This window comes from Lycorma delicatula, chromosome 9, assembly GCF_047948215.1.
Source record: "Lycorma delicatula isolate Av1 chromosome 9, ASM4794821v1, whole genome shotgun sequence".
Classification (NCBI taxonomy): Eukaryota; Metazoa; Arthropoda; class Insecta; order Hemiptera; family Fulgoridae; genus Lycorma; species Lycorma delicatula.
In genome coordinates this window covers 123,712,396-123,834,291 of record NC_134463.1, presented here as the reverse complement: position 1 = coordinate 123,834,291, position 121,896 = coordinate 123,712,396, and the positions used below count along the sequence as shown (strand labels likewise).

The 121,896-nt window shown below is 30.1% G+C and overlaps 3 protein-coding genes and 1 pseudogene across 6 annotated transcripts; 2 read left to right on the top strand and 2 right to left on the bottom strand.

Moving 5' to 3' along the window:
* The first annotated feature begins 294 nt into the window (after window positions 1-294).
* On the top strand, window positions 295-34,698 carry LOC142330254 (uncharacterized). 3 transcript variants are annotated; one of them, XM_075375434.1, is made up of 7 exons: window positions 299-420; window positions 1,865-1,960; window positions 6,977-7,292; window positions 24,655-24,828; window positions 30,067-30,180; window positions 30,622-30,789; window positions 34,458-34,698. In XM_075375434.1, exons 2-4 carry the CDS (start codon window positions 1,868-1,870, stop codon window positions 24,756-24,758), a joined length of 513 nt encoding a protein of 170 aa, XP_075231549.1. In that variant the 5' UTR covers window positions 299-420; window positions 1,865-1,867; the 3' UTR covers window positions 24,759-24,828; window positions 30,067-30,180; window positions 30,622-30,789; window positions 34,458-34,698. The 3 variants fall into 3 exon arrangements, with proteins under 3 accessions (XP_075231548.1, XP_075231549.1, XP_075231550.1); XM_075375435.1 differs by lacking the exon at window positions 30,067-30,180; XM_075375433.1 differs by lacking the exons at window positions 24,655-24,828; window positions 30,067-30,180; window positions 30,622-30,789; window positions 34,458-34,698 and having other exon boundaries at window positions 295-420; window positions 6,977-10,422.
* A 7,468-nt stretch (window positions 34,699-42,166) lies between these two features.
* Window positions 42,167-68,799, bottom strand: LOC142329813 (uncharacterized). Of its 2 annotated transcripts, none has more exons than XM_075374657.1 (7): window positions 68,687-68,799; window positions 67,130-67,276; window positions 60,799-60,927; window positions 59,674-59,787; window positions 55,486-55,614; window positions 51,227-51,334; window positions 42,167-49,695 (listed from the first exon to the last, which is right to left on the bottom strand). In XM_075374657.1, exons 2-7 carry the CDS (start codon window positions 67,271-67,273, stop codon window positions 48,622-48,624), a joined length of 1,698 nt encoding a protein of 565 aa, XP_075230772.1. In that variant the 5' UTR covers window positions 67,274-67,276; window positions 68,687-68,799; the 3' UTR covers window positions 42,167-48,621. The 2 variants fall into 2 exon arrangements, with proteins under 2 accessions (XP_075230772.1, XP_075230773.1); XM_075374658.1 differs by lacking the exon at window positions 68,687-68,799 and adding an exon at window positions 64,116-64,413 and having other exon boundaries at window positions 67,130-67,183.
* A 1,961-nt stretch (window positions 68,800-70,760) lies between these two features.
* LOC142330749 (trypsin-1-like) lies at window positions 70,761-104,434 on the top strand (annotated as a pseudogene).
* Window positions 104,435-109,121: 4,687 nt separating this feature from the next.
* Window positions 109,122-116,630, bottom strand: LOC142329997 (migration and invasion enhancer 1-like). The gene is made up of 3 exons (XM_075374998.1): window positions 116,464-116,630; window positions 111,497-111,594; window positions 109,122-109,420 (listed from the first exon to the last, which is right to left on the bottom strand). The coding sequence occupies exons 1-3, from the start codon at window positions 116,487-116,489 to the stop codon at window positions 109,257-109,259; spliced, it is 288 nt and encodes a 95-aa protein (XP_075231113.1). The 5' UTR covers window positions 116,490-116,630; the 3' UTR covers window positions 109,122-109,256.
* Between the last annotated feature and the right edge of the window lie 5,266 nt (window positions 116,631-121,896).

Below are 121,896 nucleotides of genomic sequence, written 5' to 3'. Positions count from 1 at the left end.
AACTCTGGAATTGTACTTTACACTTTCGTGTAATTATCTGCTCTGGCCGGGACATTCTTTTGGCAGTCGAGTTTTTTTAGCAGATATAACATTTCTGTTATCTCTTAAATAATTTCGGTAACGTGTTCTGCGAGTATATTTCCACACATTTATATACAATACCGGTAAGTCGGCTAAACATTTTTTTTTATTTTAAACTATTTTATAATGTAATAATTTTTGCCTTTTTTGGAAATTGTACTATAAAAAGTCATTTTATATTTCAGCATTTACATTACTGCTAAAATTCATGTTGGCATCGTCGGTCCGACTGATTTGTCGTAATCATTTGTTTGGGAGTTATTTTGGTTCAGTTAAAGATGTTGTAAGTGAACGTAATTTAATCGTCGATCGTTGATATTCGTTACTTGTTTATAATACGTAAGTTAATTAGGCTAATGTTAATATTTAATGTAAAATAAGTATTTTTTTCAACTGTAGTTTATATTTTTTCTATTCACTAAAAATGCAGCTTAATGTAAAAATGATGATCGTCCATTTTGTGTAGTTAATTTTATTTTTTAATGATTTATTCTTCAACGTATTTTTTAACGTTTATTGTTTTATCCTTTAAGTAACCTACTTCTAACCTACCTTTAAGTAGTATAATAAGTAACCATAAACAATAGTTTTGTTTTCAGATAAAGTTGTTTGATCATTTTTAGATTATAGTAATATTGCTGTTTACTTCAACGAACACCATAAAAAATATACACAGAAAATTATAGTAAGAGTTGAAGAGAAGAGATTTTGTCAATATTATTTTAAAAATTAATATTTAAGGTGGAACAGCATGGTGAAACATGATTACACCTTAAATTATTTACCATAACATTTAAATTAGCGACTGTATGGAAACAAGCTTGTGCTTACTGTATGGTTTTTCTAGTTATTTGCACATTTACCCCATACTCTATTCGTACATATTATTACTTAACAGTGACTATAATTTTTCATTTCATTTGTGTACATGGTTATTTGCTTGTGCTTATTATTGTATATCATTACAAAGCGGTCAGCCTAACAATTCAAATGTTCTGCAGTTTTAAAAATTCATCGAGACAATTTTAATGATAGTTCTAATTTAATATTACTTTAACAGACTTTTATTTCAGTAACAAAGAATTGAATTAAAAAATTGAAAAAACTTAGAATAAACATAATGTTAGAATAAACTACAAAAATGTAACCTCTCTCCACAGAACTCTAACCTTTCTCCACAGAATGGATTATCATCTTACCAGGTCACCATAACTCATAAAACTGATTGTTAATTGACTAAAATATTGATATCATCGACTTGGACATTGACCTTGTATAGATCATTGCTATCCAAACCATTTATCTGTCATTTAGATATTGTATTTAACTAATCCTAAGCATATCTATTATTCGTAGTAGTAGCTGTTAAACATTTTAGGGTAGGTATTTGAGGCTAGATCCAAATTTGTGTATCACTTCTTTTTTAATTTGTGAATACAAAATCAAAGACCTGGCTGAAGCGTAGTGGCGGCCAAGCAAACCCTTGAATTTCTAACTTTGCAAAATTTTATTTGCAAAGAAAATGCTTGAGGAATTTTGAAATTTTAATACTTTTAAATTTTGTATTTAATAAAATAAGAAATAAAAATGCCAGATTATTTAGTAGAGTTTAAAATTTTCTCAGGCTGTTTCAAAATTGTATTTCATAAATATTGAAAAAATCTAAATATGAATAAAATTTGTTTAAAAATTTCAATGAATGAAATGTTTTACAGTTAGCAGCGATTTTATTGTTTATATTATAAATACTTAAATTTTAACTTGAATGTTTTTATTTTTGAAGATAATGGATGTACCTTTAAAGAATATCTACACATTTGAAGCTCTGTCCTCTAACAGTATCAAACTAGAAACTGAAGATGATATTACATCTGATTGTGTAAGTATAATTTGATTATGTTTTTTGTTTGTTATATAGGAAGTGTCATCACATCATTAAACTTAACATTAAAATGTTGATTTTATGTTTTAGGATAGTAAATCTTTGCAAGTGAAAGTGGAGCCACTTGGTAATGGTTGTGATAATTATAATGAAGATCTCTTGCGATTAAAGATCTCTTCAATCGCAAGAGATCTATTTTATAATTAAAGTGATGTATTAAGTTTATTCTAGCCCTCTCAGTGTGTATACATTGGAGTATTATATGAATGAAAGTTTATGTATGCACTTAATGTCGATTCTTTAATTTGACTTCATTGCATTTTTTACCATGTTTTGAATTTTTCTTTATGTGATTTATACAGAACCCCAAAATCACTTTACTAAACTGAAAAATTATAAATTGATTATCTACTGAAGTCTTCATGTGTTACATGTTTTCATTTTGCAGGATCGCTTATCAGTTTTAAAAAACAAGATCTAATCAGCTGATTTTATTGCTAATTATTGTAATGGATTTTGTGATTAACAAGTATGAATTGTATTTTGACAAAGAGCAATGCTTGTTTATTCTACAATGTTTGTAGTAAATAGTAGTGATATAATGAAGCTGTAATTTCAAAAAAAAAATTATTGATATTATTAATGGTGATATATTAAAAAAGATGCTTTAATAATTGAAGAGACCAATTTAGTTAAATAAGAAAATTTAAATGTTGAAAATGAAGTTGTGCTGTCGTTAGATTTTGCATAACATAAATTATCCATCTGAATAATTGATAGATAATTTTGGAAAATTAACTGATTTTGAAGTCGTAAGTTCTAAGCTTCAAATCCTAGTAAAGACAGTTACTTTTATTAGCATTTGAAAATTAGATTGTCGATACTGGTATTCTTTGGTAGTTGAGTTTCAATTAACCGCACATCTCAGTGACGGTCGACCTGAGACTGTACAAAGCTAAACTTCATCTACATTCATACATATCCTCTGAATCCACCTCCGAACCACCTTACTGTGGTTCCGGAGGTTAAACAGAAAAAGAAAACTAAATATTGATCTATCCAGTACCAAATGTGTTTAATTTAAAAAATGTTAATCATATGGTACTGGACATATTCTAATGTTTATGGGTAACACTAAAAAAAATCCACATGCAGCAACTTTTCTAATAAATAATTTAATATTAACTCCATGAAGAACACAACAAAAACCAGTATAAATTGCATCAAGCTGAGTGTAATCATTTAGCGCATCAACAGTATCGTCCATTTATACACACAGGTTTGTTTGTGTAATCAAATTTACCTTCCAAAAATCTTTGTTCAGGAACTATAAATTTTTTCATGCAAGGTGTAATTTTCATACAAAATAACTTATCTAAGGGTTTCACAAAAACATTGCATTTCCTGATAGGGTGATCATTATTGATGTGAATGAAACCATTTTTATTTAGCAGGCACGGACATATGTAGCAAATTTTCCAAACACCAAAGAAAATATGATTATTTAAAGAATGATTGATAAACTTAGTTAAAAACTGTATAAAAAAGGCAGAGCATTTATTGACTAAAAGAGGATGAATATATTCTGGGCCCATCAAAGAATTATTAAGTGGACACATGGTGTCTTCATCATCATTCTCAGTTAAAATAATATTACTGCGGTGATCATTTCAGTTAAATGTAATTTTATTCTTGGAAAATCATTGTTAGTAAAGAGTCCCAAACATTTTAAGAAAAAGTTCTACAATGTCAGCATGGGATGTACTGAAAATGAGTTGCAAGTTCTGCAAAGTTATTTCGGATGACATTCATTTCATCAAGATGTGGTGCTTTGTGGAAACAGCCATGAAATTAGTAAGACACTGTCTAAGGGTTGTCTCCTGGGCAGTGTGTTGGGGCCTCTGTTGTGGGTGGTAGAGTTTGATTCTCTTCTGCGGCGTAGGTTGTCCAGCGAGTGTTGTGGTGGCTTATGCTGATGGCAGGCTCCTGCTGGTCAAACAGTGCTCACAAAGGGAGATTGCATTCAAAGCCACTTGGACCTGCAGGATGCTTGAGCCGTGAGGTCATCAGTGAAAGATGAAGTTCAGCTTGGAAAAGACCACGATGATACTCCTTAAAAGTCCATTTGGCAGCAAGCCTATATTTTGATGTCAGGCCAGCGAATCAAATATATTCAGGTTCAAAAGTACCTCTGGGTGTTTCTTGATGACAATTTTTGATTCAAGGAGCACTTACAATATGTCGCAAAGAAGGCCTGTAGTACCTTCTGTGGTATTCGACATGTGATCAATCCTGATGGGGTTCTTAATTTTAAGACCATGAGTACACTGTATAAGGGTGTGTATGAGATAATTATGCTATATGCAGCGCTTGTCTGGGTGAAAAAGATGAAATTTAAAAGTTATTGAGACCCAATACACCTTGCTGTTAACGGTGACAGGAAGCTACCATATGATGACATGAGTCAATCTTTGTGATTGCTGGAGTGAATCCAATTGATCTACTTGTGTCAGAGGAGCAACAGTGATATGTTGCTAAGAAGTCAGGAGAGTTGACTTCAGAACAAGTTTGGACTATTGAGCAACAGGGCTATCCTTTATGGCAGGCAAGGTGGGGTGAAACAGTTGATGGGCATGATCTGTTTCCTGATGTTGCTGGTTTGCAGGGCGCCTCTTGGGTATGATCAAAAAAATTTGTGATGCAATTTCTTCCAGGGTATGGCACGTTTAGGGGCAGCATGGTTTGCTTTGGCCTGGTTGATTCCGTGTTATGTCTGCAATGTGGCGCGCTGGACAATTACGTTTATGTTTTCTATGAATGTTTCAGTATGATATGAAGCAGCCCACCGGGTTGGTCTAGTGGTGAACGCGCCTTCCTAAATCAGCTGATTTGGAAGTCTAGAGTTCCAGCGTTCAAGTCCTAGTAAAGTCAGTTATTTTTACACAGATTTGAATACTAGATCGTGGATTACCGGTGTTCTTTGGTAGTTGGGTTTCAATTAACCACACATCTCAGGAATGGTCGAACTGAGAATGTACAAGACTACACTTCATTTACACTCGCACATATCATTCATCCTCTGAAGAATTATCTAAACAGTAGTTACCGGAGGCTAAACAGGAAAAAGAAAGAAAGAAAGTATGATATGAAGCATACAGAAGTGATTTGTTAGCTTGATGTTATCAAAAGTCGACGTTGGACTTCCATGAAAATTGGAAAAACCAGGTTGAATGGACCATCATTGAAGAACATATGGGATCTCTTGTAAAAGAAAGAATTGCTGAAGGTGTGAAGGGTAGGTTCCCCCTTGGGTTTTCCGTTTGTTGTTCTGTTATGGTATTAGTGTTCATGTTTTATGTTCTTGCTCTTGTTCTCTATTTATGTTTTGCTACCTTCTGTTTTATGTTTTTGTTTTATTTTATTCATGCTGGTGTGTATTGAACTCAGCCTTTCCTATTAGGTGTAGTTTATTTTATTGTAAGCTTAATTGGTGAGTCTTGTTTAAGACTTATTGATAGGTTTTTTGTAGGGATAATATGGAGAGGGTGACATTGCGACCAGAATCATCACATGGCGGGAGTCTATTCCTACAGGGTCAGGATGGACGTGATACAGATGAAACATAGTTGTGAAATAAAATTTTATTAATGAAATGAAAGTAAAATAAATTTTAATTCTGTATTTATATTAGGTAAAACTAAACAATATTTATAAACTCTAATCCTTCAGATCTGGGGAACAGAGGCTATTGTCTTCTGCTGACTGTAAAAGCTGTATGAATGTGTACTAATGAGTTTAATGTGCAACATATTGGCTTCTTCCATCAAGACAAAGAAACAATGTGTTGCACATTAAACAACAACAGTTTTTGTCTACAATCTTAATCGAGTAAAGAATTCTTGAAAATTGTACAGAAGACTTTTGTACTGACAATACAGTAACAAAAGTTGTTTCTCCCATATATGTTCACCAGAAACAGCAGGAAATTCATTCACTAATCTTTATAAACGAAACCATGCCCCTCATCTGACAAAAAAGTGTAGATCGGGTGTATCTGATATCGACAATGTTTTTGAGAAGTCAATCTGCATTAATTAAGGTGTTACGGCTGGTTCTCTTATGTGAATCTTATATCTTATATATATATACTTATATATACAATACATACACTATAATCTTAAGGGTGTCCAGACTAAAAGTATCCTAAAGTACAACTTGTATTAAGAAAACCAGGTAATAATTTTTACAACTTTCTTTTTTTTTTATTAAACTCAACATGTTATTGTAGGTTAGTCAGCTTTAATGTATGCACCTTTTTTTAGCTCATCAGATGGCTAGACGATAATGTAACTCTTGCCATGTGTTTAGGAGCAACTGCGGCATTGTTAGAGCAACACCTTTAAATATGTTTTTTTTAATACGTTCAAATCTCAAATTTTTCTTTGTTATAACGTTTAATAAACCCTCAAGCAAAAAAATCCAGAGGAGTGATATCTAAGAGATATAGCTGGCCATGCACTAGGACCTCCTTGTCTGATTTAACATCCGGGGAAGTGTTATTTAGGTACATGTCAATAAAAGTTGTGTGGAGCACCATATTGTTGGAAACTGAATCCTGTAGGAATCTGAAGAACAGCAAAGTTCTTAAGCATATAATGGTATATGTGCCCTGTAACAGTGGACTTCATGAAAAAAACTGCCCAATGATGCCATCATTTCTCATCATAACAGATACTGACTTTTGGTATGTCTCATTCATTTTTTATTCCTGTATGGTGTTTTCACTATACAAAATTTGACAATTGTGTCTTTAACTATCCCAAATGTACGAAAATCTCTAAATAAAATATCATTATAATTAGGATTGTTTTCAATATGAATATATTATTAACATTATTCAATTTTTCATACGTATTTAGTGGCTTTTTGAAAGATAACACTTATTAATGTTATTGTAATTGCAATAATTTTTTATTAATTCATAATTATAACAAAAAATAACTTAATTTGCAGGTTGCTATGGATAAAGGAACTATCAAGGGAAGTACCAAGAATTTTATTACTTGTAAGAGCATAAATAATTCGTTAAATGATGGAATTATAAGTAAAACCTCCAGTGAATGTAATTGTGCTTATGGTGATGTAACGGTAGAAAATTTAATTGAGAATATAAGTAGTGAAAACAAGTTGCTCGAGCAGAAAGGAAAGAAGTTGGTTTGTGAATATTGCAATGAAAGATTCAGATGTAACTCTTATTTAAAGAGACATCTTAATATTAATACAACAGAGGAAAATTATGTTTGTAACTTCTTTAAAAAGTCATTTAATGGTAAATATAATTTAGTGACACATCTTAATATTCATACAAAAAAAAATTATATTTGTAACTTTTGTCTGAAGTCTTGTTATGATAGTTCTAATTTAAAATCACATTTAAATATTCATATTAAGGACAAAATTTATGTTTGTAACTTCTGTCAAAAGTCATTTAAAAGTAAATATTATTTAGTGAGACATCTTAATATTCATACAAAAGAGAAAAATTATATTTGTAACTTTTGTCAAAAGTCATGTAATGACCAATACAGTTTAAATAGACATATTAATATTCATACAAAAGATAAAAAATATATTTGTAACTTTTGTCAGGAGTGTTTTTTATGATAGATCTAATTTCACAGTACATTTAAATATTCATACTAAGGAGAAAAATAATGTTTGTACAAAAGAAAAAAAATATATTTGTAACTTTTGTCAGAAGTGTTTTTATGATAGATCTAATTTCACAGTACATTTAAATATTCATACTAAGGAGAAAAATAATGTTTGTAACTTCTGTCAAAAGTCATTTAATAGTAAATCTTGTTTAGTGAGACATCTTAATATTCATACATAAGAGAAAAATTATATTTGTAACTTTTGTCAAAAGTCATGTAATGACCAATACAGTTTAAATAGACATATTAATATTCATACAAAAGATAAAAAATATATTTGTAACTTTTGTCAGGAGTGTTTTTATGATAGATCTAATTTCAACGTACATTTAAATATTCATACTAAGGAGAAAAATAATGTTTGTAACTTCTGTCAAAAGGCATTTAATAGTAAATCTTATTTAGTGAGACATCTTAATATTCATACAAAAGAGAAAAATTATATTTGTAACTTTTGTCAAAAGTCATTTAATGACAAAAGCCGTTTAAATAAACATATTAATAATCATACAAAAGAAAAAAAATATATTTGTAACTTTTGTCAGAAGTGTTTTTATGATAGATCTAATTTCACAGTACATTTAAATATTCATACTAAGGAGAAAAATAATGTTTGTACAAAAGAAAAAATATATATTTGTAACTTTTGTCAGAAGTGTTTTTATGATAGATCTAATTTCACAGTACATTTAAATATTCATACTAAGGAGAAAAATAATGTTTGTAACTTCTGTCAAAAGTCATTTAATAGTAAATCTTGTTTAGTGAGACATCTTAATATTCATACATAAGAGAAAAATTATATTTGTAACTTTTCTCAAAAGTCATTTAATGACCAATACTATTTAAATAAACATATTAATAATCATACAAAAGAAAAAAAATATATATTTGTAACTTTTGTCAGAAGTGTTTTTATGATAATTCTATTTTAAAAGCACATTTAAATATTCATACTAAGGAGAAAAATTATGTTTGTAACTTCTGTCAAAAATCATGTGATAGTAAATCTTATTTAGTGAGACATCTTAATATTCATACAAAAGAGAAAAATTATATTTGTAACTTTTGTCAAAAGTCATTTATTGACCAATACAGTTTAAATAGACATATTAATATTCATACAAAAGAAAAAATATATATTTGTAACTTTTGTCAGAATTATTTTTATGATAATTCTACTTTAAAAACACATTTAAATATTCATTCTAAAGAGAAAAATTATATTTGTAACTTTTGTCAGAAGTGTTTTTATACAAGTTCATATTTAATATCACATTTAAATATTCATACTAAGGAGAAAAATTATATTTATAACTTCTGTCAGAAGATATTTAATCATTTTTCTAATTAAAAGTTGTGTATTAATTTACATCCCAAAAGGAAAAATTATGTATGTAAATTTTGCCAAAAGTCTTTTAATTGCAGTTGTGATTTTAAAACACATTAATTTCCACATAAAGAAAAAAATTAATATTTCTAACATTTATCAAAAATCTTTTAATCAGATTTATATTTTGGAAAGATAACATCCTTATTAGAGAATTGTTATTGTTATAATATTGTATTGTAGTGTTACAAATTATATTGTTATGACCTTTTAAGAAAATTTATTAAGGAAAAAAGTAATATCATTCTTTTATATGTGTATAATTTAAAACTAGTATGACAAAATTTTTCTTATGTTTATAATGTAATGTTACATTTTTCTCATTTTTGTATGTTACAACTTATGGCGGGGAATTTTATCTTGTTTGTTTCAAACGCAGATTTGTATATTACTGTAGTTTATAATATATGATGAGTATGTACATTTTAACCCCAGAACCATGGCAGTCAGAAAATTTTGTGTAAAAAAGTTGTGTTAAGTTCTCAAGTTAGACTTGTATAAATCACAAGTTGCATGTGATTTTCTTGAACATTTTTTTTTCTCAAATAACACTGATCTTGAATGAATCTAAAAGCCTCGTTCTGATTTTATATTAAGTTTAACTTCACATCGTGTGTCTTACATTTTAGTAATGTTTTCAAATATTAAAACCAAACAAGCTGTGTCTGTTATCAATGTTGACCTCAAAATCTTTACTAGCTTTTAATTTATTACCAACATACATGTAAAAAAATTAGTGCTACTTTCATGTATCAATTTCTTTAAAAATGTCTATTGTTATCTGCTGGTTGTGAATTATTTTTCTCTTGTTATTAGCTTTTATTTAACTTGCTTTAGTTATAATCAAATCTTGCAACTGCTATATCTTTTGAGCTATTGTATGAAAATCAATGAAATTTGATACACGTATGTAACTTCGATGACAATACAATATTATGGTGTTAGAATATGGATATGACCTCTTTTTTTAAAAATGTTTTTTTTCTTTTGCAGCAACAAGCATAATTAAAAATACTCCATAACTTTGAAAATAAACAAAAACTAACATTTTGAAATGTATGTCTCTATTCATTTAAATAGTCTTATTACTCTCTCAACTTCTGTTCACAATTTTATTCTGTTCACAATAAAATAAGATTTTTTTTTTTTGTAAGTATGGGGGCCGCAAATGTAAACAATAAGAGGGCAGAGACTTGAGATGGCAGGTCTCTCCACCGTGCTCAGAAATTCTATTTGCATCTCTACTAGTTTTCGTTGTTATAACTTCTAAAATGTGAATTTATTTGTGGAAATTTAGACATATTTTTAAAAGTATATATACTGTCAGAAAATGTAAAAAATGTTTAATTTTTTTTTACCCGACAAGTTTAAAACATCCCAAAAAATTAAGAATCTTTAAAATAAAATCCTCTGTTGCCACTGTTAGTATTCTAATACATTTCTTTAAGAAATTTTTTGTTATATAATTTAGGGGATTTTTTATTTAAGATTTTTTTTGACTGATGAATTAATTCATTTAAATCTGTGATAATTAATTTCTAGAGATTTTGATTTATTTTTAATATTCGTCAAACATTTGTATTTTTTTAGGAAATATATAATCCTTTTTTTATGCAATTATTGCCTGATCTTCCATAAAGGCAAAACAATTTCTTCCTAGGTTGTCCTTTTTGTAACCCAATTTTTTTTCTACCACATTTAGTTTCATTGTTTTCCTCCATTCTTTGATGTCTATCTAGAACACAATTAAAAGGGATCTGACTCAACATTAACGTATATTTTACCATGCTTAAATTATTTATTGGTAATTTAAATTCTTTTTCTGCTAATTGAAAATAAATTAATCTAATTAATGCTAATTAGAAAAGGCAATAGAAATTATTTGTTCAGTTAAGAAGGTTATAATTTATGCAGCTTATTAATTTTATACATACTATTTGTTCTGCACAAAATCTAAAAAAAAATTTCTAAACCATCATGATGTATTCTCCAAATTGTTTATTGATGTGCCCTTCTATTCTCACAACTTTTGTAAGATTCTATAGGTTACTGAAAGAAGAGAAATTTTTCCTCTGTAATTAGTAACTTCCATTTTGTCTCTTTTTTGTGAAGAGGATGATTAGGGCATTCTTGTGGGATTTTTTCTCTCTTCAAAATGTTTTCAAATAATTTTTCTAATAAATCATATGATAATTTTAAAAATTGCAATTTACTCTTATATTATTACTCGTTAAAAAGATGTGATAAAAGAAACAGTCTTTCTTCTCAATTCTAGGTGATTGATGTTCAGCATTGAAACAAATTCATATAATAGTCAAATATTAGCAGTGTATAATCTGTACAATCTAATAAATCAAGATTATAAGTAAAAAAAGGGATACATTTTTTATTTTTTTAAGTGGATGATTATAATTAATATTTTTTTCCAGTAAAAATGGTTTTGTCGTAGACTTTCTCTATATATACAGAGGTACACATGAGTTATGTACAGAAATACAGTCGTATGCTGTTTACTATATTTTTCTGTATTACAACAATCAATAAAATATCAGTCAGATATTAGGAGCTATAATCTGTTATTAGGAGTTTTTAAATTCTTGTTAGCAGAAGAATTTATATCTCATATGTATAGACAGATAGAACTGAGTAGTACATAGAAATGCATTTGGTTACTGTTTATTTCATAAAAGAATTATGATGGATTAATGATTTGCTGTAAAATGATTGGTGTTCAGTATTTTCACAAATTACCCACAGATTTGTATATAAAATGCAAACACAACAGTCTAGTACAATACAGTGACTAGTACACTAGACACAGGAGTTGCGAGTAGAAAACTTTCAGCTTGCGTATTGTATTAAAATACCAATAAGATATTTGAATTTTGTAACCTGTACAATTTAATACATGAAAATAATAAATAAAAAAGGGATTAGATTTATGATATTTTTTGTTAAATAGTTTGCGTAATTCATAATATTTCAGTAAAAGTTGCTGCTGTTAATAGGTCTTTCTCATATGATTACAGATAGGTACATGTGAGTAGTGTACAGAAATACATTCGGTTGCTAATTAGTTCATTTTACAACATAATTATGAGGTGCTTGAAAACTATCAATGTCCAATAAACTATTATAACTGAAATAGGAATGATATAATAGTGCATTTATTCATTCTTATATGATGACTTATTTTTTCTACAACAACAATTTTGCTATTTTCCAAGTCTTCTTTGTTAGCTTTTTGTTTTTTTAAATAGTCCACTAGTATTTTCATTATTCTATATTTGTACTATTAATATGACAATAGAACATTTTATCTTCTTTCTTGAGTGTTATCCGTTCAATTTTATTGTATTTTTTCTGCCTTCAGTCATTTGACTGGTTTGATGCAGCTCTCCAACAATCTGTATTTAGTGCCTGTCGTTTCATTTCAGTATATCATCCCCTACATCCTACATCCTATATCCCTAGCAATTTGTTTTATATATTCCAAACATTGCCTGCCTGCACAATTATTCTCATCTACCTGTCCCTTTAATATCAAGTGACTATTCCAGGATGCCTTAATATGTTACCTGTAAGAGTTTCTTCTTTTAACTATATTTTTCCAAATGCTTTTTCATCAACTGCCGCAACACCTATTCATTTATTACTTTCTCCACCCATCTGATTTTTAACATTTTCCTGTAGCACTACATTACTAAAAATTTTAATCTTTTCTTGTCAGGTACTCTGATCGTTCGTTTCACTTCCATATAAAGCTACGCTCCAATCATATGCTGTAAGAAATGTTCTTCTGATATTTAAATTAATTTTTGATGTAAGCAAATTATATTTCTGACTGAAAGTTTGTTTCCCTTGTGCTATTCAGCATTTTATACCGCTCTTGCTTTGTCCATCTTTAGTAATTGTACTTCCCAAACAACAAAATTCTACCTCCATAATATTTTCTCTTCCTATTTTTATATTCAGTGGTCCATCTACATTATTTCTACGGCGTGTCATTACTTTTGTTTTGTTCTTGTTTATTTTCATACCGTAGTTCTTGTACAAGTCCTTCATCTATGTCATTCATTGTTTCTTCTAAATCTTATTTTTACTCTTTGCTAGAAACTCTATTTCATCAGCAAACCATAGCATCTTTATATTTTCACCTTGCACTGTTTTTCCAAATCTAAATTGTTCCTTAACACCATTAACTGCTAGATGTTAAGTAAAGATTAAAAAGTAATGGTGATAGGGAACACTTTTGGATTCCCTTTTTAATTGCAGCTTCCTTCTTTTGTTTGATTATTACTGTTGCAGTTTGGTTGCTATAAATGTTAGCAACTGTTCATCTATCTTTATACTTAACCCTAAATTTTTTAAAATGCTGAACATTTTATTCTAGTTTATGTTATCAAATGCCTTTTCTAAGTCTATAAATGGCATGTATGTTGGTTTGTTTTTCTTTAATCTTACTTCTATTATTAATCTGAGCACTGAAATTGCTTCCCTCTTCTCTTGACCTTTCCTGAAACCAAATAAGTCTTCTAACATTTCTTCCACCTTCTCAATTCTTCTGTACAGAATTCTAATTAAGATTTTTTTATATATGAGTAGTTAAGCTAATTGTTTTGTATTCACATTTGTCTGCTCCTGCTTCCTGTGGTATCATGGCAATAACACTCTTTCTGAAGTCTGATGGAATTTCCCGTTTTTCATAAATATTACACATTACACATCAGTTTGTATAATCTATCTATCGCTTCATCATCTGCACTGTGCAGTAATTCTACAGGTATCCTTTCTGCTACTGACATCTTTTAATGTTCTATTAAATTCAGATCTCGCTATTATATAACACTAGTTTCATTTCCTCCATATAACATTTCAATATATTCTACCCACCTATCGACCTTTTCTTTTGTACTATAAATCAGTGTACCATCTTTATTTAACGCATTATTAGATTTTAATTTATGTACCACAAAATTCTCCTTAACTTTCACCTTTCACTTTTTGCCTTAAAGGCATTAAAATCATATCTGTAAACATTATACAATTCATTGTTACACTGAAATTTAAAAAAATGTGTGAAAGGAGTTGCAAGCAACCACTTTTTCTTAAGCCAGTGTTGGGTTTCAGTTTTCCTCCAGCTGTTAATAGTAACTTTATTTACCACACCACAAAAGGGCGATAAGTTGCATTATTATTACGCTCCTTCTTGTAAGCAATTCAAAAAGTCATTTGTAAACCAATTTTTAAAACTGTCCCTATTCATTTCTGAGTGATAATCTGAAGAACCGGCTTTCAATTTACTGCGGAAAACGCATTTACTTTCTGTAATGAACCCTTTTTTTGCTGAACCTGCATGACATACTGTTAATATACTGCTTTTCTGATGAGTATTTTAATTTTAATATCTCATTTTTCTTTGAATCTTGCTATATGTATTTATCAGAATGATTTTCATTAACATACATCTCATCTATGTAGAATATATGTCAATCATCACATGACGCTTTTAATTTGTGAAATTTGTTTAAAAATTTAATTTTTTTTTAATGCAATAGCATGTTTTTCCATCTGAAATGTTCAGTTTTTTTTATAACAAAAACCAATTTTTTTCACAGTGTGACAAACAGTTGTAGATGATAGCTTTACATGTAGTTTTTCCTGTATTTCCTCTTTGAACTTCTTAACGATAGGGATTTCATTCTGAACGGTAGGGCAGTACTGAGGTAACTGTTCAACACAACGTCCAGTGAGATGCCTACTCAAAGGTCAAAATAGTGATGATGATGATTGCAAACCTCCTGAAAGGAGATGCCACTTGAAGAAGAAGAAGAGTAAGCTGTACAGAAACCAATCTTACATTTGCCACACCAGATTTACAACTTTCTTCTACCTTATAGAAATAATTAATTAATTAAATAATAGGCATGTTTCGGCTTACGTTGTGAAATAAAACCTCAATTTTTGAACTGTAAAGTATTTATTAATATCACACACGACACACTATTAAACTTTCAATTGCAGATTATGAGCTACACTGTTAGTAACAGAGGCCGTAGGAAGGCGTGTAATTCAAATGGCCTCTTCAACATCATTTTCAGTTAAAATAATGTTTAACTGCAGCGATCATTACAATTAAATGTAATTTCAATTAAGGAAAAATCATTGTTAGTATAGACAGAAACTCCCAAATTTTTTAGTTTAGAAAAAGTTTTACAATGTCAGCGCCCATTTTAGCATACCCATTTCAAAAACCATACAAGATTGAAAAGATCTGCTGTTGATATTTTTATTAGCAAATTTAAAAAAATCTTTGGAATCATCAGATAAAGATTCCTCAACTTTAACAGTTTAATTTAATAATAAATCTTTATGACTGAGAGTATTGCTTACACTTTGTTCTTAAATAATTCTTAATAATGGAACAATTATTAAGAATTTATGTTGTTTTTGAATAATATGGAACTTTTTGTTGTTAGTAATAATAATTTTACTGCAGAACTGCTTCAAAAAATACTTTTTTTTTATATAGTTTTGGTATATGACCTTTAACAATATTATTTAGTGGTCGCTATGAAAGGTGGTATTTGTGTTTAAACTGATGTATATTAGTTAAAAAAAATTGCATAAAAAATGAAGGAATTGTTGGAAACAGCAATTATTTTTTAACTAACTGGATTTGGGCAATTTTAGTTAATGCCATTTCTTTTGTAAATTAGGGGTGTGAAAAGCGGAAAACAAAAAATGTTTTGCATTTTTTTCTACTTTTGGAGGTATATTAAACGATTGTTTCTCAATAATTATAATTAAGATTTAGCCGAAAACTAGTATTATTTAAGTATGCAGTGTTTTTTGTTAAATACAGTATTTTATATTTATTTTATTAAATTACAATTTTCAGTCTTGTGTAATAAAGAATTAAAATCTTTAAAATCAGCTACAGTCATTCTTTCAATGTGGATATTCTTCCCACTTTCTTTAAAAATGTTTCCCAATCAGAGCATGGTATTTCCTCGGTTTTAATTTATTTTCTTCTTTTTGATTATGCTGCGATTGTATTCACTTTTGCACGAGTGTGCCCAGGCAACAATTATTTGTGGTTGATAACTTGTAAATTTTTCTATTAATTACATGTACATTATAATCATATCGTGTTTTTTATTTTGACTCGAACAATTATTTAACAGTCCAGATATTAAGTTCATTTATATCATCTTGCAAATATTTCCCTGCTCATTTTAAGAAGCTTGATGGTATTTCATTTCCTCTACACCCTCCAGTGGTTTCATCATAATCGTGCAAAATGAATCTGTTGTTTTTGGATCATCATTGTGAAATTTAATGTCCATAGCTTTCTGAGATAAATTGATTGTTTGTCATAAAGGAACGAGATAGACAAGAGTTTCTGTAAATCCACCATTAAAAGTTGGCTTTCTGGCCTTTTTCCATCAATTCCTGTCTTTAGCTTTCAGTTTATAGCATTTATCAGCCTCGTCCAAATGAGTGTTTTTCTTTTATAACAAAGAAGCTCTTTCTTCCAGTGGCGTCTTTAATTGACGAATTATACTCTTTGTTAAAAACTGTAAGGGAAAGCCATTCTTTTGCCACCTCATTACTTGATTTCCATTTTGATCACACGCATATGTATAAGAAAAACCACTATATGTATATTTAATCCACACCCATGATATTTTTTTTGTATTCTATCTTGACTATAATGGCTCTCGTAAGCTGGGTATTTGTCTTATGTGCTTTTATTGCTTCAATAATATAGTTTGTGGTATTTTATTCGATGGTGCATGTTTGCCTTTCTTTATCACATGACATCATACTGCTTTCAGAAACCCTCTTCAAAACTGTCTTCACCATCGGCATACTTATTCATAGAGTACTTAAAAACATTGACTGACAGAAATGTATTTTTTTATTTAAAAATGAGAATTTATTCAGGGTGTTTCATAATGTTCTTAAGAGTTACAAAAATTCAGTACAAAAAAATGTATTTCACTGACCTAAATGAAAGTTGTACGAGGTGATGCATGGACTCAAACAGTTTTTGTTAAAATCTATAAACGTTTGATATGTGCTCCTCTGGTGACACGGCACACATCAACACAAAAGTCTAGCTCTTGCCAAACTCTTTCTAACATGTCATTTTCGATAGAGTTGATTGCATTGATTATGCAATCCTTTAGCTCAGGGATATTGTGCGGCATCGGTGGGATAAGCACATTATCTTTCACGTAACCCCAAGAAAAAAATCACATGGCATGAGGTCTGGTGATCTTGGTGGCCACAGCATAACGTGTTGGTCTTCTTCAGGCGCACGTCCTATCCAGCGCCGAGGTAATGTTGTGTTAAGATACTGTCGAGCCTTGTTATGAAAACGGGCAGGACAACCATCTTGCTGGAAAATGAAGTCGTTGAGTAGCTGAGGCCATAAGCCATAATTGTAACATATCCAGGTATATCATACTGGTTACTGTCGTTTTTATAAAAAAGAACGGCCCATACACTGCCTCACGAGAGATCGCACAAAAAACGTTTACTTTCGGAGAATCCCGAATGCGTTCCACATAAGCGTGTGGGTTTTCAGTTTTCCAAACTCGCATGTTATGACTGTTTACTTTGCCGCTAATATGGAAAGTAGCTTCATCGCTGAAAATTATCTTCTTTACAAAACCTTCATCTAACAACATGTTTTCCTGTAACTGGAAACAAAAATCGAGCCTATGTGTTTTATCTCCATCAGAAAGACGCTGGATAATTGAAGACTGTACAGTTTGCATAATAAACGTTTACGGAGAACTCTCCACACTGTTGTTTTCGGAATTCCTAATTCTCTGCCTGCAGCTGCAGTCGATTTTGACAGGCTGCAAATGAAACTTGCACGCACACGTTCGACATTGACTTCTGAGGTTGATGGACAACTGGTTGATTTTCACTTGCACAAGCAACCGGTTTCACTGAATTGTTTATACCATGCATGAATTGAATTGTCACTTGGTGGCTCCTTATGAAATTTCAACCGAAATGCACATTGCACAGAAATTACTGACTTTGACAAGTGAAATTCTAACACACAAAACGACTTCTCGCTTCCCGTGGCAGCCATTTTCTCTAATGTCGATGTCTAGCGAGCAAATGGTTTACTAACTGCCTAGTGTATGAGGAAAAAACTATTTGAACTACTCTTTCATAAAGTACTTGTTTTATTCTTTGAGTGAAATAGTTTTTTGTTAATGAATTTTTGAAACTCTGAAGAACATTATGAAACGCTCTGTATACATTTGTCATTTCCCTTTGATCCTCTCTACTACAATTTCGCATTCCTCTTCTGGGTACTGGTCCTGATGAATAAATTTTTGATACAATGTACTGTCTCTTCATTTCCCAATACTTGTCTTTAGACCAAAATTTATTTTGGTCTAAAGACAAGTATGTGTTTTTCAAACTATATTTCTTAGCGATTGTCAGTTAGCAGTTGTTACCGAACACGTTAACTCGTAATATATTAACTCTAAAGCGGTAAATATACTTTCCGTTCGATTCTATCGATTGTTATCAGGTAACGAATCGAGAGGGAAATGCTATTCCGCGGCCGTCATCTTACAATAATTTAAAGTAAGTCGATCGTGTCGCATGAGGTAGAAGCAGTATACGGTTTTCAAGCCTGTAATTAATTCTTTAGCGCGCATTTTTACGCGATTTGTTGTAATTAGATTTTAGAGATGGAATCGTTTGATAGTCTCAAGGATTTTAACGTTTAAAATCAGATTACATTAAATATATAATTATATATGTAATTCCGTAATAATCTCCGGGGGGGATCAGACTGAACGGTCGTAGTGCAGACAACTCGCTCCTGTTCGCGAGCGGTTTTTTAATTTTTGGAGGAAAGCGATCCATTAAAGCTAATAACGGTCAGTAATTTTAAGCCGATCGACTTAAAATTACAGACCGGTAAGCGCTTGCGGTTGAAATTCTTACCGGATAAAAACGTTTTTATGTACGTACTTTTAAAATACATATTATGCGTTAGTATCGTCAGTAACAGAGTACGGACGGGATACTAAGGTAGATGCATCGGGTTTATACTTCTGTATAACGAATACGTTCTTGCGATACAAGAACAAACGGTTTTTAATGTGCCTAATTCGTTTCCAGCAGTCAGATGTTCATCGACTTCAATAAATAGTATTTACTCTTGGAAATGTTTGCCCGATATTTTTATTCGGTTATTTCATCAAATAATAAAAAAGTCGCATAGCGCTGTACGTATGGTATCAGATAAATCACAAAAACATCTATTTCTAGATAGAAGTAGCCTGATTATTCGAGTAATAACATCGGTGTATTCCGATATATTTTTTCTAGTCGACTTTTACTAGCGGTTCCAGTTTTAAACATTTTCTACAGAAAGATGCCTAACACACTTACTGCATTACTATATTCTACCGCAAATCTTAATACCTTTACTTGAAGTTTCAAATTACATGTACGTATATATATATATATATATATATATATATATGTGTGTGTGTGTGTGTGTGTGTGTGTGTGTTTGTTTGTGTGTGTAATATACAAATCCAAGCTAAATAAATGGTTTTCAGCGGGTCAAAAAGAACCCAACCCATTGAACTTTCATACTTCATCTTTAAACAAATTCACAGACGGTCCTATAATAATCGTAATATTTTACGATTATTATAGGATTTAAAACTATAATTATTTTACGATTTAAAACTCAGTAGCAATACCGCTAATGATTATATCATTAAAATCCCAGATTAAACGTATTTTTACTCGTTATTTTTAATACTGTAAAAATAAATAAAAAGATGATCCATTTTCGCTCGATTTTTCTTCAAAAATTATTTATAAAATATCTTTACACGTTTGTATTTTGTATTACGCACCGTTTAAAAGTAATTAAATTTAGTAGTATTTAAAGTTTCAATGTTTAATCTTTTTCATAAAATTTTATGTACGGGCTGCAATCGGTTCTACTGCAAGTACCAAAAATATAACCGTCTCATAGGTATGCGATCCAAAATTCTATAACACACTTTCGGTTAGAATCTGACAGCTAAAACAATACAACGCTCTTGTATGGGCGACTAAAAGTAGAATACGGCTTAAAATTACGAACAAAAAATTCCTTCGAATGAAGTCTCCAGTTTCGTTCGCTTGAATTTTCCGTTGAAATTATTTTGTAAGTGCACCCCGATCGAATATATCTCAAAAAGGTTTCGCCAATACGGGAAGGAAAGCTCGATTTGAAATTTTGACACATATTTTTCCACTAAAGTCGTTAAAAATCTATCTTAATTTCACCGTTAAGAATTCTTTCTCGAAAAAAAAATTTGATATCATACGTTACAAAAAACTGTCTCGCGCGATCTTTTGCTGCGGTGGAGCCCCTCTTCAAAATTCTGAAAATTTTTTTACTACAACTTAACAAATTTTACGGTATAATTTATCTTTTATCGTGCTTAACCGTATCAAAAATCGCGAAAAATCTTTTATCGTGAGAGTGGGTTACATGAAAATATTGTAGCTTAAGACTTTACTATAATTTTAATCGCCGTTACAAAAAATAAACCTGGACATAATAACAAAAAATACGCATCCTGACACTAGGAGTATTTCATAACGTTAGGTATTTCCCTTTAATAAAAATAATACCGTTTTCTTTCTTATTTTATAAACCGATTTAGGATTATCTTGATCGGTCTAGAAAAAAAAGAAACTGCCATAACCGAGCAAACATTCTAACTGTGAATAAGTAGTACAAGAGTAAATTTATTCCATCCGGTTATACATTTTTTGAATAAATTATTTTTCGCAGAAGGAATTAATATCAAAAGAATTATTAATAAATGAACCGTATAACTTAGCAGGGAAAAACAAAATCAAGTAAAATTTTGAAACGTTTTGTACTTACAACTGTAATGAAAATGATGTGTAATAAAGTAAGAAGAAAAAGAGTGCTTACAAATCTATTTGCTTTAGACCGGTTAATATTTAGCTGTAGAATTTGGGTTAAAAATAACAGTATAATATTTAGTTTATAAAAAGGAAAATAAAAAAATTAACGCACAAGGTTTGTTCAGAAATTAAGCAAACTCTTTTTAATTACACGCCGACAGAAACATTCAGTGACGTGCGATCGGCAGAATTACGTTCCACATAACTTTCTCTGTAATCACATGTTCTTGGACTGTTGATATCTCATTTAGTTTTCGCGTTATTTTGATGCGCACGAGTACATCGTGTTTAAGTGTCAGTAGTGATGTTTGTAATGCGCCATTTTCAAGAGCGATGATACAACGTAAAGGTTTGCGTGAAACCGGGGAAAACTTTCACAGAAACGTTTAAAGTTTTGAAAGAAGCTTACAGAGATGACGACAACCTAGAGAGGTTGTACGCAATGATACAAATGGTTTTTACGATTTGAAAGTGATCTTCAGTCGATCGAAGATGACCCTCGACTAGGAAGGCCATCGATTTCGACCGATGACACCCGCGTTCAGAAAATCAACGATCTGGTGCGTGCAAATCGCCGATCGACTGTCAGAGAAGGTGCAGAAGAGACTAACATCTTGATCGGATCGTGCTGTGACATGTCGACAGAAAAATTGAACGCGCATCGAGTCGCGGCAAAGTTTTTTCCTCGTTTGATGACCGAACGGCAGAAAGATCGAGTGGACGTTTGTAGGCGACTTCTTGAACAAGCAGTGACGATGAAGCATTCGCGCAAAGAATCATAAAGGGAGACAAAATCAGGGTTTACGGCCGCGATATTGAGACAAAAGTTCAATCATCACAACGGATCGGCAAAGGATCTACACACCGCAAGAGAGCACGTCAGTCTTGATCCATCGTCAAAGTGATGCTCTCTGTTTTTTTGATTTTAATGGAATTGTGCGATTTGAATTCTCGCCTCAGGGTGAAACGGTGAACCGTGCTTACTGTCAAGGAGTTTTAAAAAAGAGACCAGAGTTGTGAGGATACAACTGATGCTGCATTCACCATGACAATGCGTCTCCACACTCGGCTTTGTCAGTTCATCAATTTTGTGCCAAAAATGAAATGACTGTCCTCCCTCAGATTCCCTACTCACCGCACCCGGCTCCTTGCAATTTTTCTTTATTTCTGATATTAAAATCGGCGATGAAAGGACGTCATTTTGAGACTACCGATGACGTTAATGCAAATTTGTCACGGACCTTAAAGACCATTTCAAACGAAGCTATCTAAAACTGCTTCGCGAAGTAGAAACACCGCTAGAAAAAGCGTGTGAGTAGGGGAGGGGAGCACTTTAAAGGAGAAAAGAACCGATAAGCTGTAAAATTAATAATAAAGATTAAAAAAGTTAAGTTCGGTTCTTTTCTGAATAGACCTCGGAAATTTTAAAAAGTTAGTAATTTTCAGAAATGTGAAGTTAAGTTTAAAGGGATGCTGTTACGTATAAAATTTTACTAAATCTATAAGATAATCGTAAATGTTAATTCCAGAAAATAAGTAGAAAATCTATTTTTTTAATATGTAAAAGCTAATTGCACTAATGGAAAAAAATGGAAGCTTTACAGTAATATCCGAAGAAAAAATTATTTATTTGTCTGTATGTTAATTTACTTTAATTCTATATACTCCAATTTTTTTTTAATCGCAAAACTTTAAAAAATTTCGAAATTTTGACATTCCAGATTAAAGTATTTTATATACATTATTTCTGCGCAAAAAATAAAATAAAACATTTAAGAGGTTTTCAAAAAGAAAAATTAACGTAGCAGTAAGTAAACTTCAGAACTTTAATAAGTCATCGCCACACGATCAGACAAAACGACATGTTCCACAAGTCGCTGCAAAATAAACCCAAAAAGACTTAGCCCCGGTCAAGAAATTTTTAACAAAAAAGAGAAATATTGAAGTAGAACGTTCAGCGATCGGGTTTAAGGCCTTAAGATTAACAAAGTTGTTAAGTTTTGTAATCGTAAAAATAAAAAATACGTATATATTTATACATATGAAATGTAAAACAGTATTAATGTTGTGATGATGTATTAATATGCGACTTATATTAATGCACTGACATTTAAAATAGCATTAAATCAGTTTTTTTTTAGGAAAATAATTAACCCTCTATGTTGTATTTTATTATTATGCGTGCCAAGATTTATTTATTCACAGCCTTATTTCTTTCCTTCTAATTTCAGTAATATCTTAGCGAGCAGCAAAAATATAAATCTGTTAACTGTAATTAAGTTAATTTGAATATAGATTTAAGTCTCATGCGATATACAATATATGAACCGTCTCGTTCAGAGAGAACTCCTCTGTAGGTTGATCGATCGATCCCTTTATCTTTTCTCCCGTTTCCTGATTTTAGTTATTTATTCCTCAGTTAAATAAACGCTACGGGAAGTTAGGTTTGTTACCGCCATAGAATCATCTGGCACCTTTTAACAGCCAGTAGGCCAGCCATTTCTTTGAGACCCGCTAGAGCAACAAATCTTTTTCGCGCCTGTGAAACCGTTTAAGATTGCGTTTCCTAAATCCAGGAATCGTTCAGAAAAACAAACTGGCGGCTGAGGTGCCTTTTGAGAAAAACCTACAGGCTTCCTGTTCCTCATCGAATATAATTTAACCTAAACTAGCTTTCTTGCCCGGTGTTAATCGATAAACATCATTCAGAAAAGCAAAATGCTTAGCCGCTTATCTTATGTTAGCACTTAATTGTCTGTGAACAGCTGTCGATACTATAAGATAAAATACATAATTTTTCATTATGTATTTTATCTTATATATGATTTACATAGATTCTATAAAATATCATTACGCATATACATATGAAAATAAATAAACAAACGGTTTCAGTAATTGTAAACTACTTTTTTTATCACAGTCGGTTGCTAAATTTGTAAAAAAATGTCGTAACATAGCGATTTACAGGTTTGAAAGTCTGTTTCTTTACAGCTTTAGGGTGATTTCATCATAATTATTTGTTTGTGGAAGGGAGAAAACAAGAGTTTGTCGTGCAAGGGAGTAATCGCTTCCAACCTAACACAGTTAATTTCATTTAAAGGAAGAAAATGACCACCATGATCCTTTTATTGTGAGGATGCGCGTCGACAAAAGTGTTGCCTTAGTAAGGTTTACTGTACTTTCAGTTTTTGTTTAAAATTATATTTTTAAGTAACGCATGAAAGGTATAGCTTTAGAATTTAAATAAAAGTACTACTTTAAAAATACGATTTTGAGTTACAGATATGTAACGTAAATTTTATTTGATAAACTGATGTTCATATTCTATTTAAAAAAAGAAAAAATGTAACCGTAAGTTGTGCTGATGTACTGGCAATTGACCAGAAAGATACTTAGTTTAAAGAACTTTAAGTACATTACGCTTTTGATATTTATATATATTTCTTGAAAATGTTCGTGGAAAGGTGCTTATCTAATAGAGAATGTTAAGAGTAGTTTTACCTCATATTTTTTTTTAACTCACTAGTTTTATTATTTAGCGTTTCACAAATTTATTGATTTGAGTATGTAATTGAAATTTCTGATTTTGATAGGTGAAAAAAGAGGAGGAGGAAAGAAGGTGATCGGAAAGGAAAAGGACGAAAAAAGGCAAGTTGTAAAAGAAAAAATGACATCCTCAAGCTCGAAGTCCAGCTAATAGCCCACATGATGCTGATGAAAGCGACTCAGAAGAGATGTCTAGCGGTTACCATCAAGTTTCCATTCAGGTAATGTTTGTAGTAAATATTTTTGTTATTTTAAATGCGGTTATATAGTCATACGAATGTTTTTTTTTTTTTTTGTATTGCAGTTACAATAGTACTGATCATTATGTAATGTTACTCCATGTTGTTAAAATGCCTTGAAGAAGGTTATGAATATTCATAATCAAAATAAGTTTAAATCTATCAAGATTTGCATTAGATAAATGTATGGCATCTTATTGCTATCATTTTTTTACTTGCTCCTTTTTTTTTTTGTAATAGAAGTGGTTCATAGATGCGCTTGGTGTTGAAGTCTTAGTTCTGCTTGTCTGGCTATTTAATAATGGTAACTGTCATATCCAAGATTCACCTATTGTAAAGGTGATTTTTTGAATTACAGGAACAAAATGATGTTGTGACAGATTTAGTCGGTACAAAAAAGGATTACAATAGTATGAAATTTGTTGCGAATATGCTAACGATGAAAACTTTTACGCTACTATGCAGAAATAAATATTTAGCTGGCTTTCCTCATTTTTTCATTTTGATTGTAAAGCCAGTACCATCTTCTCGTTATGATTTAACTATATTCTTAGCTTCTTGTGATGACACCAACGATTTTCATAAAATTGTACCCGTCACATTTATAGCACACGATTTTCATGTTCGCGATAAATCAGAACCTCTCAACATTATGCTTTCCCCTTTGATTTACAATTAAGTGATGAATCCAAAATTTATCCGCAGAACCATCTTTAACGTAAAGTTTTTTAGAACCGTAAAGATTTGCAAAATAAGTTGCATAACCGTAGCTAAGTTCAGTGCCATTTTTTTATTGTTTTGTTACCGTTTTCAGGACTTACTGAGCACTGAGCTCAATAAATCAGATTGATTTTGCGTGAATTATTATGCCTAAAATGATTGCTGCTTCATAGTACACGACTTGTAAATCTTTCATTCTGTCATATTGGAATAAGGGTGAAAATTATACTGGGCTAAAAGCAAAATATTATTAAAAAGCTGATCAGCCAGCCTAAATGCTATATGTCTTTTTAAATTTACAAGAGGTTGTCTCTAAAGTAAAGACGGTTTCATTGTCAAAAAATCTATTCTGAAAACTTAATAAATATTTTTTTTTCTGTTAAAATTCATATCTTATACTACTTCTCTATATAATCGCCACGTGAATTAAGAGATTTATCGTAGCGATACACCGGCTTCAACATACCCTCGTCGTATTCTTCTTAGCCACCGATCAAAGTTCATCGTCACCCGCGAATCGCTTACCGCTCAAAAATTCTTCCAATTTCCCAAACAAATGGTAATCAGAAGGAGCTAAGTCCAGATTATATGGTGGGTGATTGTAAATTTCCCGTCCAAATGTTCTCGGTAAATCACGTGTCAGACCCGCAACATGTGGACGTGCATTATTGTGCAACAGGACGACGCTGTCGGTCAGCCGCCCATGTCGCCGATTCTGATGGCATGCCATAACTTACGCACAGTTTCACAGCAGGCTTCTGCATTTATAGCTGTCCCACACGGTATGAAATCGATCAGCAGTATGCCAAACTGATCCCCAAAAGACTGTGGCCATCATTTTGCGTCCACACGGCTGGCTTTACCTTTGTCGGTCTGGTTGGTGATTGAGGATGACGTCATTCACTAGACTGCCGTTTTCTCTTGAATATAACACAAAATCCATGTTTCATCACCAGTAACGATTGAACAAGGAACTTATAACCTATTTCTGTGTAGCGCATCAAAAATTTCAAAGCAGATCACATTCGGATTTTTTTGTGACATTCTGTTAAGACCCGACGTGCACAAACCTTTCTGAAGATTAAAGGTTTAATCTGCAGATTATTGGTCATGAACAATGCGACCAATAACATCTGCCGAAACATCAGGAAAAGAAGGACCGGGTTAGAAATCGTTGAGTAACAATCTTTTCTGATTTCATCATCGACACAGTTTAACAAGTCCTTGGTGATTAATTCTGGACTAAATTCTGTTATTTCTAAACCTTTCACACCTTTCATTCATTACATTGTCACTGTACACAGCAACCGACTGCCTATGAATTTCAGCCGGCTTAACGTTTTGATAGTTTAAAAAATGTATGACTGCATGTATTTCACAGTCTGTGGCAACATCTATTTTCCTATTCATTTTATAACGTAATGATTCTCATATAATAAAAGTTACTACAATGCGACAACTTACAGACAATACAATGTGTATATTACTAGAGTTGCCATGAACGATAGGTTCACCAACCTTAAGGAGAGGTATTTCCCAGCGGTCTTTACTTACGATATTCCTCGTAATTGAGAAATACTGCTAAACACACACACATCATAAACAACAAAACTGTAATACTGAACAGGTCAACATTGAGCAAAGCAGATGTTCTTAGAGTGGTTCTGAAAACGTGTTAAGTGATAAAAGAATGAAGCTAAGAAAGGTAAGCAGTACTCAACATAGAAACAAAACATACAGGATATAGTAGCAAGGATAGGTTTAAGAAGAATATTAAACGTAAAGAATATTTATATATTTGGGTACAATATATATTAAAGAATATATATTATAAACAATATATATCGTAAGAATATATATCGTAAAGAATATATATTTGGGTACTATGGTGTCAGAGGACTGAAAGAATGCAATGAAAATAAAAGGAAGTATAGCAATGGCAAAGTAAGGCCTCGGTAAGAAGAGGGTATTACTATGTAGTAAACGCCTGGACTTAGAGTTAAGGAAGAGGTTAGCCAAATGCTACATATGGAATGTCTTATTGTATGGGAGTGAAGCATGGATGATAAGGAAGAGGGACTGGATTGAAGCTTTTGAGATGTCATGGAGAAAATAAAATGGGTTGGATAAAGCAAGGAATGAACAGAATTAAAGAAGAAAGAACACGTATGCAGAAAAAGTAAACTCATTAAGACTCATTAAGACGTTAAAGAAAGTGGAATCTTGACAATTGCTTGAGAAGGATCAATAGAAGGAGAAAGGATGAGACAAGAAGAAAAACAAAGTTAATCGTTGAGGTGAAGATTGGAAATTACAATGGGATGAAGGAGTAGGCAGAAATGGAAAGAAAAAGAAGTGCTGTAATGGACCTACCACAGGAAGAGTACTAGATGATAATGATGAGCAGAAGGAAGTGTCCTAAAAAATGAGAAAGAAAAGATTGGATTCTTTGCATGTAGTGCACAGGCACATCAATCCATGCTTATGATTTTTTTTCTGTTTAGCCTCCGGGAATCACTGTCAGGTATTGCTTCAGAAGATGAATGAGGATGATATGTATGAGTGTAGTCTTGTACAGTCTCAGGTTGACCATTTCTGAGATGTGTGGTTAATTGAAACCCAACCACCAAAAAACACTGGTATCCACGATCTAGTATTCAAATCCGTATAAAAGTAACTGCCTTTACTGGGATTTGAACGTTGGAACTTTCGACTTTGAAATCAGCTGATTTGTGAAGACGCGTTCACCGCTAGACCAACCCGGTAGTTATTGTCAAGAGTACCTGGCACGACATAATATAACATCTCTGGAGCATCCACCATACTCTCTCGTTTTAGCGACAACTGATTTTACTTGTTTCCTCATTTGAAAAATACTCTAAAGAGGAAAAGATAAAAAGAATGCTGCTCATGAGAAGGGCAAAATAATGAAATAGCTGAGGATGATATCTCAAAATGGTTCCAGGAATATTTCTAACAACTTTATAGATGTTGACAAGTGTATAGCTGCCGAAAAAGACTACTTTGAAGAAAATATATTCTAAACTTTTTATGTAAATAGTTTTAAAAAAATAATTAATTCTAGGAGCATTTTTATCCTACCTTGTATACTGGCATAATACTAAAGAAGATTAAACTAATAATATTATGTTTAGTTTTGTAAGTATGTACACTTTGTTTTCATATTTATTTTTACTAATGACTGAATACAAGGTGTGATTGGAAAGTTTTAAGGCAGGTGCTGCCATTGCTCAGTAGGAGGGGGTAGGTTTGCCCACGGTGTGGAAAGGAAAGAAGGTTCGTGCTTAAAATATCCTGAAAATATCACTGCGATTTCTTCATCCAGTAGAAAATTGCATTCTGATGACTGAAGATCTGTTTTTGGTTCTTGGCAGATTATTGATTTCACAAAAAGGATAAAAACACAATGAGTTTGTCAAATTTTGCTTGTAAACCAGAAATCAGCTTCAAAGACTTATGAACTCTCAAAAACAGCTTTCAGTGATAAATGTCTGCTGATGAAATGTTTTTATCTGGTTCAAAAGATTCAAAGATGGCCGTCAATCAGTTGAAGATGACCCCTGGTCCAGCTGGCCTTCCACTTTAAAAAGTAACAAAAACATTCTGATTGTAGACTTGTTAAATAGAGTAATTACAGGTGATGAATCACAGGTTTATGGGTATAACCTAGAATCAAAGGCACAGTCATTGTAGTGGAAGGGTCCCAAGTTCACTATTATAAAAAAAAAAGAAGACAAATGTGATGATTGTGAACTCAATGTTGGTGATTTTCTTCAATTCTACGGGTATTGTGCATCATGAGTTTGCCCCTAGGGAGCAGAAAGTCGACCAGGAATACTATAGAAGTGTCCTTCAGTGATTGAGTGATAGAAAAGGCCTGCACAAGACAAGACTGCAAGACAAGGCCTGCACAAAACTTGGGGAGACAAAAAGCGGGTCCTCCACCACAACAACACATTGGCTCATCGTACATTCTCGATCGCAGAAATTTTAGCCAAATTCCTATGGTTCTAGAACCCCATTATTCCCCTGAGTTTTCCCTGCCAACTTCTACATGTTTCCCAAATTGAAATCTTCACTGAAAGGAAAATGATTTGACTCAAAGAGATCCGCAAATACAGAGATGGTTAACTCCCTTAAGAAAGAAAATTTTCAGGAATATTTCCAAAAGTGGAAACATCATTGAAGTAATTGTATTCAGTCAGAAGAAACTGCTTTGAAGAATCTCCATCATGATAGTCTGTAATTACTGCCATTTTGAAATTAGAATCCCAGTCTTAAAACTTTCCCGTCACACCTTGTACTCCTGGCCATCATTTTTATTGTTAGGTATTGACTGTTTAGATTCTTCATAGAAAATGATGTGTAAAATTTAAAGAGATTCTAGATATTGCACATTTTCTATAATCACATCTAATCTACGTGTCACAATATAATCATACAACTTATAAATATGCCCTCTTCATTTTTTATTTTTAGGTATTTCTGCATCATCTTACTCCTCTTCAAACACTGTCAATATTTACTGCACTCTGGCTGACAATTCTTGATTTTATGGATAAATATATGCATGCTGATAAAAGTGATCATTTGGTAAGTGAAAAATTAAACTGACTATCGGTGATATGTATGCAAGTCAGGAACATCTTACTTAACTATTTGTCACTCTAAATCTCATTTCTCATTTTGCTATGGTTTTTGAAACCGTGTGGATAAGTTTATCATTAGTGACTTTCTACAGAACTGTTTTTCTGATCGCTGTTAGGAATTCTCATAATTTGTTGTTACGGAAGTAAAATTTTTATTTTAACATTAGGTTTTTTATCATCTTTACATTTTTTATTTAATATACAGCATTTTACATATCTTTAATTTGTATATATATTTTCTACTGTTTGTTACGTTAATCAAACCGATGTTATTTGATGTGTATCGTATTCTGTTATAGTTAACAATCAGAAACATAGGTTAAATAGTTTTCTGAATCTTGTTATACGGTCTGATGTGTATACTGTATAATGTTTGTCTGTATAGTACGAGGCCATACCTGAGTCGCTGTAGAACATGTTGCTGGTTATGGATTCAGCCAAAGTCTTTTCTAATGGTGAGGAGTATTCACCTCTTTGGCAGTCACATGGGACAAAATTAATACATTTCTTCCTACCCTTAAGGATGAATTATTCAAAGCTCAAGCTTAACCAGGTAATCTTATTGATTTTTAATTAAATATTGAGCACAATATTTACTTAAGTAATCTGTACACAGTTTTTTACCGACTGATCGTAAAAAATAACTCTTATATTTCTTAGATGTTAAGGATATAAAGATTAATTTTGTTCAAATTAATGTAGTAGACTATGAAAAACAAAAAAAAAGATGAAAAAAATTATTCCAAATTTATATTTAGAAGAAAGACTACCTAAAAATTAAGCTTTTCTATATAGATTTGTAATATGTACAAAGAAGAAGAGTGCATTAAAAGGATTAATCAATTTCTTGTTTTGCACTACCTGTACCAGTTTTTTTTTTTGGTTGTGGTAAATGTAGAACATTGATGTCAAAAGGAACCAGTCACCATTGCTTTTTCTAAAAGTATTAATTTTTACTGCTCTGCCGATCTGTGGTTCGTGAGCAGAGTGAAAAAATGATTTTATGGCTCATACTGTATTTGAATGTCATGCTGATATGTAGTTTTGCTCAGTGAAGGTGCTGAGAATCCTATTTTCACTCCCCAATTTATCTAGTAAGCCTGTCACTGTAGCTTAATATTCATGAAAATGTTATGTTATCTTCAGCAGTGACTGATATCTCGTATTAAATTGTACGCAATCATTACAGTTTTCTCATCTAATATATCTACATGCATATGGGTTGGCCAGATAGGGTTTTCTGGAGCCGGTAAAGTATTGTGGAATCGGGAACGAGGAAACGGTTTGGAAAAATTAAATATTCTAATTGTGAAAAACTTAGGACATGCGATCAAAGATATTAATAGAAGATTGAGATTGGCTGCTAAAGTACGATCAACTTATCATTCCTATGGATGTGATATCAGTTGGTTAATGGTCAGTCGATAGATGTACACTCACTATTCAAAAGTAAAAAATTTTTATATGAAATAGATTGTGGAAAAATGTACATGAAACCAAACTTGTAGTAAATTTGGTATTCTAACCATAGGGTGAAATTCTGTATTTAAGAAATGCTTTAATTGAATTCCCAGAAAATTGTTCACTTAAAAAATGAGTAAAAGAAATTGAAAAATATTTTTTTATAACTGAGGGACTGATATTGAGTTTAAAATATTCAGTCGGCATACTCTGGGATAACTTATTAAAATAAAGACCACCTAAATACTCAATTAACCATCTAAAAATTTCATCGCGTCAGATTGCTTTCAAATTGTTTTAGTTGAGAAAGCTCTTAATTTAATTAATTTTTTACATTTTGTTCTCTAACCGAATAAATGTATTAGGATATTAGGATTGAAATACAGAGAAGGAAAATTTGTTTAGAATATGTATAAGAATTCAGTAGCTGTGATAAGATTAGAGATCTAGAAAGGTAAGCTGAAATTTAGGAAGGCCAGAAAACCTTTTCTCAGACATGTTAGTCTTATCACCTTTCCTATTCTATTTATGTTTAAAAGAAACAATTGAAGGAGAAATTTGATAATAATCAATCAGGAAAGAAATAAAAAAAATAAGATACCAACAAGAAAGAAAATAAAGATGTTGAGATTCAATATTGATATTGCTTAAACAAGAAACCAGCAATTCTTTCCGGCTACTGGTGAAATATACATTCTGATATGATATTTTGAGAAGATGAGAACTTTTTTACTGCATCGGAGGAGCTAATTTTGAAGTGCTAGATCTTCCTTGGATCTCTGAATTACTCTTGAAGCAGAATGTTTTATTGGATACTTTGAATCCCAGTGCCACGTTTGCTGTCTTCTTCAATTCTGAAAAGGCTTAAAAATTGACTTGCTGAATAGATATGCTGCGCATCTTAAAAGAATGGGATGTAGATGGGAATTTTCTGGGCTTCATAGTAAGATTCCTAGAGAATAATGTTTTTAACTTCAGAACCATTTACACTGGAAAATGTACCTTAAAGTACTGATGTTCTATAATTTTATTTTCTTTGGCTGTAAACAACACTATAAAATTTATTAAAAACCGCCTTAATTTGTTCATTATATGTAAATGATTTAACAGCCTACATCCATCGGCAGCTGCAAAACGTTTGCTTCAAAACTTCATTTATGAACGAGTCATAAGGTGAAATTATCTAAATTAACAAAAAAATCTCAGTATCACTCCACATAAATTTAGGTCTGCTTTATGAATGCATTGCCTGAATTAAACGTGTAAGAGAACACAAAATTCAGTGTTTAAAACATTTTGGTAGGTTAACAAGTAACAGCATAATATTTACAGTAACAGCTTTTGGGGTGCAGATGAAATGTGTACTTAAATTTTACTGAATCTTGGTAAACTACTAAATTCAATTAGTAGTTTACTCCTCGGAGTGTACAATTCTTGGGATGTTGGATCACCATTCGTAAAATTTATTTGATTTGCTACCGGATCATTCCTGTCTAGTCAAGTAGTAACTTTAATGAAGAATGGTGAGCCTTTCCCTCTCTGGTTGAGTCTGACCAATAATGATTTACATGCATCATAAAGGGACAATCTTAGCATCTTCTGTGTGATTTTGTTTTTATTTTCAGTCTTAATCCACAGATTCCCATTTAATTTAGTTTTATGATTATTCAAGCTCCGGGAACGTTTGTTTTATCTTTCCTTAGTATGAAACTACATGCTACATTTACTGTTCATTAGTATATTTACTTAGGTGATTAGTTATAAGAAAAACAGACAATAAACGTGTATTATTATTACAGAATTTCTGCAATAAAGATACTTCTTTATAAGGTGAAGCGATTTACATCGATGGATTTAACCAGAGCAGTTACATTAGATGTTCCTTTATGGCCTATTTTCTCGGATACAGATTTTATGTATTTGTCTTACCGGTGCAAGCATGCAATAATTGGAGACATGTCATCTTCTATCTTTCAAAAAAATATATATACTGTAGTTTGAAATAAGCTCTACTTGAGAACGTTGATACAAACATATATCTAAAAAACATTTTGTTATCAAGTTACAGCTAGTGAAAGATTTTTCCTGTATTTCAGTTTTCCTAGTGAAATGAGTTCATACTGAAACTTTCTGGTGTTAAACTGGATGGTTTTGTATGACTTTTAACCTTAAAAATCAAATAAAATTGATCACAGAACTGCATCTCCTGCAGTTTTCATAATATCCAACATAAAACAGAAAAAATAACTCTATATACATGCATGTATATATACATGCTTCTTAGAGCCATCTCTTAACCTAAGTTGACCGTCGTAAACTATTCTTAATTTTAGGCGGCTGCTGTAAATAAATAAATGGAGAACTTAAATCTTCAGTCGTTAAAACTTTTCTGAAATATAATGACGGGAAAAATATGTTGCTGTTAAAATATATTAACAAATTTTAATATAACTTTTCAAGAAATTTGAAGGAAACTAATTGGAAAACAGTTATTTACTTTAGTTCTAGAAGTACCGTTATTCAAATATCAGTTTGATAAACAATTGGTTTGTTATAAATTTTATATGTGTGTGTGATTGTGTGTTGTTTCTAAAAAATAAATAATTGTTACACAATTATTTACTTTTTGTATAATTTAGTATTTAATACGATTCAGTATAATTATTTATTTTATTTACTTATCTATTGTTCTGTATCTACTTTTATTATAACTTGTGTTGTGTTCATGAATTAGTTTTAACTTAACGGTTTTATTTACAGGAATACCAAGCATGCCATTATTGTTAACCGCCAATCTGCTGGAGAATTCAACTTTACCTACAGTACCTGTATTAGCACCACCAAACAGTGAATAATTATAGATTACCTTTGAACAACTTAGTTGTTCAAAGGTTTTTATTGTAAATTCGAATAATGCATTTAGCGACAGAAAGTGTAAAACAATTTTTAATGTAATTATACATGATGGTGTCTGAATACAATTATATAATTTTTTAAATGATTTTGCCTATATTTTTTTAATATAACACACACTTACTTTTCTTGTATATTTTAAACATTTAATATTTTTAAGTAGAAGTGATTCTGTCAGAAAAGAATATGTATACAATCTTAAGTTAAAATTTATTTTTCATATCATGATAATGACAGATTACTTGTGTTAATAATTCATATTTATCTTAAACTATTTCAGTGACATATTGTAGAGGTTATGATAATGATAAAGTTATTAAGCGGTAAATGTTATCTATGTACGATTTATTTTCTTCTATGGAAATTTACATAATACTTGTAATATATATCGCATTTATGGTGTATAGTAAATTATGTTCGCTTAATCTTTATTATAATTATTGAAACTACCCTGATAAAAATATTTTTAAAGTTACATTTGTTCGATGCAAGAACTAGGACCGTCGCCTGCACTTTTACTTTACTTAGAAAGCTGTACAAAGATTTTCAAGATATTTCTCAATTAAATATATTGTATTACAACAGAAAATTAAGGCGGGACTATATACCAATACCTTTGTGTACCGATAGATATAAAGAATAGATTTTTTAGCGGTCCTGATTTCAGGACTTAAAATCTGATGCGCATTAATTTCATTTGTGCGATTCATCTGGAAAGGGTCATTATTAGGTATTATTATTTTCTCATCAGATTTCCTACCAAAATGTGAAAGAATTTAGGTTTATTTACCTGTCAGTGGCTTTGTTCTCTTTTGACTTATATGCGATTCTGCATTACTGAATCTTTATAGACAAGAAAAAAAAACATTCCTACTGCACCTTTTGTTTAATACCTCTATGTGGACAAGGATGTCCTGGACACCTGCACCAGTAGGAGGAGATGAAGAACAAAAAAAAATTATTTATTTAATTTTTTGTTGGCAATCCACTTTTGCATAAAACTTCAGATACTTCAGGCTTATATTCTCCAAAGGAAGGAGATTTGGCTAGAAATATATATATTTAACGTTGGAGTAAAATACAACAGTGCAATGCAATTTTTTCTCTAAAATCACTCTTGCAGAAATATGATATTTTGGAGTCTACTAAGCACTCTGATAAAGTCCGATAAAATTTTATCAGATTTACTAAAAATTTAAAGGTCCAAAAGAATTTCTATGACTTTAGTGCTAAGAGCTTTTGCAAATTCAAAATATCAAAGTTTTTGCCCCACCATCATGGGTTACTGTCGATATATTTGGAATTGTTTTATGGCTTTTGGGTATTATAAGAAAATCTTTGAATTTAAGAAATGAAAACGGTTTTAGAACTGCACACTTTTTGAACAGGAAAAATTATTAAAAATTTTAGCTTTGTCTTATCTAACTTTTGCTCTATATTAAGCTAATTTAGAGACTGCCACTGGATTGTTCCAGCTCTGCTTCTAGACAAGGCACTAGTGTTCGAATTAGGTTTTAAAAGATTAAATTAAAGCTTAATTAAATGAACGCAAACAATTAAAATCATGCATGCTGTTCGTACTTGTTGTAAATAAATATTACCTTTCAAAACCCAATTTGAACACCTACATTGCAACCAGTGGTAGCAACACAACATTCAGAAGTCCCAACATCAATCTCTAAAAAAACCGAATTCCACCCCTCAGTCATAACTTGAATCTATTAAATTCTGCAATGTTTCTGCTAAAGTTTAACTCGCGGTATAATTTTTCCAGTCGGTTCTCCATTTGTGCAAACAGTTGGGTGGCTGCAAACTATCTAGATTACAACTGATCTGGCCAACAATTTTGAGAGTTTTAGGGTAGGTCTCGCAGAAATGTTTGTACTAGTTCTCTCTCTATTACCTCCCGCATTCAAATACTGTTTGGGAGGATTAGGTAGAGTAGAGGTCTCAAAGCTTGAATTATAGAATTTATTAAATACCACATATTACAACCGCATAATTTAAACACGTGTATAGAATTTTAATCATAGGGACCAATAAAATTATTTTTTTTCATTGCTAATCCTCTGTTAAAATTTGTGTATATTATATTTCAACATTTAAAAAAATGTTTGGAACTATATCAGTCAATTTTTTGATTTTTTTTCTTTTGCGTATAACAAAAGGTTTTTACAGTTTTTGTGATTGGTTTCTGTTTTTATAAAACAATTACAAGAAACTGAGCTGTCTGAGTATTTTCATCATAACCATAATTTTCTATTTTCTTTTTACCCAAAGGGTGCTGCTACGCTGTCATATAACTGTGCTATGCTGTTATATACTCTCAAATCTTTATATAATGATCGAGAATCCCAGGAAAAATTTGTTAGTTTTCATTAGAGGTAATAAGAATTCCGTCTAATTTTTTTTATGAATGTTTTATCGTATTTTATAATGAATTAAAATTGTATAATTATTTTTCTTAATAGTGCTATAGAAAAAAAATGTAAGTGTAGTTTTTATGTCATGCATTACATATTAATTATACATTCTGTATAAAATGTATGTATCTCAGGTAAGAACTTACCTCGTACTTAGAATGCTTGAAGGCTATACTTAAAACTTCTTGTACTCGGTTGTAGGTTGCCTTGCAACCACCATGACCGATGAAAGCATTCCAAAAATCCACAATGCGGATTTAAAAGATTGACGGTTGAAGATACAAGAGTTTGCAAAAAATCAGTAGACCGTACTCGCATCTTACACGAGCATTTGGATATAGATAGCTATCGGCACAATGGGTGCCGCGTTTTTTAACGGTTGATCAGAAACGCAGACAAATGAACATTTCTCAGCAGTGTTTGACATGTTCAACCGTAACTCGACTGAATTTTTGCAATGTTTCATTACTGCTGATGAAAAGCGGATTCATTATTACTGCCCTGTGACAAAGCAGCAGTCTAAAACAGTGGGTCGAAACCGATGGAAGGCTCCAAAGAAGGCAAAAAGTATTGGACCTGTGGGAAAGTCGTGGCCACTGTTTTTTGGGATGTTCATGATGTAATGTCATTGACTACTTGGAAAAAGAAAAAACAATCACCAGAGAATATTATATAACGAGAAAAAAGTGCTTTTTTACCTTGACAATGAACCTGCGCACACATCTTCTGTTGTTGCTGCTAAAATTCACAAACTGCGCTTCAAATTGCTTCCACATGCACCATATTTAGCTCAGAGTGATTATTTCCTGTTCCTGAATCTGAAGAAATGGCTTGGTGGGCGAAGATTTGCTTCAAATTACAAAGTCATAGCCGAGCAAGATGCCTAATTTGCAGAGCTTGAGAAATTTTATTTTAATGAAGGAATAATAAGCTGGAAAAACGATGAACTAAGTTTATTACTTTAAAAGGTGACTATGTTGAAAAATAAAAAAAATTTGGTAAGAAATTTTGTTTTTTTCCTTAGGTCGCAAACATTCTGAACCGCCCTCATATGTATGCACTGAACTATAGAGGGATTATGCGGTAAATGTTTTCTAAGTAATTTTTGGTTATGTCTATGTAATGTAGACAAATGTCTCGTTTAGATAAATGAATAAAGGTTTGCACAATAATGTTAGTGCTCTGCATTAGTTAATGGATTTCAGGAAATTCTGCTACTTTAATATGTAGGCAGACAGTAACTGCAGAACACATGTTTAAATTTTTTGTTACGGTTTTATTGTTAATGGCTTATAAGAGAATCTTGGAAATTTTTGCTTTACCATTTCAGTAAAAATAACTTGTCATTCTTGACTGTTGTCAAGAATACTTTGTGTTTGTATACATTTATAATTTCAGTGCAGAAATTAAAAGAATAACTCACAGAGATGTCCAAAATATTAAATTTAGTGTTGCTGTTAAAAAACATTTCATAAAATTTACTGATGTTACCTACATTATCATGTTAATATGCAGTTGTCACAATTTTGTTATATAGAGGTATGAATACGTTAAATAGAGGTAAATTTATACTTAGTCTTATTAAAATGTCACAATGCAGAAAAACAATTTGTAAAATCAAAGTTCGTTATATATAGAGGTTCAAATGTATTTCAAGTTTTATCCTTAGGTGGTAAATCAGTTTTGGTGGGCACCCCCTCCCCTCAAAATTAACACAGCTTGATTAGGTAATCAGGTTCAAAAATGCCTAGACATGTATGCCTACAAGGTTTTGGTTTTTCATTTCTCAAAAAAAAAACTTGAGTTGCCAGTACCGCCTGATAATGTCATATCCCTAATTTGTAATTCCTTTTAGTTTCAAGTGGTGTTAAACAAAACAGATTTGTATGTTATTTATTTTCCAAGGCCTCCTTTCTTAAGTTTGATATATTTTGTAACTTAAAAAATAATTAGAGTGTTAGACCTCCCACTCATCAGTGATTTGATTCTAAGTCGGTTATTTTGTTCTCGTTTTACCTTACACCTTAAATGATCAATTCCTATAATTTTTTTTCACTACATTCACTCCATTGATGCAAAAACAGTTTTGGAGTAGTGCAACCTCAAGATAAGAGTGCAATTCAGGTTGTTCTATGAATTTTGAGACGAGTGAACTGAATAGGTTCCGATACTTTTTCACAAATATTGATTTCCACTAAGTACCAAACAAATATTTGCATGGACTATGCTCCTTGCAGAAATCATACCACCCTATTTCTAATCGGTTTTGATCATGGTGAACAAGAACAATGTAATTTAATTTAATGGCAATTTAAACTTTTCCATTATGCATCTATTTTTAAACATAAGTATTACAGAGGGCTGCACCGCCTAATAATTATGAACTAATTCAGATTTTCATCTTCCCCTTTCATGCAGTGGATTGAGTGATGTATTAAGATTATTTTTCAAGGTTCTTTTATGTTTAATAATAATTTTGTAGAGCAAAATTCCAACGTGACCAGTGGTTCCAAGAATTCTTGGATAAATCCAACAAAAATCTTCCAATTTTTCATTCTTCAAAGCCTCCTTCTATGTTCATAAGAAACCCTTACTCAATGAATTTATGTTCAGTGAGTATTTATGTTTGACACCTTTTCTTATTTTATAGATTTATCCTGATGCTTAATAACAAATTGGAAATTGAAAATTATTTGATGTTTTTTTTGTAGCATCTTCATATTACTTTTTAAAACCATTTTAATTAATTTATGGCATTATTGTTTAAACTGCAGTAGAACATTGCTCAGTGTCAAGTTTATATAAACGGACCATACCTTGGATAACTAAACACTCAGGTAATACAGTTTGGCCCCATTAATTCTGGTTTAAAAATAAATCTATGCTTAACATTTCCACAACTTATACTTTAAAATATTCTATTAGGCCAATAAAATAGCATTTTTAAGAAAATCATATATATATAGTTAATAGAGTATGACATTTAAAGTGAATATTTGAAAGTAAAAGTAAAAATTACTCTAAATAAAAGTAACAAAAATTTATTATTTTACATTAAATAACTTTATAAATCATTTTAAATGTTGAAAGAAGTCCTTTTAAGACCTTGTTCTGCCATTATTCCATGCTTCTATGCTGCAACATAGTGTCAATGAAGAATCTTACTCCTTTTAATGGCTTTTTCAGTTGACCCTCAGTAGTTTGTAGATTACTGAAAGCCATAAAAGAGGTTTTGATGACTTTCTGACTCTCTCAGTTTCTTGTTGATGTTGAGCTAAAATACTATCCCGACTTTTAACTGTCATTCATTGGTTTTGACAGCGTCCCAAAATTCTGGCAGTTATTAAAGTACATCTTTTACATTAATAACATTGAAAAGAGCATGAATATTCCCACTAACCGACTTAATTTTATCTGACAAAATTATACAATATCGTGAATGATTTATATAGCAGATTATCTTCACATATTCAAAAAAAAGATCTTCATAAAACCATTTTGTAAATCCATCCGTACACTTTTTTTTAGTATACTTCACGGAAAGGGAGTTAATGTTTTTAAAAGCTCTCGGGTGTTAGGCTTCATCAATGAGAACAAACTTACTAAACCCCAATTTATTTGAACGGCAAGCGTGATGGTTAAACCCTCTTTTTGCTTCACTGTAGCCAAGAGCTAACTTTTCTTCTTTAAAAACAGAGTTTTGATGATAGTATTTTGTAATTTAAACCGGTTTCATCACATTTGAAAACCTTTACTGAAATTTCAAGATTTCAGCATCGGTTATTCTTAATTTTGTAGTGTTTTCACTGACAAAATCTTACTAATTGTCTAGGATTTCAGTCGATCAAGCCAACCCTGATTAAATGTAAATTTCTCTTCCCCCATATTTAAAAATTCCAGAGCATTGGCATAGAATCGAGCCTGATAGCGAGCTACTTTATTTCAAATTTGATTGAACAGCAAAATTTGTGGCCGTTCTTGTTTATTTCTTGCCATCTTTTAAAAATATGTTGACTTGACAAAAGTGATGCTAGACTAAATACTATATATTTCTGTTTCCTTTCAAAACTGTCCCAAAAAACTAAAAGGGCGTTTTTGCAAACCGATTCATAATAATGAAATAATTTATGGGTCTTGAAAATGACCATTTGTTTTAAGACTAAATTTGTACATGAGGAAAAAATATACCAAGCACAATAGTTTTAACTCTCATATGTAATTTTTTTTCTGTTATTTTCATAACATACAAACAAAATTAATAGCGATCACATACTTCATTCTATAGCCCCATACAAACCACCACCAAGCATTGGCAGAATGGAAGAATTATACTTTCTAATATACACATAACATCAAAAATATCCTTGTATAATAATCCACCTACCTCTGCAACAGAACAGTATCTCAATTTAATAAAATTATTTTAGCAAGTGTAATTCACTTTTTTCGTTTCTGGTTGAGAAAACTACCATTTCATCTGTACATTTATATCTATGGGGATATTTTCTTTCAACATGTAAAAATCTATAGATTTATACAAAAATTAGTTGAAATTGATTAAATCAATCTTACTTGGGATCACTCAATCACGTGAAAAATCTTTTATTAAAAAAACTAATGAAAGTACTGACTAATTTGTTGGATTTTCACTTAATGAAAAAAAAATGATCTGAAAAAAAAAATCTCAATAATGAATTTATTATTAACGAGTTATTATTTTGAACAATGAATCATGTATGTAATAATGAAATTACTCTTAAAAATATAATTGATAAAAAAAAAGGAATCGGAGCTGCTTTACTAGTAGCTGTAGTGGAGGCCTGTACTTCTTTGTAACAAACCCTATAGAAATTCATTCTCTTCTCAAATTCATTGTAATGAATGGGTAAATTTTTTAACCCTGCATATATATATATATATGCACGGTGTCCCTGCCTATGGAGATATGGAGAAACTTTCAGGAAATTTCTACTAGTGAAAATAATGGAAAAAAATTCATATAAAAAAAGCTAGATTTCACCCTGATTTCAGCTGTATATCTGTGCTAAATAAGATTGATTTTCATTAATACTAAAATTAAAATAAATTTTTAAATTGAGAGCAATGTTTAATGAAATTAAAAATGAACAGTAATTGTGTAATAAACATTTTAATATTTTATTTTTGGAACAATATTTTTTACATTTTACAACATTATCAATAATAAATAAATAACAATAAATATATTAAAGCATACATGATATTCATTCAATTATCAGTATAATTCATTTTTAAGGTCACCACACCAACCATCACAACAAAATAAACAGAAAGACTCATAATTAAATCTTAAATAAATATAACCAGTAATATATATTACATACTTTCATCAAATTCATGCAATAATAGCATTATTAACAAACTTGATAACTAATATTTTTCTTAAGTCCAATCATGTTTATGTATTATAGTAAAAATATCACAATTACGATGGTTTTTTTTTCAAGGTCCGATCGGTCACGAAATTAAAACCACAATGAAAATTAAAAAATTTTTTATTTGTAACAAGTACTTACATAGTTACGCTATTTCTCTACATAGTCGCCACTCCGATTTAGACATTTGTCGTAGCGTGGTACCAACTTTCCAATACCCTCATCATAAAATGGAGCCGCCTGTGTTTTCAGCCATGTTTTTACGCTGGTCTTCAGCTCGATGTCTGTGCCAAAATGTTGTCCTCCTAGCCGGCATTTCATGAGAGCAAAGAGGTGAAAATCTGATGGAGCAGTGTCTGGGCTGTACGGTGGGTGATCAAACACTTCCCAACGAAAACGCTGCAGTTGTTTGTTTGTTACAGCTGCAGTGTGCGGCCGAGCATTGTCATGGAGAAAGACAACGCCTGATGACAACATTCCTCTCCGCTTATTCTGAATCGCCCTTCGTAGACGTTGAAGAGTAACGCAGTATGAGGCTGCAGTGATGGTCGTGCCACGATTCATGAATTCCACCAAGAGAACTCCATTCTGGTCCCAGAACACAGTAGCCATATACTTTCTGTTGGAGAAGGTTCGCTTGAACTTCTTTAATTTTCTGGGAGAATGAGAATGCGAATACATACACTGTTTAGATTGTTCTTTTCAGTTTCAAAATGTTTGTTGAAAAAATTCTTCTCCATTGTGGTAGCGCTGGAGAAATGTTAGGGAGGTGTCCATTTTCATTGTTTTGTGATGGTTGGACAGCATCTCGGGAACCCATCTCGCACACAGTTTGCGGTACTGAAGTCTCTCACTAACAACGGTGTAGAGAGCCGACCTTGAAATTTCAGGAAACGAATCACTCAATACAGTGTAAACTGACGATTTTCTCAAATTGCCACATCCACTCGCTCAATGAGATCATTGTTGACAGTCGCTTCCTTCCCTGACCGCCTGCATCATGAAAATCTGTACGTCCTGCTTTAAAGTTCCTGCACCATTGTCGCACTTTGCCGTAACTCATTGAAGTTTCACCATACACATTACTTATTCGTCGATAAATTTCAGCTGCATTACACCCCTCAGCCTAAAGAAATCTAATTACCGCATGCACTTCACACTTGGCGGGAGATGCTATTCTTGTAGACATGTTTACGTGCCAGCTGCGTGTTCAGAACTAATCGAAGTGAAGCGGCGTGATTGAAGGCCTTACTAGAGACGCTGTGCAACACATACGTGCAAAGGTTCATCCGATTTTTACGCGGGTTTTTATTTGCGACCGATCGACCTTGAAAAAAATAACCCTTGTAACTTCTACATTACTTTAAACTGCCCCCTTTTACTAACAGCCTACATATATCTACTTGAAAATATTTACATCATTATAAATTAATTAATATTCTAAAAATATCAATTTACAATTTTATTTTTTTGTTAATAATATTATTATATAAAAACTTATGAAAATAATTGTGACTATATATTAATTAATTATAGCATGATGAACTGCCAACAGCAATTAAAGATAAAAAAATAGAAATTATGAAAACTACTAAAATGCAAATATGAGTTTAACATTTTTTAATTAAGTTTATTTACAGAGGAGTTTCGACAATATAATTTTTACATTAATTAACGATTGTTAAATATAATTAAGAAAATTAATAAAAATTATTGTTTAATAGCAATTGAAACATAATATATTATAGTATTACATTTAAATCTGCTAAATTTTTGGTTTGAACCCATCAAAGCATGTTATTATTTTCCATACTACAATTTCGACATCCACAAGCAGCTGTAAACAAGCCTGTACTTGCTAAGGCATTGGTCTGTAGTTGCTTTAATTGCTAAAAGTAAATTAACAAATATAAAATATATCTGTCACTTTTTGAAGAAAAAATCTAAAATCAGCTATCATAAAACTCAAATAGCATTTACATAAATACAGTAAAACAGTACTTTTATCAAAATGTAAAAAAATTATGCGATTCCAGCATTCATAAATTATCACAAAATTACTTTCCTTATTTAATAATAAAATAAATCTGTTGCAAAAGATAAAGAAAACAAATATTCAAATTTGTTATCCAACAAAACCGCTCTTAAGCAGTTTCTCAGTTTTGTACCTTTACAGTACAGCTAAACAAAAAAGTGAAGGACTCTCAAAAAATCTTAACAGCAACAAGTTATTAGAACAACAAACATCAATTGTACCATTGTGAACCGACCTATAATTAATTTACATTCTGTTCACCCACATGAAATATGAATGTCCCTCAGAAAATATTTGAAGCGGGTCTTTCTGTGGGCACATATCAATGAGACAGTGCTACTTTGGTCATGTAAATACTAAGTACCAATACATCCAGAATAGGATAAGGCGGTGGATATTTCATCTGATGAACAGAGTGCAATTATAGGAGTTGGTTCACAAAGTACAACACTGTTTTTGTTGATCGATTGCACCGTGTCATAATGTTAGAATAAATAGTATCAGATCAGATTATTCTTAGTTTAAGAGCACATATTTTTTAATTACAAATATTGAAGGTAAAATAAATGTAAACTGCATATGAAGGTAATAATATAAACTACATCCTGTACAACTAACCGATTGTTCCATCACAACTGGAACGTCCAGGCAGAGCATCCTGGAAATAGAAGGGTGTGAAGTAAGGATGAAATGGTAATGGCAGAGACATTTAATAAATAGGTTCTCATAGACTGAATGCGAGAAGCTGAATATAACTGTAATGTAAGGTGTTTGTAATAGCTGATATTTTTAATAATGTTAATGTAATTATTGTAGACTGGATTATTTGTAACGCTCAAGCTCTCATGGCAATTATTCTTTAACATAGGACTGTGATGGAAATCCAGTAAAAAGGGTAGCCGTATCAAGCCCTAATTCTTTGAATTAGATACTAATGCTTGATGTTATGAACCAAGGATGTAAATTATAGCATTATAATATTTGATCTTTCAAATTCTATTGCAATTTCTCAGGGCAATAATCTTAATAATAATGATAATCTTGCGTAATACTATTTCAATATTTTATAGAACCAAACATGTTAAAAGCACACTTAAAAACTTGTGTTTGTTCTTAGTTGATTAAACATGAAGATTTATGAGACTCGGTAAAACACATAATCACATCAGTAAAACAGATAAAGTCAAATATAATTACTTTTTTATTGTTTTAAAAGATGCTGCAAAAATAATTTTGTTTATTAAACATTAATGCAATCCAATGTAGATTCCCTGCATTAAACAATATTAACAAATGCAAATATAAATTTAATAACTTATTCAATAAATATCTTATGTCGTTACATGTCTTATTCGCTAAAATACTAAGAGCAGCATTCTTTATTAAAAAAAGTACATCCAAAAATAAAAAAGCTTTTATTTTGCACATCATTGAAACTTGTCTATATAGTAAACATTATTATTCATGAATATATTTTTTTATTAATGAAGATGTATTTTTATTTAAGTGAAACGCATCTACAAAGTCAATTAAACTGGTAACACATGAACATTTAAAAAAAAAATATTTATATGTAATAAAATTTAATAAATATTATAAATTACATTACACTAACAGGCAGAAGAATGATGGGTAGAATAAACCTCATGCTAGGTGGACAGCTGCTATGAGAGACATGATAATGTACCTGGGGGGTACAGATCAACAAATCATGTAAATTTAGTCAACACATAGTAGACAGTTGTACAAGGACCTAAAAAATCTTGAAATCACTGAATGTGTTGATCACACTAATCAGTCAGCTCCAAGGGCTTCCAAACGCCGATTAATCATGTCAATGATAATTTCAGTGTTATTGTATGCTGCCTCGGTTTGGGGTGGAGCAATGAGAGTCATGAGGAAATGGGCACGTTTACACAGTCCACAGGTGAACGTTGTTGGGTGTTACGGCGTGTTATATAACTACGTCATACAGTGCGGTGAGCGTGTTGGCATCAGCTTTGCCAATTGACCTTCAAGTTAGGAGTGCAAGAGCTTTGCTACGATGGTATGGGGAAGCGTGAGGACAAGGTGTAATGGAGACATGGCATGAAAGATGGCTGGAAATGAAGCAGCCTGGACAAGGAGATTAATCACAGACTTAGACATATGGACGAAAAGGAAACATGGCAATATAGATTTTTAAACGTCACAATTGCTTTCCGGCAAAGGAATGTTTCAACATTACCTCAATCGATTTGGCAGACGGGACACTCTGTGCTGCATGTTTTGCAACAGAGAGGACACAGTGGAGCACACCATATTTATGTGTGCACAATGGTACCTTTGGCGAACATCGACAGATTAAGACCTGAAAACCTGGTGTCCTTCATGCTGTCCTCAGAAGAGAACTGAAGAGCCTTTGACACGTATGCTATGAAGGTGTTACACGGTAAGGGCGCTGAAGGGAGATGCCGTGGACTTTAGCGTAGGGAAGGGTGGACAGCCCCATCTGTGAGTGCCAGTATGCTTAGGTGAGCTGGTTCCGATGAGCAGCTGTGGACGCCAGGACTAGCGTAGGTCAGAGATAAAATCAAGACAGAGACCCGGCCGTCGTGCAGGGCCCTGGAACGACATAGTCGGGCCTGGTTACCCCCTCACGGGGATTAGAGACAGGCAAAATAAAGATCAAAAGATCCAATCGGAGTGGCCAAACTGCCGTGCCGGATTTACTGCTGGTGAGCGAGAAGGCTCTCTTAGAGTAAAGGGACACTTCCCTGGGTTGAGCTTTAATTATATTGTATTGCTGAGGGGAGTATGGTGGGGAAAAAAGTTATGGTAATACAATACAAACTTCAATACTCTGAATAGTCAGTTATATTTCCTCACCTAACCTAACTAAAATCAATTAAATCTCAGTTAAACCAGCTATTTACTTTGTAGCAGAAAGAAGCGAAAATCCACAAATAAAAATAGAGTGCACCGCCCTCCCTTTTGTTAACAATAGTCCCTAGTATTTTAAATTATATACCTATGAAACTGATGGCAACAACTTTTAAATATTATTATTTTGAGCTTTAAAAATTAACAGATTTCTGCTGAAATAAAAATCAAAAATAAATTAGATTGAAACAATTACAAAGGATCTCCAATAACTATTAATTGAAGAAATTTTTATAAACAGGATTTCCACTGAATTTTAAGGTTCGTTTTTCCTGACTTTACTGACCAATTCATTAAAATTTCCTGACTCTCATAATGATAAATATTTAAATATTAATAAGTACATAAATATTTTTTTTGCGGTCCCTACCGTACCTGTAGCTGCCCAACTCACACTTTTTTTTCTATTATTAAATTCATTTTTTAATGATGTTTTCAATCAATATACATTTAAAATTGGGCTAATTTTTGTGATAAATTGTTTCAGTAATTTACACTGTTAAGTACAAAACAAAAAATAACAAAACTATAATAAGTTTTTTCCTGATGAACATCATGGTAACTAAAAGTAACAGATAAGAAATAAAAGCTAACTAAAGCAATTTTTAAAAATAATTGGCACACACATAGAATTGCTGAACTTTTTCACAAAAACTAGCCTGCATTATTTTGTCAAGTAAAAAGAAAACTATATTTCATAACTTGGTTTGCATAAAAACATTAAGATACATAGATTTCAATTTAATAAAGAATATATGTATGTATATAATAAAGAATATAAAGGAAAATTAAAAGTAATACAGATAAGAAAACTAGAACAGAAAACACTATTAATTACTTGAAAAATATGTTGTCATTATTAGTCCAGTGTATTTGCAGAATGCCATCAAAGTACAGTACAGGAACATGATTGATGACAAGAGCATTTAATAGCTCCAAGCTGAATTTTGACACTATACAACTATCAGGAAAAGTAATTTTAAAAGTTGCACCAATATCTTCACGTAAACTTAAGTATAACTTATTTTGTACAATATTGAGAACACAAATAATCTCAGCCTTACAAACATAATCATTACAACAAAAAGAAGTAATTTTTTAAAGTATAACTCTCATTAAAGATTTTTCACAAATGTTACAAACAAATTTTTTCTTTGGTGTGTAAATTAATATGCTTCTTTAAATTAGAAAGATGATTAAAATCCTTTTGGCAGAATTTACAGACATAATTTTTTTTCCTTTGTATGAATATTAAGATGCTTCTTTAAACTAGAATAATGACTGAAAACCTTTTGGCAGAAGTTACAATCATAATTTTTCTCTTTTCTATGAATATTAAGATGCGTCTTTAAAGTAGAAGAATGACTGAAAACTTTTTGGCAGAACTTACAAACATAATCTTTCTCTTTTGTATGAATATTAAGATGTTTCTTTAAATTAGAAGGTTGATAAAAAACTTTTTGGCAGACGTTGCAAACATAATTTTTCTCTTTTGTATGAATATTTAAATGTAAATTTAAACTAGAACTTTGATTAAAAGTCTTCTGACAAAAGTTGCAAACATAATCTTTCTCTTTTGTATGAATATTAATATGCGTCTTTAAATTAGAAGGTTGATAAAAAACCTTTTGGCAGAAGTTGCAAACATAATTTTTCTCTTTTGTATGAATATTTAAATGTAATTTTAAATTAGCACTTTGATTAAAAGTCTTCTGACAAAAGTTGCAAACATATTTTTTCTCTTTTGTATGAATATTTAAATGTAATTTTAAATTAGAACTTTGAGTAAAAGTCTTCTGACAAAAGTTGCAAACATAATCTTTCTCTTTTGTATGAATATTAAGATGTTTCTTTAAATTAGAAGGTTGATAAAAAACCTTTTGGCAGAAGTTGCAAACATAATTTTTCTCTTTTGTATGAATATTTAAATGTAATTTTAAATTAGAACTTTGATTAAAAGTCTTCTGACAAAAGTTGCAAATATAATTTTTCTCTTCATTATGCATAAGGTGGGTTTTTAAATCGTTATCATGAATAAGAGACTTTTGACAAAAATTACTATTATTTTTTTTTTTACAATGAAAGTTAATGTGTCTCTTTAAATAACATTTACATCGGAATCTTTCACTGCAATATTCACAAACCAATTTCTTTCCATTCTGGAAAAATAACATATTTTCACTACTTATATTCTCCACTAAATTTTCTTCCATTGTTACATCACCATATGCACACTTACATTCATTGGATATTTTGATACTTCCCTTGATGTTTCCTTTATCGATAGTAACCTGTAAAATCAAAAATAACTAATAATTAAAATTGCAAATGAAAGAGACAAATCAAAAATCAATGTCCAATTATGACGGAATAAAATTGGCACCATCAGTCTGTTTTTTCATGGAGCCCACTGTTTGAAGGCAAACTTACCTCAACTGCTTGAAAACTTTGTTGTTCCTCAGATTCCTGCAGGATACAGTTTCCAACAAGACAGTGCTTCACCACACTTTTATTGAGATGTTACCATGTTTCTGAACAAGGCTTCCCTGGATGTTGGATCAGATGAGAGGTCCAACTACATAGCCAACTAGATCTCTCCCACATATCAGTCTTTTGGACTTTTTTGTTGGGATTTTATTACAAGTTGTAACAAAGAAAAGTTTGAGATTTGTACAATTTAAAACAAAAAATTGCTGTAGGCAATATATATATATATATAAGTTTATCTGGTAATAGATTGTTTAGCATGTTATTAGCAAAGATAAGGTACCTTATTATTGGTTTTTTATGTTTAACTTTGTTGTAATGCTATGTTTACTGGTACATTTTATCAATATTGGAGAAACCTAAAACCCATATTTTTAACAAGAATGGATGACTTCAGACCTAATGCTTTGGGTCAGTAACACTGTATCTCAACATAACATAAAAAAAACCAAATTTTTAATCATAACATAAATACCAGTGAACCAATTTTTATTTTATTTGTACACAATTACTTGTCATGCAAAGGGGCTTCCAATGAGGTATCACAACCTAAATTGTCTCATTTAAAAAAAATAAGTTTTCAACTCCTAAAAATTTTGAGAATACTTAAGAGCAACATTTTGTGTTGGTAATTTGAAAAATAATTTTCAAAGTTTTAATCTACAGCTTATGATTATTTCAAATGGTTTAAGAAGTAATATCAATAACTTTATAGTTAGTTTGTTGGACTGGATTTTAATAAAGTACAACCTAAATGGTTTTCACACCTACTGAGCGAAGGAGAGGGTGGTTTTTAATTTTCTTTTCACCAAAATTCATTTTTTTTTTCGCTTTGTGATTAATGTAATTAAATGTTACTATTGCCATTTAAGATTTTTGAATTGGAATAGGTATAGTGGAAAGGGCGAGTTCCAGCCCTTTGAAAATAATTTTAAAAAGGTTCCCTCCGAGAATGGCATACATGACTGCAAACAGAAGTATGATGGAACTGATAGCTATTGAATAATAAATGTGGTAGCTTTTTACACCGACCTCTGTAAAACTAATTTATACAAGCAAATTTCTACATAATGTACTTTTTGTACCATATTACTATATCTCTTTTTTCTTTTATTTTACATACGTTCCAAATTTCTTCTTAATTTTACTGAAATACATTTACTTTTTATCTTTAATTTTTTTACTTAGTGTCTTACCCATTTAATATTAGAATGAAATGTACAGTATATAGGATAAGCCTTTTTTAAATTATCCTTTTCAATTATCCAAATTTGGCCTAGCAAAGATTCATCTGGATAATTGGTGTTTCACTGTATGAAAAATCTAATACCTTACCACTTCATTTTCAACTAAATTGGTCTCTTCAATTGCTAAAGGATCTTTTTCGATGTCACCATTACTAATATCAAGGAGTTCCTCTTCCAGTTGTAGTAAATCTACTTGCTGTAACAAAAAGCAAAACATAAATGCTTCAAAGTAAATATGTTTATGACTTTTGTATAATTTATAAAATTAAAATAAATTGTATCTTTAATTCGCTTACAACTTACATAAAAAGTGCAGCCACACTTAAATTATTACTATTATTATTAGGTGATTTTAATATGCCAGGTTTGGCTAAATGTCATCAAAAAATGCTGCTACTCGCCTTACAGATTTTTCTACAAATTGTAATCTTTTACAATCCAATAATTGTTAAAACTCTTGTGGTTATTCTCATGATTCTGTTTTTTTCTAATCATACTAACATTAGTGTTAATATTGCTTATGGTGAAATTTTTTATCATGATAAATATATCATTTATCACAAACAAACATCATCAGCGATAACACTACCTAAGATTTTCAATTCTAATATTATTTCTTATAAATACTTCCTAGATTATACAAATATTAATTTTGTAATATTCATCATTTACTAAATGAGAGTTTGATTGTAAATAATATTTATTTTTTATATCACCATATAAGCATGAAGCTTATGAAAAGTGTCACTCCTGATCAGGATTTTATCAAATCCTGAGGAATTACAACATTACAACTATGTAATAATAATATTGAATATCATGTACCAAAAGTACATAAACAAAAAATTTAATTTTCAAAGCGATTCTCTAGTGAACTTTTTATCGCAATTACAAACAAAGTTCCATAAGCTTAAAAAACAATATAAATCTACTTTAAAATTAAATAATGAAATTGAATCAGTGTGTCATAAATGATGTTGGTGAAGCGGCAAGATAAATGAGATGTCTTGTGCTAGACAACTAAACTCAAATTAGAATGCATAGAAGTAGTAAGGAAAGGAAAGAAGGTAATGCTTCCAAACGTTGTCAATGATTATATATTTATGGACAGAGTTGATAGGATGGATCAAATGCTGAGAACACAGCCACTCGAAAGAAAAGACAATAATGATTGATACAAAAGCAGTTCTGCCAACTTTTAAATATCACTATGTTCAATGCTCTGTTTTACAAAAGAAAAGTGGTGGCAAGTACAATCCTCTTCAATTCAGAGAGCAAATTACTAAAATTCATCAATTCTTGTAAACAAAAAAAATATTGTTAAAGACTGAAGATCAATTAAAATTTAAATTTATTATCTTAGAAAAAGAATAAAAATAATTAAACGTAATAATACTATAACAAATGATCGCCTGTACTCATCATTAAAATTCAACATTCTAGATTTAGTAATGTGAAGAAGATACAAGAATATGAAGATGATGTAAATAATATTTATATTGTTGTACATTTTTATGCTTAGTATATGTAGCATGTTTCGTGGCTCGATCAGAATATTGAGAGGTTGACAATTTAGAATGTTTATATAATTACAACTTACAGGTTTAAAATGTTCATAATTATAACCAGACAAATTAATAATAAGCGACAATAATAAAACAATTAATGAACACAAATATTAATATAGCAATTACAACCACAATAATAATCAGGATAATAGTAGTAAACGATAATAGAACACATAACAACAAATCAAAATACATAATGTAATCAACAAAGAATAACAATCAAAATATTACACATCAAATAGTTATAAGGGTTAATAGTAAATACAGATTATATACACAGGACAGAGTTCAAAAAATCGTTCGGAATTTATTCCAGGTAGAAAAAAAAACTAGAATTCAACCCATTAAAAAAAAAAAAAAACTGCTAGTCTTAACCCTTTTTAAACACTTTGTCTTATATTAACAAACGATCTTATAAATTTCACTTGCAAATACCCTTGCTACCTATCCTAAAGTTTATTGCATTATTTCTTCCACTTATACACTTATAGCTTTACTGTAACTCACCAATAGTATTTCTTGTTTACTGGAATAACTCGTGTCACAATCTTAGTCTTATTGAACTGGATTCACGACTCTCCTTGCTGGACTGACGTCTTGCACTCACATCTTCACAGACACACCTGTGACTCTCTTCGCTGGACTGGTTTGCAGAACTCCACCGAACTCACACAACTCGCAGCCTCTCCTTGCTGAACTGCCCTTGTGGGACTGACGTCGTAACACTTTGCAGACTGGTTCTAATATTAACCCACCGGATTGGTCTAGTGGTGAACGCGTCTTCCCAAATCAGCTGATTTGGAAGTCGAGAGTTCCAGCGTTCAAGTCCTAGTAAAGCCAGCTATTTTTACACGGATTTGAATACTAGATCGTGGATACCGGTGTTCTTTGGTGGTTGGGTTTTAATTAATCACAGATCTCAGGAATGGTCGAACTGAGAATGTACAAGACTTCACTTCATTTACACTCATACATATCATCCTCATTCATCTTTTGAAGTATTATCTAAACGGTAGTTACCGGAGGCTAAACAGGAAAAAGAAAGAAAAGACTGGTTCTAATAGAACTCTCTTTTAGCTGGTCTTACTGGGCTATTTATACTTCTAGCCTCTTTACCTACCAGACTGGACCCAACTCATAGTGTGAAAACAGTTGTTCAAGGCTTTTGTTCCCATGAATTCCAAACCTGGCCTCTTCTCACCGTACAACAGGTGTTCACTGCATGTTAACAGGCAGTATAACAAAGGATAATTGTTTAAACGACCATACTTTACAAAAAGGTTCTCCTTTTTGTCCCTTTCTAAATTCCTGCAATTGTACTTTACATTACTTTTATAATCGGTAGGAATCCTTTACTCAGGCTCACTATACCGGTCTTGTTACAATATTGTATAAATTGGAGTAAAACAAATACTGTTATATCAACACTATTTTGTAACAACTTTAATACAAAAAAATGTTAAATAATCTTAGTATTAATGTTGTGACTATAATTATAAATTTATCCTTAAAGTTTGCCTTCCTTAGTTTTGATTAGCTCTGTTACAGGATTTTGTACAGACTGACAATGCAGCATCCCATGAAAGTCAAATTTTCATATTAGGTTTTTAGGGTTCTGTTATTATGTTTGGTGATTATTTTTTTGTTATTTGAGGTTATTTGGCACAGTGGTAAGTATGTTGGTGGTTAATTGAATCCAGACTAGGCAACTTAAAAAAAAAGTAATACATTATTTGAAAAATTTAAACACTATTGAAATAAATCTTTGCTTCAATAAGAAATTTTTTATTGATCTTCATTTTACTGGGTTTTTCAACTGACTTTTCTGCAATTCATTTAACAAAAACACATATGACACTTAAGCAGGAAGACTGAATATGATAAACTCACTAAGAAAATTTTCAACATCATCAAGCCAAGTAAATTAAAGTCCATTTGGATGAAAGAAACACAAGACAACCTGGAACGACTCCAAATCTCAGAAGAAGAAATCAAGCACAGAAGAAAATTTAGAGATGAAATTAGAAATAGGAAAATTGAACAAGAGCAAAAACGACAAACAATAGAAAGAAGATGAACTGAGGAGAGGAAGAAGAACATAGTGAACAGATGAAGAGGTTTTATAAAGAGAAGGAAGTAGAGCCATGATGGTTAAGTTCACATGCTCTCCTAAAAGGTAATAATCAGAAATAATAATAATAATACATATGAGTTAAGAAATGGATCGGATGTAATTCAAAATTTACATTCTAGATAATAATAATAGTAATGAAAAGATAATACACTGGGACACCAATTTTCCAGATGATAACTGGACTGCTTAAAATCCAGACAAAGGAACTTAAAACTAGTACATTAATTGAAAAATTTAATTACTATTCAAGCAAATCCTTGCTTTAATACCACTTATTTTTATCAATATTTATACTGGATTTTTTAACTGCCTTTTTTGCAATTAATTTAATATAAATATATAACTGGCCTTTGTAGAACTAATTATAAAAGTAAATTTTTATACAATTTTTTGTACCATATTGCTATACATCTTTTTTCTTATGTTGAACACTGTATTTTCATTTTCCATATTTCTTCTTAAATATGTTTACTTTTTCCATTTAATTTTTTTTTGCTTATGTCTTACCCATTAAATATAAAATTATAAGTGCAGTTTATATGATAAAACTTTTTTAAATTGTTCTTTTCAATTATCCAAATTTGGCTTTGCCAGGTCTATCTGGATAATTGGTGTTCCACTGTATGCAAAATCTCACACTCTTACCACTTTATTTTCAACTTTTAAATTTTCTGATTTAACTAAGTCAGTCTCTTCAATTGCTAAAGGATCTTTGTCAATATCACCGTTACTAACATCAAGCAGTTCCTCTTCCAGCTGTAGTAAATCTACTTGCTGTAACAAAAAGCAAAATATGAATGCTTAAAAGTAAATATGTTTATGACTTTTTGTATAATTTATGAAATAAAAATAAATTGCATCTTTAAATCGCTTAACACTTACATAAATAGTGCAGCCAGTTACATTATTATTAGGTGACTTTAAGAAGCCAGGTTTTGCTACGTGTTATCAAAAAATACTGCTACTCACCTTACAGATTCTTTAAAGTAATAGTAATTTTACAATAGTAATCTTTACAATCTCTTTAATAGTAATCTTTTACAATCAAATAATTGATAAAACTCTTGAGGTAATTCTCATGATTTTGTTTTTTCTAATCTTACTCACATTAATGTTAATATTGCTTATGCTGAAATTGTTTTATCATGATAAATATCATTTACCTTAGAGATAACGTCATCTAAGATTTTGAATTCTAATTTTATACCACATAAAATCTTACCAGATATAAAAATATTAATTTTGTAACATTCAACATTTACTAAATGAGAGTTTGATTGCAAATAACACTTATTTTTTTATATTGCCACGTAACCTTGAAGTTTGTACATGGAATATGGAAACTGAATTTTGTACCATAAAAGAAATGCCATGCCTGAATGGGATTTGATATTAATCACAGATACACAATTTTTTTAAAGGAATTGCAGTTATGTATTAACAATATTGCTGATTATCATGTACCAAAAATATTTATAAAAAAACTTAATTTTCAAAGTGGTTATCACAGTGGATAACTTATTATCACAATTATTAATAATAAAAACTTCCATAAGATTCAAAAACAATATAGATCTACTTATAATTAAGAATTATTTACGAACAAAGTATATGTAATATTGTTAGTCACAAAGATTTATTTTTTAATTATACTGTTTCGTTGAGAAATCTTTATCCAACGATTCAAAATACAAATTACCCAGCCCTTTGCTTGAGGATAAAAATGGAAAATTAGCCTTAACGCCAAAGACAATTGAAAAATTATAGAACTACTTCAAAAGATTATTAAACTACCACGAACTCGAGGTAAGATTTCAATTCCAAAATCCAGCAACATGAAAAAAAAAACAACCACCCACCTGGACAGATTCACGATGAGTCTACTTCACGACTCGAGCAAGCACTATGTTGTTTGTGTCTAGTGGGCCTATTACCACCACACAACCCGCATGCTAATTGGCCGATATGATGTTATATGATTAGGTGGTTTACCTAGTTTGGTTGGTTTCAGCTATTTTCCATAGAGCCAGAAAATATTCAAGGTTGAGAATAGATGTAAAGCAATAATAATTATAAATAGCTACAAAAGTACTTTATGACAAGTGAAGTCAACATTGTATATAGTTTCTGAATTAGATTATGCGAACATCTAATTCTTAATTTGACATCTGCGAACTTAATTTGTATGCGAAGATGTATGTATGTAATTAGAGGTATGCGAACAATGAAGATATTGGGGATTTTGATAGTTTAATTATAAAAATATTAGCTTCTAATTTTACAAAAACCGCAGCAAAATATAACTGTTCTGAATGAATACATAAAGTTGTTAAAAAAATCTATTCACATTAAAAACAGCTGTTGGGTTGTGTATGAGATCTCCACTCATATTTCTTATTTATATATTTACATTTACATTTATATACTCATGCAAGCAATTTTTTTTTTCCTGTTTAGCCTCTGGTAACTACCGTTTAGATAATTCTTCAGAGGATGAATGAGGATGATATGTATGAGTGTAAATGAAGTGTAGTCTTGTACATTCTCAGTTCGACCGTTCCTGAGATGTGTGGTTAATTGAAACCCAACCACCAAAGAACACCGGTATCCACGATCTAGTATTCAAATCCGTGTAAAAATAACTAGCTTTACTAGGACTTGAACGCTGTAACTCTCGACTTCCAAATCAGCTGATTTGGGAAGGCGCGTTAACCACTAGACCAACCCGGTGGGTTCATGCAAGCAATCTGTAATTTTTTTAAACAACTTTCAATTTAAAAGATTTTTTGGAAGAACTTCAAATTAATTCACCTCAATAAAGCAGTACTTGTTGATAATACTTCCTATCTATATCAATACTATTATACAAAGAGGAAGAGCGTTTTTGTTTGTTCGGGATAAACAGAAAAACTACTCTATCAATCGCAACCAAATTTTTACCTGTGTTTCTCAGCATATTGAGGTTTTTTGATTTCTTTCTGTTGTAGAAAAAAATATACATGAGTATATGTATGTAGTATTGGAGATTTGCCAGTTGAAGCACAAACTTAAATGAATTGAATTAATGAACTGTGACTCTGTATCACTGTTTGAGCTGGGTTTGAACTGATGATTCATATCAGTCAATTGAATAATATTACAAATACGAATAATATTAAATAATTAAAAAAATTTCTGTTTAACAATAATAGGCTTCCTGTGGAGACTGTGTATGAGGCTAGAGTGGTGAGTTATACGTGCACCTCGTGGGAAACTAGACCAATCATTAACATTAAAGGGTAACAATCAGGGTGCCCTTAGGGCGCTGTTTTGGGAGGTGCAATGTGGTGCTCTTGTAACATCTCTGCAAACAATTGTCCGATTTTCAAAAATTCAAACAGGGTATTTTTTAGAAGGTTAAAGCTAACTTTTGCATGAATCAGGTACACTCTCCAGATCATGATTATTTAGAAATGTACATATATATATATATATAAATAGTTTGTCTGTTTGTTAACACACCATGCAAGAACCAAATGACCGATTATTTTCAAATTTGCAGGATAAACTTGTGTTATCCCAGAGAAGGTTTTAATCCTTCAACTGAGTCCGTAGCTCCCAGGGTGGGTGAAGTTGTGGATTAAAGATATTCATTAAGGAAAATATACATTAATCCTTTTACTTCATTACTATATTTCTGCTGCCATTGCAAAGAAATAAGTTATGAATTTTTTGTCGTCAAAGGTATGTGTACTTTAGTTACCAAAGTTTTTATTATTCTCTATTTTGTAATTTAGTTTCTTTTTCAGGTTTCTGTAAAGCAAGAATAATATAATTATTATTTATCAGTATTATTCTCACAACCATGAGGATAACATACAATGCGAGGGGGGTCTAGGAGGTGGAGCCCTCTGGGTGGATGGCAACCTAAGCAAACTTTGCGGTGTCCAGTCCAGGAAAATTGGGAATGGCTAGCGAAGCAACATCTGCAGCCATGGGGTAGGCTAAGATTCACCTGGACTTATCTGAGCCCTGAAGGGTACAGATTCTGGTTAGACAGCTTAGTATTTTATACGAGACCCAACATGTGCTTAATCCCTATTTGGGCAACTAAGAAGATCATGGGTTTTTTATACAGAAATTAAAAAAAACCTTTAAATGAACATTTTTGAACATACATTTTTATAACGTTATAATGCTATACAAATATAAAACCTTCTACTCTACCGTATTTTTAAAATTGCACTAATGATAACTGAAGGTGAACATTCACAATAAAAAAGTGAAGTCATTGATAACATTTTGCATCAGATGACTTGTCAGTATGATTACTTTAGCATTTCTGCAACATGTCTGCAGGGTAATAACTTCAAATATATTTTGTAATAATATGGTAAATATGTTAATTTTCCTAATGTAAATATTAAATTTTATTTTATTTTTATTTCATTAATAAAATTATATGTCATGACTGTTTAAGCTGTGTCGGTTAAGGTTTTAATTACTAACCTAATAAATATTCAAATATGACAAATGATTTCAATTAACAACCGATTACCCAGAGCTTATTAAAATGAGAACTCTATCAACAAGTTAAAATACACACATTTTAGACATCACTGAAGTTTAAAAACAACATTTTTGCCCTCACGCATTAACAATTTATCATTCACACACAACTTAATACGTCCGTATTAATTAAATAGAAATAAATCAAATTAAAAATAATCTTTTTAAAACAGAACTCACCGAAATGAAAAAAATACATTAATTAACAAAAAAATACAGTAATAAAATTAACAGGAGACAAATCAATCATATTTGTTACAATAGCCAATAATTATAAATACTTACATGACCTGGATAAAATTCCACCTCTTCTTCTGTCTTCACAGTGTGTAAATAATTTATTTCAAGTTCATCGGTTTTCATGTTAAGATTAAGCTGCGGTAAAACTTTCTCAGATTCCTTTAAAAATAAGATAAAACTGTGAAAACAAATTAATATTTAATAAATATAACCTGTCAGAGAAAGGTTACAGTTTTTATTCTGATAATTATTATTGCCTCTGAACTTGCTTTGGCTGAGCAAATGAAATACTGACTTATGGGTAATGTAAGAAAATACAGGCATAGTATTCCAAAACATAAATTGCAAAAGAAATTAAACAAAAATGAAATTTATGCAGAGTGTGATAAGGTGGAAAAAATGTTGTTGAAGCGGCAAGATAAACGAGATGTTTTAGGTTTGACAATTAAACACAAATTGGATTGTGTAGAAGTAGTATGGAAAGAAAGAAGGCAATGGATCCAGATGTTATCAAAGGTTATTATATTATGAAGATTATGAAATATAAATATATTTATATTTAGAGATTATGAAATTATCAAATATAAAAAATGGAAAATATATATATATATATATATATATATATATATATATTTTAGTCTCTTAAATAATTGCAATTTGTTCAACTAGTGTGAACAATAAAGCTACCCCACCATGGCTCAATGACATGAGGATATGTATGACATGTAAAAATGTGTAGTCTTGTACACTCAAACCTTTGTTTCAACAAGAATTCTTTTTTATCTATCTTTATTTTATGGTGTTTTATTTACTGCCTTTTTGGCAATTCATATAGAAAAAACTATATATAGATAAACTAATACTATATGCTATAGTATACTATATATATATAGTATATAGTATATAGTATATATATATATATATATATACACATAGGACTTTCCTTAAGTAATTACAAAAGCAAATTTCTACACATTGCATTTTTTGCACCACATTACTGTACCATATTAATTTTTTCTTACATTGTACATATGTTAAAAATTTATTTTTAATTTTACTATATATATATTAAATTTTTTAAATTATCTTTTCCAGTTATCCAGATCTGGCCTTGCAAAGGTTCATCTAGATAATTGGTGTTCCAATGTATGCAAAATCTAACACCCTTACCACTTCATTTTCAACTTTTACAGTTTTTGATTTAACTGAGTTGGTCTCTTCAATTGCTAAAGGATCTTTTGGAATAGCACCATTAATAGTATCAACTGGTTCCTCTTTCAGTTGTACTAAATCTACTTGCTGCAACACAGAAAAATTGAATGCTACAAAGTAAATGTTTATGATTTTTTGTATAATTTATAAAATAAAAATAATCTATACCTCTAATTCACTCCCCACCCCCCCACCCACACACACACACATTCACATTAACTATGTAGCCACAGTCAAATTATTATTATTATTATTTGGTGACTTTAATGGGCCAGGCTTTGTATGAGAAAACCTAGAAAATGTTTGTTAGGCCACATTTAATCATCCAAATTCAAACGTTAAAAATGCACTCACCTTACAGATTTTTTCTACATATTGTAATCTTTTACAATCAAATAATTTTTTCAACTGTTGTAGTAATTCTACAGATTCGGTTTTTATAATCTTACAAACATTAGTGTTGTTAATATTGTTTTTATGGTGAAATTTCTGTGACAAATATAACTTACCTTTAGAGATAATGTTACCTAAGATTTTAAATTCTAATCTTATATCTAATGAATACACACCAGATTATAAAAATATAAATTTTGTAAGATTCAACATTTAATGAATGATAGTTTGGCCCTAAATATCTAATTATTTTTTATGTTGTAACATAAGTTTTAAGCTTGTGTGTTGAATTTGGAAATTGAATTTTATAGCGTATGAAACATGTCGTGCCTCACCGGAATTTTATATTGATCATGATATAGAAATCTTTGCTGAAGAGTTGCAGCTATGTATTACAGTGGTCACTATGAAAGATAGCGCTTGTGTTTAAACTATTGCATCTTAGTTAAAAAAAAAAATCACACAATAAAAATGAAGGTTCAGAAACTCCAATTATTTTTGCACTAACTGGATTCAGCCGATTTTAGTTACATTCATTTGTTTGAAAATTAGGAGCATGAAAAGTGAATTTCTTGCACTTTTTTTTTTTGAAAACATGAACTTTAAATTGCTATAAAATCCAAACCAATACATAGAAAGCTTCTATTTTTCAAATTAGATTAAACGATTGTTTCTCAATAATTATAATTAAGATTTAGCCTAAAACTACTACTATTTAAGCATACAGGTTGTTTTCAGGTAAAAACATCACATTTCGGTTAACATTAGGTGTAAAAAAAATAAATTTCCATTAATATCAGGCATTAACTTTGTAGAATTTTTATTTGTTGAGTTGAATTAATAAACATTCCTGTTTTATGGTGAGGATCATAATAATAGATTTAAAATTGTGGAAATTGGAAATATGTGAAGGGCTGAAGAAGCATTCTCAGTAGGCAGTACAGTCTCAATATTGGTTACAGTATATTGATATTATGTCATTTACATTAGTAAAAATCAATTGCAATGTCAGTCTTCAGTCTGATGGGTTCATTAAGCCCTTGGCTATGATATCTAATAAATCATATGAATATTTTATTTCGATATGTTCAGTTCGTGCTGGTTTCTTAGCAAGTTTATTTAACACTATCGCCCTATGTCAAAGAAAGTTTAGAATAGTAAGTTAATTTGCATTTTTTATCGGGTTATAAGTTAAAGATTTTTTTTGTAATTTCTCTGTAATTATCTTAAGTGTAATATGAACGAGATGGAAACACCTTTGTTTACCGGTCAACAAGGCTGTACAATTAAGAGTGGTTTGAGAAATGTAATCTGCAATAAATAAACATTTTTTTCAAAAGCTATACGACTTTGAATTCCGTAGTGCAATTTACTTTGATAAAGTTCATGAACCCATCACGGAAACATGAACATTAGATGAAGGTCACTACAAAGGATGTGCAGGAGTGCTATAGTAATGACAGTTGCATTCAGTTTGAAATGCCAGGGGAAAATAGGACATGGAATGCAAATCTGTTACTGGAAGATTTCAACAGTCATGCATTGTGCACAATCTTATATCAGTACTAACCCCACCACTCAGAATGAAATTCCTACCATTAAGAAGTTCAAAGAGGAATTACGGGAAAACTCGATGTAAATCTATCGTCTACGACCGTTCGTCGTATTGTGAAAAAAATTGGTTTTTGTTATAAAAAAAAAAACTGAAGATGGTCAACATTTCTTGATGGTAAACCAGATATTGCATTAAAAAGAATTGAATTTTAAATATATTTCACAAATTAAAAATGTCATGTGATGATCAACATATATTTTACATAGATAAGACATGGGTTAATGAAAATCATTTTCATACATACATATGGGAAGATTCAAAGAAAATGACATATTAAAACTAAAATGCTCATCAGAAAGGCAGTCGTTTAATAGTATGTCATGCAGGTTCGGCTAAAACAGGATTCATTAAACAACGTAAAAAGGTTTACAGCAGTAAATTGAAAGCCTGTTCTTCAGATTATCATTCAGAAATGAATAGGGACAGTTTTAAAAGTTGGTTTACAAATGAATTTTTGAATTATTTACAAGATGGAAGTGTAATAAGAATGGAAACGCAACTTATCACCCGTTTGCGGTAAATAAAGTTACTACCAACAACTGGAGGAAAGCTGAAATCCAGTAGTGGTTTCCAGAAAAAGTGGTTGCTTGCAACTGCTTTTACACTTTTTAAGTTTCATAGTTAAAATAAATTGTATAATGTTAACTGATATGATTTTTTAATACCTTTATGTAATCTGTTGTTCTTTTTATACAGATGAGTCTTTTATAGAAATATTGCGAACAGTTGTTAAAATAAATGAAAATAACAACACCAACAGTATAAAAATAATGCAAAAATTATACTTCATAATATTAACAAAGTATAAAGTATCTGATAAAACTGTGTGAAAGACAATATTAGCCATGCCTGCATGTCGCTGGTCATAATAGCAACAAACAGGATACATGCTCAACTACTAGTTGCGGCTGTACTTTTTGAATGATCTTTTCAAACCTTTCCAAACTCAATTAAAAGCTTAATATTAAATACTTTATTTTCAAAATATCGTCAACTTATTCAAATTGTTTCAATGATTACAATGATGTGTTTACCCCCAAAAAAATAATCATTGAAACTAAAAATTGGTTGTCTCATAAGAAACACTGTACGCTTAAATAATACTAGTTTTGGGCTAAATCTTAATTATAATTATTAAGAAACTATTGCTTAATCTACCTTCAAACAAAGAAAATTTATATTTTTAAAGTTTAGGAATCTTTATCTGATGATTCCAAAGATTTTTTAAAATTTGCTAATAATAATGACAACAATAGATCTTATCTACCTTGTATGCTTTTTGAAATGAGTATGCTAATAAGGGCACTGGTATTGTACAATGTTTTTGCTAAAAAATTTGGGAGTGAATACTAACAATGATTTTTCCTCAACTAAAATTACATTTAACTGTAATAACTGCTGCAGTTAAACATTAACTGAGAATGATGTTGAAAGGGACCATTTGATCTAATAATTCTTTGACAGGCCCAGAATATATTCATCCTCTTTTAGTGAAGAAATGCTCTGCCTTTTTTATACAGTTTTTAACTAAGCTCTTCAATCATTCTTGAAATGCTCTTCTTTTCCTAAAACAAGGCATACATTTAGGTTTTCCAATTTTCATAGTATTTATAAATGACATCAGTTTCATTACACACTACTCATATTTTTTTTTTATTTTTTGCAGATATGAAATTGTTTAAGCCTATTATGAATTTAGCTGATATTCAATTACTTCCAGTTGACTTGAACTTTGTATAAAAATTAACTTATATATTATTTCTTCCAACTTAAAAAAATTGATTTCATACTCAATTTGGAAGGTTTGCAAATGTTGATATAACTGTGTAACTGAATAATACAAAAGCTATCTTCTATTAAAGACTTAGCTGTAGGTTTTGATAGCAAGTTATCCTTCAGTGAATACACAGATTATACTGTAAGACACTAAAAATTGTAAATTTAATTAAGAGATTCTCTACAAATTTTTGAAATATTAACTCGGGAAAATTTTTTTGGTTATGCATTTTATATACTGTAGTACTAAATTATGGCTCTGTTGTCTAGTGACCTTTTGCCAACTTGTAATTAAAATTACTAGTAATACCACAGAGAATTTTTCTTAGATATGCAACCTATAAAATCTGTGATTCTATACACTTGATCATTAACTTTATTAATATTTGCTAATAAAATTTTTAGTAGTTATTTTGACTATCCTAAATTATTGCAGCTTTGACTTACATATAATAATGACTAGACTGCTTAGGCGTAATTTTCAATATTTTCTTGGTTCAATCAATTCTCATATATCATCTATTACTAGACTACCTTACTGTGTAAAGAACACTTACAGTACAGTTAATACCTTATCAAGAGCTATTCTAACTTATGAATGATAATTTTGTTATGTACTTATGTTTCCTTTTTTTTGTTTTTTTTTTTTTTTAATATGATTTTGTATTCATGGGTTTCATGCCTGTCTATTTCAATTAAATAAATAAATTCAGTTTAAATTTAACACATTTACAAAATTTAAAAACTTACCAAATACCAATCACCCAGCCTTTGCTTTAGGGTAAAAATAGAAATTAGGCCATAACAACAAAGACAACTGCAAATTTCCAGCAAGTACTTTGAAAAATTACTAAACTACCAAGTACCTGAGGTAAGATTTCAATTCCAAAATCTAGCAACATGAACTGAAAAACCTAAATACACAATTAAATGAAAATAGACAACATCACCCAGAAATTTAATTACAAGGTAGCAGATGATAACTTGACTGTAGCAGAATTACAGGAAGAATCATGAAAAAAAAAGCAAGAGAAAACTGAAAAACTTGCTAGAACAGATATAGAAATCTGAACAAAATCTCACAAGACTGGAAAAATGCATTAATACATATACTACACAAATAAGAAGATGAAACGTAAGTAAACAATAACAAATGAATTTCCCTCTTACCTTTGAAAAATAAAATCCTTTGAAATGCATTTCAAAATAGAACTGAATTAATATAGACTTAACAACTGAGAGAATATGAAGAAGGATTCAGAAAAGTAAGATCATGTGCAGAGCAAATCTTGAATCTTTAAACAATAAGTGAAAAATTACAAGGTATAAAAACTAAGTAATTGTCTTTGTAGATTCAAAAAGGTATAATACAACTCAATCTACAGAACTTCCTTATTCAAAGTTCCTAGAAGAATTTTGTGTGGATCCCAACACAATTAACATTACTGAAGAGACTCTTTCAATCACAAAGTCAGAACTAAAATTCATAACAGAAGTGTCTTCATAAGGGAAGAATTAGAAATTAAAACAGAAATAAGACAAGGGAGAGTGGTTTAGCATCAATTCTCTTTATCTATGACCTACAGAAAGTAGTAAAAGAATGGGAAAAGATGAAAAAAGTTGGAACACACCACTAAATAAAATTGAGTCTGAAACTGAAAGGAATTGAAATAACTGCTTTTTTAGCCTTTGCTGAAAATATTACAATTTTCTTACAGAACCTTGAAAAGGCAGCAGAACAAGTAAACAACCTAAAATAATTTGAAGAGGAAATAAGGCTAAAAATTTCTTAGAAAAATGCAGAATTCATGACCAACCAAGAAAAAACGAAATATGGAAAATCAATAAAGTTAACAAATTTAAATATATGGGAGAAATAATCCAAATTAATGATTTGGATAAAAAAGCCAATCAAACAAGAAAGAGAAAAATAAAATTAGCCTACCAACAAAGGATATTTTCAACAAGAACATCTCAGTAGGTGCTAAAATCAGACACTAAAATACAGTAATCAAACTGGAGGACCTGTTTGCATCATCAGATGCATCTTCAGTTTGAAATCAGATAAAATAAATCAAATAGAAAAATACAGTAAAAACTTGAGAAAGATTCTAGAACCAATAAGAATTCAAGAAAATGGATGCAAATTTAGAAGTAACAAAAACATTTACATATACAATGAAACCGAGAAAATGTCAATTTCATCAGAAAAAGGAGAGCCAAATCTTTTTTCAGTCTCACAAAACAGATTTTCAACCACATTTAAAGAAAAAATGAATGGAAATCAACACAGTTCAGTGGTTGTAAATGAAAATAGAAATATTTTTTCAATACAGAACAATGTTCATCAGAAAACCAGTAAAGATTTCACAGAGAGCTAGAAAAAAAGGAACAACATTTGCTCAGAGGAGAGAAGGGAAAAATAAAGAAAAGAATGAAGAACTGTTGGAAAACCAGGAAAGAAAATATGCAAAAGAAAAATCAAAAAAAAAGAAAAGAGCTTACATGCTCATGTGATGTGTTAGTTTCAGTCAGTGGTAACAGAAGCCATATCATTTGTGCCGCATTATCCTGTTCAGTCACTAATTTAATATTTTTATTAAGAAGCACAGCTTCATTAGTAAAAGTATTATTTACAGGCCCATTCATTATCTGTAAAGAAAAACAAAATTAAAATAAATAACCATAATAATAATAATAAAAATAAAAAAGTATAATAAAAAACCTTTGACTCTCTTTTACACCTCTCATAAACAGCTCTCTTATAATTCCTTAATGATTTTTGTTTGTCTATGTTTTATGGTGGCTTGAGTGAGGTTATAATTGATACTGATGCAAGCTCTCTCAATGAAAAACTTAAGAACACAAGAACAAAAACCAAATAGTTGGTTTGGCTTGACATCTAAAAGAAAGTTGTTACACTTAATGTCAATCCAAAGCAAACTCTCTTAATAGATAATCAGATTGCCATTAAACTTAAAAATAAAGCGATGTTCTACAATAAAGAAAACTAGATGCCATTATGTGAGGAAGATGGAGAAAGAAGGAAGCATTCAATCTGAAAAACAGGCAACCGATATATTTACAAAAGGACTCGTCTGCTTAAAGGAATGAAAACACTCATGCATATGAAAATTCAATGTATATATCGATTTCTGAGAGCTTAAAGTTAAGGGGTATTAATATTTTCGTACAATAATCGTGTTTTATTTGTTTCATAAATTACTTATAATTTTTGTTTTTGTGAGATGTTAATTTTTGAGACTTTTTGATAGAATTGACAGTTTTGCGAAATTATTAAGCAGGTGTATGTAAATAATTGTGAAGATGGTTTTCACCCTTGGTTCAGTGACACAATAGTTCTTTGCAACCTACCTCCGTTTATTTTGGCGAGTTCTACTTGACATACTAAAAACCATTGACGTTTGCTAGGAGTTATCATGAAACAGATCTGTTTTCCATTAATTAAAACATAATTGAAAGCTTAAACAGTCTCTTACAAAACTGTCAACAATCAACTGTTCTTTTTTATTAGTATCGGGAAATAACGGATAAGTTTTATAATTTCTAACAAATAGAAAGAAAATTACGGCACTTATGCAGTTTGTTCCACCCCTTACGTTACTTTATCGTATAAGTCATTACTGTTAACGTTTTGAGCATTTCAGTAGTAAATTCAGTAATTATTGCAATTATTTACTACTTAAATAATCAAAATTAATCACCTGATATAACCATTTTTTATTTATTTATTTTATAAATATAATTTAACGAAACTTAACATATGCTCGCTAACCTTCATTTACACCATGTAAGTAATGGCGTATACGTTAAAAAACGTTAGGGTGGAACAAACTTCGTATGTGCCAAAATAACTAATTAAAAACGATTAATAATGATAATAATATGCCCACGATATAAGAATTTTTTAACATGTTGCTTAAAAAACCATTTTACGATGCACTCAAATGAATTTTATCACAGGTTGAAGCCCACACCACCAATCCAAAAACTCAACTTAAATTTTATTAATTTATATAAGAATGGTATAAAATTACTTACTTAGTCAGATAAACAAAAATGAAAATCAATAAATAAGTAATACTGAAATTAGGATATAGATCTTTACAGGTCATAGAATTATTGATAAATAATGCCAACACACGCAATTGTACACTTCAATACATACGATAACTCGTTATAATGTTAGAAAAATATATAAATACATATGATATTGCACAACAGACTTAAACAATAATTTTTCATTCACATAACAGCTAGACAAGTTTAAAATAAAAATTAAAAATTTACTGAAATTTTCATAAAATTCTTAGAAGCGATTGAAATTTATTAATTCATAAAAAAATAACAATAATAATAGGTCAGCATTTAATAATAATGTTCTTTTTGTTAAACATAAAAATAATGCAACACAAAAACGTAGCATAAAAAGTCAAAAAATCATTTTAATAAATAAATTAAACAACCAGTAATTATTTTTAATTACTTTATAGATTTTTGTCCGTGACGGTCGGAGATAATATCAATTTAAAAATACATACTTCTGTAACACAAACCGAAGCAAAATTATATATAATTTTATATAAAAACTTACTTCAAATATTTTATAAGATATTAGCTGTCTTTTTATAGTGTTGTTGCCACATCCCTAATTTAATATCGGCGAATGCCAACATCCCCGCCGGAGCAGCAGCAGCTCCATGGACGTGGACGCCGCTACCTTCCCACTCCAGCTCCAGCGCGCCGGGCTTCAATCGCCCTGGCCGGCGGACTCAGCTGCAGGAGCCGGCCCAGCATAGGTTCGCTCGGGGAGAACCGCCTACGCCGCGCCGGCACTGCGGGGCTCTGGGAGCCACCACTGCCACGCCGTAGTGGCGACCCAACTGCCGCTGAGGGAAAGCCCGGTCAGACTTCAATGGACGAGCCGCAACTCCCTGACTTCGCCGGAGACCAGCTTCCGGACCTTCCAGCTCTTCTCATAGCTCATAAAACGGACCTTTTCAGGACCACCACAAGGTTATGAATTACGAGCCTTAGAAGCCATTCGACGACAACAATCCTTCTCAGAGCAACCATAAGGTTAGTGATTATAACGAGTTGTCGAAGCCAACCACGACAAAAACGGCACTTTTCAGCGCTAAGATTAGTAAGTCCCACATGCCGTCGTGTGCTACCCGGTGACAGTGTCAACTTTCACCGTATCAACTCTTCCCCACCCTACAATTAACTCGCGAAGACCGGACGTGTAAAAAAGTGGTCGATTAAACACAGCGCCTGATTTTGAAGTCGAGAGTTCTAAGGTTCAATTCCTAGTAAAGGCAGGAATCACTTACTAAATTTAAAATCACTTACTATGATTTCAACCTTAGAACTCTCGACTTCAAAATCAGCTGATTTGCGATGAAGAGTTACAACTAGGCCAGCTCCGTAGGAAATACTTCAGAGGATGATATGTATGAGTGTAAATGAAGTATAGTCTTGCCCAAACCTCAGTTCGACCATTCCTCCGAGATGTGTGATTAATTGAAACACAACCACCAAATAACACCGTATCCATGATCTAGTTAACAAGTCTGTGTAAAAATAACTGACTTTACTAGGATTTGAATGCTGGAACTCTTGACTTCCTAATCAGCTGATTTGGGAAGATGTGTTCACCATTAGACCAATCCGATGGGTTAAGGAAATAGTTTACCTCGCAGCTGTTTCACACTGGTGTCAGATGACATTATTGGGTGGTTTATTTTTTAAATCAGTTTAAACCTACTTTAAAATGTGGTTGAAATAAACATCAGCTGATATAAAATTTTTTAATGCAACTAGGTATCTAGAATTTGTTCATTCAGGACAATGTATAGATGAGGTGAATGTATGTTTGCAAATGTCTTGAAGGAGAAAAGCTCAACAGCAAAAGTTAAAAAAATAATTCCTTCATACTTCTCTTAGAAGGATTTACTTCTTAAAAATCTTGAATTTTAAAAAAGGATATAAGTGTCAAATGCAGTTTGAAGATTAATTGTCAGAACATTTGGATGATTGTTGAGTTTTGATTAATAAATTGAGATTTCTTCTGGAATTGTAGGTATATGGAGAGACATTTATATTATTGTTTATAATGGACCAAGGTAAATCTGCGAGTTGTGAAAAACTTTGGATTAAAAAAATAATATAATTGCATCGGATTCTGTTAATATTCTCAGTAACCGGCTGCCATATGGCTTTGTAAATAATTAACTTGTTCAGAGATAATTTTGAGTTTCAATTTACAATCAAGTACAACTGAAAAAATTTAGTAATCAGTTATTCTCATTTTTCCAAATGTGGGCCTTTTGTCAAGGTGAATACCAAAGTATTTCTAGAATTTGATTGTGGTAGCCGAATGTCATCGAGTATAACATTTATGACATTTGTTCAGAGAATAAAACTAACATGCATACTTTTATTTTCATTAGACTATTTGCCACATTTTTCACCATGCTCAATGTTGTTTAACTATTCTTGAAGGTGTAACATGATGTCTGGTGATGTGTGAATTACTTTTACACAGTACAAGCTGCTATTTTAGTGTTGGGAGAAATTGGTAAACTGGAAGTGTGTGAGGAATACACTTCATTGAGGAATGCCTGTATTTATGGAAAACAGTGGGGACACTTCACTCTGGAATTTAACCTTGAAATATCCATTACTTAAAAAAGAAATGAAAATGTTAAAATACTGAAATGGTAGATGCTGATTAATTTCAAAAAGACCACTGTGCCACCGTTAATCTAAAGGCTTAGCAGATATCAAGAAAACCAGTAGAACAGCTGTTTTTTGTATAAAGCTAACTGAATATTAGCAATGACTCTATGAATGTTCGATGGTAATATGATCTGTTTGAAAGCCAATCTGGAATCAGATATTAATTTGCTTTGTTCTAAAAAGGTTTTAATCATCTAAGTAGATTTCTTGAAAACTTTTTAAGTGCAGGTAGCATGCTAATCGGCTGATATGATGTTATGTCATTAGGTGGTTTGCCTGGTTTCAGCTATTTTCCATAGATCCAGAAAGTATTCAGTTATGAGAAAGTGTATAATGTAATAATAATTATAACTAGCAAACTAAGAACTCTATGATCAGCGACATTGTAGATAGTTTATGAATTAAATGGTATGTGAAAGATGAAAATACAGGATTTTAATAGTTTAATGATAAGAAAATTAATATTTAATTTTACAAAAGCAAAAACATCTATTTATATATTAAAAACAGAATAAAATAATATCACGTTGTTGGGTTGGGTTTGTGATTTTTCAGTTCTATTTCTTATATCTCCGTGCCAACTATCTATAAATTTCTTAAACAACTTTTGAATTAAAATCTTTTTGAAATTAATTTAACGCATATTATTCCTCTTCCCTCTGAACCTCGCTAATTCCTCCTTCATCTACATTTATCCTATCCATTTCCTTCTTTAAATTTTCTAACCTACCGATCTTTTTTTTAGATTTCTAACAATCCACGTTTCGACTCGTAGAATGTTATTTTTTAATTTTCTGGTGATCCCTTCCTTAGTAGCCTCCACTCGGAGATCCAAATGGGAGACTAGTTTACCTCCAAAATATTTTACCAAGGAAGGTGCCTCCAACTTTGTTACATGAAAATGCCGGGAGCTACATTTTCTTTGAAAAAAAAAAGCTGTACTTTTCCATTACTTTCAGCTGCGCAGTACTCAGAAGATTGAGTGATGCTGATATGACCATTTAAGTCCTCCTGACCTACACCCTTAACAACTACTGAAAGAGCTGCTGCCCTCTTTCAGGAATCATTCCTTAGTATGGCTCTCAACAGATACCTCTCCGATATGGTTCCACCTTCGGTCCAGCTATTCTGTATCACTGAGCACTGAAGGGCCCTCACCAATCGCAAGGTTTCATGAGTCATAGAGGGAGTTTTTAGATTAAAATAATCTTCCATCACACAAAAGTAAAAACTTTGATCACACGTGACCAGCAGTTATCAGTTTATAAAAAATAACACGATTGTTTAATATATCTAATACTATTTTATGTAACTGAAAAATATTTTAGAGGAGAAAGTCTTAAAAAAAATTTTAATTTATAATAGAAACAATCTATCAACGATTAATTAAAATAAAAATAAAAAAAATAGCTCAAAGAAAAAATTAACCTTGAACCAAGCAAAATTTCATTTTCAATAGTAGATTTATTAACAATAAAATTATTAGAAACTGTGTTTTAATTAGGAAACTGTGTTAAAACTATTAGGAACTGTGTTGTTAATTATTAGTTATTTTATTATTACCGATATTACAGCATAGCTATTGTCTGCATTATGATTGGAAAACGCAATAAAATTGATCGCGTTTTATTACTAACACGATTTTTCCATCGTTCCAAATTTGAACGCTTAAAACTCGATAACGAAGGCGTTAACAGAAAAACGGCGTTCACCGTTGTTTTTTTCGAAAAATTTAAACCGAAATCACGTATCGTACGTCAACCTTCCTATTTAAAAAATTAAGTTTGATTTATACGGCGGAAAAAATTAAAAACCCACGTAATGCAGATTTTTTTAACTTTGGTGAACCCCATTTCTTGCTGCGCCCGTAAACGCTTTTTTTCGAATTATAATATATTTACACGATTTTTTTTTATACGAAGGATTCGGCGATTATATTTCTTCTTCGCTTCCGTCGCCCCAATTTAGCGAATATACTAGCTGCAGAGGTGTGCCTGTGGCACGGCCTCCGCAGCTAGGCCCTGCGGACCGGTAATCGCTAACGCACAGATTTGAGCGTGTTTAGCGAAAGATCGGATCTGTACGTTTTACATCGAGTGAGTGTAATCAAAACGCAGGGCTAAACGAATTAATTTATCGGATGACCGAGATCCGGTCGATCAAGAGCGTACCCGATGAGTTAAACGGTTAGCGTTCGACCTGCCGATAGTTACGCCGTTTGAATCATAAAAATCGGACCAGCGGTTGCCGAGATATTACGGTGGCACCCCCTCTCCGATTTCCGAACGGCGCCCCGGGGGCGTTTGAAAATATTATCGTCTGACGAGAACCGCCGGGAGTGGATGGGGTCGAGAAAATTTTTCAGAGCGCTAGGACCGACCGTTTTCGAGATATTTGCGATTTTCTTCCAAAAATTCGGATCCTGTTAAAAGTACTAAATTTTTCCCAAGCTATGATATATATGTATATGTGCAATATTTAGATATATAATAACATAAACAATAAATGTTTATAATAATAAAAACAATTGTAAAAATTGAAATATATTTTTAAAAGAATTCAACTAAAAAAAAAAATAAATAAAAAAGAAAGAAGTTATTTAAATAAAGAAGAAAACGTAGTTACGCGGTATTTAAATATTAAATCAACTTTGAGATTTAATTTTTAAATGGATTTCTCTTGTATAAATAGCAGGTATTTAAAAATTAAATGTCCTCACCTGTCTTACATCGATAAGAAAACATTTAAACGCGGTTATTTAAAATTTAAAGAGCTCTTTAATACGATTAAACCAGAGTTTTAATTTTTATATGTATTTTTAATAGGGATGATTACGTATGTGTATGTTTTACGTGAGTGTTTCTAAAATACTGGGCTGGCAATACTTTTTCGAATTCTATTTGTAAAACTAAACGAAAAATATCCTTAGGAATGGCAATTTCTCCTTCGTTCTGTCATCAGCCTCTGAAACTGTCATCAGACAAACAGACAGAATGATAGAGAGAGAGAGACAGACACAGACAGAGAGAGAGAGAGAGAGAGAGTGTGTGAGAGACAGACAGACACACACACACACACACAGAGAGAGAGAGAGACAGACAGACAGACACACACACACACACAGAGAGAGAGAGAGAGAGAGAGACAGACAGACACACACACACACACACACACACACACACAGAGAGAGAGAGAGAGAGAGAGAGAGAGAGAGAGAGAGAGAGAGAGAGAGAGAGAGAGAGCAGCGATGAAGAAACAGGCAGTACTGAAGAAAACAATAATTTTTATTTTGAATTATCTTCCAATAAGCCACATCTTATCACAAGGTGAATTAAATGACTTGGTTAGGGATTTAAATTTATCAAAAAATCAAGATGAACTGTTAGGATCAAGACTGCAAGGTTAGAATTTATTTCAAAAAATAAACATTTTGGGCTTTCAAAGCCGACAAAAAGTACTTTCCCGCTACTTTATTGATGAAAAATAATTTAATTTATTGCACAAATATTGATGAACTTATGTTGCACTTAAGACAAACAAGTTCATAAACCTGAGGGGACTGGCGCCTTTTCATAGATTCATCCAAGTATAGTTTCAAAGAGGTTCTACCACACAACGGTAACAAATATCCTTTGATACCAATCGCTTACAGTATTAATTTGGAAGAGAAATACGATGTGATGAAAGACGTTCTTTCTCAAAACATAGCTGGAACATATGTGGTGATTTGAAAGTTATAACTATTTTGTTAGGCTATACTAAGTACATGAGTTTTCTTTGCGAATGGGACAGCCAAGCTAGGGATAAACATTGTTACCAGAGTGGAAGAAATGAGACAACTTAACTCCAAATGGGAAAAATATTATTCATGACCCCTTAGCTGAACCCAAAAAAATATTTATAACCCCTCAAGCTAGGACTAATGAAAATTTTTGTAAAAGCAGTGAAGGCTAGTCCCAGATTTCTGTACAGAAATATTTCTAGGCAGAAATTTCCAAATATAAGTGAAAGAAAAATTAAAGACGGAGTATTTGTTGGTCCTCAAAAATGAGTTGGTCAAAGATGATGTATTTAACTAGATGCTAAATAATGTAGAAAGTGTAGCTTGGGCTTCATTTAAAGACGTTTGCAGAAATTTTCTCGGCAAACAAAAATCTGACAATTATCACGATATTGTTAATCAACTTCTTACTTCATACAGAGCAATGGAATGGAATATGTCTTTGAAAATACATTTCCTCCACTCACATGAGAATTTTTTCCTGGACAACCTCAGAAACGTAAGTGACAAACACAGTGAACATTTCCACCAAGACATTTTGGTGATGGAAAGCTTCTATAAAGGGAAATGGAATACTAATATGCTAGCAAATTACTGTTGGACATTAATTCGGGATGTGCCTGAGGCTATTTATAAAAGAAAAGCATCAGCAAAATCATTCTAACACAGGTATGACTATGCAAAATTATAAATATATTTTCCCTTAATTTCTTTGAAGCATAATTTATTTAAAACTAAGGGTGATAGAAATATTGTATTTACAGATTTATAATGTACGCAAAAAATCAGTTGAAGAAATGTTATCACACTTAGAGAGACATTAAAAATAATTTTTTGTCTATCAGTGTTATTCATTTAAAATGTTGTTTTTGTCAAATGTAATTGTATTGGAACATTTCATGTTGTCCACTTGTGTTGCAAGATCTTGATTTCATATGTACTATCCCCAAAATTGGAATGCTGAGATTAATTTCCCATTTTTTGGTTTATTCCTTCCATTGCTTCCTCTACTTCTTTTCAACAGCATCTAAGCCATTCCTTTTTTCCTACTTTTTGGGGACAAAAAGCTCCCAAAATCACTGTGCTTTATTTTTATTTGAATTTATTATTTTTGGTTTTGAATCAATGAAATTTACTTTTAGTTAATTTTAGCATAAATCTTATTTTTAATTAAATATTTTAGTGGTGATCTTGAAAACTATTGAGTAAAAGGATGATCAACGGGGAAGCATATTGAAACATTTAAATCCCCTTTACTTTATCCAGAAGGAATCTATCAATAATGGAATGCCGATTATAATTCTGAAGTATCTTTTCCATTTTACCGAAATGCATTTTCTTTTTTGTATTTTCATTAAATGTAATATCTGTTAAACATTAGAATTATAAGTCCAATACGAATGAATGATCAACCTTTTAAAATTTTCCAGTTAACTGGATTTCGTCTTGTAAAGGTCAATCGGTGTTCCACTGTATATAAATGTATTTTTTCTTAATATTTTATTTTATATGTATAATGATTTTTAATTTTAGTTCAAATTATGTCAAGGAGCTTATCTGTTCGATGTATTCAAGAAGTTCACTATGGTTCAAGATAACTGATGAACAGAATTCTCACAGAATTTATCCATCGTTTCGGTGATAGTCATAAACTCAACTGTTCTACTTTGTTAAGAACTTAGTTTTCAATACTTATAAACATTTTGGAATACCTAGGTTCAGAAAGCATTATCATAATGTAAATACAATGAAATTTAAGTAATTTAAACATTTAAGTTATTTATGATGACATTTAAAAAAGGCCTCTCTAATACAAAAAAACATCTTACTTCCAATCCATTCAAGATGTAACAGTGCTCACAAACTATTTCAGAAGCTGAATACATTTTGTAAATTAACATAATTAATTATTCCGTTGCATTTAAGTAGAACCTCAATAACAATGTTAAAAAAACAAATTAACTTATTGCAATTCCCTCATTTATACATGTCCTTAAATTAAAACCTTAAATACCTAACAATAATTCATATTACCTGTAAGTGTCTAAATTTTATTTGTGTTTTTTTTTAGGATCAGAATGTGGTATAAGTGGGTTAGTTAACTACAGGCAGCAAAGAAATTCCACATCATCACAAGGACGTATTGTAAACGGTAAAGAAAGCCAGAGAGGAGCTTGGCCATGGCAGGTATCTGTCTTACAAATGTCAATCAATCAAATAATCTTACTAATATAATTTAAAAGATTAAATGAGATAATCTGGACACAAGGAAAGATGGTGGAATATTTCACAACCTCAAAGAGCTGAAGAAGACTAATTCAGCAGTGAAAGGGAAGAAGGAATTTGGTTAGGTTAAACCAGAGCTACACTCTGGTTATATTTTGTCTTCTTTACTACACCATCCCCTCTATTTATTAATACTGATATTTTTTGGCATTATTTATCATCAATACAACTTGGCATTAATACATAATTTATGAGGTCTTAGGTAAAGCAGTAAGCTATTCCAAGCCATCTTGATGGAAAGATATTCTTTTTCATCGTTCACGCCATTTTCTATCCCTTGACCTCTTCTTCCACATTATCGCCTGTTTTCAGTAGATTCAACCCTATTTGGTTCTTCATGCTAAGGATATTAGGGTAGGTACAGTCGTCGGTGTACCCATCGGGTTGGTCTAGTGGTGAACACGTCTTCCCAAATCAGCTGATTTGGAAGTTGAGAGTTGCAGTGTTCAAGTCCTAGTAAAGTCAGTTATTTTTACACGGATTTGAATACTAGATCGAGGATACCGGTGTTCTTTGGTGGTTGGGTTTCAATTAACCACACATCTCAGGAATGGTCGAACCGAAACTGTACAAGACTACACTTCATTTACACTCATGCATATCGTCCACATTCATCCTCTAAAGTATTATCTGAAAGGTAATTACCAGGAGCTAAACAGGAAAAAAGAAAGAAAGGTAGAGTCGGTGTGCATCTTCAATACGATCCGATTCAGAAACTTTATTTTGTATCCAGTGACTGCAAAATAAGCCCAATGGCTTTAGTGCCTACCAGGTAATACAGGCCTCATAATCTCCCTTCAAATAACAGATCCTATTTCAGATAACAGATACAAAAAATAGGTGATAAACTAGAAACATGAAAAAATCAAATGTTCTGATCACAATTAACTTTCAGATAACTGTTAAAAACATTAATAAAAAATTGTCTCTTGTGGTCAAAATTAATGAAAAATGTATAATAGAAAATGAATTCAAAGGTTATTTCTTTTTAACATATTTATATTAAATGTTTTTAATCTTCTAAAGAAAATGATTAATTTTATAAACAAGAATATAAAATAAATATAGATAAAGTGATATTACCAATTAAAGTACAATAACCAAATTTTTAGAAAGGATAATTGTACAACAAAGGCTGCAGATCATGTGAAAAGGTACAATACAACATCCCCTGCCATCAGGTGATTCATTCCTTTCACATTCATCAAATTCTATAATGTGATAGCTCTACAAATTGATGATTCTACTACACACGAGCTTATCAGGAAATATTGTGCATCAAATAAACTACCATAATCTTCTTTCAGATTACAGTCCCTGAATAAAGTGACTATATTCTAATCCTTATCCTTTAGCTTTTTTTAATAAAAAAAATAAAGTGATAATTGATAAAAAATCAGGTTCATCTGATACCGGTGATGTTGAAGCAGATAAAGATACAGTGAGGTGATTTCTAAAGTAGGATGACAATAATACCTTAGATCTTATTCATGGACAGAAATTCCTATCCAAAAAGGATTCTAAGAGTGTATATTATTTATAAATACAGACTTATACAATTGTATCCTGTTTTATACTGTAAAATAATGTAACTGAATAATCTGTAATTTGAGGTACAAAATATATATATTAAATTTTCTTCAACCAAAAGTAATACTTTAATAACTTTTGATAATTGATTCATATGTATTTTTTAGCACTGAATCGGAAAATAACCTTCATTTTTTCCATCACGTCAGGATGTTTCACAAATCGCAAACTTCAAAATTTGTAAAAAGTTGAAAAATTGCAAAAATGTGATACTACAAAATAGAAATAATTTTTTTTAATAATAAATTAACATAATATATTCATTTTTTTGGCTTATACTATGCATTATTACAGCTAAACAGTCGAGTGGACTGAAGAGGATAGTGGGAGAGTGAAGATGATGAGATGGTGGAAGAACTTGGCCAACAGGTTGTAACAAGACTTAACAAGATGTAACATGTTTATTGGCAGCTATCTGTGCCACTCATGGACCATACAACTGCTATCAGTGCTGTTTCAACCATCAGCTTGTGTAAATAAAGTTTTTTCCGTCCTTCATGATCAGATGCATTTTTGTTGGTGAAAATATACTGTAGGCTTTATTCACAGTCTGAACTAAACAATTTGATTTAAAACTTACACCTGACCACAGAAAATTCAGAATTGCTTGGTTCAAGGCTCAAAGAGAAGAACCTGCTACCACCTGGCACCCATTACAGAGAAAAGGATTTTCTTCCATATTTTTTCAAAAAAGGAGAATTAGTTTTCTGCACTGATGTAAATGGACTTTTGTTTCAAATTAACATTCTCTACAAAAGTGTACTGTTCATAGATTCGTTCAAAAAAGCCTCAAAGTTGTCCTTCTTCACTGGGAATACGTATCCAACAATACCCGTTGAACATTCTGTCCATTTAAAAGAGGGTTATGATAATTTGGAATTAGTTCTTGATAAAATTAAATACGATAATTGTAAGTGGATTACATGCGGCGATCTCAAAATAATATCAAATCTCCTAGGACAGCAAGGAGGATACACAAAGTTCCTTTGTTTTTAGTGTGAATGGAATAATAGAGACACAGAAAAATACATTGGATAAGGAAAGATTGGCCAAAAAGAGCTTCATTAGAAACTGGAACCAAAAATGTGCTTCGAAAAGCTCTCATAGATCCAAATAAAGTTTTCCTTCCACATCTGCAAGTCAAGTTAGGCTTGATGAAGCAAACTGTCAAAGCCTTACCAAAAGAAGGTAAATGTTTTAAATAAATCTGTGACATATTTCCAACCTTATCAACAGCCAAACTAAAAGAGGGTGTCTTTACTGGTCCTGACATTAGAAAACTTCTCAAAGATGGTAATTTTAAGAAATAAATGGAAGTTGGAGACAAAGAAGACCCTGGAGCCTTTAAAGACATAGTAGCCAAGTTTCAGGGTAATAAGAAGGATCTGAACTTCAAATCAATCCTTCATGAAAGAAATAGAAAGGAGATATCAAGAGAAATGGACAACTGCGATGATGGCAGACTATTGCTGGATATTACACTGAGATTAACCCTATAGAGACGGTAGAAGAAAAAGCACAAAGCCGAGTACAAACCATTCAAAGAAACTTCAACACATGGAATAAAATTGTAACTATTTTACGTACTTCATCATTAAGGGTTGGTGAAGAGGGGAAGTGGTTTCCAAAGGCATCATGTACTTATAAAAATTAATTAAATAAATAAAAATAAATTAATTTAAAACAGCATTATAATAGAAATTAGGCTTATTTTGTGGTAATTTTCATTAGAAATTAAGGAGTCAATGTACCTCCTCTTCAAACCACTCAACTGTTTAGCTATAAAAATGTATAGTATAAGTCAAAAAAGTGATATATTAAAAAAAAAATTGATATATATTTTATTGAATCACATTTTTTGCAATCTTTCAACTTTTTACAAATTAAAAAAATCACGACATGGTGAAAAAATGAAGGTTATTTTTGGATTTAGCACTAAAAATTACAAAAGAATCAATTATTAAAAACTAAAAATCACAAACATCGCAGGCTTGTAATATTAAATTATCATTTTCAAATAATTAATATCAAACTCTCAATATATGATTGTTTAAAATCATCTTTACATAAAATGTTTGCTTCTTGTAAAAAAAAATCAGCTAAATCATCATATAAGACAATTAAACCTTTTAAAAGAAAAAGTGGTTTATAGTTGTGACTATAGCTGCTAACAGAAAATTTAGATTTGCACTGCAAATAAGAAATAAAAACAGTCTTTTTTTGCAGTTCAAAATCAAAATATAATTTTTAGAAATGTAATGAAATCATATCTACTGAATTTCAAGTATAGAAGAAATTAAAACTATCAGATTTAATAATAGAAAATCATTCTGTTAATTCTACTGAGTGAATTAAATAATTTACAAAATAAGTGTTTAATAGGATTCTTGTTTCAGGTTTCACTTCAGGTTCTGCATCCAAAATTTGGTTTAATCGGGCACTGGTGTGGTGGAGTGCTTGTACATCTGTCATGGATACTAACAGCAGCACACTGTATACATAAGTACTAAAAAATATTTATATATCTTTATCAGAAATATTTGTTATCTAGGAAGGCATTTATAAATCTAATCTACTATACTTAACACTATAACAAACCATTGTAACAGATTGTGATTTCATTTTTAAAGGTTAATCCTTATTTAAAGTCTCTCACAATGATACAATATAATGACAGAAGTGATGTTTAATAAACTTGTTCCCTAAGTCAGGTAGAATTAAGTAACATTCTGTTAGCACTGATGAATTGCATGAGATAGATTTATAAATCTACCTGCAGTGGTTAAAAGACTTGGAAATATAATTTCAAAATACACCTTTAGAACAGAGGTAAATTTTTCATAATTTCAGGCCTAATTGGTAAAAGTAACAATTTTTTTACGATGAATCACTATTTTTTTTTTTTTTACGCACAAAAACAATTTTATTACTACACTTAATTTTTACCCAATGCCAAATTATTTTACATTGAATTCATATTACACAATTAGTTATTTAACAATAATTAGAGAAATTCTACTTTTACAGCTTACCTTCAAGAAATGTTAATCCTCTTAATTTTGTTACTAAAGATTCAACTTCCTATTAAGAAGATAATCTTTTCTTTAAACAATGAACATGTAGCATCACAAGGTACATCAGAAATAATGTACATGTGTGCGAAAATAATTTATATATTACAGAGTGACATACATTAGTACTAAAACAAATATGTCAACTATTTATATGAAACTGGCAAGTTAAGAATTACAATCAGTCAAGTTAATAAAGAAGCGGTGAATATTTTGTTGTGGAAGGTAAGTAAATAAATGCTGCGTAGCATAAAGATAATAGCTTGAAAATAGATTTCCTTGCCGACAGCGCTTTCTAATTTCATGAAAACAAATTTTTCTATAACAATCTCTATATTAATATTACAAATATATATTTCATATATGTTATGTATGTAATAACAGTTGGCAGTCCTGTGAATGCTAGTCAACTGCATTCCCCAGTGAAGGAGTTCTTGTAAGGATTATAAAGGAACAATAATCAAAATATAACATCTTGGAGGAAAAGTGTAAAATAGAATAACAAGGATATAAGCCACATTTAATAAAGCAGTTATGGTATATTACCATACTTAACATCATTAAGTGTAGTTTCAGTAAATACTGTTGACATTTATTAGTGGCTGATGAAACAGTTGCCACTAATAATAATACATTTATAATAATTTAAAATAATAACTGTTGTTTTCTATTATAAAACAGTTTTCTGTATAATTTTGTACTGTGATATCTTCAGTCTGTCTTTAGCTGCTCTATGGACAGTCGTACTAGGCGATTGGGATAGAAATGAGATGAAAAGACTGAATTAAGAATTCCTGTTGAAGATATTCTTGTCCATGAAAGATTCAGTAACTACCAGAACGATATAGGTAATGTAGGTAACCAGTATATGATAAACATCTAATATAATAAAAAATTTTCACGTAAAATCTAAAATTACAAAAGAATTTTATTAACAAATTATTTAATATTAATTTGAATAACCGGTCGAGTATATAATCAGACAAATTGTCTGTATAACAAAAATAATACCTATTGAAACTAGTAAGTAAAATCCTTGATTCTACTAATTATTAATTATTAGATATTCATAAATCTCCCAACATCTAAACATTATTCCTACTGGAACTGATTAAACTGGTGTTTCTCCATTGAGAAAAATGAAAATACATTAATATAATTATTAAAATTTGTTTACAAAATATTTTACCTTAAAATCTAAAACTAGATGGCCATTTCAAGTTTTTCTACAAATATAAATAAAAAAAAACTGAGAACAATATTATGTAAGCAGTTGGAATAACATTCATAAGAAAGAATAAACAAAAAAGGAAAATAATAATAATAATAGTTTCATAAACAACTTTAATTTAGGCATAATCATAATATTATATACGTATGTATACATACGTACATATATATATATATGTATATATATATATATATATATATATATATGTATATATATATATATATATATATATATATATATATGTATATATATATATATATATATATATATATATATATATATATATATATATATGTATAAGTGAAATTAGAAAATAAAAGAATACTATTAAAAATTATTGATTTTTTAAATTACAAACAGAATAAAATTTTTTAAAATAAATCTTATAACATTTTCAGCCATCACTGTGACCATCTTTACTGACTTATGCTTCTGTTTTCAAGCTTACATCACTGATATTATTACAGATTATATATTTTTTACTTAGAAAAAGCATATTTAGAATGCAGTCAAAGAGTGTTTTCAATTAGTTTTCTCTTCATTTAGTATGTCAAAAACTCATAACTTATAAAATTTACAGGCAGAATTCAAATCCTACTTACTTTTTGACCACATTCTAAATACGTGTCTGCCTAACAATAAGAAAAAACTACCAGCAATAATATAAACTGACATAGGATAAGAGATAATTACCAGTCACTGAAGACAGCTATAATAATTGTGACTGAAAATGTTATGACATCTGTTTTTTAAAATTGTACTGTATATTTAACAAATTTAATTCAGTGTAAAAACGTTGATAATTTTCATCACAGGCAAATACAACAAAAAATAAATAACTTATAAGAAACATTAATCCGTTTAAATTATTTATTTATTCTATTAAAAGAAACAAAAGAATTAAATGTTTTCTTCCGTTATTAAAAAATCACTTTTTTATTTATTCACAGTATAAAACAATCAGTTGATTACAGTCACAAGAAATGTTGCAACTTATAATTTGGTAAGCAACAGTTTGACTTATTTCTATTTCAACCAACTATTTACTTTCCCAACTGTTTATTTCCCATACCACAGCAGAAAAAAAGAAACAAAAAAGGCAATGACTGTAACAGTCTAGGTTAAATACATGAACGTAATTATTTTAATACAAATTGGGTTGTAATGGACAACAAATTTAAACAGTTTTGTAAGCATATGTTAAATACCCCTTTTCCACATTCTCCTTTTAAGATCAACAGATGAAATTATCTGTATAAGTACATCAAACAACTTGTGAAGGAATGGCATTCCCTAAAAGTAAAACTGTGTATGCAGACTTAAGGGGCTGAAAGAAAAGATCCAAATAACATGATAGCAATGACCTTCTCTCTTAATTATATATGTGGAAGATCGGTTACAATAAATTTGATATACAAACTATGATAGAAAAACAACTCTATATCCAAACGATGATAGAAAAATATCATGGAAGCACTGATCTTACTTTCTATGCATTCAATAAAAGGAATCACCATCGGTATCATGTTGTTCTGACATAATATAAAAAGTTAATTAAAGGCAAAGAACCTAAACTAGGTTAAAGAAAAATATATTATGGTCCAATAACATTTTTTTTCATACTCACCACTAATTTTAACACAATTCTTTAATTTTTTCACTGGTTTCTATTCAGTTTTCAAATACGTTTTGCTCCCATTAATTAAAATTGTTTAAAACTCGTCATTTTTTCTTTAAATTACTGACTACGAAATATTTTGAAAATCAAAACATAATTCTGAAATACTATAGTTTTCCGAAATTTGTATTGGACTTTTCTACTGAAATATCTGTCATTAAAAGTATAGTCGACTACTAATTTCTTTATCATGAATATTTGTTCTTTCTTTTTCAAAAACAGCTTAGTAAAAAAAATCTCACAAAATTGGCTATGAAATTAAATTGTGTTATAAGAATTGTAGCTCCTATATCAAAGTCCCTCAGATTATTACAATAATTATAAATTGATCAGAACACATAACATCGCTGCTGCAACATGCTCAATAGCCAAGAAAGATAGAAACAAATGTGCTGTTGACAAGTCATCTTGATCACAAAAACAAGTAAGCATTATAATTAAAACAGACCTATTGTATTAATAGAATCTAGGCTTATATAAATTAGAGAAACTAATTTTTATAACCAAATTAATTAAATTATCTGACAAAAATAATTTTCCTAATTATACCATCAACATATTACATACCATAAATCTTAAAATTTGATAACGCATTTTTTTTTATTTAGTCCCTACACTCATATAATTAGTACAGAATAGAACAGCTCCTTAATCTACTAGAATAATAGCTGCACCATTGCAAGAAATAATCTACCAAACGATAAAGTATCACAGACAGTTGAACAAATAGGTCGCAATGGTATCAGATGCTTCCCCAACCCCAGGTGATAAAGTAAACATTCTATAAAAATTACTTTATTTAAACTTTTAATAACAATTATAATAATAATTTAAGCAAAACTTCCATCAGACGATACTAGTTTTTAGCATAGGATGTGCAATAACCAATAAATAATAATTGTATTTCTCCAATTGAATTATTACAGTAGAAACAAAAGAACATATTCTTCTTAGGAAAAGAAGAACAATAATTTGTTCATCCTTCGCACATTGCAGTAAAAACAAATTAAAATGAACATATTACATATACATATGTAACATATTACATTCACAGTTATATACAATGTTTTAACTACGAACAGAATTAAAGTAAAAAGATACTGACATAGAATTAATTTATTACATGTTACTACAATCTTATTCTAAAATAGAAAAGTAAAATGAAATTAATAGAATAAAAAAAGAGAAAGATATTGCCCAATCATAACACAAAGCAATACTAAATATCATGAGTTTTTTTTTTAATAATGCAATACTGACAGACTTATTGACAAATTAATTAGGCCTCCTCCCTCTATGAATCATGAGACCTTGCCGATGGTGACAGGGCTTGAGTGCTCAGTGATACAGGATAGCTGAACCAAAGGTGCAACCATATCGGAGAGGTATCTATTAAGAGCCAGACTAGGAATGATTCCTGAAAGAGGGCAGCAGCTCTTTCAGTAGTTGGTCAGGAGGACTTAAACGGCCATATCAACATCAACCAATCTTCTGAGTACTGTACAACTGAAAGAAATGGAAACTACCCATTTTCTTCCAAGAAAATGTAACTTTCTACATTTTCATGTAACAAAGATGGAGGCGCCTTCCTTGGTAAAATATTCTGGAGATAAACTAGTCCCCCGTTCGGATCTCCAGGTGGGAACTACTAAAAAAGGGTTCACCAGAAAATTAAAAAATAACATTCTACGAGTCTGAGCGTGGAATGTTAGAAGTCTAAAAAAGGATTGTAGGTTAGAAAATTTAAAGGAAATGGGTAGGTCAAATGTAGACGTAGTAGGAATTAGCAAGGTTCAGTGGAAAGAGGAAAACTACTTTTGGTCAGGTAATTTTAAAATAATTAACTCAGCTTCAAATAAAGGGCAAGCAGGAGTAGGTTTCGTAATGAACAAGAAGATAGGGAAGAGAGTAGAGTATTTCAAAAAAGCTTAGCGGGGGAATCATTGTAGTAAGGATAAAATCAAAACCTAAGCCAACAATGATTGTTAACACCTATATGCCAACAAGTGCCTATGATGATCAGGTAGAGCGCATATACAAAGCAATTAAAACATGTAAAAGGGAATGAAAATTTAATAATAGTTGAAGATCGGAAAGCAAGCATTGGAAAAGGCAAGGAAGGAAATACTGTGGGTAAATATGGACTGAGCAAAAGGAATAAAAGAGGGGACCAACTTATTGAGTTTTGCACGAAGTAAAATTTAGTAATTGCCAACACCCAGTTTAAAAACCATAACAGAAGAATATACACATGAAAGAAGCCAAGTAATACTGCAAGGCATCAGATAGATTATATCATGTTTAAACAAAGATTTAGAAATCAATTTGTTGACTGCAAAGCTTATCCTGGAGCAGACATTGATAGCGACTATAATTTAGTGATAATGAAATGCAGACTGGGGTTTAAAAAAACTTGAAGAAGGTGTCAGATGAATCAGTGGAATTTAGAGAAGCAGCTTGAGGAAGAGGAGGTAAAGAAGATTTTTAAGGAGGACATCGCAAAAAGCCTGAGTAAAAAAGATAAGGTAGAAAATATAGAAGAGAATGGGAAAATGTTAAGAAGGAAATTCCTAAATCAGGAAAAGTGAAAACCTTGGGTATCACAGGATATATTGAGCTGATGGATGAACATAGAAAGAATAAGAATGCTAGTGATGAAGAAGGTAAAAGGGACTATCAATAAATAAGAAACACTATAAACAGGAAGTGCAAATTAGCGAAAGAAGAGTGGATTAAAGAAAAGTGTTCAGAAGTGGAAAGAGAAATGATCAATGGTGAAATAGAAGGACCATACAGGTGTAAGTTAAGGTGAATTTTGTGGTACATAAATTAAAATCTAATAATGTGTTAAACAAAGATGGTACACCAATATATAATACAAAAGGTAAAGTCGATAGATGGGTGGAATATATTGAAGTGTTAAAAGAAGTAAATGAATTAGAAACTGGTGTTATAGAAGAAGAAAAGAAAGTCAAAGAGTACGAAAAGGGAGATACAATACTGAGATCTGTATTTAAGAGAGCATTAAAAGATTTGAATGGCAGAAATGCTCCTGGGATAGACAGGATACCTGCAGAATTACTGCACAGTGTAGGTGAGGAATCAATAGATAGGTTATACAAACTGGTGTGTAATATTTACGAAAAATGGAAAGTTTCATCAGGCTTCAAAAAGAGTGTTATTGTCATGATACCAAAGAAAGCAGGAGCAGAAAACTTTGAAGAATACAGAACAATTAACCTAATTACTCAGGCATCAAAAATGTTAACTAGAATTCTGTACAGAAGAACTGAGAGAGTGGAAGAATTGTTAGGAGAAAACCAGTTTGGTTTAAGAAAAAGTATAGGGACAAGAGAAGCAATTTTAGCACTCAGATTAATAGAAGATTTAGCACTCATATTTAGAAGGAAGATTAAAGAAAAACAGACCAACATACTAAGCATTTATAGAATTAGAAAAGACATTTGATAACGTAGACTGGAATAAAATGTTCAGCATTTTAAAAAAATTAGGGTTCAAATACAGAGATAGAAGAACAATTGCTAACATGAACAGGAACCAAACAGCAACAGTAATAATTGAAGAACATAAGAAAGAAGCCGTAATAAGAAAGGGAGTCTGACAAGGATGTTCCCTATCTCCGTTACTTTTTAATCTTTACATGGAACTAGCAGTTAATGATGTTAAAGAACAATTTAGATCTGGAGTAACAGTTCAAGGTGAAAAAATAAAGATGTTGCAATTTGCTGATGTTATAGTAATTCTAGGAAAGAGTAAAAAAGATTTGGAAGAAACAATGAACGGCATGGATGAAGTCCTACACAAGAACTACCGCATGAAAATAAAAAAGAACAAAATGAAAGTAATGAAATGTAGTAGAAATAATACACATGGACCACTGGATATAAAAATAGGAAGGTAAAAGATTAAAGTTGCAGAAGAATTTTGTTATTTGGGAATAGAATTACTAAACATGGACAAAGCAGGAGCGATATAAAATGCTGAATAGCACAGGCGAAATGAGCTTTCATTCAGAAATATAATTTTAATAAATCAAAAATTAATCTAAACATCAGGAAAAGATTTTGAAATTATATTTTTGGAACATAGTTTTATATGGAAGTGATACTTGGATGATTGGTGTACCTGAGAAGAAAAGATTAGAAAGCTTTTGAAATGCGGTGCTATAGGAGAATGTTAAAAATCAAATGGATGGATAAAGTGACAATTGAAGAGGTGTTGTGGCAAACTGATGAAAAAAGAAGCATTTGGAAAAATATAGTTAAAAGAAGAGACAGACATAGGCCACATATTAAGACACCCTGGAATAGTCTCTTTAATACTGGAGTGACATGTAGATGGGGAAAATTGTGCAGGCAGGCACTGTTTGGAATATGTAAAGCAAATTGTTAGCTGTAATATACCAGTCAAATGACTGAAGACAGAAAAAAAATTAGGTCTCATTTGAAGACACATACACATAAGATAAAACAAATACACTAAAAATCTTAATTACATATAGCTGCCGCAATGAATCTTGAAGCTTGGAATGCGACAGCTAGTAAGGTGCCTGTTATCCAAACTGAAAACCTTCAGTTTAGTTTTCATGCACAAAAGCAAGTTGCTTTGTGGTATATACACTTATTATTTTGTTATAGGGTGGTATTATGAATTACTTTAAAATTTTTTTTTTAATTCTTTTGTTTATACTTTATAAATTATTAAATATTTTGTCATAAAAAGAAATGTTATGGTATATTTTTAAATGTCATAAAAATGTAGGCCTCTTCTCAACAAGTATTAAAATTACATTAGCAGAGAAATGCTAAATGATAAATTAACTAACATTATAATTGTCTGAAATAAATAACACAGTTTATAATAATCTATCCTGATTTTACTATTGTAAAAATAAACATGGATAGGCCAAATATTATAACTCAAGAAATGAGCCACCTTTCTTAGAATCTTATCAAGAAACAATATGACTATTATTTATTACGCTCAAAGTTTTCAAATACAGACAGGCCAATGTAAATTAGCCCACATTACTGAATGCTTGCCCAATTAACTAGACCTGTAACAGCATTTTTACAAATTCCGTTTCTTTTTATTCGAGTTTTGATTGAGAAAAGTAATACATTTTATAATCAGTTGTGTAATTTTAGTGTTTTATAATTACGAGTGAACTTAAGTTTACCACAAAAAATGAAAAACTTAAACGGCAAGCCCGGGAAATAAAAAAATAGTGTATGAATTTATGAAACAAGAAGGTGATTGATTTCCAAATTCGGAAAAAGAAGATAAACACCTGATTCACATTGAAGAATGTGAAGAAAGAACAGCAACTGTGTGTGGGATATCACAATCCCAATTTGTCTTGTTATACCATTTTATGTGTATTGTACAATTTCCCATTTCACATAAGCATTTCTGTAATTCTTATCAGGTTTACATTTTTGAAAAATGCATAACATTGAAAATGGTCGAATATTAATTAAAAATTTTTCAGTGAGCCAATTAAATTTAACATAAAGTTATGTACATAAATAATTAAACCAAAAAAAAATTTAAAAATATAATAATGTTCAAAATATTAATAACTATACAATAAGGTGATTAAAATTTCAAAACAATATATCTTATGAATGCCCATTTGCTGATACATAATGAAGTAAATGTTATGCTAAAAGGTTGGTAGAATGATTCGAATTGCAGCTATCGCTGCCAAGGCACAAGCATCAAGATTGGTTGTGCTGCCTGTAACTTGCAATAATAGATTTCATTATACATTACAGAAACAATAACAATACACTAACACAATGGTACATTTAACAATATTAATAATTAAAAAATAAAAGGAAAAAATAACAGATATTTTAATTAAATATATTATGAAATAATCATTTTTAATAATAAAAGTAATTACTTTAAGAATAATTGTATATTTAGGAACTGACAACAAACAAGAATTGCATATTGCGTTGTTTTGGTTTGTAACTAATAAAAGTTTTTCTCAGATGGCGCCTTATTCTAGCACATATAATCCTACCCTTGTTAATAACTATTGATTATAAATAATTTTATTTATGAAGCTAAATAAGACCAATGAGTTTCCACCTATAACTTAGAGAAAGTTGCCAGATTAGTAGAGATTATGAGAAAAGGATATAGTTGTCTACATTTTTGAGGAATAATTTTTTTTGTCATTTTTAGAAAAATTATTCCAAATGTAGAATTAAATTTCATCTATTCTAAAAGTAACCAAACACAAGTATAATGTAAATTAAATAAATAAGCACAACTTATCGACTTGTAAGGTAAGTGCGCTCGAGTTTGAAGCTTTATAAAAATTAAACTGTAGATTTTGAAAAGAACTGAAATTATCCTTTAGATTATTTTAAGCTGCATGACTTTTATTTTTTTACTAATTTTTTTTTTTTATTACCACCATGGTAATAGAGAAACATACTTTTTGAGTTCCTCAAAAAGAAGTTATTCTTGAAGTTTCTGTTTCACAGCTCTAACTTAACTTTTATCTCTTGTTACTAAAAAAACCACTGGGCCAATTATATTCAAATTTTTACAAAATCTAATCCTTTCTTCTGTGAAATTTTAGTTCAGTATTTTCCATCTTTATTGATTTGTAAAACAATATTAACTTTTTGATCTGTATGATGTACAAATACAAGACAAGGTTCATCATTCATTCATTACCTTTATCGTTATTAATAAGACATTTCATAAAATATATTGTTAAACATACATTTGTTACGAATTTTTATTCTTTAAGGATTTTTTCATTTAGTAAGGTGATACCTAAAATCAGTGAATTATTGGGGCAAAACAAGTATAACGTAAAACAATTTAAAAGATGATTCAATCCGTTTTAAAATCTGACGGATGATTTTTATTTTAAAAGCCTCAAGTATACATACGTTCTGCACTGGTAGAAGTAAAATTTCTAAAAATAAATCTAAGGATTATAAATAGTCATTAACAATCTGGATCATTCCACCATTTAAAGTTTCGCCTGGAGGAAAGAGATTTTCATCAGACAAGGTGGTTATCGAATACACAAAACACCTGTTTTGTGGAAAAAGATGACAGCTACTATTTAGAAGGTTTAGAGAGGTTAGAGCATCACTGGAAAAAGTGTGTCGATTTGAAAGGATACTTTGTTAAAAATAAAATATATTTGATAGAAAAGTTATTTCTTTCTATGTTAGGCTCAAAAATTTTCAGACAACCCACGTGTATATATATATATATATATTGGCAACAACAAAATACTTGTACATTAAAATACAAAATGAAACACAAACATTACAGATTTTTTTTTAAAGAAATACAATTTTGTTAAATCACTTAAATTAATAAATTAAATTTATTTATAATTTCTATTTAAAAATAAAAGATGATTATTTTGACTTCCAACAGCAAAAGGTACAAGGTCTTGTCTGCTAGTGAGAGCATTCGTTTAACTACAGCAGTATTTCTCAACCTTTCAGCATTTGCGACCCAATTTTCAATCATAATTTTCATCTCGCCCCCCTCTCATACAAAAACTATGTATTCAATAATAATGTATTTTGACGCTAAAGCTACACTATTACCTTAATTACAAACCTTAAAAATTCCCAAGAAAAAGTAAATTTATTGATATTTGGGAACAGCAATCTGCTGCACTGACAAAACTAGAATCAATGCCTCTCTATTGCTCTCTGTCTTACGTTCACCATATCGGACATTCTCGCAGCTTCACAAGAAATTCCAATTTGTCTCAAATATTCTGGAATATCTGCGCAACCGCTTGTGCAAACATATATTAATGCTACATCTCGTTTGATTCCAGCCAGTCTCAGTCCAGTCGATCCTTCTATCGCTATCGAATCTATCGTGAATGTGTGTGCTGTAATTTGTGTGTTAATTGCAATTCACGTATTATCAAATTCGTTAATTTTCTGTTGACTATATTTGATAATTTTATATTTAAAAAAATTATTTGGTGCAAGATTGTCTTGTAATAATGTAAATAAACTGTCTTCGTATAATAGTCAAATTTGAACGATACTACTCGTATTTCTTGTGTTACTTCTTTGTAAGTATCATAATTCGCTCTTAATTTAAATTGTCCTACGATGACACATTGAATGTGTCTCATTATGCTATTAAAGTATAACTTAATAATTTGATCTTTTATTTACATTTCACTGATATTTTTTACTTTTAAAATATTGGATTTGTCAGAAAATTGTTTAAAAATGGTTAAATGCAAAATGCAGAATGGCTATTCAAAGTTCTGTAATAAATCTACAGAAACAATTTATTTATTTCATTTCATTTAAATATTATTACATTTTAATATAAATCATAAACATGACATGCACTAAAATTATTGAGGTGCAATGTGGTGACAAAAATTGGAAGAGCATATCAAAAAATAAATTAACGCATTAAAATAATTATTCATGCAATCTCATAAACTAAATAAGTACTTTTCACATTTATTATGTTTTATAACTGTTTTTTATACTAATGATTTCTAGTAATTATGTTTTTTAGCATTATTAAAATTATCACGTCCAGTGACTGGAAGAGAAGTTCGTTCAGTAAGTTTAGAACCATCTGATGGGAAACTTCCAAAACTCTGCATTGCAACAGGTATATTAGAAAATATAAGCTTACTACATAAAAATATAAAACATGTACTGAATTCATGACAAAATATTAAACAATAGGCAGTTCTCACAAGTGATTAATACTGTTGCTGTTAATGTTACCTCACACCCAAAATTGTCCAACCAAGATTGAATTGGAACAACAGCATGGAGTCAGACATTATTATAAAGAAACTGCAAGAAATTTTTCTACATTTATAATTTTGGAGCCTATTGGCATGAACTTTACTAAAATGTCTTTACAAATCCAGAAAATCATCACTTTGAGATTTTTACTCTTTAATTTTTTAGAGAATTGTTACGATACCATTCAAGTAACTGACATTTGCTTTCTGAAATGAAATGGAGACAATCAAGGCTCATTATTATTCACAATCTCATTGAGAGTATTATCTCTATCTACATTATGCTGCTGAAAAAATTCAGAGCACTGACCCAATTCTACTGATTTTATGTCGGTCAGTCAACTGCCATGGAACACATGTACTAATTTTATTGTGGCCATGTGGCCAGATGTTTCAATACAATTTCACCAAACAGTAGCATTTGGAAAAAAGATACTGTAATTCATTAAGAGTTACTTGTCTGTCTTATAAGATTAGTCATTACATACTTCTGAGAGTAATGTCTTCTGAGACAAGTTTCGGGAGTCCCAATAATCTTCTACAGATAATTACCTTTTTACACCACTTTTTTAAACTCCATTCATTCATTATCAAATCACCATAAATCAACTCAACTGAAAATACATACTCGCAAGATTTCATTTTCATTTTAAAAACACAGAGCAAGGTTCATTTTAAAACATACAAATTCTCGAAAATACATAAGATAAATGACTCTTAGAACACATAGCAAAGAGATTGAGCAATTTTAAACAGAAGCCAATTTTAGACAGAAGCCAATATCACACATGTCATGACAGCACAGAAACTATACATAAATGTTCTTTACATACTGCATTATCCTACAATTTTCCATGTGAATTAACAACTATCATTTCACAACAGTTAATCAACATGTTGATTACTACATGTTGATTAACATGTAGTAATCAAGTTTACTACATGGATGATTAACATATCAAACAGATATTTTATCATATCATTTAGACATTGTGCAGATGGCACTGTCTTTTAGATTAATATCTGAAAGAAGTATTAGAACAAGAATCCAGACTGCTTAAAGTTAAAAAAATATTTGCACAGATGAACATAGAGAGGTCTCACATGTACAATTTTATTTCTTTGGTTTAAACAAAAAAACTACTTGATCAACCATAGCCAAATTTTTATTCATGTTTCTTGGCATACCTGAGAAAGATACTTTAGATACTTCATCTTGAAAAAACTAAAAAAAAAAAAAAAAAATATATATATATATATGTAGTACTAGAGATTTGCCAGTTGAAGCACAATTTTAATGAAGAGAATTAATGAATTGAGTCTCTCAATTAATCACTGTGTAAGTTGGGTTTGAACTGAATAATTCAAATCAATCGAATGAATAATATTATAAAAATAATAGATTAAGTTTATGTTAAATAAAATAATATTAAATAAATTAAACAAATTTCTATTTAACAATAATGGGCTTCCCATGGGGACTGCGTGTGAGGCTAGATCAATCATAACCACTAACTGGTAACAAATGGAGTGCCCCTGGAGCGTTGTTTTGGGAGATGCAATGGGATGCTCTTATCTCTACAAACAATTGTCCAATTTTCACAATTTAAACGGGGTATCTGTTAGTAGGTTGATGGCTAACTTTTGCATGCATCAGGCATTCTCTCAATCTGCACATCAGTAATTCAGAAATGTATATATAAAAAGTTTGTCTGTTATCACATCACATAAGAACCAACCAACTGATTACTTTCAAATTTACAGAATAAATTCATGTTACCCCAGGGAAGGTTTTAAGCCATCGACCGAGGCCCTAGCTTCCTTGAAGGTATTAAAAATATTCATTACTTCTTTGCCCACAAAGAGGATGAAGTTGTGAATTAAAGATATTGTTTATGGGAAAAATAGATTAATTCTTTAATTTCATTATTATATTTTTGCCACCATGGCAAAGAAATAAATTACAAAATTTTTATCATCAAAGGTGTGTAGTACTTTAGTTACATAGTTACTATTATTCTATCTTTTATAATATAGTTTCTTTTTTGGGTTTCTATAAAGCCTGAATACTATAATTATTATTTATCAGTATTCTCACAACCGTGAGGATAACATACAGTGGGTAGAGCCCTCTGGGTAGATGGGAATGGCTAGTGAAATGAGCTCTGCAGCCGTGGGATAGGCCCTTTGGCCCTTGAGTTGGCTCTAGGATTCGCCTGGACTGACATGAGCCTCGAGGGTCCAGGTTCTGGCTAGCCAGGACAGCTAGTATATTTATATAAATAAATTATTGTGTGGTATATTATATATCACACCAAAGCCTATTTTTTTAAAAATAATTTAAAAAAATTACAATTTTTAATCTGTCAATTTATTTTTCAGTTTATTTTTTTCTGCAACACTGTTCATTGTTCATGTAGAGTTTACCTTGTGGTTTTTTGTATTTCTGAATACCCAGACTGTAATGTATTATTAACTAGAATCCAACCATAGAATGATGGCAGGAAAAACTAAGGAACTATCAGCATAAAAACATAATTGGACTGGCCAGGCCTTAAACTATCAGCCTACAACATAAGAAGCAAGGGCAAATTACTTTTGCCACTCGTGAGATTGTTGAATTAATCAAGGTTTCTTCCTATATTAAAATGAGTCTCAGTAAAATAACTGTCTTAAACTGATCTTATTTAAATAGAATGAAATATTTTAGTTATATTTTTAAAATACAGAAAAGCATAATTTTCACAAATTAAAAACTAATTTAAAATCACTAAGGTATAATCTTTTTATATAAAAATGTTCTGTTTAAAATCAATCACAGTACATTTTATTCTAGTCATTTCAAATTTTAAAACATAATCATCAAGGATATAAAAATTAAAATTTATCATTTTTAACTCCAATTTGGCATAATACATATGTAATAACTGTTTAATGATGACTAATTAAATCACCATGTATTTTAATTTAAACAGCAAGAAAAATACAATCATCCGAAAAAGCAGAATTACATAGATCAAGAAAATGGAAAGCACAATTTAAAATTTTTCATTCATATACTGAAAGGATTTATTACATTATATAAAAGGTGTTTATTGTATTATATAAAAAATTTGTTTCTTGTTTCAAATAAATTCATAATATTTTTTTTAAATTCACAGTCACTGGGCAAATTCATAATATTTTTTTAAAATTCATAATATTTTTTTTCACTGGGCAGTGACTGTACATCACTTGCCAAAGCAACTGCTTTATGATATAGTAAAATGGGAAGATGACTCAAATTTTAAAATGAATTTTCTTTAGTGCTAAATTTGCTTTTGCTTTTTTATCTCAGTCAAATCAAAATTTATACGTAAAATTTTAGAATTTCTGTTGAGAAGCTGTTTATTGTTATAAAATATTGTTGCTTTGATGCAATGCCTGACAAAGAGGTAAGAATTTCTTATAAAAGCTTTTACAATGAACAAAACACTTTAAAACTGCACGAAAATAAAATTTAAAAATCCATTTTTCAACATATTTTATAGATGTGCAGAGTTTAGAAATCATCACATACCAAAAGGGCATAAAATCTAATTTTCCTAAAAGTAATTCTAAATAAAATATAACATATGGAAAATAGGAATTAATCTGATATACAATATTTTCACAATTATAAAACAGCTTAACTTTGGTAACTTGGTAACCAAACGTTTTTGATTCTCAGCGCTCTTGTAGAATCCAGAATTTTCCAAGATGCCCTATGCCAAATTCTAGCAAATTCACTTTGTAAAATAGCCAATAATCTTTTGGAAGGGTTAAATAAAAATAAATAAAACACATTTTAGAACACAAAAGATATGACAATAGTTCTGCTAGATATTGCATCCTATGACATTAAATTAAAAATGAAAATATGAAAATTGTTTAATATTTTATAACTAAACATAGAAAACTCGGAATAAAGAATATAGGAATCAGGAGGGAATTAAACTAAACAATCTAGGAGGGAGAATTTGTAATGGCCTAACAAGAGAATCATATATAAAAAAAGAAACCTCAAGGTGGATGGAGGAGGTGAAAAAAGGAAAATAGTAGTAAATGAGGAAAATATGGAAGGACAGTGAAAAAAATTGGATCCTGGATAAGACTGTAAAACATATCTTATAACTTGTTAATTCAATAATAACTGGTACATCTTATTTAGTAGCTACATAACTACAAAAAGTGAAGTAAGAATTAATGCACTGCTAGAATCCTGGGAATATTTTACCTTTCTACAAAATACTAAAAAAATGTTGCTGCTTTATAACTTAAGTGTATAGGGTATGTGGTGAAAGCTAAAAAAATGCAGTAAATGTTTGAATTAAAAATAACATAACATTTCAGTTAACGATTACGTAATTCCTTATTGAAAACGTTACCTAATAAAGAACTACAACAAATGAAAATAAGACACAATTCTTTTTTGTCAATTTTTTTTTAAACAGTTTAATCTTTCTATTGTAAACATTACTTAGCATTAAAAAAATTAAATAACAAGTTTTCCTTCAAATTACGTTTGCATAATATATCATCAGAAAATTGAGTTACGTTAATGTTATACTAATTATAAAAGCCACAGAAAAAAAATAAATGGAAAAACTCAATTTAATATTTAAACAATAGTTCAGTAACTTAGAATAAGCAATAAAGATTAACATCTAATGTTCCGAACATATGAACGTCAAACCTAAGTAAAACAAAAATCTGATGTGGACACCATGTAACTTCCTTATATGCCTATTAAATTACATATACACATTTTTTGTAAAATAAAAACTACATAAAACTTTATTTCACTAATAACTTCTGATATTTTTTCTTTTTTTTTGTTATTATTTAATTATTACTGTAGAAATTTTTACAATCACGAGTTTAATAATTATTAATAAATCAATACATTAAATTAAAAAAAAAAGAGATGAAATCGGATTTGAACCAATGTGCCTTCCCCTTCCAAGATCCAAATATTTCATTAATTAGAATTTTATTCAGTTATAACTCTTGAACCAATGAATAGTACCAGTTATGATTACTAGTACCAGTTATGATTACATCATTGAAAAGCTCTCAATGAGGGCTTATAACTGCAGTTAAGAAAAAGTCCAAAATCCAAATTTTTTGGATTTTGGGCTTTTTCAGACACTTTTGGTTGAGTCCACTGTAATCAAAAGGGAAGGTGCCCAACTAGATGTTACAACAGTCCTAAATCCAAGATTTCAAAATCCTACAGCTAATTGTTTTTGAGTAATACACGTACGTACAGATATCATGTCAAAACTAGTCAAAATGAATTCAAGGGTGGACAAAATTAATATTTCCATTTAAATCTGAAAGCCAAAATTTTTCGCAATCCACAATACTTCCTTTACAACATACAAGGAAGTGAAAAATAAACTGTTTTTCATCATTATTACTGTATAGATTACTATGATGCAACAACCTGCAATTCATCTACCATTTCAGGTAACATTTTTGTTGGCTTCAAGCAATCAATATCAATCATTTTTAATGTAAAATATATATATATATATATATATATATGTATGACAAAACTCACTCAATCAAACACAAATGAAGAAAATATAATCATATAACCTCAAACACTAGTTATATTTTTTAATATTTACTTTAATATTTAGCAGATTGTATGATAAATTAAATGAATCGAATCGGAATTGGTCAGTGAACAAGTGTATACAGTCAACCTCAGAGCATAAACAGACTGTATTTTATTATACAATTTAATAAGGCCACCCAAACTGTGCTCTGGTTTCAGCGACATAATCAACGGGTGAAGGTTTCCATTTCATTAATAAATCGGTTCCAATAGACTATCAAAGTAGCAAAGTATTCCGTTTTATTGCAATATTGGCATTTTTAGTATTAAACGACACAGTAGTTAGACCAAAGCAAGACAAAGAGAACAGACAAAATTTGGAAGAATTCCAGAAAAAGTGTGTATGTGCGAGTTCAACTTTGAAAGGAGAGAAATATTCAAACCCAGAATTAGTAAATTACATCAGGAACTGGATATATAAACATGAATGCAATCAAAATTCATAATAATTATAAGATAAAATTTATTGTATTATTTATACAAAATATTAACATTAAAAAGTAATATTTTAAGTTAAAAACTTTTTTTCTAGGATGGGGTCGTACAACTCAAAGTGGCACATTATCAACTATATTACGGCAAGTAAGGGTACCTGTGCATGAAAACTCATTATGTAGAGATAAATATGGACCATCTGTACCAATTCAATATGGACACCTCTGTGCAGGAAAATTAGATGGTTCTACTGGTGCTTGTATTGTACGTAAGATTACTTCTGATTACTTTATTTAAGAGTACATCCATTGATAATAATAAGACTTATTTTTATTAAACAACTATATATATATATTAAACATGAACCACCTAGTAGTAAAAATTTGAGATAAGACAATCTTACCTTAATTTTATCATGATAGTACTTTGGCAGGATCGCATATCATTAATAATGACTGAATTCATTTTATTAAATTGCATATTAAAAATTAACAATATACACAGTGTCACTAAAATAAAACCGTGCAAATGCTGTTTGTTACAGTCATAATGTAATGCAATGGTGTAATGTTCATATATATATATATATATATATATATATTTCTACAAAGGCTCGTAAGTAAAAATGTAGGAATTTATAATGTAGAATTCAACACGCTGAAATGATCAAGTCACTAAAATATCCAGAAAAATAATTATTTTTTCATTCCTAAATATATTTATACTTCATAAATGTTGAGGCTATTTCAGTAACTACGCTCTACTGTAATATTGAAGTAAAAAACAATAAATGATGAAACATTGGGCGTTAATAAAATATTCATTATATTTCAAGATCAAAACTCTTAAATTTAAAGAACAAAAAAGGATAAAAATTATATTTATCAATACCCTGCAAAATCTCAACTACAATACCACCACTACCTTTTAAAGTTTTTTCATAGTAAAGAATAAAAAATTATGCTGCATTATCTACTAACTGATACTGAAGTCACACTATATATAGCTGATACTGAAGCTTGGTTTTCCTATATTGTGTACAAAATTGCATTTAGTAATTAATAAATCTGCAAGTAACTTGTTTGCACAATTGTATATTTTGTCAAAGTTGCGTACTAACAATAGTATATCAAAAGAATCGACATCTATCAATTGTCTCATTCAATAAAACAAGATTTTTTAATTTTAAAATATGCTTTTATTTAACTGATGAAAAAATTAAAATTACAAAGATACCAAAATTTCATTATTTGGAAATTATTAAATTAAAGTACGCATTGTTTAGAAGTACTTTCCAAAAAAAAATATATTTTAAGATTCACTAAAAAAAAAGAAAAATAATATCACTTTCATATTAAATCAAGAATAAATGTTTATAATAAACTCTTTAATTAAATTTAAATAACGTTTTATATTGATAATGATGATTTATACATCTCTCAGCTACATTTAATTATAATAATGCATATTGAATAAATTCTTTAATAAAATTCCACCCTTCATTGTATTACACAACAAATTATCAATGAAATGATTTTAATATGTTTATAATATTATATAACAGACTTTTTCAGGAAAGTGAGGAATTAAGTGGTTTCCTGTTCGCTTTCTCACTGAGCTGATTATACTGTTACAAATCAGCATTCAAAATCAATTAAAATTCAGATGTTATACAACCTTACAGGTAACAATATCACTTTGTTCATGGCAAGAACTGCCAATACAATGATAGTAAACAGTGTATAGGCAGTAATTACTACACCCTCTGAGAAAGCAACTCTGACTGGTAGTTCTTGTATTAAAGATAATTTATATCCACCGTTATCACACCAAACTTATGGAAAATAGTACAAACCAATGTATTCCTTTCTATTTTGAATAAGCGTCTGAAATATATTTTTTTAGGGAATTATCCTTCTACTTTTGAAAAGTAATTTTTTTCTGTATCAAAAATCTGAAATGGATGTTAAATAGAAAAATTAATGAAACAAAATTAAATTTTTTTGAATTTTCAACAGTGTACAATTTAAAACAACAATTTATATAATTATTTTAATTTAAAAATAAAATATTAATATTTACATAATAATTAATATTTAATAATAAAAAGAGTGCGTCTGTGCATGGGCACTCAACGGAAGTGAAGCTTTTTACATATTATATGAATTATTAATGGTGCAAAATAACATATATGCATTATGTATTATTTGCATATAAAAATAAATATGTGTGTATATATATAAAAAAATATTTGCATATTAAACAAATTTTTATTAATAAAAAATATGAACTAACAATGAAATACACATATTATAAAAAAATATTTATTTCACGCAAATACATAAACCATGTATAAGAGTGAGCGAGTGGGAGGGGGGAGAGAGAATGAGCATGCTTACTGAACAAGAGTGTTAATATCTATATATAGCACATGGTAGGCATAGTGGGGGAATCAGCTACTGCGTGATGCTTTTTCATGACGCTTGTTTTTTCTCAGTTGACCCTCCCATTCTGAATAATTTATTAATAATTAGTATCATAATTAATATGAATATAATATTAATATAAAATATAATATTATAGATATAATTATTTATAAAATTATATAATTATAAACAGTTTTTTTTATAAAGTTAAAGTCGATTTAAAATCATTCATTAGAATGTAGCAGCAAGTTTTCCTCATTTGATAAAATTATATTTTATCAACAGTTGTTATGTTTTTTTTTTTTAACTATGTAACTAATTTTCTTTTGTAAATAATTTTATACTATCAGTACACCGCTGCAGTTTTGAATCCTGGCTCCAACTATTCAGTCTAAATTCTGCGTCCACAGTTAAAATCAAGACAGCAAATTTTTTAGAAATTAGTATAAGCTATAAATAACAATTATCCTGTAATTAAATTCAATCCATAATCAATATAAAAATTAAAACTACGTAGCTAAAAAATATTGGTTAAATTCTAAGAAACTATGCAAACTGGTATTTCAAGATCTTTTGGCAAAACAAACCCGTTTAAAAAGCAGGCCTATACTTGGACAAACGATATAAAATTTCATTCACCGGTGTCCAACTTCTTAAAAATCACAAGAGCGAGGTAAAATTCAAAATATACATTTTTGTTAAACTAAATTTTATAACATCTGCCTAGATTCAACAGTACGGTCTGTCCAGTCTTAGGGTAAGGGCACAATGAACAGGTTGTAGCGGTGTTGCGGTTCACAGCACAAGTTGCAGTTAACCACTTTATAAGTCATAATTATAACTTGTGAATAAGTACATAGTGAAGACGTCACAGTGTAGATACAGCTCATGGTTTAGATGATTTCAAGATTAACTTTTTTATTTAGTTTTATTTTACATCGCCGCTTTACCTAAACTTACTTCTGCGATCGGTTCATACAAAGTCATTTCCTCCTCTAAACTCTTTTTAGAGAAATCATTTCTTCTGTAGCGGCAACACAATAAAATAAATTTTTCTTCACGAAGAGCAGAACTGATGTACAGCTTGCAATATTATATAACATATGCTTTCAGTTTTGCTTTGAGAAAATAAAAAATATATGAAAACATTTCCAGAGTCATCCTCAAATATAATCGGGATTTGTCTGGGATGGTTCTGACATCCTTTAAAAAATATATTCACCCAACTCCATTTTCTGTTAACTAGGTGTGCTGTAAACCTGCAGGTGGGAAGATAATTCATATATTACAAGAAAATTTATTTTAACAATTCAGTTCTAACTAGTAAGATTAATTACTCATGAAATTGTATGTAGGATAAAAAAAAAAAACAGCGCTATTTAAAAGTTCATGTCGGTGTTTGCCAAAAATCACAAAAGATCAATAGAAATTTTAATCTGAAAAATAATATTTGAATTTTAAGAAAAAGTTTAATCAAATGTTTGGTGAGGACTAAAAGTATTCGCTATTATATAAAATATTAACTTTTCTTTGTAAATTTTATAATTATTATTTCAACTTTAGCGCAAATGATTTTATAATAGAATTTTAATTTTAACCATTTTGTAAATGTTTTGGGAAATCTAGACTTACATTTAGATGTTATTGAAGTATCAGCAGCAGTTTTAACCTGCCATTCAAAAATTATTGACTTATTATTATTACACAATCTGTAAATGATACTACAGGGTAGGAAGAAATTAAAAGACATCAGAAAAGAATTCTTCTCAATAAAAAATAAAACAGAATGAATCTACTAATATTTTAGTCTGTTTTTAGCATTTCAAATTACTAAACCAATTAAATTAGAAATAACTATATCCGAATGATTTAAGTATCTAAATTTTACGCATAAATTTAACACATATTTTTATGACAATTCAATTCTATTATTTCAGGGAGATTCAGTAGGTCCACTTCAATGTAGCCTGAATGATGGAAGATGGTATTTAATAGGAATAACATCTTTTGAATCAGGCTGTGCTAAACCAGGCTATCCTGATGTTTACACAAGACTCGTTTTATCTTCCATGGATAAATGGAAAAATAAAAACACACTAGATTATTACATTTGTATACTAGATAATCTTTATATGATATAAATACTCCACTTCTTTTTTTTTTAATTACTTTATAATTTATCTTTGTATAAGCTTTAATATAGATAAAAAATGGTGACAATAAAGAAACGATTAGGACTCTATTTAATTTTTTTTTCTTATTTATTCCCATAACCAAATCTGTGCTCTACAGAATGTTTGTGTTACACAGAAAAATAATTTTAAAATCATAATAACTTTAAATTCTTCCATTTTTATTATTATTATTATTCAAATTTTTCATTTACTTCTGGTCAAAATTTAAAGGCAAACAGATTTTTTCTAACTTTAGTCATAATAGATAACTTCAATAAGTTCCTGGAATTGAAATATTCCATTTAAAATGATAATCATTATGGGAAAATGATTATTTCATAAATCAGTGGCTATCAGCACGACTGACATAACACTCTTGTTTCCTCTCCAACAATAGTCTCTCCGTTGAATGTCTGTATAATCTGTATAATGTGAATCGCGTAAAATCATCATAATTCAGAAATAATTTTAAATAGACCCTAACCGGTTATAGAAAAACCTTACTGTAACAAATTCCGTAATTATGGTAAATTCAAACTAAAAATATATTTTTTTTATCAGTTAATAGCATTTTTAAATTGAATACCTTCCCCCAAACATAATAATCTGCAAAACAATAAACTCTTCTACAATGATGCGATTAAGTATCCTAAAATAAAAAAAAGATTTTCATCATCTGAATAAACTTCAAGGAGAATATAATTTAGTTTTTAACAGTCAAATACCTAAAATTAAATAATCGGATGTAAGCATAACGTTTGAATAAACTTAACTTTTTGTTCACATCACCGTTTAAAAGTTCTATAAAACAAAAGAACATGTCTTTATTAACAACATAAAACTGAATATTAATGTATGCGACTATACTATGCTATAATGTGACTATACAAGTCACACTATATATTTACTTTTCAATAATAACGTGCTATATAATAATGGTAAAAAAAAAATACAAGATCTCATTTTATTCCCTAATCGGTCTTTTATTAACCTCTGCAATTTCACTTTATATTATTTAAGTACCCACTTTTGTACACTTTTAACGTAACTAGACTTTATACCTCTGTAAAATTAGAAAATTTCTTTAACAGTTTTCAAATTAAGTGTACTTAGCCATTATCAGTTAGCAAATGATTAAATTTTAAACTATTGTTTATTTTAAGTATTTTGCTTTGAATTAGACGATTTTTAGGCTACTTTTTTGGAACTATAATGCAAAAAATAAATAAAATATAAAACACTTTAAAACAGAAAATTCTCACTATAAAAATAAGCCCTATTTAAACTTTTTTTTTCTAGTTTTTATACAATTGTAATGATTTTAATGTATTATAAATAGAAACGAATTTTCTATGGTATAAAAATATTTTTTTAATAATGTAATCCTTTCCTAACAATCTGTTATTAAGGTTTACCGATAGAATTTCCACAAAATGGTTATGGTAAACTCACCGTAAACTTTGGCCCGATAAGATACCTTACCTTTAAATAACATTTTTATGGCCCCATCCTTATAATGTCTAAACCTGTTTAAAAATTTAGTTTTTAAAGAACTAATATTAATTATTACTTCAATAAATATATAAATAATGAAAAAATCATATTACTTCATTTTTTATAAAAAAAAGACTAAAATAAAAATAAGGTACCTGTAATTACTGGAGTAATAACTCCGCTGGAGTAGACTAAATACTGGGATGGTAATAAATAAACAGATTGTAAATCTTAAAAAGATTCCCTAAAGGTTTCATAAATTCTTATTACAACATACAACAATGTATGTAATGGATTTCTTTGACGGTAAAACACTCTTCCCCTAATAATTCTACAACTACAAGGTTTCATTTTTTCATTATATCAACATTATAACAAATAACATTAAATAAAAAAACTTAACTGAGGCAAGCGATTCATAACTGTATTAAATTTAATTTCTAATTTAGATGTTTTCTGATGTCATAAACAAATCTGACATAGAACACAAGTAATTCTCAAAAGTATCAATGTCATCCTCATAACATTTAATATTTTAACATTTTTATTTCACAGAAAAATATTTATTTTGCAACTAAAACATTTTGAAAAATCAATCTTTCTTAAATAAAAGAGAATAATAAGCATGGTGTCAGGTGTAGAATGAATATTGCGGAGTTTCTGCACATAGCCAAAATATATTGCTGCATATTATCAGGGCAAGCCGCTAAAATAGAAAGCTCTAGAATTGAACCGCAGCAACTGGCTGAATATTACTGAATGAACATCAATACTCTTACAAAAAGCATCTTTGATCTTTTCCATCAACAGCCCTCTACAACTCCTAAAAGTCTAAATAGACCTGTTCGACTATGTAATTACCGGTTCAAGATACATTCCACATTTCTCCTATTCAAATGAGAATATATTTTTATTTCCATCACAATTGTTTAAATAAAACTGCGTATGGTGCAGTGCGATGAGGTCAAACATGATCGTCAACAAAAACTAAATTACAATATACGCTCCTCTTAATGTTGATAATGTGTCTTCTCTGTCAAGAAATGAGACAATTGTATACTACCTCACCACAGATAGAAAAACTGTAATGTAAACAAAAAAGAATTAATACAGATCGTCTGATGAGTTTAAGATAACAACTGGTATTGTCCTGCTTTAATGTATGAAAGTAAGAATATCAATATGTAGATTTCAAATTCATAAATGTCCACCGTATTAAGTTTAAATTTAGAATTTACAATTACAGTTTTACATTTATTTCACGTAGTATTACCAAGGGCAGCTCCAATGCTGCCTTCATTAATATTTATCTTTTGGTACGAAAATTTTAAAGCATCTGCAACTTTAAAATATATATATATATATATATATATATAATGAATATTTTTTCACATTATTTTTATTTATTAGCTGGTTTTATTTTGTCAGTTAGTAAAATATTTTCAAACAGTACGTAATGTATAGTACATAAAGGATCATAAAAATATTTTGAAAAATTCCAAATGAATGAATGGATCTCTTTTGAAATAAAATTAGCATAATCTGAACCTATAAAGCAACTTGTGTTGACTAATTCATTAATGTCTAGCAAAAACTACTTCCGCTAAATTGATGAAAATTTTTATAAATATTCTTCTTACAGTGAAAGTGCACACTAAGAAAGGATTTTTTAAATTCCAACTTTAAAGGGTTAAAATGGAGTAACAATGAAATTTACTATTTTTCTTCTTTTTTTTTTAATTTCTTGGTAACAAATGAAGATATCAACTTGATCTTTGGTGTCTGTAATCTTCGTGTGAATATTTAATAATTAATTTCTAGATTTCTTGAAATTCCAAGTTTAAAGGGCTAAAATAGATTTTGAAATTTCTTTGAAACCTTTAAAGCTTTTTTTTTTTTTTAATTTCCCAGTACAAAATGAAGATATCATTTGATTTTTGTTGTGTGTAATCTTCATGGGAGTATCTAAAAAAAATTCTACATTTTTGAAATTTTGAGTTTAACGGGTTAAAATGGATTTTGAATTTATGTTTAAATCCGGCTTTTTTTAATTTCTCAATAACAAATGAAGTTATCAATCAACTTGATTTTTAGTATGTATAACTTTCATGTAAATATCTAAAACCAGATTTCTATATTTTTCAAAATTTGACCTTGAAAGGGATGAAGAAAAGTAAAAAAAATTTGAACAATGGTTACAAATTGTCCCCATTTCCGACTATACTAAACAAGATAATCCCTAGATTGAGGCTTGCAAATACACTTCAAATAAATATGTGTAAACTATTTTGGTTTTTTTTTAATTTCAATTTTTGAAGGAGCACAATGGTGTATAGTGCGGTGACTCAACCTAAACACCCACTGTTACTGTATGTGTGACGCAACTGGCTGTACCTGCCTCCAGTTGATTAAAAAATATGAGTAATTAAAAAAATTAACAAAAAATAAATAAAACAAAAGAGAAGATGTACAGTTACCTCCTAGTGGTGTTTTTCAGGTAATTTTTAAGATGGAGGCTGACTGTTTTGAAATCCACATTCTTTGATGACTCAAGGTTTTGGGTCCCGAACTGACAAACTGTTGCTCTAAAAAAATTACAATACACTGATATTTTTTATAAATTAAACAGCCTGTCATTTTTATTTACCATTATTATTCTCACAAACATCAGTAACAGCAGGGTCCAATGGGCACAGACCTCTGGGTAGACGGGAAGGGCACGCAAAATAAGCCATGACCAGCTACTAAATATCCCCTGATTGTAACGGGAAACAAAAGTAACCATATAGCACAGCCAAAGCAACAATGGGGATGCTAGTTTAAATATAAGTCTACTTACTGTTAATAGTAATAAACAATAGCTTATTGTTTGACAAATAAAACAGGCTACTCAAAAAAATGATCTCATAACATAATGATTCAATAATACAAATTAAAAAAAACATCACAAAATTTGAAAAACATCTAAGAACATAATATGGAAACTTACATTCAAATCACACAAATCATACTACCATACTACAAAAAGAGAATCATACATTTAGAACTCCTTAACAAAAACATGAGAGCTGATGATGGAAAAATGTTATAAGTACCTCATAAATTTAAATTTGAAGAAATAATAAAAGTAAAATGATTTATTTTACTTCAATTTTTAGATTAATTACACATTACATTACACTGTATAAGTACATAAAATTACAAAAATATATAAAATGAATATAAATTATACTGACTATAAAAATATATATATTTTACATAATAGAACAAGTTATTGGTTGTTGTTTATAAGCTTTTCTTACAGATCCACCATCTGCAACTTCTTCAACAATATCTGCTACTTCATCAAAATCAGGAAAAGCTAATGTTTGTAATTTTGAATATATCAACTGCTTGTTTACTTCGACTTCAAAAGATCCTAAAAGCAAAATTATAAATTTGAGATTACTGATTAACTCATGATCTTTACATCTAATGGTGGACCTTGTTACATCATTAAATTTTTTTTTGTTATAAAATTCCAATAAGTAGATCAGTAATGAATTTGTGTTATTTTTTAAATATGTTTCTTCATGAGATCTAGATTAGAGTAATCTATTTACAGGGTAAAATACTTCAATCTACATTATAAAATGCTATGAAACGTTCAGACAATCATCATTTTTTCCTGAACATAAATCACTTACATTTTATCAGTTAACATTTATTCTTCTGGTGTGAAAAAACTTTGAAGATGAAATTCTATCTCCAAACAACAAAAATTGGTTAAAATTCATAAAAATTCTAGCTCCTGTTATGGTAACACAATAATTTGTTTTTACTCAGTAGCTCCAAGTTACTCCATACAACTTGTAATTTCTTCAATGGTTACGTCGTCAGTCTTCAAGCACAACTGTGCACATTTTTTCAACATTTTCATCCATTCAGGAAATTTAAGGACATTGAGAACAAGGTTGGTCAACAGTCAACATTTCACCTCTTTTGAAACAAGAAAACCACTTGTACACTAGAATTTTTCCCATAGCAGTGTGAGCTGTTTCAACTTCACAATAGTTTCCGTAGCGTTTTTCCCAACCATGAAGCAAAACTTCACAGCTGTGCACTATTATTTAAGGTCTGCCATGACAAACAACGAGATCCAGGTGAAACAGCTTTCAAAAAAATATTCAAAGAGATTAGACAACCTTCTCAGGTGATCTGCCATGGTAGGTAAACTAGCACTAAAAGGTCACTTGACATTCTCCTAATAAAACCACAACTCCACCTAGTGCAACACAATTCCAGTTATTTTTTAGTACTTCCTTGTACAACACCTCCTCGATTCAACTGATCAAGTAATATGATTATCTGAAAATTGGATCAAGAGAATTTCATATAGTGATCAAACATTACTTTTTTAAAAGCAAAACCACACACAATACTAAAGTTAAGCTCAATAAATATTATGGTAAGTCAGCTTTATTGATTATTTTCTATGGAGTTCGTATGAGAACAAATGATAATGTACAATCTGAACAGCTTAGTGAAGTTACAACCACAGAGAATATTGAAAAAAATCCATGACATAGTTGTGGGGACAGAAGAGTAAAAACGTATTAGATCACTAAGACAACTGGCATCTCAAATGAATGGGTGCTTCATATTATATGTTAAAATGCTCCGCTAGAAAGGTAGGAAGAAGTAAACATTTCTAAGTTTTAGGTTATTTTAAACTGATAAAGAGGAAGTTTTGCGTAGTTTCCTAATGGTTAATGAAACTTGGATATATCACTATCAAAGTGAAACCAAATAACAACCAAACTAGAGGTTACAGTCAGGAAAGTTACTCTGAAGAAGGTAAAAACCATCCCATCAGCAAAAAATATGAGCCCACTGTTGTTTTGGATGTTCATGGCTTTCTAAAAGGAATAAAACAATAATTAAGTAATGTAATACATCTTTGCTGGATCATCTAGAAATAAAGGGAAAATGGCCATATTTGACAAAAAAGAAGATTCTTTTTTATAAAGACAATACACTTGTCATTCTTTTGCATTTGCATCAGTAAAATTGTTTGAATTTTGCTACAAAACTCTTCCACATCTTCTACATGCCAAACTTAGCATCTTCAAATGGTTTTCAAATAGTAAGAAGTGACTTTTTGGAAATAGATGTTTACAAAATGATGAAGTTGAAACATTTGCCTACTAAATTAAGTTATTCCCTATTTTAAAAACTTGGACAAGTCATACTATAAGGATGGGATCAGAAAATTTGAGTATTGTTGGACTAAATGTATAAACTTGAAAGAAGAAAATAAAAAGATTTTTCACAAAAAACTGTATTCTTTATATTTGCATGGACTTATCGTTATCAAATACTCCTTACATATTGAGAATTCTAATTAAAAAAAAGAAGATTAATACAAGAAAATCAATCCTATTTGTTACAAGCAAACTAATATTTATTTAAAGTCATTTATTATATAATATTAACAGTCTAATAGATATAATACCTTGACGACCAGGTGTTCCTTGCACTTTTGTTTCAGGTACTCTGTTTAACACAACTTTTTTTAAGTCATAAAATTTAATGTCATGTCCACATGTGGCACTGTAACATGAATATGAATCATTGATCAGATACTGCAATAAATAACTTCTTTTTTCAATTTAAACAATTTCATAAAAGGAAAACAAGGCATAAAAAGGATGATCCCTTGGTTAAGTGAACAACCTAAATAAGCAAACCTTATGCTTCAACTAGCCATTAATAAACTAATCATCTAAAATTTCTAAAATTTATTTTAAATTAAATTAAAAGATTTCCTGTTACAGAAGCAATATTGACTTTTTCACGAGTTTTTAAAAAATACTAATTAAATGAACCTAAATTTCCAGTCACCTTGTTTAACATTTATTAAATAAATATGAAGTGAAACATTCTTCAATATCCTTAAAATTGACTCTATATTTATAATCTTCAAAAATTTACATCACTATGTCATATTATATTATATATTAACGTGTATTTGAAAATAAACTTTTTAGTTTGTTAACTTTTATCTTGTGATGGTGTTTTTTATAGAGACTTTCCTATATGCTTTTAGGCAACTGCAGGATGGATGTTTCTTTTTCCCCCACCACATAAGCTTAAAAATTGTGCGTGAGAATATGGAAAATGTGTAAATTATGAAAATGCCATGCCTGACTAGGATTTGAATCCAGATGAAAGAAAGACTGAGATGCTACCACTCTGTCACACAAGCCAGCAGATTAGCTTTTGCTACCTGAGGAGTTACACAACAATCAATTCCAGACATCAATGATAAAATATACACTGAATACAACAATATAAGTGCATATGCTACAAACTATTTATAATTTCAACCTCTAATTTGAGATTAAATACTTAATATTAATTTAAATAACTTTTAAATCACCTAACTTAAATTATGTAACTTTTAATAACTTTTTGTCAATTTGTCAGTCTGCTTTGAAATGAAATTTACCTGGGCATATTCAAACATCATTCTTCCTTCAAAAATAAATTAGATCTTTATATTACTACAATCACCATCCCTAATGGTAAATACAAGTGACAACTATAATAACTTATAAAGATTGCCTAATTGATAATAGTATGTATATATATATATATATATAAACTTTTTTTTAATAAAAATATATCTCGCTTTATAAATAACAGAATGTCCATTAACACTTCATAGCTAATATCAGACTTTTAATCCAAACATTAAGAGGCTTTGAGAGCTTAAGACCAAAGATTACACAAGGCTTAATCAAGGAATAATAATAATAATAAACATGATAAAACAAAAAAAACTAATACCTAACAATGATAACATAGAGTACGTTGATGAAATCAAATTTACTAAATGTGTAAATAAAACCATAGTAAGCTTTTCAAATGAATATGTAAAAACTTTTAGTCAGATACTTGATGACATTAGCAGAGTTCTTCCTGTAAAAATTATTTATAACAGATCTTTGTCACATCAATAGATCACATCACATTTGAAACATCTACGCTCTAACATTAAAAAGTAATATAAATAACTCAAAGCAAATAGTTTTGCTTTCTATCTATCAATCAACAATGTAAGTAATGTGTAAAGTGATTTTATAACAAATCAAATTACACACTTATCTTAGAAAAGCAATCTTACAATATATTTTAAGTCAAAAAAAAAAAATTTCAGTTAACAGAAGAGCACATTCTAATAAACCTATGTTGCTCAAATAAAATAAAGGATGAATGCCATAAAATTGTGCCACCTCTCTTCTTCCTCAGTAGAATACCTCAAGGTAATGATACATAATAGGCTATTACTATCATTTCTTAAAGATTATTATTCAACTAATTATTAGCTTACTCAGAACTTAAAGAAAAAATTATCACCTTATCAGGAAACCATAAATAAGCAAACAATAATCCAATAAAATATATCTCAATTTCTAAAGTGACAATATGTAATAATTTTACCACTACAGTACTGGTGTTTTGGATATTGGTCCTGATTAGTTGAGTGATGTAACCGGTATAATTTAGAAGTAAAGAATAAAAAATAATTAAATCAATTCTATTAACTTATTCTAGTTTTAGTTTCATTTTATTCATAATTTCTCATCGTTGCTCTCGGCATTATTCAGTATTCAACACACAAAACAATATACCTGTGAACATCAAATCACAGCGCAGACTGCTTCCAGGGTCCAGTACTCAGGTGCACAGTTGAATAGGGAGTAGAGGGAAGGGATGCTCCACTCGCATGTAATGTCACTCACTTGTAACGCTAGTCCCTACCCTGATGCATGCCAATTCACTCTTTTGTTACAATAAAGACTGAAGTTATTAAAAACTATTTCAGTTATTTTTGGACAGCCGTGACACCAAAATTACAGAAGTGCTTTTTCAATGACAAATTAAAATCAAAACAAGTATTAGTAATGACTAATACTTGAAAAATGTGTCATATATAGAAATTTATTTTCTACTATAAACAGTGGAAAAACTGACATTGAAAACCACAAACATAAACAGGCCATGTCAGCAGAATTGCAAGATATTTTATGAAAAACCAATTTGAAGATGCTAAAAGAAAACTAGTTGCACCTGAAGGTTTATGGGCATATCACACAGTAATGCCTACTTACTCTTTCCAACCAATGCAAACTATGTACCTGCAAACTGATAAAAGCAATTTTGGTTTACATGTTCCCACAACAGAATGTGAGATGAAAGTTACAGATGTGCTGATGCCTTAAAAGATATAGTTATTGAAATAGGAGTTAGATGCTGTAAATTTTATTTCTATTTTTGCAAATGCATCAAACCACATGGAGATAAAGTCAATTCCCATAATTATAAGTTATTTTTCATACCACTCTGGAATACACATCAGAATTTTTGAAGTAAGGGATTTACCAGGCAAAACATTTGACAAAGCCAATGATTATATTTTGGAAGTGTTGGAAAAGATTATTTATTTACCAAAGTAGTTGGATTTTGTGCTGACACAAATATCAACTTTGGATGAATTTGAAGAAGTAGGAATGTTATTACCGAGCAGAAATCAAATTTGGGAGGAAGACAGCTTGCAGGAATTAATTGTGCCACTCACATTTCAAACAATGCTATACAAACTGCAGCTGACTGTGTTCCAATTTATGTGAAAATTTTTATTACAAAGATTTATATCTATATTTATGAATTTTTACTACACAGAGTAGCATTTGCAGTGACTTAAAAAACAAAATTGGCTGAAAGAAAAACAGATGTTTTCTTACCAACACAAGTGCAGAAAAATTTGAATCAGCTTGAGGAAAAAGGCATATTAAAACTTATTTTTTTTAAAAAAAGAGTAAAACTAAATATACATATTTAGTTATACGCTCGCTAACCTCGGTACTTACTATTAACGCCACCGCAGCTACAGCTTCATTTAAAAACAAAGTAGTAATTCGGATTTCGGTGGATTAATATTATTTGGATTTCGGTGCTATAACATTAAGGTTATATTATTAATAAGTTATATATATGCATATTTAATGTTAATTATAAGAGGTTAGCGAGCGAAGCAAGCGTAGGTTATATTTAGTTAGGTTATTTTGATATACGTATGATTTGTCAGTACACAAAGTCAACATAACCTAAAGCTGTAGCTGTAGCTGCGGTGACGTTAATACGTAAGTACCGTAGAATTTTATGAGACATATTCATTATCTAGAAGAATGGGAAGGACCTAATAAGCAATCTGAAAAATTCAAATGGGTTTTGCTAAACACTAAACCTGCCCATGACAGTATTCAAATTTGCAGTGATTAAATTCAGCATTTTCTCAAATCAATATGGTAAACACCAACTGTTTGAAGAAACCTGTTTTGTCCCGCACTACAATACAGATGAAAAAGTTATTCATTAGAGATAAAATCCTGTAACAGTATTGAACAGATGGATTAAAATATTCAAAGCCTTCAGTGAATGTGATGTTTACAATATCAGCAAATTGTTAGAATATTGTCTGTTTAGCAGGAACTAATGCACTTATTATATATCTTCTTTTTTTTTAAAGAAAAATTGTATTTTTTTAATTTTTAGTTATAAAATTCAATTATATGTTAAAAATTTGGAATGTTTGCTAATTACTAAATATAATTTTTACGAAACTTGAATAAAATTTTATAAAAACATCCAGTAAAAGTTATTAAAATCAATCCACTCGTCACAAAAGTTTAAGAAGCAAAATTGGGAAAGCATAAGTACTTTCATAATGTTTTTATTTTATTAATAAAAACATTTTGATACTGCTGCACATGTTTCTACACTCCTTAGACCCCAAAATTCTAGGTAAACAATTAAGTACTAATCTACCTATATCAATCCTTTCCTACAAAATTACTCTTATATTATAAAACAGAAGTACATTTTATTGAATTATACAATATTTTTCAACTTATATTCTGTCAGCAACTATTACTATACTCTCTGAACTATTTTAAATTTGAAAAAATGTCAATTTACACTGTGGACAACAGCAGTTCATATTACTTCAGTCTATAAGCCATGTATTCTTAAGTGCTAGTGAAACAGCTTAAGCTCATTTTAGAGCTTATAATTCTGCTTGAAACTAATCTGTCTGTGTATTTCAATGAGAGTTCGTTTCTTAAAATGAATTTATTACGATTCTAATAAATTTCTAACGATAGAAATTAAACTTTCAATCAAGTTTCTATAATTACGGCGGCTTTGGAACATTTGAATTCAATAACCCAGTATCACATTTCGTGTTTTCTTTTTTTAAAAAGCTCAACGTACATATATAATTTCAAAAAGCCGGTTTTTTAAGACCTAATAGTTCACCATTTTTATATTCAGAATAAAATTTCATAACCTAGATTGACCGACAATTAAACACAAATACAGTAAGCTGGGGAAAAGAATTAAAATAATTATGCTTACCAGTATTCTACATCTAAATGAACCATATCTTCAGTAATTTACACGTAAAAATCACAATCATCTACTTTCTTAATTGCATACACAAATAAACAGCAAGTTTACTCAGAAGGCTTGCCAACTTGCAAAAAGGTCACTGTGGCCGAGTAGAAGCTAAAAATATCATGAACTGGCAGTTATGATGCGACTGTTGCGAATAGGATGTTTCTACCCTTGTAACTAGTGCTAATCCTATCCTTGCTAATATTGTGAATGTGAGTTTGTTACGCTTTCACGCAGAAACTACTCAACCGATCATCATGAAACTTTGTACACATATTCTCAAAGGTATTGCGAAGGACATATGACACTTTTTAGTAAAAAAAAAAAAATATATATATATTATTTCCGGAGGGTAAAAAATTGATATTGGTAAATTGATAATTGGATATTGATCGTCCGACAAAAAATTTGACCAAATTGCCCAGTAAGTAATTTTTTCACTTGAATACCATTCTTTAATTGTTATTGGCTCAATGAATAGAAAATGTCAGCATTGCGATGCTTTGAAATGTAAAGATTAAACTGCTGGAATGTGCTAAGTTTTGCTTCCTTTACTTGGTGAACCAGAGGAGCCTTTGAAAGCTGCAGTTGCTTGGTAATAAACTTAAAATATTAATTTTTTCCTGGCTAACCTTCATGTTCCCTCCCTAAATTAGAACAATTTTGTGGTACTAAACTAGTTTCTTCTGTAGAAATATTTAAATCAAAGGAATCAAACTGACTTGGCAGTTTTTGTAACTTTTTTAAAATTGGTTCCTTTTGCACTGCTCTGTAATTTTTTAACCTTAATGGGGGAAATGCCAAGTGCTGAACAAGCTTTATTCATGGACTCATTGAGGCACAATATCGTAACATTCCATTTCACTTTTGGTATTATCTTGTTTTTATATGCAGTGCTCTGCCTGAAATTAATTTGGATTGCTAGTTGACAGTGTCAAAAGATATTTTTCAGAGATTTCTTAACCGGTTTACTGTGACTAAATAGATCACAGCAACTTTTCCCATTAATATGAAGATATTTAACTACATATTCAGTTTTATTAAAAGTTATTTGCTGTTCAGTACAATAATATTGTGCAATACCGAAGATCTATTATAAGTCAATTTGTGACATACTGTTTTTAGTGTGAATGCCAGTTGAACACACCATAATCCATTTTTATAAAATGAAAGGGTTTTTACAATAACAATACAGTTAATATAAATTATAAAACTACAAACTGCACCTTACTTGGCCCTAGTTTCTGTACAGCTAAAATAAAAATTTCTCTAATAAAATTAAAAATAAAAGATATCACATAAAAGAGAAGTTCACTACTAATAAAATTACTTCATAAACAAGTGCACATTACCTAAGACTGGCATCAATACAATATATTACATTGAAATCAAAACAGAGACTGTTACTGTTAGAATATTTGCATTCAGGATTACACACATTCATGTCCATGCTAGTCTACTCACTTTCATGTTTAAACAAACTAGAATAAATATTGTATCAAAATAAATTTAATCAAAATATTGTATCTGAAAAAATACATGCTGTGAATTTTTTGGATACATTGTTCAAGGAACAGTGTTTTTAGCGATTTTGATGACTATTACTTGTAAACCCCTTTGAGTAACAAAATAAATTTTATATTATTTTAAAGTACATAAATGTCCTTACTGCTGTAAACATTTCAGATTTTTGCCACCTGTCCCACATGAGGTTTTTGGGTCCCAAAAATGAGACATTCAATTTGGCAGCCACTTACAAAAAAAAAAGTACTACTACTAGTACCTAAGAGTTAAAAAGGTAAAAAACAGGCGTGTTAACATAAGCCCTTCATTATTTATTTTGGGGTCAAAAAAATATGAAGTTCCATATTTACACTTTCCAAAAAGCACTTTTTGACCTCTGTAATGTAAAATAAGAATCCTACAGGTCATGGAAAAAGTGATGAAGATGGCTGTTTTACCAGTTTGCAAGTTAGAAAATAGTCTATTAATGAAAAAAATATTTTTTGGCCACTACAAGGTGAGTAGTTATCATATACAAAATATCGAAAAATCAAAAATAGTGATGCAATAAATTTTTTAAAAATTTGTTAAAATGTAATACTCCATTTCTAATTTTTTCTTTCTTTAAAAAACTAATTTTTGTAATTTAGTGTTAAAAGTAACATACACAAACAAGTTTTTCATGAAAAAAAATTTAATTTAACTTTGTACTTAGGTTGACAAATTTAGTTGTGTATGTTTTCATTTATTTTACCCACCTATTTTCTTTAAATCTAGAGAAACAATGGCTTATTACCAAAAGTATCGACAGGGCTGGGTTGAGCCACAGCCACAATGACAGGTTTTATTTTAAAATGTACAATATTTTATTGATTATGTTAAACAAGAAGTAGCTGACAAGACAAGAGATCTGTTTCACTTACCTGTAAGCATTTGCAATACTTTTAAATACCCATGTGCTGTTAATATCTCATTATTATTATTAATGACCCCTCACTCAACATATTCAATCACATCAAAGTGGCGCAAAATGAGCCTACTTTCTCCCCATTCTCCTCATGCTGGCTTATGCAGTAGTGTGCTCACGTTGTGAAATTTATAACTTTTGTTCTGTTTTGTCAAGTGGTAAATCATATAAACCATAATTTTTTTTTGTCATTGGCAAATACTGCAATTTTATGTAACTTAACACTTTATTTTGTGGTCAGGGGACCTACTGCTGGTCTGATGTTAAGATGAATTGTACGTCCAATAAAGTGGAACTAAATAATTATAAATTTTGAACAGAACTGGATTGTAAAACCAACCTTTCCAACTTGGTGGTTGATTTGAATTATGTTAGTATTTTTTTCTTTATAGTGGGGTGTTTTTGTTACCCTGTTCAGGGTTTGACTGGGAAAGGTCTTTGTAGTTTAATAAAGCCCTGCTTATTTATTCAGATATTTAATAATAGTTAATATTTAATTGTGGTTTTATTTTGTCTTTGGCATATAGTGTATACATACATACAGTGTATGGTTTGAATTTTCTAGTTTTATTCTACTTTGTGCATAGTGTGTGTGTGTTTTTTTTTTTTGTTTAAAAGTTACAGATACATTAATTACTCCAGATCATGAGTCAGTTTTTTCTTCCATGATCATGCTTTTTTATTTTTAATATTTTATTGGATATTACCCACTTTCAGACCATGTATAAAATTCTTTGTCAACATTTACTTTTTACTTGATGAAGATTGGACAATTGCAACTGAAGAAGATTATAAAAATACTCTACAGTATTTGAATACACTTTTCTGGTTGAAATTGTAATTTTGCTATATTAATAAAATAAACATTTACTTGAAAATCAATTATTTTTTATTTCCATGTTAATCTATTTCCTGCCAGCATCATATATCTGCAGTATAACTTTCCTCTTCTACGTGCATTATATAACTTATATTAAAGCCAGTCAGTATTATTTTTTCTGCAATACTTTTTTCAACTTTGTCTGCTTTCTCATTTTCTTATTTTAATTTCTTTTCAGTCCTTTATAGCCTTAATAAATGTTATTTAGTTATATCCTACTTGTATTATTAGTTTCTTTTCCCTCTGAGATGTGTGGCATTTATATTTTCCTGAGACTAGCTACTTGTTTTACCTACTCAACTTATCAACATGCAATCTCCTCAGCACAACCATCATAATGCACAAATTATCAAATTATGTGATCGTACAAGAGAAAATATTTTTAACATTTCAAATTTTAAAATTATATAAAGGCTAACGTATTAGTGATGAAGTTACTCATCAAAACTGTTTAACCATGAGGACCTTCTGTTTGTTATAACATCTGCAAAATGTGTTTTTCAGTTGTTTACAACACACACTAAGTAACAATAAGTAAAATTCTTAATCACATATTTTACTATTTTTAAAAGAAAAATAATTTATAAAAAACTTATAAGTTAAATTTATAAATGAAGTTCTCAACTGTAATTATTTACAATATATCTAAAAATATGTTACAGTTAAAACTATTTTACTATTTCCAAATTTTTTTTTCATTTTCATACAACTATGAAGTTGAGATTTAAAGGAATATTTACAAGATATTACAGTAATAGCTTACAGTTCTAAAAATATTTTTTTAAATATTTAAAAAAATATTATTTCAGTATAATTATGAAAATATTTATACTGAAAAACAACAAGATATAATTATACAAATAGTTAAATTCCAATGTAATCTGTTTTTTATATTTATTGAAAAGGAGGTAATTAACTGAAATAAGACCAGTGAAGGTATATATTAATTTTTATAATATTAATTTTTATAATAATTTATAATTAAAGCATTTTTTAATTTCATAAACTTTTACATCTGCCCATAGTTTTCTGTAATTCAGGCAACAGACCCACATCTGAAATGAAGTTATTTTCATCTTTCTTTCTTTGACATCCTACTCTTAAGTATATTGAACTTGTCTCATGATGGCCTCTTGAAAACTTCTTTCGGTGTACTTTTATGTATGTTTATTATATATTCATTAATTAAGCCTTCCAAGTATTTAAATATGCTGTATTATTTTCATGTATATATGTTTTAGTCTTACCTTTACCCTCTTTCCTTCTTTGCCAATATTCTTGTGTTCTATTTCTTTGTTTATATTAATTACAAGTTCTATACTAGCAATCTAGCAGTTATGTAAATTAAGTAGTAATTTGTTCTTGTAAACAAGTATATCCTGTTCTGATGAGCATTCTCAGTGTTCTCCTGGTATAATAATAGTGTGCAAATGTGAATGTGAGCATTATAAAATTAATACAAAGGTGATAAATCTGCTACTTGACAAAAAATAAGATAAGGAATGCAGAGAATACTTATTGTAACATTTAATTTATATTTAAATTTTATTTCATGGTATGAATATTGTTGCATTGTTTATAACCGTGGAGACACTGAGGAAGCTGTAGAATGTTATGGAGTGACATATCCTGGGAATATTTTTCACCACTCAAAGATTCTTCAGAGTCAGAAAAGAGTCAGAATCAACAAAAACTACTTCTGAAAAAGATGAAAAAGATTTTACTGATAATGTTGAAGCTGATTCACAAAGACAAACAAAATGTATACATTTTTTACTTATGGATCTTACAGATTTATTTTACCATTTTAAAAAAAAAAACAGTGAAGTAAACATTGTGGAATTTTTAATTTTAACGGGAGTGAGAGCTTTGTGCTGACTACATCACAGTTTAGTTATAAAAGTGTTTTAACTTTAATGTCTTAAAAAATTAATTTCTTAATTTTTATTAATTAAGTATTTTATTTATAAATAGATTTCAGTTTATTTATTGGCTTTACTATTAACAAACTTAAGTTATATAAAAAAAAACTGTTGAGCTCCAT

Bases quoted from the DNA above. Each gene is read 5' to 3' on its own strand.
- LOC142330254 (XM_075375433.1), top strand. From the start codon at position 1,868: ATGGATGTACCTTTAAAGAATATCTACACATTTGAAGCTCTGTCCTCT. The intron at 1,961-6,976 runs GTAAGTATAATT...CTTAATTTGCAG, and splicing joins ATGATATTACATCTGATTGT to GTTGCTATGGATAAAGGAAC.
- LOC142329813 (XM_075374657.1), bottom strand. From the start codon at position 67,273: ATGAATGGGCCTGTAAATAATACTTTTACTAATGAAGCTGTGCTTCTT. The intron at 55,615-59,673 runs GTAAGTATTTAT...TTTTTGTTACAG, and splicing joins TGGAATTTTATCCAGGTCAT to CAAGTAGATTTACTACAGCT. The intron at 49,696-51,226 runs GTAAGGTATTAG...TTGATTTTACAG, and splicing joins ATTTAGTTGAAAATGAAGTG to GTTACTATCGATAAAGGAAA.
- LOC142329997 (XM_075374998.1), bottom strand. From the start codon at position 116,489: ATGGTTCATTTAGATGTAGAATACTG. The intron at 111,595-116,463 runs GTAAGCATAATT...TTCATGTTACAG, and splicing joins CATTTAGATGTAGAATACTG to TGCCACATGTGGACATGACA. The intron at 109,421-111,496 runs GTATTATATCTA...TTTTGCTTTTAG, and splicing joins AGGAACACCTGGTCGTCAAG to GATCTTTTGAAGTCGAAGTA.